At 54.4% G+C, this 141,211-nt stretch overlaps 1 protein-coding gene across 1 annotated transcript; it reads left to right on the top strand.

The window, feature by feature from the left end:
- Positions 1-38,131: 38,131 nt before the first annotated feature.
- On the top strand, positions 38,132-140,807 carry CABP7 (calcium binding protein 7). Its single transcript, XM_077835299.1, has 5 exons — positions 38,132-38,237; positions 127,059-127,202; positions 135,420-135,532; positions 137,724-137,877; positions 140,680-140,807. The coding sequence occupies exons 1-5, from the start codon at positions 38,132-38,134 to the stop codon at positions 140,805-140,807; spliced, it is 645 nt and encodes a 214-aa protein (XP_077691425.1).
- The last annotated feature ends 404 nt before the right edge of the window (positions 140,808-141,211 follow it).

The following is a 141,211-nucleotide window of genomic DNA, read 5'->3' as shown; positions in this document are numbered from 1 at the left end:
AAACAGGAATCACAGCCCAGGTTCTCATTTAGCTAGAAACACATTGTTTTGCAAATTAAATTTCCCTTGAATAACAATGGTTTATAGAGGACCCTGTCTGGTTAAAAATAATATATGTTTTAAAAGTCTGCACCTCTCTTGGTAATAACACCTTGGATTACTACAGCTGAAGGGATTTTAAGAAACTAATTCCCTTCTCATTATTTGTTTTCTTCTTTCTTTTCTTCTCTGTTTGAACAATGAAGATAGATTAAGCAGCTGATTCTAGTTAGTATTTAGATACCATAGTAATGTGGTTTTGTAAAAAAAATAAAGAGAAATATATAGAACAGTATGTATAACGATTAGATAAAATGGATAAGATAAGTGTGTTGCCAACTCTTGGAAGTCTCACTATATTTGGGGTTTTTCTTACCTCTTGGAGTTATGTGAGATTGAGAGTTTCAGGTTTGTTTTTTTTTAAAGTAAGTTTTCAGCCCTCATGGCTGTGGAGAAAATCTTGAAAACGTGTCCCAAGGGTATCCTAAAGCAGCAGCTTTCAACCTTTCCAGACCACTGTATCCCTTTCAGGAGTTTGATTTGTCTTGTGTACCCTAAGTTTCACCTCATTTAAAAACTACTTGCTTACAAAATCAGAAATAAAAAAATACAAAAAAGTACCACAGCACACTGTTACTGAAAAATTACTTACATTCTGTTTTTTACCATGTAAAAACAGAATCAATGGGAATATAAATATTGTACTTACATTTCACTATATTATATAGAGCAGTATTAAAAAGTCATTGTCTATATGAAATTTTAGTTTGTACTGACTTTGTTAGTGCTTTTTATGCAGCCTGTTGTAAAACTAGGCAAATATCTAGATGAGTTGACATACCCCCTGGAAGATCTCTGCATACCCCATGGGGTTAAGAACCCTGTCCTAAAGGTTCAAACACAAGAAGGCAAATAAAACAACCAAAAATATTTTAATCTTGTGATTTTTAAATCAATCAATCTCGGGATTTCGGGTGGCAGATTAATTATATTTGGATGTGTGGGATTGGCAGCAGATAGACTGACAGATAGATTTGAGTGGTCAAGTTCTTTGTGTCAACTTCACCCTCTATTTCTCCTGTGTTAACACAGTTTTAACATAAGAACAGCCAGACTGGGTCAGACCAAAGATCCATCTAGCCCAGTATCTTGTCTTCCAACAGTGGCCAATGCCAGGTGCCCCAGAGGGAATGAACAGAGCAGGGAATCATCAAGTGATCCATCCCCTGTCCCATTCCCAGCTTCTGGCAGAGGCTAGGGACACCATCCCTGCCCATCCTGGCTAATAGCCATTGATGGACCTATCGCCCATGGACTTATCTAGTTCTTTTTTGAACCCTTTTGGCTTGTTTTTGTTACCTCTGTTCCCCTAAAAAAACCAACCCAGGGTCACACTTGTATTAGTTTTATTACAATGCCGCTGTTAGGTCAGACAAAAAAGGGAAGGAGCTTATTTATACACCGCATTCATATTCACATTCATACCCCCATGTTCCCACACACTTACACAGGCGGAGAGTTACCGGAGACAGCATGGGAAGCCAAGAAGCCGAAGTGGTGGTAGATCTGGTGTGTCTGTCTGCGGTCACAGATCTGGGCTGGTGAGCAGGTCAAGGAGCAGCAGCAGCAGCTTGTGTGCGTGGCTGCTTCCTGTTATTTTGGAACTGGGTGCTCCTGTCATGTACACTGAGTTTTTCTTCTGTGTCCATCATGGAGAAGCATCCCCAGTCCCTGTTCCTTTCAGGCATGTTTTCTTTACACTACAGCACTCCATGATTGCCTTCCCAGGGCAGATTATATCAGACACATCTGGCTCTGGACTCTTTTCTCCTTGCAGTTACTCTCCGCCCAATCCCCCATACTCTCCCTCGTTCACACCCCCTTATCTTCCACACACACACTCCTTGTTCACACTCTCTCTGATTGCTTGATGGGATATTACAAAGCTTGGCAGTTCATACAAGTGGTAACTTGAATGGTTACAGAGCTTGCAAAGGTTACAAAACTTAAAAGGCTATGCTAACAGTAACTGAAGCATCCGATGAAGTGAGCTGTAGCTCACAAAAGCTTATGCTCAGATAAATTGGTTAGTCTCTAAGGTGCCACAAATACTTCTTTTCTTTTTGTGAAGTTACAAAGTCTGCAACAAGGTTGCAGAACTTAATGACACAAGTTACAGATCTTACAATTGCATTTGAGCGGGGGCTTTACTCAACAGGTTTATGTTTGTATTTTTTTTTCAAAAGCATTTCACAGAAATCTTCCTTTTAGTTTGAAGATTCATAATTTTAAAAAACAAACATCTGCAGGTTGGAGCCAACCTGGCCTGAGTTTTGGATTAAGGAGGAAAATATAGATCATAAAATTCAAATCACACACAAAAATACCAGCTCAAAATCCAAATTGCCACCAGGTTCTCCTCTATGAGAAGGAAGCCTTAGCCATATCCCTCCCAGGACACGGGGAGCACACATTAGAGCTGCCAGCCAGCCTAGAATTTCTGGAGTACTGGTCAACCACAGGATGATGATGAGCCACCAATGTGATGTGGCCGTGAAAAAAGCAAATGCGGTCTTGGGATGCATCAGGCGAGGTGTTTCCAGTAGAGATAAGGAGGTTTTAGTACCATTATACAAGGCACTGGTGAGACCTCCCCTGGAATACTGTGTGCAGTTCTGGTCTCCCATGTTTAAGAAGGATGAATTCAAACTGGAACAGGTACAGAGAAGGGCTACTAGGATGATCCGAGGAATGGAAAACTTGTCTTATGAAAGGAGACTCAGGGAGCTTGGCTTGTTTAGCCTAACCAAAAGAAGGCTGAGGGGAGATATGATTGCTCTCTATAAATATATCAGAGGGAGAAATACCAGAGAAGGAGAGGAATTTAAGCTCAGTACCAATGTGGACACAACAACAAATGGATATAAACTGGCCATCAGGAAGTTTAGACTTGAAATTAGACAAAGGTTTCTAACCATCAGAGGAGTGAAGTTCTGGAACAGCCTTCCAAGGGAAGCAGTGGGGGCAAAAGACCTATCTGACTTCAAGATTAAACTCGATAAATTTGTGGAGGAGATGGTATGATGGGATAACATGATTTTGGCAATTAATTGACCTTTAACTATTCATGTTAAATAGGCTCAATGGCCTGTGATGGGATGTTAGATGGGGTGGGATCTGAGTTACTACAGAGAATTCTTTCCTGGGTATCTGGCTGGTGAATCTTGCCCATATGCTCAGGGTTCAGCTGATCGCCATATTTGGGGTTGGGAAGGACTTTTCCTCCAGGACAGATTGGAAGAGGCCCTGGGGTTTTTTCGCCTTCCTCTGCAGTGTGGGGCATGGTTAACTTGCTGGAGGATTCTCTGCACCTTGAGTCTTTAAACCACGATTTGAGGACTTCAATAACTCAGACATAGGTGAGACGTTTATTGCAGGAGTGGGTGGGTGAGATTCTGTGGCCTGCACTGTGCAGGAGGTCATACTAGATGATCATAATGGTCCCTTCCGACCTTAATATCTATGAGTCTATGATCCTGATTTAACCTGGTTCTGATACTGGTTCTGGCACATTTACAAAACTCAAAATTATTTTGGAGATCAATGGGTTGGAATTTTCTTAGATTTACAGATTCCAAGGCCAGACGGGACCACTGTGATGATCTAATCTGAGCTCCTGCATCACACAGGCCAGAGACCTGCCCTGAAATCATTCCTGTTTGAACTTAAGCAGATCTGTTAGAAAAAGACATCCAGTTTTGATTTTTAAATGGACAGTGATGGAGAATCCCCCACAACTCATGGTAAATTGCTCTAATGGTGGCTTAACCTCACTTTGCCACATTTTCCCCTTATTTCCAGTCTGAATTTGTCTAGCTTCAACTTCCAGCCATTGGCCTGTGTTAGACCTTTGTCTGGGAGACTGAAAAGCCCAATATTAAATATTTGTTCCCCACGTAGGTACTTACAGATCGGGATCAAGTCACCCCTTTGCCTGCTCTGTGTTAAGCTAAATAGTTTGAGCTCCTGGAGCCTATCCCTATAAGGCAAGTTTTCTGAGCCTTTAATCATTCGCATGGTTCAGAACTGCTTAAGGGATTTGGGTGCCTGAATCCCACTGAATTCCAGTGGATTAGGCACCTCACTCCCTTAGGCACCTTTGCAAATCTCAGGCTTGGAGCATCACTATATTGTACCACACTGTCTGCAGCAGGATTCACCCCATGATCTGCATGGCAAATATAGCAGGATTTCCCCAGAGGAAGCCTGTTCCTTGCCTCACCTATGCTGGAAGCTTCCTAATCCTTGTATCAGGGAAGCCAGGTTGCCAGCTGCTAGATCTCCCCACTTAGGGGTCAAGAGCTGGCCCAATGCCTACTCTATGATAAGCCACCTGGCATGGGGTACATCTGACAGACTCACAGCAGTGCCTGTCTGACTGGCTCATGGCGAGGGAAAGGGATGATGTGGGGGGGGGAGGGGAGGAAGGTCTGATTCCTAACCAGAGCACTCACACAGCTCCAGCCACCTCCCTCTGGAGGACGCAGACCAGCTTGGGGCAGCCTTCTGTCTGGAACTCCTCAGCAATGTCCCTTGGCTGCTGACGACTGTCAGGCGCTGTCATGGCAAAGGGGATATCCCCATGCTGACACCCCTCGAGCAGAGCTAGAGCCTTCAGAATAGCAGAGGGAGAAAGGCCAGCCCAGAATGGCTCTGCTTTGGGGAGAGTTGCTCTGTTCATACTATTTGGTGGCCAACAAGGAGATTCTGCTCCCAGGAACAAGAGCTCCAGTGACTGAGAGCCCTGTACCGGCCATGGGGATCTGGCCATGAGATGTCCCAAGCCATCATGGTGACCATGTGCAGAGCTGCTGCACCAGCCAACTTAATATGTGGGGGGGTGGGGGGTGTTGTGAGGAAGTGAACTCTGTCCCCCCTGGGTAGGGCACAGGCATTATAGCCCCATGGTTATGTCTGCCTGACTACCCTTACCTTCAGGGCAGTAGTGCCTAATGGCCAAAGTCTATACAGCCACCCAAACTCGTGGGGCCAGGAGGCCAACATCACTATGTCTGCTCTCTCCCTCCGGGCAGAGTGGTCCAATGGCCAGAGTCAGTATGGCTGCCCTTCTCCACAAGGCTGTGCGGCCTACTTGCTGGAGTCAACAAAGCTGCCCTTCTCTACAGGGCTGTGTTGCCTAGTGGCCAGTCAGAGAAGTGGGCCACCACCTGGGGGGCGTGGCGGCTGGGCTGGGGGGACCTGGGCCCTCTCTATTGCACTGCATCCTAGCCCAGAGCCCTGGCAGTAGTGAGCGAGCTCCAGTCAGAGGGGCTGAAACACGCTGATGCCACCCTGCACAATGACTAGTCTCCCTGGGATTCTTCCTACCCTGTCTCTGATGCAGTGGTCCAGGCATCTCCAGGGACTCTGGGCTCCTCGGCGTGTGCAGCTCCCAGCAGCTACAATCTTACCTGGACATCCATGGCTGCTTGCACATCTGCCTGGGTCACAGCACCTCTGGCTTCCAGGTCAGGGGCTTCTGCAGCTCCCAGACTGGAGCCTGCCAGGTGCATCCTCCCTCCTCAGCAGTCCACCCAGACTGAGTCACTCCCTTTTATACCAGTGCTCCGGTTGGAGAGTGCCCAACCGAGGTGAGGGGGTGGGGCTTCCTCTCCACAGAGTGTGGGGTTAACCCCTTTTTGGCCAGTGGGGGACGAGTGCACCCCATCACAGGAGTTCAGAGGGGCAAGTGTATGCCTGTGCTGCTCTAGGGGCTCACCCCACTTACACCAGGCCTCAGTCTGGCCCAGAGGAGACAAAGTCCTAGCTTTGTCCTCATATTTCAGACCACAGGAGCAACCCAACGTGATCTGGAAATGAGTAAGTTTTAACCTCCTAGTTGCTAGGAGCCACTCATGCAGGCTGTTATGATTAAAAGAACTCAGGAATGAAGGGGCTAGCAAGGTAGGGTAGTGACTGTGCAAAGATAAAAGCCGCTGAAGGTGTGAGCTCAAAGAAATGCACATCCCCAGACATGGAAGGAGAAATCAGGAGAATCAGACCCAGGGACTCTTGTACTGAGGGAGGTCATGCCATCCAGAACATCAGACTCACCCCCAGATCTTTGCAGTGTCTAACAGGCTCTTAGGAGGACTGGGGCTAGAGAACTGGACTGGAAAAAAAGAGAAATTCTACTTCTGGCTCTGTCGCTGACCTGCTGTGTGACGCTGGGCAAGCCACAGCCCCACTCTGTGCCTCAGTTTCCCCAACTGTGACATGGAGGAAGTTCTTTTGTAAAGCTCTTTGAGAGCAGCATCTTCAAGTCCTGTGAAACAGAGGTCCCTGCTGCTCAGATCTGCTGAGCTGGAAGATAAAATACTCCACAATGACTCCTATTTAAAGTCTCCTACAAAGGATGACATCTTTAAGGGGGGGCCAATGCTAGGAGATGCTGAGTGACCCTCAACTTCAAAGGGAGTGGAGGAGGATTAGCACAGGTCGGAGGGGCTCAGCACCTGGCAGCACCCAGTTCACACTGCAGAGTCAACACTAGAGATGAGCTCAGGTCAGAGACCAGCTAATTCATGTTTGCAAGGCACTTTCCAGACAAGAAGCACTCACTTATTATTGTAAGGGCAGAACCTGAACACACCATCTCTTGGCCTGGCAGCTGGCATTCTCCTGACTGCACAGTGAGGAACAGGGGAGCAGGAGATTTAAGGGGAGACAAGGACCTTGGACTGAAGGCAGTGCAAGCTCTGGCTGGATGCATCTTCAGCTGGGGGTGTGGGCTGGGGCTGTGGGCTTCAGCTAGGGGTGGGTCCAAGGGGTTTGGAGTGTGGGAGGGGGCTCAGGGCTAGGAATAGGGGGTTGTGGTTGGGGGAGAGGTGCGGGCTCTGGGATGGAATTTGGATGTGGGAGGGGTTCTGACCTGGGGCAGCGGGTTCGGGGTGCGGGTGGGGGTTCTGACCTGGGGCAGGGGGTTTAGGGTGTGAGCTCTGGGAGGGAATTAGGGTGTGGGAGGGGTTCTGACACGGGGCAGGAGGTTTGGGGAGTTTGGGCTCTGGCTGGGTGGTACTTACCTTAGGCAACTCCTGGTTGGTGGCGCAGCGGGGCTAAAGCAGGCTCCCTGCCTGCCATGGCTCTACACGGCTCCCAGAAGCAGCCAACATGTCTGAGGATCTATAAATGGAGATTTCCTATGTCCTAATAAGGAGGAGAGGATGGAAAATGATAAAATACAGGGAGGATCTGATGAGAAACAGTGAAATGAAAAAAAGTCCCATTCAATTATGTCACGCAATAGGGACAGCCAAAAAATGACAAGTTTTTAAAATGTTTATATACCAGTGCTAGAAGTCTAAATAATAAGATGGGTGAACTAGAGTGCCTGGTATTAAATGAGGATATTGATATAACAGGCATCACAGAAACCTGGTGGAATGAGGATAATCAATGGGACACAAAAAGAAAAGGAGGACTTGTGGCACCTTAGAGACTAACCAATTTATTTGAGCATAAGCTTTCGTGAGCTACAGCTCACTTCATAGGATGCATAAAGTGGAAAATGCAGTGAGGATGTTTTATACACAGAGACCATGAAAAAATGGGTGTTTATCACTTCAGAAAGGTTTTCTCTCCCCCCACCCCACTCTCCTGCTGGTAATAGCTTATCTAAAGTGATCACTCTCCTTACAAGGTGTATGATAATCAAGGTGGGCCATTTTCAGCACAAATCCAGGGTTTAACAAGAACGTCTGAGGAATGGTGGTGGTGGTGGGGGGTGGGGTGGGTTAGGAAAAAACAAGGGGAAATAGGTTACCTTGCATAATGACTTAACCACTCCCAGTCTCTATTCAAGCCTAAGTTAATTGTATCCAATTTGCAAATGAATTCCAATTCAGCAGTCTCTCGCTGGAGTCTGGTTTTGAAGTTTTTCTTTTGTAATATCGCAACTTTCAGGTCTGTAATCGCGTGACCAGAGAGATTGAAGTGTTCTCAACTGGTCTATGAATGTTATAATTCTTGACATCTGAGTTGTGTCCATTTATTCTTTTACGTAGAGACTGTCCAGTTTCACCAATGTACATGGCAGGGGGCATAGTAATACCAAGGTACAAAATATACTGGAAGGACAGAACAGGTCATGCTGGTGGGGGAGTGGCACTATATGTGAAAGTATAGAATCAAATGAAGTAAAAATCTTAAACGAACCAAACTGTACCATTGAATCTCCACGGATAGTAATTCCATGCTTGAAAAATAAGAATAAAGCAGTAGGGCTATATTACTGACCACCTGACCAGGATGGTGATAGTGACTGTGAAATGCTCAGGGAGATTAGAGAGGCTATTAAAATAAAAAACTCAATACTAATAATGGGGGATTTCATCTATCCCCATATTGACTGGGTACATATCACCTCAGGAAGGGATGCTGAGATAAAGTTTCTTGACACCTTAAATGGCTGCTTCTTGGAGCAGCTAGTCCTGGAACCCACCAGAGGAGAGGCAATTCTTGATTTAGTCTTAAGTGGAGCACAGGATCAGGTCCAAGAGGTGAATATGGCTGGACCGCTTGGTAATAGCGACCATAATCTAATTAAATTTAACATCCCTGTGGCGGGGAAAACACCACAGTGACACAACACTGTAGCATTTAATTTCAGAAAGGGGAACTACCCAAAAATGAGGAGGTTAGTGAAACAGAAATTAAAAGGTAAAGTGCCAAAAGTGAAATCCCTGCAAGCTGAGTGGAAACTTTTTAAAGACACCATAATAGAAGCTCAACTTAAACGTATACCACAATTTAAAAAACATAGTAAGAAAACCAAAAAAGAGCCACAGTGATTAAACAACAAAGTAAAAGAAGCAATGAGAGGCAAAAAGGCATCCTAAAAAAAGGGGAAGTTAAATCCTAATGAGGAAAATAGAAAAGAGCATAAACTCTGGCAAATCAAGTGTAAAAGTATAATTTGAAAGACCAAAAAAGAATTTGAAGAACAGCTAGCCAAAGACTCCAAAAGTAATAGCAAATTTTTTAAAAAATACATCAGAAGCAGAAAGCCTGCTAAACAACCAGTGGGGCTACTGGACGATCGAGATGCTAAAGGAGCACTCAAAGACGATAAGGCCAGTGCGGAGAAACTAAATGAATTCTTCGCATTGGTCTTCACTGTTGAGGATGTGAGGGAGATTCCCACACCTGAACCATTCTTTCTGGGTGACAGATCTGAGGAACTGTCCCAAATTGAGGTGTCATTAGGGGAGGTTTTGGAACAAATTGATAAACTAAACAATAATAAGTCTCCAGGACCAGATGGTATCACCCAAGAGTTCTGAAGGAACTCAGATGTGAAATTGCAGAACCACTAAGTGCCATCTGTAACCTATCATTTAAATCAGCTTCTGTACCAATTGACTGGAGGATAGCTAATGGACACCAATTTTTAAAAGGGGCTCCAGAGGTGACCCTGGCAACTACAGGTCAGTAAGCCTCACTTCAGTACCGGGCAAATTGGTTGAAGCTATCGTAAAGAACAAAATTGTCAGACATGTAGATGGACATAATTTGTTCATAATTTACAATAACATGTTTTTTGTAAAGGGAAATCATGCCTCACCAATCTATTAGAATTCTTTGAGGGGGTCAACAAGCATGTGGACAAAGGAGATCCAGTGGATATAGTGTATTTAGATTTTCAGAAAGCCTTTGACAAGGTCCCTCACCAAAGGCTCTTAAGCAAAATAAGCAGTCATGGGACAAGAGGGAAGGTTCTCTCATGGATTGGTAACTGGTTAAAAGATAGGAAACAAAGGGTAGGAATAAATGGTCAGTTTTCAGAATGGAGAGAGGTAAATAGTGGTGTCCCACAGGGATCTGTTCTGGGCCCAGTCCTATTCAACATATTCATAAACAATCTGGAAAAAGGGGTAAATAGTGAGGTGGCAAAATTTGCAGATGATACGAAACTACTCAAGATAGTTAAGTCCCAGGCAGACTGCAAAGAGCTACAAAAGGATCTCACAAAACTGGGTGAATGGGCAACAAAATGGCAGATGAAATTTAATGTTGATAAATGCAAATTAATGCACATTGGAAAACACAGTCCTCACTATACATATAAAATGATGGTGTCTAAATTAGCTGTTACCACTCAAGAAAGAGATCTTGGAGTCATTGTGGATAGTTCTCTGAAATCATTCACTCAGTGTGCAGTGGCAGTCAAAAAAGCGAACAAAATGTTGGGAATCATCAAGAAAGGGATAGATAATAAGACAGAAAATATTATATTGCCCCTATATAAATCCATGGTACGGTCACACCTTGAATACTGTGTGCAGATGTGGTCTCCCCATCTCAAAAAAGATTTTTTGGAATTAGAAAAGGTTCAGAAAAGGGCAACAAAAATGATTAGTGGTATAGAACGGCTTCCATATGAGGAGAGATTAATAAGGCTTGGACTTTTCAGCTTGGAAAAGAGGCTCCTGAGCGGGGATATGATAGAGGTCTATAAAATCCTGAGTGGTATAGGGAAAGTAAACAAGGAAGTGTTATTTACTCCTTCTCATATACAAGAACAAGGGGCCACCAAATGAAATTAATAGGTAGGAGGTTTAAAACAAACACAAGAAAGTATTTTTTCACGCAACACACTGTCAACCTCTGAAACTCCTTGCCAGGGGATGTTGTGAAGGCCAAGACTATAACGGGGTTCAAAAGGGAGCTAGATAAATTCGTGGAGGATAGGTCCATCAAAGGCTATTAGCCAGGATGGGCAGGAATGGTGTCCCTAGCGTCTGTTTGCCAGAAGCTGGGATTGGGTGACAGGGCATGGATCACTTTATGATAACCTGTCTGTTCATCCCTTTTGGGGAACCTGCCATTGGCCACTGTCAGAGGACAGGATACTGGGCTTGAACCACCTTTGGTCTGACCCAGTATGGCTGTTCTTATGACCAATAGGTGGAGGTGCAGCCAGGTGCCTCTGAGGTGCTACCCCTGCAGCCAATGGGAGTTGCGGAGCCGGCACTCGGGGCAGGAGCAGCACGCGGCGCTTCCCTGGCCATCCCTGCACCTAGGGGCCGCAAAGACATGCCAGCCGCTTCTGGGAGCTGTGCAGACCCATGGCAGGCAGTGAGCCTGCCTTAGCCCCAGCCCCTGCTGCGCCGCCAACAGGACTTTTCATGGCCCAGTTAGTGGTGCTGACTGGAGCCGCCAGAGTCCCTTTTCGACCAGGCATTCCAGTTGAAAACCGGACCCCTGGCCACTCTATACAGCCCCCAGGTTTCCCTCAGGTCTCCTGTCCAAACTGTGACCAGGCCAACTGTGGTTCGTGCATAAAAGCTATTGAGGTTGCTTCCCAAGGCTGTAGGCCACAGACCACACACACATGCACAGCCACGTATAAGGCCCTCTTCTGACCCTGCTCCCCAGCTCCCGCTGCCCCAGAGCAGCCATGTCTGCTGCTCCTGCCAGTGACTTGCCACTGGGAGCTGGTAGTGAGCTTCCTGACAGCAGTGCCATGTCAGTGTCAGCTGGAGTTCTGTTGTTATGAGCTTCTTCACGGCTGTGCCGTGGGGTGCCCGGTACTGAGTCTCCAAAGGAGATAAGCAAATCAGTTAATACAAATTAAAAAGAGGGCCAAATCTCAAACAGAACCCAGCTGGTGTCATGGGTTCCAATCAGCTCTGCAAACACCTCACCTGACTAAGAGCTCAGGATGTCTTGCCCCACACCAGCCTCTCCATACAGCCCCAGAGATCTCCCTTCCCCTGGAGGTTTCAGCAGGTCTGGCAGCTCTTCTCTAGGTCCTGCTTGGGCTCTGGAGCCTCCCTAGGGTCAGTCCCGTCTGAGGCACCTCTGACCTGGGAAGGCCCACAGCTGCTGAGATCCTGCATGGATTCAGAGCGTCAGCTAAGGTAGTCAAGGGAGGGGGATAGGACAGACTTTAGATGAGGAGGCGGAGAGAGGAGAAGGCAAAGAGACGCATTGTGCAGGGATGAGGCCGAGCCTGGAGAAATGCGATGCTTACACTGGGGAGGGGGGGGACAGGAGGCCAGGGAACTGTAGGATGAGGAAGCCTGAATGGGATATGGGGAAAGGTGGAGAGGGAAAGAGAATCACTGACATCCCCTGGATCAGTATCACCATGTGTTCAAATCTGACAACTTCCCAGGTCTCTGGAGATTCCCCAAGCACAAGTCTCCAGCAACACAAGCTTCTACCCCGCAGTGCTCTGCCTATGTGGGGCCCAGAGCTCCCAGCAACAGGGGTGACACTGAGCCTCCAGCCACATGAGCTCCTACCCCACAGTGCACTGCCCATGCCAGCTGTAATAGCAACAGTAGGCGCTTCTTCACGGCAGTGCCCTGCCTTCAGCATGGCCGCCATCAGCAGGGCCAAGGGGTAGATGTTACGGGGGGAGCAGGAGTGAAAGTAACTTCAAGGACTTACCAGTATGCAGGGCTGGGGTCCTGAGCAGGGGGCGGGGCCTCGGCCTCAATGGGAAGGGGCGGGGCCTTTAAATCCCCAGGCCCTTTAAATGGCGATTTAAAAGGCCCAGGGCTCCGGCTGCAGTAGCGGCAGCCAGGATCCCCAGGCCCTTTAAATCACAGCCAGAGTCCCAGGACTCCTGGCTGCCGCCGCTACCCCAGGGCTCCAGAAGTGGGTTTCTGGCAGTGATTTAAAGAGTCCGGGGCTCTGGCTGCTACTCGGAGGACACTTAGGACAGAAGACTCCCATGCACCGCTACAGACTAGGGACCGAATGGCTAGGCAGCAGTTCTGCAGAAAAGGACCTAGGGGTGACAGTGGACGAGAAGCTGGATATGAGTCAACAGTGTGCCCTTGTTGCCAAGAAGGCCAATGGCATTTTGGGCTGTATAAGTCGGAGCCTTGCCAGCAGATCGAGCGATGTGATCGTTCCCCTCTATTTGGCATTGGAGAGGCCTCATCTGGAGTACTGTGTCCAGTTTTGGGCCCCACACTACAAGAAGGATGTGGAAAAATTGGAAAGCGTCCAGCAGAGGGCAACAAAAATGATTAGGGGACTGGAACACATGACTTATGAGGAGAGGCTGAGGGAACTGGGATTGTTTAGCCTGCAGAAGAGAAGAATGAGGGGGGATTTGATAGCTGCTTTCAACTACCTGAAAAGGGGGTTCCAAAGAGGATGGCTCTAGACTGTTCTCAGTGGTAGCAGATGACAGAACAAGGAGTAATGGTCTCAAGTTGCAGTGGGGGAGGTTTAGGTTGGATATTAGGAAAAACTTTTTCACGAGGAGGGTGGTGAAACACTGGAATGCGTTACCAAGGGCGGTGGTGGAATCTCCTTCCTTAGAGGTTTTTAAGGTCAGGCTTGACAGAGCCCTGGCTGGGATAATTTAGTTGAGGATTGGTCCTGCTTTGAGCAGGGGGTTGGACTAGATGACCTCCTGAGGTCCCTTCCAACCCTGATATTCTGTGATTAAGTAGGGGGGAACTGGGAGTGTTAGTACATCACCTATATTATTACTTAACTAGCATCGTAGAGACTTGGTTGGATAAATCTCATGACTGGAATATTGGCATAGAGGCTACAGTTTGTTCAGAGGACAGGCAGAGAAAAAAGGGGGAGGAGTTGCATTATACATGAAAAATGTAAACACTTCTTCTGAGGGCAAGAGACAAACCAGTTGAAAGTCTTTGGGTAAAGATAAAAAGGGCAAAAAATAGGGGTGACAGCACAGTAGAGGTCTACTCTAGACCACCAAATTAGCAAGAGGAGGTAGATGAAGTATTTCTAGATTAAATAACAGAAATATCCAAAAGACAAGATCTGGTAGAGATGTGGGACTTTAACTACTGTGGCAGAGCTCTGACCTTGTCCCCGAGGGTCCCGTGCTTCCAGGCGGTTTATTCTAGCTTCAGAGGCTCACTGCAATCTTCCACATAGCCCTTCTCTCTCTAGGGCCAGGGATACGGTCTACTGAGCCCTTTTCATCATAAGCCAGCAATGGAGGTGGGTGAGAGAATTCCCACAGTCTCTGCTGCTCCTACGGCCTCATGCCAAAACAGTTTAGCCTCCTGTCCTGACAGGGGCCTGTTTTCCCCTCCCAAGAGGTGTTTCTGTAGTGGTGGGTTGGGGGGAACCCCGGCCCGCCCTCTACTCTGGGTTCCGGCCCAGGGACCCTAATGGTAGCGGCTGTTGGCAGCCAACCTTTCACTGCCAGAGTTGCTATATTTCCCTGGGCCACTTCCCCACCGCTCTCCTGCTTCTCCCTTACCTTAGGGCTCCCTTACTAATGACTTGAGAGTGTCTTCATTAACCAGCCCTTCAGCCCACTTCCTCTCTGCCTGACTGGAGTGAACCCATTTATATTATCAGAGGGGCCTTAATTAGAATCAGGTGGTCACATTAGCTTAATGGCCTCACCTGACTCTTTGCAGGTTAATTGGAGTCAGGTGTTCTCATTAGCCTTGAGCAGCCCCTGCTCTGGTCAGTCAGGGAACAGAAAACTGGTGATCCAGTGGCCAGTAGCCCTGTCTTCGGCTCCTCTGCCGAACCCGACTGGCCTGGAGGAAGGAGGGATATGGCTGCTCCTGCTGAGCCTTGGGCCCTTACTTCTGCTGCCCCTACTCCAGCTGCTCCCCTGGCCAGGCCGGACGCCATCCACCCACCCACTCCCCTTCTCTGCTACCTGGTTGCTGGCTAGCTGCTGGACTCCCCCTCCCATCCACCCACCCTTGGGTGCTGCTGTTACTGCTCCAACTACAGCCCCTTGGGGGGGGGGGCTGCTGGCCTGCTCCCCAGAGGAGGGGAGTAAGGGACCCCCTACCCCAGCCGTTGCTGCTACCCCTGCTGTGGGCATCACCATCACCATCAACACCACCTGTGAGGGGTCCTCTCCGCCTGCCTGGCCACCGGGCTGCTGCCTGGAGCTGCTGCTGTTGCCTTTGCTGCTGCCCGAGAGCTGCCGGACCCCGAAGGGGGAGGGGACGAGGCCATCTGCTGCTGGGGGGACGCACGGGGACTCTGCAGACCACCGTGGAGGGGGCTTGAAAGCTGAGCGACTTTCGGACCGTGCTCTTGTGGTGGGGGTCCTGACTGTGTTCGTGGGGACACGGGGGTGTGGCGTGGAGCCTGCCCCCTAGTCCATCAGCGTGTCCCCTCCCCGAACCCCCACCACCACCGCTGCCCCCTCCGCCACCCCCAGTGGACACTCACCATCTGCCTCAAGCTCCTGCCTCTGGGACTCCGCTGCTCGCTTGGCCTGCCGCCCCCTTTCTCCACCTTTGGGGCCTGCAGCAGCAGCCAGCCCGCACTGACTCTTCTGCAAGCACCCGTGGGCGCACGTGCCCCCCGCCCCATCCTGGACTCACCCCCTTCAGCAACCCCCAGCTTTGTCCCTGGCTCCCTGCCCCATTTTGCCCCTTGCAGCCTTTTTGCCCTCCCCTTTACCCCAGCACTTCGCTGGCTTCAGTTTGTTTGCCTGCCCCACCCTTCTCCCTCTGCAGCCTTTGCTTGTTTGCCCCGCCCCTGCCTCTGAAGTCAGCCCCTAGGTTCCCTGTCCTGCCTCCAGCCTGGTTCTGCCCCCTCCCCACGTGATACCCCTGCCCTGATTGGCCCCTTATTCAGTGCGCCTCTGCCCCCTCCCATGCGCTTGTGCCCTTCCCCTGTTTGAGTTTGCCCCGATCTCACTGCACTCCCCGAATGTTGTTATGCCCCCCCCCCCCCCAGTGCAGCTAGAGGAGCCGGTTTCCTACCCTGAGTTGGTGACTGCCCCCCACAAGCCCTCAAAAGCCCCCCGTCCAGCCCATCCCCTTTGGCGCCCTCCTCCCCTGCCTGCAGCCTAGCGGGGAGGAGGGGTTGACCTGCCTCCCCTTTCCCCTCCTCTTTCCGGTGTCCGTCCTTCCCTCCCTCCCTCCCAGCTCATTATGGCGGGGGATACGACGGGGGGGGCCCCTCCAGCAGACCTAGATACCCCTCCCCCGCCTGCCCCTCCGTCACCCCCCCAAGCCTCGACCTCAGCCGCTGCTGCCAAACCACCTGTCACCGCCCCCGCCGGGGTGCCGGCACCGGGGTGACCTCCGTTGCTGCCACGTCCCCCCCCCCCCCCCAGATTCTGGGGGAGCCCCCCCAGCCGGCGGGAAGGGCCAGGGTAGGAAGAAGGGGAAGGGCTCTGCCAAAAAGTCCAGGCCCTCCATGGCAGGGACTGCCCTCACTGCCGCGGCCCCACCACCGGCCGCGGCCTCCCACCCCGCTGCTCCCTCCACCAGCTCTGCGGGTGTCCCTCCCCAGGCCCCCAGGGTGTACGCCCAGGTGGTGACAGCCCCCCCGCCTACCGTTACATCATCTTTCCCGCCTGCCGCCTCCGCTACCAGCTATAGCGGCCAGGGCCCCTTTCCCACCATGACCAGGAAGCACGGCATCCGTTGCCTCCTGGTGCCCACCTCGCCCCACGTGGAGACCTACGTGCGGGCGTTGGCGAGGGCGGTGGGGCCCTCGGCCATTGTGGCGGCCTCCAAAATGTACGGGAAGGTGGTCTTCTTCCTGGCATCGGAGGCCGCCGCCCAGGAGGCGGTGGAGAAGGGCCTGGCGGTGGGGGGCGTGTTCGTCCCCCTGGAGCCGCTGGACGACCTGGGCGTCCGCCTGGTCCTGACCTCTGTCCCTCCCTTCCTTCCCAATGCCGCCCTGTTACCTGCCCTCTCTACCCTGGGGAAGCCCATCTCTGTTTTGAGCCCTCTCTCCCTGGGCTGCAAGGACCCCGCCCTCCGTCACGTCCTCTCGTTCCGCCGGCAAGTGCAGCTGCAACTGCCGCTGGCGGCATGGGACGGAGAGGCGCTCGAGGGGTCCTATTTGATCCCCTACCAGGGGGCCCACTACCGGGTGTATTATTCCACGGGGGAGGCCTGGTGCTACCTCTGCCGGGCGATGGGGCACGTCCAGAGGGACTGCCCCTTGGCCCGGCAAGGAGAGGCATCCGGGACCCCAGAGCCCCGGCAGGACGCTGGCCCCGTCATCGCCGGCGCCCCTGGCTGCCCGGCACCCGAAGCCCCCCCTCCTCCCACTCAGTCCATCACTGCTCCCGCTCGGGCCCAAGGGGTGCTCCCCCTAGCACGCCCAGGTGAGCTGGAGAGCCCCACCTCTGCTGCCTGCAATTCGGCGGGGTCCCCAGAGGGGGATGCAGCAGGGATACCGCCAAGCGTGGGAGAGAGCCTGCCCCAGGGGGACTCTTCCTTCCCTTATTCCGTCCCACCGCTGCCTCCCACGGTCCCTGAGCCATCGATCTTGCCCCCTGACCCGACCCCTGTTAGCCAGCCCCCCGATGATGCCATGGAGGGCTGGGCCCTAGTCCAGGGGAAGCGGGGCAAACAGCAGGCTCGAGCTCCGCTCCTTTCCACCGATGCGGAAGCCCCCCGGAAGACCAGAAGGGGGGGCGCCGATACCGAGCCCTCTGCCTTGCCCGCGGACGCATACCATCCCCTGGTGCCGGCTGGGGAAAACGTGGCAGCACGGGAGGGCAGTACCGTCCCTCCTTTGGAGTCCCCTCCCTCCAAGGACCCCGATGTAGCCCCACCTGCCCTGTTACCATCCGGAACCCCTGTGAGCCCCGGGGCGAGTGTCGCTCCGGGCACTAGCGGGGAGACCTCCAGGGTGGTGGAAGGAGAGCTCCCCTCCATTTACGAGGAGATCGAGGCCCTGGGTCTGACTCCAGTTACCCAGGGGGAGGACGACCCTCTGCTAGCGGGCCTCGATCTAAGCAACCTCACCCCGGCCCCACCTGTCCCATGTCCCCTTCCCCTAACCGCTATCTTTGCTCCCGCTTCCGAGGGTTCCCAGGGCTCCTCCATCTGCCCGGCTGTGGATGGCACCCTCCTGTTAGCTGCCGAGCCCACCGAGGCGACCGCTGGTGCACTGCGGCTGGGACCCGAGCCCCAGGGGTTGCCCCTCGAGGGCGTGGGGCGACTGACCTCCTTCCCGGGCGGGGACCACAAGGGAGGCCAGAGCCCAGCATCATGGAGGGCCCCCTGCCCCACCCCCACCTCCCAGAGCCTGATCGAGAGGGGCCATTTTCCAACTGCTTGGCTCCTGGGGCCCAGGATCCTACCTTTGCCCCTCTCCCTGGCTCTGCACCCAACCCCTGCCTTGCCCTTACTCTGGATCCTGCCCTGCCCCTGATGTCAACCCCGCCCCTGTCCCCCCCACCTCCCATGCTATCATTGCCGCCCCGGGGCCGTCATCTCCTCGCTCCTAGAGGATAGGCCCCAGGGAGCGGCTTCTGTATTCCCCAGTCCTGACTCACTAGGGGCTGCTACCTTCCCTCCGCCGCCCCCAATTGAGCCAGGGTTTGAGGGGGGCTGCGTGGCGCCAGCCCATCGGGCGCCACGTCGGGGGTCTGCCCCTTGGCTGCCCGTTTCGGTGGGCCACGGGGCTGTGTCAGTAGTCCCTCCGGAGGACAGCCGGGGGCTAGTGGCCCCGGCCCCCCATACGCTGCGGGAGGAGCTGCGGGAGTTCCTTGAGGACATCCGGGGCTCCCGTAATAAGGTGCAGCTCGCCCTGCAGTGATGGGGGGGATTTCCATCTCATCCTCCGGGCCGCGAGGGCCCTTATGGGGGAGGGTAAAAGGACTGGGAAGCAGGCCGCCACGACTTACCAGCGGGTCCGCCTCTTCCGTGAGTCCCTAATTACCTATGGGGTAGGTCACGGATTGTTGCGCGGCCCGTTGGGAACCGCGAGCGTCCCTGCCGGCGAGGATCCCCCCCCAGCCCTCCTCATGGCACCTCTTACCATCATCATGTTAAACACCCAGGGCTGTAGGATGGATCTCCACAGGTGCCAGGTGCTCTCCTTCCTTCGGGAGGGAGGGTACTCTGTGATTTTCCTGCAGGAGACCTATACGGATCCGGCCGCCGAAGCTAGCTGGCAGCTGGAATGGGGGGACAGGGTCTACTTTAGCCATCTCACAGTTCGTACAGCTGGAGTGGTGACCCTGTTCTCCCCCACCTATGGCCCGAGGTGCTGGGGGTCGCCGAAGCTGTGCTGGGCCGCCTGCTGCACCTCCTGGTCCATTTGGAGGGGCTCGTGGTCAATCTTGTCAACGTCTATGCCCCAACATCGGGCCCGGAGCGGCTGCGTTTCTTTCAGCAGGCGTCTGCCTTCCTTGGCACTTTGGATCCTCACGAGTGCCTGGTCCTGGGCTGGGACTTTAATACGACCCTCGAGGAGCGGGACCGAGCAGTGCCTGGCCGCCGCGGACGTCCTCCGGGAGATAGTCGACCATCACTCCCTGGTGGACGTCTGGGGCGAGCACCACCCGGACGACGTCTCGACGTTCACTTTTGTCCGGGTGGAGGCCCGTCGGTCACGCTACTCCCGGTTGGACCGCATCTATTTATCATGTTTCCATCTTTCACAGGCCCACTGCTCCAGCATCCGGCCGGCCCCATTCTCCGATCATCACCTGGCCACCGTGACGGTCTCTCTCTGTGCAGAGAGGCCAGGGCCGGCCTATTGGCATTTTAATAACAGCTTATTGGAGGACGTGGGCTTCGTGGCGTCCTTCCGGGAGTTCTGGTTGGCCTGGCGAGGGCAGCGGTGCACCTTTCCCTCAGTGCGGCGGTGGTGGGACCTAGGGAAGGTGTGCGCCCGGCTCTTCTGCCGTGACTACACCCGGGGTGCCACCGACGGAGGGATGTGGAGATAGGGCAGTTGGAACGGGAGGTCTTAGAGCTGGAGAGGTGTCTGGCCGCCACCCCTGAGGATCCATCCCTCTGCGGAGTGTGCCGGGAGAAGCGGGAGGAGTTCCGGGCCCTCGAGGACCATCGGGCCCGGGGTGCTTTTGTTCGATCCTGCATCCACCTCCTTCGGGAGATGGATCGCGGCTCCCACTTCTTCTACGCCCTGGAGAAAAAGAGGGGGACCAAGAAGCATGTCACCTGCTTCCTCGCAGAGGATGGCACCCCCCTCACGGATCCGGGGGAGATGTGCGGGAGGGCCAGGGCCTTCTACGCAGGCCTTTTCTCCCTGGATCTGACCGATCCTAACGCTTGCAGAGTGCTCTGGGACGAACTCCCGACGGTCAGCGCGGGCGACCGAGACCGGCTAGAACTGCCTCTCACTCTGGCCGAGTTCTCGGAAGCCCTCCGCCGCATGCCCACCAATAAATCTCCGGGCATGGACAGGCTGACTGTGGAGTTCTACCACGTGTTCTGGGACGTCCTCGGCCCAGACCTAGTCACCGTCTGGGCCAAGTCTTTGCAGAGTGGGGTCCTCCCTCTTTCGTTCAGACGAGCCATGCTCACCTTATTGCCAAAGAAGGGGGACCTCCGCGATTTACGAAATTGGCATCCCGTCTCGCTCCTCAGCACAGACTACAAGGTCGTAGCGAAAGCCATCTCACTGCGGCTAGGGTCCGTGCTGGCGGATGTGATCCACCCAGACCAGACCTACACCGTCCCAGGCCGCACAATATTTGACAACCTATATCTGGTCCGGGACCTCTTGGAACTCGGGTGTAGGGACGGTCTGTCGTTCGCCCTCCTGTCCCTGGATCAGAAGAAGGCATTCGACAGGGTGGACCACGGGTATCTCCTGAGCACTCTGCGAGCGTTTGGCTTGGGACCCCAGTTTGTGGGTTTTCTCCAGGTGCTGTACGCCTCTGCAGAGTGTCTGGTCAGGCTCAACTGGACCCTGACCGAACCGGTCAGCTTCGGGTGAGGAGTACGGCAGGGGTGCCCCCTCTCGGGCCAGCTGTACGCTCTGGCGATCGAGGCCTTCCTCTGTCTCCTCCGCAGGAGGTTGACGGGGTTGGCACTACGGGAGCCGGAGCTGCGGCTGGTCCTGTTGGCATACGCCGACGATGTACTCCTCGTGGTCCAGGACCTGGGCGACTTGGCGCGGGTGGAGGCTTGCCAGGCTGTGTACTCGGCAGCCTCCTCCGCCCTGGTCAACTGGGTCAAAAGCTCTGGCTTGGTGGTAGGGGACCGGCGGCAGGCGAGCTCCCGCCCACCCGAGCTTCAGGCCATCCGGTGGAGCGCGGGTCCGCTGCTCTATCTCGGCCTTTACCTTTCTGCCACACATCCGTCTCCGCCGGAGAACTGGCACGGTTTAGAGGGCAGGGTGGTAGAGCGGCTCCAGAGATGGACAGGAATACTCCGGTGTCTGTCCTTTCGAGGGCGGGCACTGGTGCTCAATCAACTAGTCCTGTCTGTGCTCTGGTACCGGCTCAACACCCTGGTTCCAGCCCCGGATTTTCTGGACAACCTCCAGAAATTGATTCTGGAGTTCTTCTGGTCAGGACTGCCCTGGGTCTCTGCAGGGGTCCTCCATCTGCCCCAGAGGAGGGAGGGCAGGGCCTGAAGTGTGTCCGCACTCAGGTCCATGTCTTCCGCCTCCAGGCCCTGCAGAGGCTCCTTTATGGTGCAGGTAGTCCGGCGTGGAGCATATTGGCACACGCCTTCCTGCGCTGCCTCCGAGGGCTCCGATATGACTGGCAGCTCCTTTATCTCCATCCGAGGGGTCTTCCGCGAGACCTCTCCGGGCTGCCGGTCTTCTACCAGGACCTCCTCCGGACCTGGAAACTGTTCACAGCGACCAGGTCCGTGGCGGCCTCCGTGGGGGAAGATCTTCTCGCGGAGCCCCTGCTACACAACCCCCAGCTCCATGTGCAGGTGGCGGAGTCCCCCTCGGTGCGCCAGAGGTTGGTCCTGGCAGAAGTCACCAGAGCCGGAGACCTCCTGGACTATGACTGGGGAGACTGGCTGGATCCCCTGACGCTTGCTCAGAGCATGGGGCTCTCCAGACCTCGTACTGCCCTGCACGTACTTCAGGAGGTGAGGGCCGCTTTGCCGCCCGCTGCTCGGGTTTACCTCGACCGGGTCCTGCGAGAGGGTGCGCCCAGTCCACTCTCCACCCCAGACCCTCCGGACCTTTTCAGCGGGCCCCTGCCCTGTGGACCCGACCGACACCCCCGCCCCTTCACCGTGAGCCGGCTGCGCGAGCTGCAGCCGGTCCGGTTCCAGACCACACCAAAACAACAACTCTACACGCTCGTGCTCCACACCCTTCATGTCCTTACCCTCGCATCCCGCCCTGACACAAAGTGGCGGGACCTCCTGCCACCTCTAGAGGGTGTGGAGCCCCGGTGGGCCAGCCTCTATTCCACCTTAGTCCTGAGGCCCGCCGGGGATATCAGTTGGCGGCTCCTTCACGGGGACGTAAGCACAGGCATGTACTTGGCACGGTTCACCCCAATCCCGGACACCTGCCCGTTTTGCGGCGTGAGGGAAACCCTGGCGTACATCTACCTGGAGTGTGCCAGGTTGCAGCCCCTATTCTGGCTCCTCACCAATATTTTGTTAAGGTTTAGGTTGCACTTTTCTCCTCACCTCCTTCTCTACGCACTCCCTGTCCATGGCCCCACTAAGTCGCGGGACCTCCTGGTCAACCTCCTCCTGGCCCTGGCTAAAGTGGCCATCTGGAAAACCAGGGTGAGGAGGTTGGCCGATGGAGTCTCCTGTGACTGTGGGGCCTATTTCCGATCCTCTGTCCGTTCACGCCTCCGTGCAGAGTTCCTCTGGACGGCATCCACTGACTCCCTTGACGCCTTTGAGGAGCGGTGGGCGCTGTCCGGGGTTCTCTGCTCGGTGTCACCCTCCAGTTCCCTTCGTTTGACCCTTTGACCGCACTCCCGTCCCTGTTGTTCATTAGTTGTCCCCCGTAATTATTTGGTTTCCCAGGTCCTGTGGATCCCCCCCTTAGGCTGTGGGGGGATCCTTTAGCAGTGGGCGGGCTTTTCCTGCCCACTTCCTGGATCCCAATAAGGCTCCTCTGCTGTACCCAGCTGGCCTGGGTCTCGCACACTACCCAGGCTTCTGTTGGAAAAGAAATATGGCAAAACACAAAATTTCCATTAAGTTCTTGGAATGTATTCGGGACAGCTGTTTGTTTCCGAGAGTGGGGGCAGTGGCCTGGAGACAGCCATTTTAGACTTGATGATGACTAAGAAGGAGGAATTGGTTGTAAATCTGAAGGTTGAAGGCAATCTGAGTGAAAGTGATTGTGAAATGATCGATTTCATGGATCCTAAGGAAAAGAACAAGTGACAGCACCAGAATAAGGAGAATGGACTAGAAAAAAGCAGACTTTAACAGACTCAGGGAACTGGTAGGTTAGGTTTCATGGGAAGAAAATCTAAGGCATAATGGAGTTCATGAGAGCTGGCAGTTTCTCCAGGAGACAATATTAGGCCTTGTCTACACTGCAGAGTTTTGGCAGCAAAAGGCAGCTTTTGGCAGAAAAACAGTGGAGGTGTACATACTGCAATGCCACTTTTGGCGACAAAATAAAAATAATCTCAACAATAGACATAGGGCTTTTTGCGCAAAAGTTTTGTCAACAAAGTGCCAGTGTAGACCACGCTTGATTTTATCACTTTAATTGGCCTCCAGGAGTGTCCCACAATGCCCATCCTGACCACTCTGGTCAGCAGTTCCAACTCTGCTGCCTGGTAGCCAGGTAAACAACCATCCACCCCTTCCCCTTTAAAGGCCCAGGAATGTTTGAAATTCCACTTCCTGATTGCTCAGTGTGGAGAGCTCATATCATGTCTTCCCAGCTGACCATGGCAGCTCCACACAGCAAAGACTGTCCTGCTTGGCCCCAGCTGTGCTCCAGCCATAGGCATTTCGATACGTACGGGCAGATTTCATGCAGCTTGTGCAAAAAGGGCTATGAGTGGGACACGGTGCAGAGCAGAGCAAAGATCAAGGAGCTGAGGCAGAGAGCAAGGGAGGCAAACCATAGCTCTGGTTGTGACAGGTCTGGCTGTGCTGAAGACCTGCAAATTCTATAAGAAGTTGAATGTTATGCTCAGTGGCGACCCCCCCCTCCACTGCCAAGAGCCCTGTGGATACCTTGGTGAGGCTGGAGCTGGCAGAATGTGGACCTACCTCAGAAGACGAAGTGATTGACAAAGAGGTGGAGACAGACAATGATGTGGAGCCCACGGCAGAGTCACCCGGTGGAGCATCCAGTCAGGAGTTGTTCTCCATTCCAGAGGTCTCTAGCCAGTCTCATAAGCTGCACTCTGGTGAGCAAGAAGCAAGAGAGAAGACCCCTGGAAAGTAGTTTTGCTTTGTGAAGTGTAGAGGTGGGTTGAGGGCATAGAAATGTACAGGGCTGGCTGTGTTTCTGTGTGCTGGACATTCCCCTGTGCAGCTAAGCAGTGTGGTGGAACAGGGTGTTGATGCACACCAAGATTTCATGGGAATCCTCCACAGAGATCTCTAGGAAACTTTCCTGGAGATACTCGCCAATCCTCTGCCAAAGGTTCCTTGGCAGAGTGTGGTGTTTAGATGTTGCTTGTAATTATTAGAATTGGGAGCACTGGCTGTTGGGAGTCTGAAAGGACAGGAAACAGGAAGGAGGGGGGAGGAGTTGAGAGGCTGGGAGAAAGCTACAGAGGGTGCAGCAGCAGCTTGGTAAAGAGGTTTCCCCTTTGAAAATAAAGTCCTGTTGAAGCTCGTTAGTACCTTGCCTGGTTGATACAACATTTTGGCGACGAGGATGGATCTTCTGCCTCTGAACCCACCTGCATCCTTTCTGCAAAGCCCAGGTGAGCCTCCAATTGCTTTGACTACCTGGATCCATATGTTTGAGACTTATCTTCTTGCAATCAGTGCTACAGAGATTTCTGAAGTAAGAAAGCATGCTCTGCTAATCCACTGACTTGGAGCAGAAGGGCAGTGTACATTTTACACTTTTCCCCTTGCAGATGATAAATATGAGGCTGCACTCACTGCATTAAAGAATTTTTTGTGCCAAAAGTGAATTTAGTAGCTAATTGCTACAGATTTCACCAGCGTGAGCGGAAACAAGGGGAAACTACAATGCACTATATTCCTTCCCTGTGGAATCTGATTGTAGTTTGTGACTTTGGGAATATGGCAGATGATATGATTAGAGACCAGCTCATTGAGAAAACAACCATGCTTCATGTAAGAGAACATTTACTTCTAGAACCACAACTTACACTAGAAAAAGCAATAACCATTGCTACTCAGATTGAGTCAGCTACAGCTGAAGCCAAAATAATGAGCATGGATATAGGAGGCACAGTCCAGGCTGTGGCTCCTTTGCAGAAAAGTTCACTACCACTGCAGACACACAATTGCAAGAGGAAAACTAATGAAAAACCACTGAATCAGCAAATTCAAAATACAGTAAAAGCAAGTTTTTGTTTTGGATCCCCACAACACCTTGCAAGCTACACAGGATGTCCAGCAAATTAGCTCAGTGGAATCCTTGCAAAAAGATTGGACATTTTGCTAAAGTATGTCACAGTAGCCAGTTCAATCAACAGGTGCGTGCAGTTACAATACCAGATGTTACTGTGCTGAGCGTGGACAAAATCACGACGGCACATATTCCAGAACAGATAAAGTGCACTGGAAACGTTTCCGCCATACCCTCAGGCAAATCACACTCTATTCAGCTGAACACTAGCTCAGCAGTATCTATACTACCTGATTCCATCTCTCTGCATTACTTTAAAGATGTGCCTCTTACTGATCCCAAACTTCGCTTGGTGTGCTATTTGAAAAACCATATTCCAGTACATGGCTGCCTGCCAGTAATAGTTACTTTTGATGATTGCTGTGTAACTGCAGAGTTCTACATTGTCCACAAAGGCACTCCTATCCTTGGCAGAGATTTATTGGCTGCTTTAAATCTCAGGGTAGTTAATGGATGAACTGATCTTCCTCAGCAAAGCACTCTTGCGGTACACACACCAGTTTCAGCTGGGACCCAACACCAGGTTGTACAGAAACTCGGCTGTGCTTATGGGTTTCTGCATAAAGTTAAAATGCGGAATAATGTGATGCCTGTACGACAGAAGTTATGGCGCTTACCATTTTCAGTCAGGGAAGCTGTTTCAGAGGAACTTAGAAAACTTGTTCAAAAGGACATTATTGAAGAGGTTGACTCCTCGGAATGGGTTTCACCCATAGTAGTGACGCAGAAGAAGGGTGGAGGCATTCGCCTTTGTGTGGACTTAAGGGAGCCAAATAAAGCTATTGTGATTGACAGCCATCCTCTTCCTCACGCAGAAGAGGTATTTGCAGAACTCCATGGAGCAAAGATGCTTTCTACTCTTGATTTGCAGAGTGCCTACCACCAGGTTATGTTGCATGAAGATAGCAGAGACCTCACAGCATTTATTACACATGAGGGACTCTTTCGTTTTAAACGTGTTCCATATAGTCTTGCATCTGCCCCAAGTGCCTTTCAAAAAATGATGTCATTTCTTCTGAAGAATCAACATGGAGTTCAGTGCTAACTGGATGATAGTCTCGTGTTTGGAAATACTTCTGAGGAGCATGACAATAACCTGCAGTCTGTACTAAACTGCATCAACACAGCAGGCCTCCAGCTCAATAGGTCCAAATGCAAATTTTGGCAAACTGAACTCTCCTTTCTGGAGCACACAATTCCACAGGCTGGATTAAAACCTGATGCAGATCATATCCTGGCAATTTCAAATGCTCCTCCTCCAACAGATTTGCAAACCTTACATTTCTTCTTGGGTCTTACCTCCTGGTATGCAAAATTCATTCCCAATTATGCTTCTGTCATTGAACCATTATGGGAATTACTACGGAGAAGTTCAACCTTAGCGTGGATAACGGATGCACAAGCTAGTTTCGAAACGGTGAAAGACTTGATGGTACATAGTCCAGTACTTGCACTATTCATCCTACATTGCCCACAATTGTAACTACTGATGCTTCTGATTATGGCCTTGGGGCTGTTCTCACACAACTGCGAGAGGACAACACAGAGAGGACAGTTGCATTTGCTTCAAGGAGACTAAGTAATGCTGAGAGGAAATATTCTACAGTTGAAAAAGAAGCACTTGCTTGTGTCTGGGCTACTGAAAAATGGAGAACTTACCTGTGGAGCTGCACGTTCAAGTTGCGCACAGACCACAGCCCTTTGACGACGTTGCTCACCACGAAAGGACTGGGAAGAGCAGGAGATCGTATTGCTCGATAGTCTGCAAGACTACTCTCTTTCAATTATGAACTTGAATATAAGCCTGGAAACGAAAACGTGGTTGCTGATTGCCTTTCTCACCTGCCGTTCCCTTCACCAGGTGCTCCACCGGAGGATGAGGATGTCATGGTTGCGCTTATTACAAGCGCTCTCACTGCAGTTACAAGAGAACAATTTCAAGCTGCTTGTTCAGCGTGTCCAATTCAACAAAAACTACGGGAATTTCTGACAAAGAGATGGCCCAGTCCCCCTAAAAACCTTGACCCAGTTTTGCTGCCTTATTTTAGAGTTCCAGATGAACTTTCTTTGTTTGATGGCTGTGTGCTACGAGGTACACTGCGGCTCCTTGTGCCAGAAGAATTACAGTCAAAACTCATACACCTGGCACACGATGCTCATCAAGGAATTGTCTGAACCAAATGACGACTACGGGATCTGTATTGGTGGCCAGGGATGGACTCTCAAACTGAAGCACTCATAAAATCCTGTGTCACTTGCCAAATGCATGATAAGACAGCAGTGACATGTGCCCCTCCATTACAGCCTGTTCCTCTTCCTGAATCTGCATGGGGAAAAAGTGGCGACTGACATTGTAGGACCCTTTGATACTGCTCCAATTGATTGCCATTATGCCATCACTTTAATAGACTATTTCAGTAAATGGCCTGAGGTAGCGTTTAGCAAATCTCTTCTGCTACAGTAATTAAGTTCCTCTCTTCAGTTTTTAGCAGGAAAGGTAACCCCAGAGAACTGGTTTCAGATAATGGTAGTCAATTTACTTCCCTGGAGTTTGAAACTTTTCTAGCACAGAGGATCATTTTACACAGAAGGTCATCCCTATATTACCCTCAAGCCAATGGGGAAATCGAACAATTTAACAGAAGTTTGAAAGAGAGTTTGCAAATGGCTAAACTGAAAGGGCGATTGTGGATACCCTTCACTACTGATTTCTTGCAGGTATGCCGGGCTACACGACATGCCACAACGCAAAGATCACCTGCAGAGTTACTGCGTGGGAAACAGATGAATACTAAGCTGAACATTGCTGGATTGTTAAAGGCATGACCTGATGCCCCAAATGAGGATGATGTGAGAAAAACAGTTGAACAGAACCAAGAAAAGTCTCAGGCTTTCACAGACAAGCGGCAGGGTGCTAAGGAACCAAAGTTTGAGTGTGGTTCCTTCATTAGAATACAACAACCTGGAATTTTATGCAAAGGGGACCATAAATTCACAACTCCTCTTAAAATCGTTGAAAAGAAGGGACCTTACACCTATCGACTTTCTGATGGGCGGGTATGGAATGCTTCTTATCTTGCACCTGCCTATGCACCAAGAGGAGATTATACCAACACCCCGTCTGCATTGGATGACTTCACTGTAGTACCAACACAACAAGGCACTGCACTGAAACCTGGGCTTGAGAGACGGCCTGTCAGACCCAGACGACCACCTGTCTGGACTAGAGACTATGTTATGTAGTATCTACAGTGTTTTCAGTGTCATATTTCTGCCAGCAGTATTGTGTCTTGTTTCATATTTGTTCCTGTGGTTAGAACAATAATGTTTATTTTAATTAGGAGAGTTTCTTAAGAGAGGCGGGAATGTGGTGTTTAGATGTTGCTTATAATTATTGGAATTGGGAGCACTGGCTGTTGGGAGCCTGAAAGGACAGGAAACAGGAAGGAGAGGGGAGGAGTTGAGAGGCTGGGAGAAAGCTACAGAGGGTGCAGCAGCAGCTCGGTAAAGAGGTTTCCATTTTGAAAATAAAGTCCTGTTGAAGCTTGTTAGTACCTTGCCTGGTTGATACAACACAGAGCTGCTTTGTTCCTTCCCCCATTGAGGGACAGTTTCCCATGCCATTCTGCAATCACTTGCGCAAGGACCAAAGCAGCACACAGGTGAGCAGCATAGGGACAGGGTCAGAAGCTGAAAGCGTACAGTAAATGCACCCTTGCTTCCTTGCTTACTCTCAGGAGTAACCTAGCTACTACAATGACCCCTGCCTGTGGAAAAGGGTGGGAAATTTTAGAATATTGTCACTAGTCATTATGCATTATGACCCTTTCATATTGCTTTTCTCTCCATGTACAATGCCCCCCACCCCGGGGTAAACTCCCCATGCTTGGGGTGTTCACCGACATGTGTGCTAGTCAAGAGTCTGTGAGAACATGATTGGTATATTATTAGAAGTGTATTCTACTATACTGTTTCAATGCTGTGTGTGTATTTAACAATCATGCTTCTGTGTATTGCTCCTTGTGCTTCGGCAGATGGGGCCTTCAGAGGCATCCCTGACACACTGGTGGAGCACCTCTGCCAGATAAGGAAGCACCCAGGACAGAGCAAGGAGGACATGTTCCAAGAGCTGCTCCAGTACTCAGATGCAGAAAAGAGGGAACGCATGGAGTGGAGGGAAATCGAAAGGCAGGACAGAAAAGAAAATGAGGCCTTCATTAAGGATGCTACTGAGAGGATTATTAAAGTAATGGAGGAGCAAAATGAGATGCTGAAATCCCTCATAATGCTCCCAACTGAGCAGATGTGTGCCTGCCCTCCCCTTCAGCACATTCAGAACTCTTTCCCATGCCCTCCCAAAACTCCACTCGTGCATTCCTTTCCGCTTTTTGGGACTTCTCGCTTTCCCAGTCACTCCACGCCTGTGGACACCTTTTCAAATGATAGCTGGACTTATGCACAGCTCTGAAAGTCAGCCCTTCACTGACCTCCTTTTCCACCAAGCGTGTGTGTGTGTGTGTGTGTTTGTTTGTTTGTTTCCTACAAATTGTGATAACAGGTAGCAGCAAGACACACACAAGCAGTTTAATCATTTGCTTACTGGAATCCTTGGTACCTCCCCTGAAGCTCCCATTGGCTGGGAACAGGGAACCATTCATGGCCCTGCATGCAATTTCCCCACCCAGATGTGGCCCAACGTTTGCCCACCCCGATCTAGCGGCAGAAGGTGGCGAGCTGAACTGTGGGATAGCTACCTACACTGCTCTCGCTGTCAATGCTAGTGCCCCAAGCATGGGTGCCCTCTGCCGACAGAGGGAGCGTAATATGAACATGCAATATTGATTTTCTTGTAGCGCTTTTTGATCGTCAACAAAGCTTTTGCCAACAAAACTCTGTAGTGTAGACAAGGCCTTGACTGCACAACAGCAAACTATCTTGATGCAAAGGAAGAAAAAGGAAGGGGCAGGACGGTTTAAACTGTACCCTTCAGAAGAATAGTAAGAGACCAATATGGCTCCATCAGGAGCTCTTTAATGACCTGACAACCAAAAAGGAATCTACAAAAGTGGAAACGTGGATGAGTTGTGAAGAAGGAGTACAAAAGAATAGCACAAGCATGTAGGGACAAAATCAGACAGACTAAGGCACAAAATGTGTTACATCTAGCCAGGGACATAAAAGGCAATAATAGGTTCTTTAAATACATTAGGAGCAAGAGAAAGATGAAGGCAAGTGTAAATCTTCAGCTCTTCTAAGGAGAGCTAATAAATGATGACAAGAAGGCTGAGGTGTGTAATGCCTATTTTGCTTCAGTCTTCACTAAAAGGGTTAATGGTGACCAGATAATCAACACAAGTATTATTAATAACAAGGGGGAAGGAATGTAAGCCAAAATAGGGAAAGAACCAGTTAAAGAATCTTTAGATAAGATGTATTCAAGTCAGCAGGGCTTGATGAAATTCATTTATGGTACATAAGGAACTAACTGAAGCAATCTCAGAATTGTTAGCAAAAAATCTTTGAGAACTCCACAGGGACGGGAGAAAGGCTAATATAGCATCTATCTTTAAAAGAGGGCACAATGAGGACCTGGGAAATTATAGACCAGTCAGCCTGACTTTGATACCTGGAAAAATACTGGAACAGATTATGAAACAATCAATTTTAAGCACCTAGAGGATAAAAGGGTTATAAGGAATAGCCAGCATGGCTTTGTCAAGAACAATCATACCAAACCAACCTAATTCCCTTCTTTGACAGGGTTACTGGCCTGGTGGAAAGAGGGAAAGCAGTAGGCATGCTAGATCATGATTTTAGTAATGCTTCTGACACAGTCCCACATAACTTTCTCATAAGTAAAAGAGGGAAATTACTATAAGGAGAGTGCAAAACTGATTGAAAGATCTTAGAGTAGTTATCAATGGTTCACTGTCAAACTGGGGGCGGGTGTATCTAGTGGGGTCCCTCAGAGGTCAGTCCTGGGTCCGGTATGATTCAATATCTTCATTAATGACTTGGACAGTGGAGTGGAGAGGAAGCTTATAAAATCTGCAAATGACACCAAGATGGGAGAGGTTGCGAGCACTTTGGAGGACAGGGTTAGAATTCAAAACGGCCTTGACAAATTAGAGTATCGGTCTGAAATCAAAAAGAAAGACAAGTGCAAAGTGCTTCACTTAGGAAGGAAACATTAAATGCATAATTACAAAATGGGGAATAATTGGCTATGCAGTACTACTGCTGAGAAGGATCTGGGGGTTAGAGTGGATCACAAATTGATTGTGAGTCCCCAGTGTGATGCAGTTGTGAAAAAGGCTAATATAATTCTGGGCTGTATTAACAGGCGTGTCGGATGTAAGACATGGGAGGTAACTGTCCTGTTCTATTCGGCACTGGTGAGGCCTCAGCTGCAGTATTGTGTCCAATTCTGTAGTGCCACACTTAAGGAAAGATGTTGATAAATTGGAGAGAGTCCAGAAGAGAGCAACAGCAATGATAAACGGTTTAGAAAACTGCCCTATGAAAAAAGGTTTAAAAACTGAGGATGTTTATTCTTGAGAAAAGAAGACCAAAGGGGGACCTGATAGTCCTTAAAAATTAAAGGGGTTATTATAAAGAGGCCAGGCAGTGACCAATTGTTCTCCATGTCCACTGAAGGAAGGACAAGAAGTAATGGGCTTAATCTGCAGCAAGGAGATTTAGGTCTGATATTAGGAAAACCTCCATTAGAGTAGTTAAGTACAGGAGCAGGCTTCCAAGGGACGCTGTGGAATCCCCATCCCTGGAAGTTTTTAAGAACAAGCTAGACAAACCCCTGTCACGGCTGGTCTAGGTTTATTTGGTCCTGCCTCCCCTCAGTTGTCTGAAATAGATGACCTCTCAAGGTCCCTTCCAGCCCTACACATCTATGGTTTTATACTTCCACGAAGCAGTGTGCATCCACACCAAAGTGAGATGCCAGTGGCACGAGCTTCCTCACAGCAGTGTCCTGCCAAAACTCCCCCCACGTCTCCATAGCAGAGTATCTGATAGGTCGCCTCTCCTGTTAAGCAAGCAGTGCTGTGATTCATCAGTGACAAAGTGAGAAATAAGTTGCAAAATGTAATCAGTGCTTTGGAGGGAGAAAGGAATAATTGAAAAGCATTTCTGTGCTGGGATGGCTTTAATCAGTAGCTCCTTTTTGCTGCTGTGGGCTATTTTTCCGCTGAAGATTACTGATTTTTACACAGATGCAGATTGGATACGCAGGGCTCAGACGATGCACCCCAAACTCAGGGGGACGAGAGGAGGGAGAACCATCCTGCAAATGGATGTCTTTATTCTGGGGTCTTTTTGATATTCATAATGAAGGATTGGACAGAATTCTTCTCTCCCTTCCACCATGGCCAATAGCTCCAGCAAAAGCCAGAGAATGGCACTGGTGTCACTTCACAGTGAGAGCAGAACCAGGCCTCTTGTTAGCACCCAGCCCCATGCCCAGCACGGATTATCCTGAAGGCAATGCACCAGGCCTTCCTGGGTGCTAGTTACAGGGGTTTGGAGTGGACTTGGGATTTAGGATACAGCAGTTGAGGAATGACTTGGAGTAGTTAGCCTGGAAGGAGGAGTTAAGAACTAATCCTGCCAACTACTTAGCACCTTCAGTTCCCAGTGAAGTTAGCAGGAGATGAGGGTGCTCAGCTCCACACAGGGTCAGGCCTTTCCAAGGGACTTGACTAAATTATCCCAGACTAAGACCCTGACTAAGGGGTTGTCACTGAAGTCAATGGCAAAGCAGCCATTGAGTGCAGCTGGACTGGGCCAGGCTGTGTGAAGGGCACAGCTTAAACAGACCTCCCCTTTTCCTTTTGTGCCCTGTGCTGTGATACAAGATGGGGGGTGGGATCACTCAATGAAATCAAAGGGCAGGATACTTAAACCAATACAAAAAGATTCTCCTTCACATGGGGTGGAATCGACCTGCAGAACTCTCTGCTGCAGGAGGGCTAGATACCATGGCTGGATCTACAAAGGACTGAAAAATCCCACTGCCCCCCTGTCCAGCGAAGGGCCATTAAACCTCTTAACCAGAAATGCAATGGAAGCTTGTTTGTCCGAGATGGACCGTTGCCGGAACCAGGACAATGGACATAGCTGGGCTTATGGTCTTGCCTAGTAGGGCAGAAGGTGAGGTTAGCGGATGAGGTGGCTGGACGGTCTGATCCAGTACAGCTGGAGCTGGGATACCCTGTTGGATGGAGGAGTGGGCTGACCCAGCATGGAAGGAAGGCATATCACCACTGATCAGATCTATTTCAGCAGGGGGGGAGAGACCAGAAGGACCAAGCAGACCAGTGGCTTGATCTGGTGATGCAAATTCAGAGTACAAACCCTTCAGTCATAAACCACATATGCCTAGTGGTTGGAGCTGGAACCACATATGCTGGAGTGGTTGGAGTAAGGCCTCTTGGTCAGAGCCAGAGTCAGAAGCCAAGGACAGGGTTGGAATGAAGCTGGAGCAGGCTGAGTCTTGAGGAGTCTGTTGCCACCATCAGGCCGGAGTGAGCTCCAAACCCTGGAGTGACAGACTGAGTGGCTGGTCCACCTGTGAGGCTTATATACCTGGTGTGGGAATCGCACAACCAGTTCCTGGCTTGTGGATTGGCTGACGCCTAGCACTGGAGTCACTCATCACCTTACACCTTCTGTTGCAGAACTATGGATGAACCCAAACTGTCCTGCACTAGGGAGAGCTCCAGTAGGTGATGCTGCATGGGCCCTGCACCCGTCAGGTTGCCTGGGAGAGGAGCCAGGAGTGGTCTGTTTGCTGCATTGACCCCTACAGTCCCCATACATCAGGCTATGTTTTCACTCACTGCCTGCCGAAGCTGCACACTCTCATCAGTGACGGTGGGCGCAGGGTGGCTTGCTGGAAAACATTCCGCATTAAGAAGGCCTGGGAGGCTGCTGTTGATCATTCAATTCTACTGCCCAGAGCCCGAGAATGCATCCCGCTACCTGCTGCCAGGGGGTAAGGCCAATTCCCTTGGATGAGTTCTACCCCATTGGCAGTTTGATGTTTGATCCGCGGCCACCAGCAGTGGCTGGTGTTACCCATTGTGGCTGTCCTTGGCTCATTATAGTTACACTGTAACACGGCCCCTGGCCCCTAAAGCCATAGCAGCTGCTAGCAACAAAGGAGGAGCTTGTGGCTAAAGCTGAAATGTGGGAGTCAGGAGGCTTAGGCTCAACCCTGTGACCTTGGGCAAGCTGTGTCTGCTCCCTGTGCCTTGATTTCCTCTTACACACAGTGGGGGCACTGATACTGATCCAACCATGCAGGCAGGGAGGGGCCGTGTGAGGTTTGGGGAATGTTTGTAAAGTGCTTTGAGCACCTCAGCCAGAAAGTGGTTAGAAAAGGACAACAGGATCATGGTGAAAGCCGTGCCCATAAATACAGAGCGTAAGCCAACACATCCCCTGTGAGAAACCATTTAACAGCCAACGTGCCGGGGAAAGGTGGCCACCAGTTTAAATTCCTCTGCGGCTCTGCGCAAGCAGTGGCCATGAGCCAGGGATTGGTTAGGAGTGTGCCATGGCACTTCACAGGCAGATATGGGGTTGGAGTCTCCACCTGGAGAAGCCCACAATCTGAACAGGCCAAACTTGAATCCCAGCCCACACACATAGTGCCCCGCCCATGTGCTGCTCTTCTCACTGCTTGGATGAGATGGGAACACAGGTTCCATGACTTAGACTCACAGACTTTAAGGCCAGAAGGGCCATCATGACCATCTGGTCTGAGCTCCTGCACACTGCAGGCCACTGAACCCCACCCACCCACTCCTGTAACAGACCATAACCTTTGGCTGAGTTACTGAAGTCCTCAAATCCTGATTTAAAGACTCCATATTACAGAGAATCACTCCTTACTAGTTGAAACCTGCAAGTGACCCATGCCCCATGCTGCAGAGAAGGGACATTATTCAATCCCTGTTCTCTCTGTTGGGACAGCCCACAAGGGAAGGGGCCATTTGTGGTGGTAGCTATTACAATATGGACGCACCTGGGGCTGGACTGAGATCCAGCAAACTCGTTTCACACCACCACCCAGTTCCTATCAGGTGGTAACGATGTGCAGTTACTGTTTCAGTGCATCTCCTCTGCAACATCGCACCTGTCCTCTGCTCCCTACACCCGCTTCCCATTGAATATTGAACTGAGTTCAGGGTCTCAGTCCTGATCTTCAAGGTGCTCCATAGCCTGGGAACAGGGCACATAAAAGTCCTAAAGCTCCAAGATGGACTGTAGAATGAACTCCCCAGGAACTAAGAGCCACCCCAAACCTACCTCACCACCTTCCACTCCAAGGGCAGGACACGTTTCATTGACCATGTCGTCCTGCACATGCTTGTCCCCCGGTGGAAGGACAGATGTTACTCACGTAGCTTAACGCCGGACTGGGAGATGTTCTGATACTAGGGTGATGAGCGCAGCATAAGCTCCTGTTAGAACAGAACAGAACTGCGCAGGCTCTGTCTCCCATTGCCGGGCCCCTGGAGCCATCCAGTCCCTGGCAAGCCCATGAGACTGATCTGACTGAAATATCTTCATGCACATTCCACAATGCCCCATTTCTCACCACTTCCTCCAAAGCAGTTGGGACCTACCTATGTTCATAGAATCATAGAATATCAGAGTTGGAAGGGACCTCAGGAGGTCATCTAGTGCAACCCCCTGCTCAAAGCAGGACCAATCCCCAATTAAATCATCCCAGCTAGGGCCTTGTCAAGCCTAACCTTAAAAACTTCAAAGGAAGAAGATTCCACCACCTCCCTAGGTAACCCATTCCAATGCTTCACCACCCTCCTAGTGAAAAAGTTTTTCCTCATATCCAACCTAAACCTCCCCCACTGCAACTTGAGACCATTACTCCTCGTTCTGTCATCAGCTACCACTGAGAACAGTCTAGATCCATCCTCCTTGGAACCCCCTTTCAGGTAGTTGAAAGCAGCTATCAAATCCCCCCTCATTCTTCTCTTCTGCAGACTAAACAGAATCTTATCTGTTTAGTCTGCAGAAGAGAAGAATGAGGGGGGATCTGATAGCTGTTCCCTCAGTTCCCTCAGCCTCTCCCCATAAGTCATGTGTTCCAGTCCCCTAATCATTTTTGTTGCCCTCCGCTGGACTCGTTCCAATTTTTCCACATCCTTCTTGTAGTGTGGGGCCCAAAGCTGGACACAGTACTCCAGATGAGGCCTAACCAATGTCAAATGGAGGGGAACGATCACGTCCCTCGATCTGCTGTCAATGCCCCTACATATACAGCCCAAAATGCCATTGGCCTTCTTGGCAACAAGGGCACACTGTTGACTCAGATCCAGCTTCTCGTCCACTGTAACCCCCAGGTCCTTTTCTGCAGAACTGCTGCCGAGCCATTCGGTCCCTAGTCTGTTGGAGACAGGAGACTGGGCTAGATGGTCTGATCCCGTCTTAGGTTCTTAAACCTCCTCATTGTACAGCTTGTTCACATTCACAGTGCGATGGGGGTCCTAGCACCCATCTCCTACATACTTTACATGTGTGTGACCTAGTTGGCTGGTGAGAACCTGGGGGAAACATTGCCAGTAGGATGAGACTGAGATGGGCACTCGGCCCTGCTTGGCACAGGAGCACCTGCTGGAATGTATTGGCCTTCCCCATACATCCCTGCACAATGCACAGCGGGCCGCCCAGCTGGGCACTCCTGACCCACAGGCCTCTTCCACAAAGCTGGCAGGTGCTCTCCAGCAGTGCCCGGGGCAGAGTGCTGAGCCTCCTTTGCTGCCTCCCTGGCTCCCGGCAACTAATGGCAGGATCCAGGGGCCCTCTCACAGGCCATGCCGCCCTGCGGCACTGCACAAGAAACCCCCTTTCTGCTCCAGCTGCAGAGACGGGCAAAGGGATGAAGACAGAGGCAGGCAGCCTGGTTTCTGCCCCCGGACAAGGGGGCACCTAGGCCTTGTGGGAACTGCGCTGAGCACGGAGTCTAGGAAGCCAAGGCCAGGGAGCACTAGCCAGTGATGGGAGCAGGCTGGGGCAGCTCCTCTCCAGGGGTGGGGTCAGCCTGAGCCCGGTGTGAGAGAGGCCGATGTCCCTGGCCCTCCTCCCGCTCCCTGCAGGCGGTTTCAGTGCTTGGTTCCGCGGTGGCCGCTCAGATGTTCACTTGCCTGGCGGTGGGGGGAGCATGTGCCGCCGTGAGCCAGCCAGAGGCAGGCACCGCACAGAGCGGAGCGGGAGGTGGCCAGAGCTAGTCTGGTGCTGAACTCCGGCTGGGGAACTTAGCGCACGGGGGTGGGGGCAGCCCATGCTGCCCCCGCGGCACCTGGCCCGAAGCCATGCCAGGCCCCCAGAGGCCTCTGGGCAGTGGCTAGGTGGGGTCCCTGCTTCTGAGACTCCCCGGGTGAAACACTAGGGAGGATGCCCAGCCGTGCCCTGCCGCCTGCCTGAGCCGCGCGGAGCAGCCGAGGCCGGGGCTGCCGGGATGGGGAGCTGGGTTTGACTGGACCGAGCCGCCGGCGGGACCCTTTTGCCCCTGGGGTTTTGCTGGGGGACCCGAGACGTGCGTGTGGAGGGGCGCAGGGAGGCCAGCGAGGCTGTCACCTCCCCCGCCGCCAGCCCGAGCCGCCCGCCCGCCTGCCCCAGCCTGTGCCGGAGCGGCGCCGCTCTCGCTCCCCGGGGGCAGGAGGACTCGCGGGGCAGGGGGGAGCCCTCTCTCCGGCCCCGCGCTCCGGCCCCGCCAGGGCGCCTCGGATGAGAGCGGGGGCTCCAGCGGGGGCTCCGGGCCGCTCCCACCATGCCGTTCCACCCGGTGACCGCGGCGCTCATGTACCGGGGCATCTACACCGTCCCCAACATCCTGGAGCAGCACCCCGTCGAGATCCCCGAGGACGAGCTGGAGGGTGAGTGACCGCCGGGCGGCGGGGCTGCCTGGTAGGGGGGCTGCAGAGGGCTCGCGGGGGGGCTGCATCTCGGGGCTCCCTCCCTTTGCGGGGTCACTTCGCCCGGCAGCCCCTCGGGGGGGGGGGGGCACCTGTTTCCTGGGAGCGGGTCGCGGCCGGAGTTTGGCAGCGGTCAGTGGCGGGGGCAGGGACGTGCCCGCTGCGATCGCCAGAGCCAGCCCTGCGGAGCGCGGCCGGGGCTCCGGGGCATTGATGGCTACCGGGGGGCGGGATTCCACTCGGGGCCGGCGTGGATGGGCCGTGGGGCGAGCCAAGCGAGCTGCCCAGCGGGCGGGGGAGGGAGGGACGTGCCGGCGGCGGAGCAGGAGCTGGGGGGCGGGGGGGGGGGGGGCAGACAAGCGTGCCAAGAGCGCTGGAGAGCGGTGGGGAGCAGGGCAGGCTGGGGGGCGGGGGGAACAGCTCCGGTGCGGAGGAAAGGGGAGCAACGGGCGGGGGCCAAGCGCTAGAGCAGAGGGGACTTCCCAGCCCGGGTGGGGGGGACTTTCCTGTCAGGGCAGGGCCCTGCTTGGGGCCGGGGAATCACCCCCCGCCCCAGGGCTGCTCTGCGGCTCCGACTTGAACCTTCCCCAGCCGCCGTCCCTGTGCCGGTGCGGCAGCGGGATGAGCCGCGGCGGGCAGGGAAGCCCTGCAGCCCCGGGCGCCGGCAGCCAGCCACCGCCATTGGCATTCCGCTCGCGTCGGCCCCGGGCGATCCGTGCAGGGCTCACGCCTGCCAAGCAGGCCCGCCAGGCTCGCAGGCGCCGGGCAGCCGGACAGGGCGGGGTGCGGGGCCCGCGCCGTCAAGGCAGGGGCGCAAACCGGGAAGGGCGGGGAGCCGGGCCCTCGGTGCGGGGGTGCCGCATGCAACAAGCGATTGATCCGCGGCCACGAAGGCACCCTGACGGGCCCGGCCGAGCTTCGCCGTCCCAGCCTGGCGTGGGTCACCCTCACGGGGCCCGGCCGAGCCTCGCCGTCCCAGCCTGGCGTGGGTCACACTCACGGGGCCCGGCCGACTCTCGCCGTCCCAGCGTGGCGTGGGTCACACTCACAGGGCCCGGCTGACCCTTGCCGTCCCAGCCTGGCGTGGGTCACCCTCACGGGGCCCGGCCGAGCCTCGCCGTCCCAGCCTGGCGTGGGTCACACTCACGGGGCCCGGCCGACTCTCGCCGTCCCAGCGCGGCGTGGGTCACACTCACAGGGCCCGGCTGACCCTTGCCGTCCCAGCCTGGCGTGGGTCACACTCACGGGGCCCGGCCGAGCCTCGCCGTCCCAGCCTGGCGTGGGTCACACTCACGGGGCCCGGCCGAGCCTCGCCGTCCCAGCCTGGCGTGGGTCACACTCACGGGGCCCGGCCGACCCTCGCCGTCCCAGCCTGGCGTGGGTCACACTCACGGGGCCCGGCCGACCCTCGCCGTCCCAGCCTGGCGTGGGTCACACTCACGGGGCCCGGCCGACCCTCGCCGTCCCAGCCTGGCGTGGGTCACGCTCACGGGGCCCGGCCGACCCTAGCCATCCCAGTGCGGCGTGGGTCACCCTCACGGGGCCCGGCCGAGCCTCGCCGTCCCAGCCTGGCATGGGTCACACACACGGGGCCCGGCCAAGCCTCGCCGTCCCAGCCTGGCGTGGGTCACACTCACGGGGCCCGGCTGACCCTCGCCGTCCCAGCCTGGCGTGGGTCACGCTCACGGGGCCCAGCCGACCCTAGCCATCCCAGTGCGGCGTGGGTCACACTCACGGGGCCCGGCCGAGCCTCGCCGTCCCAGCCTGGCATGGGTCACACTCACGGGGCCCGGCTAACCCTCGCCGTCCCAGCCTGGCGTGGGTCACACTCACGGAGCCCGGCTGAGCCTCGCCGTCCCAGCCTGGCGTGGGTCACACTCACGGGGCCCGGCCGACCCTCGCCATCCCAGCGAGGTGTGGGTCACACTCACGGGGCCCGGCCGAGCCTTGAGGTCCCAGCGCGGCGTGGGTCACACTCACAGGGCCCGGCCGACCCTCGCCATCCCAGCCTGGCGTGGGTCACACTCACGGGGCCCGGCCGAGCCTTGAGGTCCCAGCGCGGCGTGGGTCACACTCACAGGGCCCGGCCGACCCTCGCCATCCCAGCGAGGCGTGGGTCACACTCACGGGGCCCGGCCGAGCCTCGCCATCCCAGCCTGGCGTGGGTCACACTCATGGGGCCCGGCCGACCCTCGCCGTCCCAGCCTGGCGTGGGTCACCCTCACGGGGCCCGGCCGAGCCTCGCCATCCCAGCGAGGCATGGGTCACACTCACGGGGCCCGGCCGACCCTCGCCATCCCAGCGGGGCGTGGGTCACACTCACGGGGCCCGGCTGACCCTCGCCATCCCAGCGAGGCGTGGGTCACCCTCACGGGGCCCGGCCGAGCCTCGCCATCCCAGCAAGGCATGGGTCACACTCACGGGGCCCGGCCGACCCTCGCCGTCCCAGCCTGGCGTGGGTCACCCTCACGGGACCCGGCCGAGCCTCGCCATCCCAGCGCGCCGTGGGTCACCCTCACGGGGCCCGGCCGAGCCTCGCCGTCCCAGCGGGGCGTGGGTCACACTCACGGGGCCCGGCCGACCCTTGAGGTCCCAGCCTGGCGTGGGTCACACTCACGGGGCCTGGCTGACCCTTGAGGCCCCAGCGCACCGTGGGTCACACTCATGGGGCCCGGCCGAGCCTCGCCATCCCAGCGCAGTGTGGGTCACACTCACGGGGCCCGGCTGTCCCTCGCCGTCCCAGCGCGGCATGGGTCACCCTCACGGGGCCCGGCTGGCCCTCGCCATCCCAGCGAGGCGTGGGTCACACTCACGGGGCCTGGCCGACCCTCGCCGTCCCAGTGAGGCGTGGGTCACACTCACAGGGCCCGGCCGAGCCTCGCCGTCCCAGCGTGCCGTGGGTCACACTCACGGGGCATTAGCCATTGTTGCAGGCCTAGCACAGCGTATCACAATCGCACAGCATGGGAGGTTGGCGCGGCCTTAGCACATTGTGTCACAATCTTATGACATGGGCGATCGTTACTTTTAAACAAAAGGGAACCCCACTGCGCCAGAAGCAACTTTCACTTTCCTATCCCCGCGAGCAGGGGGCTTGTTCCGTGGAGCAGGGCCACGACGGGGTCACGAGCAGTTAGGGCTTTTACATCCCCACGTATTTTGACCAGAATAAGACGTGAGTGGTGCTTGTGTTGCTTTTCTAGAACATCACAAGCCAGGGAGCTGCCTGTGTGTACCGTTGTGTCACACGAGCACACTAACCAGCTGTTGTGATGATCGCAAGCGGGGCGGCGGGGCTGTTCCTTCTCCGCCGTGTGGCGCAGCCAGCCCCGGGGGCCTCCTGGGGCAGGATACGATGTGAGCGGGTTTGCTTTTCTTTAACTGGTCACACTAGGCCGGGGCTGCGCGGCCTGGGCGCCTCTCGCGGTCCCCTCGCAATGCAGCGTGGCTGCCACTCCCGGTCGCAGCGGGTCGGGCTCTGAAGGGAACGACTCCTGCTGGCCTGTCCTGAGAACAGCCGAGTCGCAGGGGCCGCTTCCGTCGCTCTCCCCCGTTAACCCCAGCAGGGAATCTCTTCTTCCGCTTTCCAGAGCGGACACAGGAGGGAGCCAGCCGCGAGCCTAGGGGCCCCGTACAGCTTTCTCCCTCCTTCACCCCCACCGGCATCCCCTTCACCGCCTCTGCCAGGGGGTGGTCTGCAGGCAATCTGGCAGCAGGAGGCAAACCACCCTCCCCTCTGCCTCTCCTCCCTGCTGCTTGAACCCAGCCTGCCCAGAAAGGCCTGGCAGCCCGAGGTGCTTAGTCCCTGCTGTGCCCACACAGCTGGCATTGCAACGTCCCCTTGGGCTGTCCTCCGTGCAGTGAGTTGCGGGGAATCTCAGTCCGACGCCTGGTGAACAGGCGTGTCCCCAGCTCCTTGCAGCCAGACTGAGCAGAGAGGCCAAGGACCGACAGGATCACAGAGACTGAGGTGCCCGAGAAGTGGGCAGGGTAGGCTTGAGGCACAGGTGTGAGGCTGGGGGCAGAGAAGTTGGCCCTGCCATTGTCTCTGTCCTGTGGCTGGAGAGAGGCCCCCCACCCCAGCCCCAAAGCACCTCCCCGGCGCTAAATCCCAGGGCTGGTCCTTGACATAAGGCGTCTCGCCACTGCCTTCCCCAGAAGACCTGGTCTCAGGACAGATTTGGACGGGAAGCTTTCTGCGGCCCAGAGAGAGGAAGAGAGCAGGCAGAACGGACAGCCAGTGCTTTTCAAGTGCAGAAAAGACCTTTCAACACAAATCCGCTGCGCGAAACCCTTGGGCAGGTTTTGGTTTCATCCCCATGTGGAACGGGCACAAGTCTCGAAACCAGCAACGTTGGCACAGAACGGGATTGCCGTGCCCTGGCCAGGTCCGCAGGCTGCACGGAGGGTGGCCACACTGGCTGCCGAGTGACTGCCGCACCCCAGCTAGCTCCCTAAAAAGCAGCAGTTTAGCCAGCATGGCACAGGCCGCTGCCCCATACAATCCCGCCTGCGAGCCTAGGTACATATTTGGGCACCTCACCCATGCTGCCTCCTGAGCCACCATGGCTACCCTGCTCACTCGGGCAGGCCTGCCCGTGCCGGCCTGATTGCAGCATAGGCAGACCCGAAAGGAGAAAACATCGCAGCCGAGAGCAAGATTCCTCCGGGCTCTTTGATGTCACTCAGGAAGCAATGGGGCAGATGACACCAACGAAGCTCGCTCCCTGCTCTGTCCCTGCCAGGCTGCTGGCACGTTTGGCATAGGAGGATTCCTGAGCATCTGGATCACCATAGGCACACCAGGGCCTGGAGTGCCAGGAAATTCAAAGCCCCTCTCCCTTTTCCTCATGAATATGGTCCTCCCCTCCACCTTCTAAAGTCTCCCCCTGCTCTTTTGTGGATATGCTACAACTTGCCCATTCCCTCCCTGAATCATGGGTGTTGAGGAACATAGGAACTGCATGGCACAGATCATTGGACCCTCTAGAGCTGTGTCCCCTCTCTCGGCTGTACTGGACCAGACCCATGGTCCATGCAGTCCAACCAGCTGATGGCTCCGTCCCTTTGGTGTGAAGTCTCCAGGGTTGTTCGCTGCCCGACGCGAAGCCCCAGAGCCCATCTCGCTGGATGACGTGGGGCTGCCGTGCACTCTTCGCTGCGCTCCCGGCCGGCCCCACCTGCTGCACAGTGGTAGATGGGGAATGATGCTCGATTAGTTTGGGGCTCGTGATCTTTGCAGGAAGTCGGGGGCTTCCCTGGTTCTTGGGAGGCCTGGGTCTTTCGGTGTCACTTTAACCTGGTGATTCGGGTTTTGTAGAAACCGTGTTTCACTCTGAAGGGAGCCTGCGCTCTCGGGCAGAGGTAGCAGAGTCGAGATGGGTGGGCGCCCGGGTATGACAGCCGGGCTGCTGCTCCTGCACTCACACTGTCTGGTTCTTGCTTCCTGCTCACCCGCCTTTCTTTCTCCCCCTCCATCTCTGCCCTTTTCGTTCCCAGTCTCCCTCTTTAAAGGGAGCAGGAGCCCAACAACCCAGGAATACAACCCAGGAATACCCAAATGCCTCCCTGCTAGAAGCCTGCTGAAACCAGGGGGCTTCCCTGAGGAAGAGTTTGGTGCAGGGTCTCGGAATTAGACTGTGAGGAAGGATGATCCCATAGTTAAGGCTCCCGGCTGAGACTCAGGAGATGTGGAGTCAATTCTCATCTCTGCCACTGACTCCCTGTATGACCTTGGATAAGTCTCTTAGCCTCCTTGCCTCTTGCGATGCTCCCTGTCTCTTGTGTATTTAGACCAGGGGTGGCCAACCAGTGGCTCCCGAGCCACATGCGGCTCTTCAGAAGTTACTATGCGGCTCCTTGTCTAGGCACCTACTCCGGGGCTGGAGCTACAAGCGCCAGCTTTCCAGTGTGCCGGGGGGTGCTCACTGCTCAGCCCCTGGCTCTGCCACAGGCCCTGCCCCCACTCCACCCCTTCCTGCCCCCTCCCCTGAGCCTGCCAGGCCCTCGCTCCTCCCTGCCCCCTGATTCTCCTGCACACCACAAAACAGCTGATCGGGAGGTGCGGGGAGGGAGGGGCAGGTGCTGCATCCGGGCTGCCGGTGGGTGGGAGGCGCTGGGAGCGGGGTGGGTGAGCTCATGGGGGGCTGCTGACGTATTACTGGGGCTCTTTGGCAATGTACATTGGTCAATTCTGGCTCCTTCTCAGGCTCCGGTTGGCCACCCCGATTTGGACTGTAACTTCTCCAGGCCAAGGACTGGATCTAACTGCACAGTGCCCAGCACAATGGGGCCTGCATCATGGCTGATGTCTCTAGCTGCCACTGTAATACTGAGGAGTTAACCCAGCCCTACCCATCAGTATTCACAGTGTCTCTGCATAGATTAATGCCTAACCCTGGGGCCGTCTCCCACTCTGAGGCCGTCTCCCAACCCCAGGGAGTTCCCCAGGTCAGTCACACATACATTTCCTTTTCTCTGTCCCCAGGGAATGGGGTGGCCAGGTGCTCTCAGCCAGACGTGTCTCCGCCATTACTCATTATCGGGCCCACTGTCCTGTCTCCTCCTCCTCTCTGCCTTTCCTGCCTAACCAGCCTTGTCTCCTCAGACATATCCCCCTCACCCCGGCTCACCACTGTCCCAGACAGCTGACCATTTCCACTGCAGCATCTTCTCTGTTCATCCTTCTGGAGTGGAGGGGCCAGGCTGAACGTAGCAGCCAAGGTGAGGCTGAACCATTGCTTCAGAGCAGCTCCCTGCACCTCTCAGTATGCTCCTGCATGCAGTGGGCCCTTCCAGCCAGCCCCTCCCTCAGCCCCCTCCCAGGCCCCTGTTCTTCTTGGCCCCACACTCTGCTCCAAGCCCCCTCCTGTCTCACACCAGCTGCCCTGTCAAAGCCCTCCCATATGTAATAGAGCCTCACTCCCTGGTCCCACGCCCCCGCCCCTCATGCATGCAGTACACCCCCGGTCCCTGCCTTGACCCTCTCCCTTTGGGTATGAACTATGTCCCCCATTCCCTGCTCTGCCCCCTTTTCAGTACAGCCTCCCTTCCCCACCTCTGACACTCTGGAGCCCTGCGCTGGGCAGAAAGCTTTCAGACCAGCCCATCCAGGCAGCAGTGTGGCTGGTCAGATCCAAAATCACCTACCTCAGAGCCCTTCCTTTGCTGTCCCCTGATCTTTCTTTATGGCTGAATCCCATGACTACTCCATGCTGCCCTGCCTCACCCCCCCACGCGCTTTTACGGGTAAGCTTTCTGACTAGCCACCCAGGTACTCCTGATCCTTGTCATGAGGGTTGTGTGCTAAAGCCCCTGGTTGGTTTCCTCAAATGTAATCCATCATTTCCAAAGCCTGGTGGGATCATAAACCAAGCCTCCCCCGTGAGGGCAGTAAGTGTCGTTATCCCGGTGTTACAGATTGGGAAACTGAGGCACGGGATGTGAAGTGACTTGCCCAAGGTCACCTAGCAGGCCATTGACAGAACTAGGAATGGAACCCTGGTGTTTTGGGCAAATAGCTCCCCCTGTCCCCCAGCGCTCAGCCTACTAGATAGCGCTGCCCATCAGATCACCTTTCCCTCTTAAATCAGCAATGAAAGGAGCCACCACAGCCATCTCAAACCAGGGCACTGGTTAAATTCTTCCTCCTAATAGGGCCCCAGATCAGGGTATTTATCTTAGAAGAGATTGTAAAACTGAAATCATTTCCTTTAGACAGGAGAGGAATAAGAGGGGACCAGAGTCTATGTAATAGTGACTGGGCTAGAGAAGGGAGATTCAGCACTTCTGTTCTCTTTCCTAACACAAGAAAAAGGGGACAAACAATGAGATGTAGGGGGCACAAAACCAAGCAATTTTCACACAGTGCACAATCAGACTGTGGAACTCACTGCCACTGGAAGCTGCCACAAGAATTTATAGCACGAGTCAAAAAGGGATTAGGCATGTATATGGACATTGAAAATATGCAGTTATCCTAACTTTTAATAACAATTGTGGAAGAAAGATAAAACCTGGTGCTTCAGGGCTTAAGCTGGTCTGTCACTATTACAGACCAGGTCAAATCTAATATGGGGTCAGATTATCTCATACCTGCTACTACTGGGTTCTTACACCTTCTGCTGAAACGCATGGTACTGGCCACTGATGAGAGAAAACAGGACTCGGTAGACCTGCCTATGTTCCTAAGCGAACCAAATGCCAGGGTATTGGAAGGTGTAGGCGTTTATCAGACAACAGCTTGGTGGTGGCTGCTGGGGTGCCCTGAGCTGGAGGAGGGGGGAACATTGCCAATTCCCTGGTGTTCCTCTGCCACATAGGTGAGAGCATGTCCAGGCAATCTATCAATGTTTGGGTGGGATGCCCCTTTCTTTGGGGGTACTCAATCCTTAGCTCAGTGGTAGCAGGACATCCTAGAGCTCTGCTGGGATGGAAAGAGCCAGCACAGAAGACAATGGGCTGCTCAGGGCAGTGTTTTCATGGAATCAGGACATTCCATCCACTGAGGGGTCCCTTGGCACAACACATCAGCTCCTTAGAACCATGTTATGAAGGACAATGTTTGTGTTTAACCAGACTCACCCCATGGATCCTGAGTTAGCAGGGATTCCAAGGGTGGGAAAACTACAGCTCATGGGCCAGATCCAGCCTGCCAGCCATTTTAATCTGGCCCTTGAGCTCCCACTGGGGAGTGGGATCTGGGGCTGGCCCTGCTCCAGCGCACCAACCAGGAAGCGGGGTCAGGGGCCACTCCACACAGCTCCCAGAAGCAGCAGCATGGCCCCCCCTTCAGCTCCTACGCTTAGGGGCAGCCAGGGGCTTCTGCTCTGCATGCTGTCCCCAGCCCAAGTGCAGTCCCTGCAGCTCCTATTGGCCGGGAACCACAGCCAATGGGAGCTGCAGAGGCGGTGCCTGTGGACGGGCAGCATACAGAACTGCCAGGATGCACCTAGTGTAGAAGCCAGAGAAGGGACATGCTGCTGCTTCTGGGAGCCGCTTGAGGTAAGCGCTGCCCGGAGCCTGCACCCTGGAGCCACCCCCAAGCCCCAACCCTGATCCCTCTTCCTCCCTCTGAACCCCTCAATCCCAGCCCAGACCACCCTCCTGCACCCCAAACTCCTGATCCCCAGCCCCACCCCAGAGCCCACACCCCTGCACCCTCTTCTCCCCTGCACCCCAATCCGGAGCCCCCTCCCGCACGCTGAACTCCTCATTTCTGGCCCCACCCCAGTGCCCACAGCCCCAACCAGAGCCCTCACCCCCTCCCACACCCCAACCCCAGTTTTGGGAGCATTCATGGCCCGCCATAAGTTTCTACTCCCAGATGTGGTCCTTGGGCCAAAAAGTTTGCTCACCCCTGGATTAGACCCTCTCCCTGGCCAGGGAATCTTGTCCTGAGAGTTACAGGTCCAGATCCCAGCACAGGGCACTTTGACAATGACCCCAGGGAGGGGTCATCTGAGGAAACTGAATCTAGGACCTCTCCATCTCAAAGCATGAGCCTCGACTGCTAGATCTAAAGGAGCAGCCCCAGTGATTTGGCAGCAGCAGCCGACACCTAGAACACGATGTGTCCAGCCCCTAGCAGGGGAACACAGATCCGTACTGTGGTGATTTCCCTTTGCCAGATGTTTTCCAACCCTCCTGGAGGGTAACAGAGGAGAATTTCTGTTCTAGTCTGGTTCTTATACAGCCCTCATCACCATAGCACATGGGGAAGAAGCAGGTAATCCATGGACACGCCCGCCTGCCTGGTCTCGCTGTTTGACTTTGTGTTTTGTAGCAGCCATTTGTTGATATAAATACATCAGCAGGATCAATTCAATTAGGCCTCGGCTCCTTGGCATCCACAAACTGTTGCATATGGATGAGTTAGGAGCGGGCATGGAGGCAGAGGATCCAGGACACACAATACAAATCAGTGACAGGACGAATGGGACAGAGACGGTGCCTTCCCTTATGTCTAAGTGCCAGGCGCACCAGCAGCACAAAGGAAAGGATCATTCATTTTAATGAAGCTCAGATCATTAGCTGATTTCTGTAAGTACCTTGAAGATGCCAAGTGTAATTAATCCTCACAACCCCCAGGGAGGTGGGGGAAGTATTAGCACCATATTTCAGATGGGCGAAATTGAGGCACACAGGAGTCAAAGCCAACATTTCAAACCTAAAGTTAGGTCCCACTTCTGAAAGTTCGGGCTACATCTGTGGTTACTGGGAGCTTCTTAAAGCAAGGCTGTGGGACAGCAGAGAAAGGCACAGTCCTCGGGGTCTGCGCTGCAAGGACACCCACCCAGTGCTGACTGAGGTCTTGTTCACACACACAACTAGCCCTGGTTGCACTGAAATCAGTTTTAAAACCTATTTAGCTAAATTGGTGCCAACCCTGGCCTGGCCTCTGATCTCAGTTCAGACCTGGTTACGCTGGCTTAGCTCCTGCCCGCTCACCGCTGCCAGCTAAGCAGAAATAAACCCAGTTAAGTGCAATTTAAGAGTGTCCACACAGCGGCTTTGCACCAGGTTAGTTAAAGCCATGCAACTTTGTGTTTAGAGACCAGGCCGGAAAGCCCAAAGCCCCACCCCAGTATGCAAGAGGCTCAGTGTAAGAGTCTCTGGGCAGTTCCCAAATCCTGGTCAGGAGCTTGGAGGGGATGCCCTAGGGCCCTGCAGTTTGTATTGGCAGCCAAGCTTTGGGGTATGTATCCATATGGAATGGCTAAGCCCTCCGAGGCCTGCCTGCCTTTTTATACCATGACAACCACCCTGTCTTTGGCAAGACACCTTCACCCCACCTCCTGCACCCATCCTGCTCCTAAGTCTCTGCCTTTTGAGCACCTCCTCAGCAACATCCCACAGTGAAAGCCTGACCTCAGTGAAGCCAATGGGAGATTTACCATTGACGTCCATGGAGCCAGGATTTTGCCCCAGCAGGGACCACACCTTTTACACAGGGTGGATCTGTTCAGAGCAGGGTCTGATGAGCAGTAGCAGCCCCTGCAGCAAGAGGTGTGAGTGGAAGCAAACAGGAGCAAGGTGATGGCCAGACAGAAGGGCAGGCAGCTGTCTCCCACTTCCTGCTCATCCTGGATCCTGACACGAGCCCTGGGAAAACTTGGCCCCAATTTCACAGCTGTGTCCTGAATGCCACGTTCTAATCAATCCACGGTGCAGTGATGGAGAGCCATCCGAGAGCTGCTTAGCAGTGCCGGGGCAGTGAATGATGGGTTCGGCCCAGTTTCCAGCAGACAGGTATTCATGTCTCAGAAACCACCACCACCAGAACTAACTGGCAGTCTCAGCAGAGGGCTGGGTGGTAAATGGGTTATGGAGCCTGAATTCCCTCTGTCAACTACAAGCATGTCTACACAGGACACTCTAGGAAATTAATCTGAATTAACTAAAGGTGTGAATTTAAACAGCATTATTAGTTAGATCGCATTAAACCCCTGTGTGGACGCTCTTTCCAAATTAAGGTAACCTTAATTCGCTTTAAATTTAATTCACTTCCAATGTTAATTTGGATTAACTTTCCAGAGCATCTCACTTATAGAGAAGCCCTGAGAGGCGCCCCCTCCAGGGCAGAGCTGGGGAACCCTGCCCAGCTCTGAATCATTTCAGCAGCGAAGCAAACCAGGAGGGGAGCTTACTTGCTTTGGTGGATGTCATTGTAACGCGCAAGTGGAGAATAGGGGCCTTTGTTGCTCTCTGAGTGGCTGGGCCACATAGGTGGCTAACAAGGCTGATGCTGCAGCTGGCTAAAAGGGTTCTTGCTTTGGCTCACGTGGGACACTCAGCTTTTAGCACTGTGAGTCGAGGGTTCAGGGTTGCATCAGTGCGTGGAGCCAGAATGCAGCTGGGGAAGTGCGAGGGGCACAAAAGACAGGATCTGAAAGGCATGCAGGCCCAGAGCAGCGAGTGCACGCACAGGGGTAGCTGTGCAGGGGCACTTCCCCCAAGCTAGCCCAGCAGGAGGCACTGGACTGATGGGGGAGACCAGAGTGCGGGACTTTCAAGCACAGTCTGGAGGCCTGGTACGGCATCCAGGCAGATGGATTTTCAGACTAAAAGTTGATTTTATGGAGGAAAAAACCCACATGATATGTACCAGGTTTTACCAGGGGGCTTAACTGTAACTCTCCAGAGGCACCTGGGCCCTTAGAAAAGGAATCAACAGCTGTACCCAGAGCCAGTGGGGCCGGACTAACGCCCACTGGGTCTTCCCATCTCCCCAGGGAGGCTAGCCAAGCTCTCTTCAGATGGGAGGAGGCAAATGGGGGGCTCCCAGCTGGGGCACCTCTGCTTCTGCCTCTCCCAGTGACAGAACCCCAGTTGGGTATCTGCTGCTCCCATGTCAGTATGCCCTGCCTGGGGAGCGTGCTGAGGGCATAGAGGCAGGGAGGGGGGACACACACACACACACCCTTGCAGGGCAGCCAACTCAGCATCTTTCCTCTGCACTAACTGTGCCAACCTGGCCCTGAATCCTCCCTCCCCCACCCAGCTGGAAGATGCTTGGATCTGGGGATCTTGGTTTTAAAACGCACCACAAATGGCTTGAGTTGAACAAAGGACGTTTCCCTGAGTTCCAGTGCTGGGCTCTGCAGGAGCCCCAGGGAGAACAGAGGCCATTAAATGACAGCTAAGCAAACACATTCCAGCAAGGGCTGCTACAAGCCAGAGACGCTGAGCTTCTTAAAGCTAGAGACACAAGGGGGACCTGGGCATCCCATCTCCCAGCCCTGCCACTCACTTCAGTTCACACTCTCCTGGGAGGGGAATTTGCCCAGACACCCACAACAATCATTGTCTAGCTGGGCAGAGCGGTGAGAGCCCCGAGGGAGGGCACAGAGCCACCCACCATTCTCTCCCGCCCTTGCTGTGTATTGGCCCTGCCGACAGGCATCCTTCCAGCCCAGATACCAGCGGGGAGCCCAGCCCTGGGAATCGCGAAGGAGAGAGCGGGCGAAGGCAGTGTGGCTAGGGGCCAGTAGCCCCTGGGCTGTATTCACTCACTGGCATATGGCTAGCACCCACAGAGGCTAATGGGAGCTGCCGCCCCAGAGCGGGTCCTTCAGCCCCAAGCTGCACAGTTTGTGATTCATTATTAATAACTAGCATTTCAGTGGGGACACCATTAGACTCAGTGCTGCACCGGCCCCTTGGCAACTCACCATGTAGGGCCCTGATTCGGGTCCCCTTGCTCTCGCCATGGAGCCCCTCCCCCCATGAGGGGACCCACTGATCTCAAAGGGGGTGCTTAGGAAGTCAGGTGCCATCCAGCCCGAGGAAGGGTGAAAGCTGAGCCTAAGTAGATGGAGCCCAGACCAGAGGCGGAGAGCAAGAGGGTGGGGCTAGCGCTGGCTGCTGCTGACAGAGCTAGGTTGTGGCATGAGCCAGCGTGGGCTCCAGTCCTAATCCTCACCCTGCCATCAGGGCCCTGAGTTATCGGAGACCAGGCAGCTCTTTGAGCACCTTTAAAAACCCTGACCTTTGGAGCTCTGCAGTGCACAGCGCACTGACTGGATGAAGCCTTGGGAAAGCAGCCCTCTTTCATCCAATGTCCAAAACAACCCCTTGGTTTTGGGTGCTCAACTTGGGGCACCACCTGGTTTTTAGTCCCACCCCCCATGACTCCCATTGGCTCCCACTGTTATTTCCATTGCTCCCAGGAAAGATCTTGCTGCCAGTAGGGGGCCCCCTTTGCACACACTCCAGTAGCAGAACAACAAGTCTTTCTGCCTCAGTTTCCCCACAAAAGGAACCCTCTCTTATTGTCCATTCAAAGTCCCTTCTCTGTGCATAATCTGTTCAGGTACACCAGAGCCGTATTTCCACAAACCCTTGTAATGAAGCCATTCTTGATACACCCACCATAAACATACAAAGGTACAACTGCTTTTCCATTGTCTCTGCAGGGACACTACCTCCAGATCACCCTGAGAGCCAACAGCAGCACTGTGTTCCTCATTCCTTTCACCCCTAATGCAGTGCCCCCACTCTCCAGACCCCCCCATCTGAGAGCAACCAGTCTCCACAGCTCCAGGAGAGCTCCCCCGTGTCCCACTCCCCAGGCAGGGAGTCCTACCCCTGCTTACGGCATGTCCCTCCCAAGTCCACTATCTTGCATCTGAGCTCTGCTTCCCCTGACTGAGCTGGATCTGCCCCTTCTGCCACAGCCCCAGCCTGCTGCTGATCAGGGGCCCCAGCTTTGAGCAGTGCTCCCCAGCTGTTCCACCGCAGCTCAGATCTCCTGTAGTGCTCTCCTACTGCTTCCTACTCCTAGCACCTCTCAGACAGCGCTTATCTGCCCATCTCCTCCCTCTGTAGCCAAGCCCAGGTGTCCTCTTTTAAACCTGAGGGGTGTGGGGGGGTAGCTGACCAGTCACAGGTGCACTGGGCTCTTCCCTCTTAAAGGGCTAGTGACACTCCTGTCTCCAGCTTAGGAACTAAATGGGCTACTGGCCATCGTGACCATAGAGTCCCCATCTGGCTGTGTAGCTAAGGGCTGTAGATGCTGGCAGGCCCAGGCTGCTAAGGGGACTGGGACTGGGACTCAGAGTAACAGCCGTGTTAGTCTGTATTCGCAAAAAGAAAAGGAGTTCTTGTGGCACCTTAGAGACTAACCAATTTATTTGAGCATGAGGTTTCGTGAGCTACAGCTCACTTCATCAGATGCATACCGTGGCAGTTTCCACGGTATGCATCTGATGAAGTGAGCTGTAGCTCACGAAACCTCATGCTCAAATAAATTGGTTAGTCTCTAAGGTGCCACAAGGACTCCTTTTCTTTTTGGACTGGGACTGCGACTGCTAACACACCTGGGCTGGTGGTACCTAGATGCCAGTTGTGACAGAAGTGGAGCCGAGATGTAATAATCTGCAATCATTTTATGAACAGTGTGTGACCTGGCCAGCAAAGGGAAGCTATTTTATAGTGGGTTATAAGGCTTTCCGGTGTGAATCTGATCCACCTTATACCGGGACTGTGGGAAGAACAGATGGTCCTTGTGTTCCCTTCTAACCCTATGATTCTAACAACCAGGGAAGTAACTCAATGGCTTGCCAGCTAAGAACATTTAGTGCACATTAGGAAGACAATGGGGTCCAGCTACTAACTTCAAAGATCCTGTGTCTTGTCTCTAACACCTGGTTTTGCAGTCCCACCGGAACAAGGCTCATGAACTCCCATCATCCCAAATCTGCCTCCAGATCAGCCTCTGGTTCCAGCAGATCCACCATCCTTTGCCAAGTAACTTCCCCATCAGAAGCTGTGTGACTGACCAGCTGGTTGGACATCAGAACAGTCTGGGAACTCCCTGGAGGAGCAGGTCTCTTCCAGACAAACCAGCCAAAGGCTGCAGCCACCTTGCCAGAAAAAGGAAGAAAGATCAATCTCTCTCTCTCTTTCTTTAGGAAAAGCAAGCAAAGCAGTTGTAATACTAGAGCAGGAATTGGGCTGTAACAAACCTGCATCAAAAGGCACGCCAGTGCAGACTGACCTTTTATGCTCACATCCAAGTTACTCGCTTCATACACACGCACACCGGGGAAAGCACTTTTCAATTCCCAGCAGACCCGACGTGCTCTGCTCCACTTTCGAGAGGTAGGAGTTCAAGCATTGTGTATTCTTAATTCAATCACAGACAGTTACATTGTTTTTTAAGGTGTCTTGCATTAGTAAAGGTATTCTCACAGCACCAGATTTAAGAAGGGAAGTTCCTGGCTGAGCTGTACATCAAGGTAGAACTGAATTATAAGGCCATTCCTCCCCCACCTTACACGTTATCAGTCACAGACTTTGGTCATGTGCATTATGATACTGCTATTTGCCAACAGCAAACAGTGTCTAGCACCCCCCCAAGCCAGATGTTCATGAGCAAGACCTGGGCAGTTCAGCTATAAATCAAGTAAACTATTTCCCCATTTCTCTCCTTTCTTCTCTCCTTTACAGACAGCTAGCTGAGCCCGCAGGCCTCCTTAAATCTCAGGGGAATCTGACATTAGGCAGTAGCTTCCAAATCAATCTGAGAATGTTGCGTTGTCGCCCCACTGCAGGGGCACAGTTAGGGTTGTTGAGGTTATTTGAGTGTGATTGTGTTGTGTTATGGCAGAGCAACCTTAACTCTGAATTAGAGTTGCCAACTTTCCAATTTCAGAAAACTGGACACCCTTACCCTTTCTCCTCCCCTGTGACCCCACCCCGTGCTCCCTCCCCCAAGATCCCACCCTCCGCTTACGCCTCTTTGCCCCCCACACCCTGCGCCCAGCTCGGGGACCACCACACTCTCCCCATCCCACCAGTTATATGCAGGGGGGGAGGCTCTCTCCATAAGCCACTCACTCAAGTCACAAGAAGTCTGTGGAGAAGCTGGGAATAGAACCCAGGAGTCCTGGCTTCCAGCTCCTCCTGCCTCATTGTAACCACAAAACACCATTCTCCTCTCTAAGACAGGTGTCCTGACTCCCAGCTCCCCCACACCAGCTGCTCCAGGTCCCCCAACACCGAGGCAAGGGACGGTCCCAAACATGCCCAGGCATCCCCTGCCCATCTGGGTCCGTGGAACTGGGAGCAGGGAGCTGCTTGCTTCCATCTGGGGAACTTGCCCCATTGTTTGTAGCTGCCCCCCTGGCAGCCACAACCCACTCTCCCTGGCTGGCTCCAGAAAACATACACAGAATTATTGGTTCTGGGGTCTCCCCACTTCTCCCAAGGGGTTTAATGAGCCTCCTGTTTCCTCCGCACCCCAAGGTGAGGGGCTCTTGGGGCACCAGCTCCTGGGCTACCTCGCCTGCGGCTGGGGCAGGCTGACTGTAAAGGCCCCGAGCCTGCCAAGTTCTGCCGCCCGGAGTGAGCAGGCACCCAAGTTCCCAGGGTTTGGCGCTGGGGGATGGCCAGCCTCCTACCTGGTGGTGATCGCGTCGTGCATGGAGCCAGGATTGGCAGCCCAGCCCGGCCCAGCCCTTCAGGGGAAGTGGCCCTGCACAGCACGCCAAGCCCCGATCCCTCTGCAGCTTTCCAAACAGCCCCTCTCCCAACATCCGTGCCCCACAGGTAGTGGGCTGCCCCCTTCCTTCTTACAGCCTCGCTGGCATGCTCAGAGCTTGCCCTCTCCTTGTCCGCTCTGCTTGCAGCTCCAGTGCGAACGTGTGGTGTCCACCCTTCCCCAGGCCAGCCCCCTCCTCCGCCAGAGCCACCTCCCCAGACTGCGAGGGGCCCTGTAGCCACTGCTGAGGCTTTCCGCAAGCAGCTGAGCAGCTGCTGGTCTTCCTGCCCTCTTGGAGGGGAGGCTGATTGTGGTTACTCTGGTAACCGGACAATGCCAGGTCCCCTTTTCGACCGGACTTTCTGGTCAAAAACCGGACACCTGGCAATTCAGAGTCTGAATTTTAATGCTAATGCCCTTGAAAGGTGATATGCAGACAGCACTCTGCCATGTGCTTGCTTCTTGATGCCATCTGCGCACCTTGGAAGAGTAATGCTAGACTGCAGCCAGGGCCAGCTCTTCAGCATAGGCAATTCACAGACAAAGACAATCGTTGCACTGGAGGAGGGTACCAACACAATAAGGAAGGAAAGGGAATCTCTATTACCCACCCCTCCTGTCGCCCCTCCCCACATAGACTCTCCCATGTGGGTGGGGTGAGAGTGGGGCCAGCCTGCCCTGGGCACATGAGGGGGGATCATGTGGGGAAGAGCTGGGAGCTCAGGCTACCCTGGGCACAGGGTGGGGGGGGGACCATGTGGGGAGGAGCTGGGAGCTCAGGCTGTCGCTCGTCTCAGGTACAGTGACACAGCACCAAGCCGTTTGCTCTTAGCCCTGGTCTACCCGACGGGATTAGGTCCAATTTAGCCGCATGAAGTCGATTTTAAGATGACTGCGTCTACACAACCAACCCCCTTCCGTCGGCCTAAAGGGCTCCTAAAATCGACTTCAGTTCTCCCTGCTGAGAGGAGTAGGACTAAAATCAACCTCGCCGGGTTGAATTTGGGGTAGTGCGGACACAATTTGATGGCATTGGCCTCCGGGAGCTATCCCAGAGTGCTCCATTGTGACCGCTCTGGGCAGCTCTTTGAACTCTGATGCTCTAGCCAGGTACACAGGGAAAGCCCCAGGGAAAGTCTGAATTTCATTTCCTGTTGGTCAGTGTGGCAAGCTCAGCAGCACAGGGGACCCTGCAGTCCCCCCAGAATCGCAAACAAGCTCCAGCATGGAGCAAACGGGAGACACTGGATCTGATCCCTGTATGGGGAGAAGAATCTGTGCAGGCCGAACTCTGATCCAAAAGAAGAAATGCAAATATATGTATATATGCATGCCAAAATCGCACAGGGCATGGTGGACAGAGCTACAACAGGGACACACAACCGTGCCACCTGAAAATCAAGGAGCTCAGGCAAGCTTACCAAAAGACAAAGGAGGCAAACGGTCACTCCGGGTCAGAGCCCCATACATGCTGCTTCTATGATGAGCTGCATGGCATTCTAGGGGGGGACCCTACCACTACCCCACCCCTGTCCTTGGACACCTGCAAGGGGGGAGTCTCACACAACAGGGAGGAGGATTTTGTGGATGAGGAAGACGAGGAGGAGGAGGAGGAGAATGCGCAGCAGGCAAGCGGTGAATCCGTTCTCCCCGGCAGCCAGGACCTTTTCATCACTCTGGAGCCAATACCCTCCCAAGGCGGGATCCCCGATGCTGAAGCTGGAGAAGGCAGCTCTGGTGAGTGCACATTTGTCACTACAGTACAGCATTTAAAAGCAATAGTGTTTAATGTTTGATTTGCCCTGAAGAATTGGGATGCATTCGGGGCCAGTACAGCTACTGGAAAATTCTGTTAATGTGTCTGGGGATGGAGCGGGAATCCTTCAGGGACATCTCCATGAAGCTCTCCTGGAGGTACTCTGAAAGCCTTTGTAGAAGGTTTCTGGGGAGGGCTGCCTTATTTCGTCCTCCACGGTAGGGCACTTTACCATGCCAAGCCAGTAGCAAGTAGTCTGCAATCATTGCAGCACAAAGCATGGCAGCGAATGGTCCTGGGCTTTGGTCGCATTCAAGCAACATTCGGTCTTTATCTTTCTGTGTTAGCCTCAGGAGAGTGATGTCATTCATGGTCACCTGGTTGAAATAGGGGAATTTTTGTAAGGGAACAATAAAAGGACCCCATTCATGCTGGGTTGTTTGCGCTTGGCTAAAAGGGATCATCCCAGAGAATAGCCATGCGGTGGGGTGGAGGGAGGCGTGTGCTGCACATCCACCCGAAAACCGCAGCCCCTCCTTTTAAATGTGAAACCCAACCGGCATTGCTTGCTATTGGAAAGAATGGCACTGCAGTTTGAAACCATTCCCATGTGTTATGAAGGCGGAAAAAGACAACCCCACATACCAAAAGGCTTAGCATGGTTGCCTGGAAACTGAATTCTGTTGCCCAGCCGTGTGTGATGTGTCACCATACCGGCAGGTGCTCAATATAAAAGGCAAAATGTGACCTTGTACCTAAAGCACATGTGCTATCTGTTGTGAATTGGTTGATTCACTGTGAAAGAGTCTCCCTTTTTCTCAGAAATGTATCATCTTAATTTTAACTCTCCCTTTTTATCTACCCCCAGGTGCAAATGTTTCTATGCTCCCCCTATCATCTCCATCCCTGAGGTTATCACAGATTAGAAGGTGAAAAAACGCACTCACGATGACATGTTTTCCGAGCTCATGCAGTCCTCCCGCACTGATAGGGCACAGTTTAATGCATGGAGACATTCAGTGGCAGAGGCCAGGAAAGCATTCAGTGAGCATGAAGAGCAGAGGCAGGAGGCGATGCTGAGGCTAATGGAGGAGCAAATGGACATGATGAAGCATCTGTTGGAGCTGCAGGAAAGCCAACAAGAGCACAGACCCCCACTGCATCCATTGTATAACCGACTTCCCTCCTCCCCAAGTTCCACATCCTCCTCACCCAGAAGCCCAAGAACGCGGGGGCGGCAGGGAGAGGCTCCAGCCACCCAGCCACTCCACTCCAGCGCGCCTAACTGTGCTCTTCTAATCACCCTGGTGTCTGGATGCTCAAAATAGGCCTCCAGTTGATTTGTCTCAACCTCCCACCCCGCCATAAACATCTCCCCGTTACTCTCACAGATATTATGGAGCACACAGCAAGCAGCAATAACAATGAGAATGTTGGTTGTGCTGAGGTCTAACCTAGTCAGCAAAGAGCGCCAGTGAGCTTTTAAACATCCAAAGGCACATTCTACCACCATTCTGCACTTGCTCAGCCTATAGTTGAACTGCTCTTTAGTACTGTCCAGGCTGCCTATGTACGGCTTCATGAGCCATTGGAGCAAGGGGTAGGCTGGGTCACCAAGGATAACTATTGGCATTTCAACATCCCCAATGGTAATTTTCTGGTCTGGGAAGTAAGTCCCTTCTTGCAACTGCTCGAACAGCCCTGAATTCCTAAAGATGTGAGCATCATGCACCTTTCCCGGCCATCCCAACTTGATGTCAGTGAAACGTCCCTTGTGATCCACCAGTGCTTGCAGCACCATTGAGAAGTACCCCTTGTGGTTTATGTACTGGTTGGGAAGGTGGTCTGGTGCCAAGATAGGGATATGCTTTCCGTCTATCGCCCCACCACAGTTAGGGAACCCCACTGCAGCAAAGCTATCCACTATGACCTGCACATTTCCCAGAGTCACTACTCTTGATAGCAGAATGTCAGTGATAGCATTGGCAACTTGGATCACAGCAGCCCCCACAGTAGACTTGCCCACTCCAAATTGATTCCCGATTGACCAGTAGCAGTCAAGCGTTGCCAGCTTCCACAGGGTATCGCCACTCGCTTCTCAACTCTCAGGGCAGCTCTCATCTTGGTATTCCTGCGCTTCAGGGCAGGGGAAAGCAACTCACAAAGTTCAAGGAAAGTGGCCTTACGCATGAGAAAGTTTCACAGCCACTGTGAATCATCCCATACCTGCAACACTATGCGGTCCCACCAGTCTGTGCTGTTTGCGAGGCCCAAAATCAGTGTTCCACTGTATCAACCAGCCCCATTGCCGCCATGATGTCCCAATTGCCACAGCCCATGCTTTCAGGAACGTCTGTGTCCATGTCCTCATCACAATCATCCTTGTGCTGGTGTCTCTTAGCCCAGTTCTGCACATACTCCAGGATAATGTGCAAGGTATTTACAATGTTCACAACAGCAGCAGTGAGCTGAGCAGGCTCCATGCTTGCTGTGGTATGGCGTCTGCATGGGTAACCCAGGAAAAAAGGTGCGAAACAATTGTCTGACGTTGCTTTCACGGAGGGAGGGAGGAAGGGGCGATTGACGACATGTACCCAGAACCACCCACGACAATGTTTTTGCCCCATCAGGCATTGGGAGCTTAACCTAGAATTCCAATGGGCAGCAGAGACTGTGGGAACTGTGGGATAGCTACCCACAGTGCACTGCTCCGTAAGTCAATGCTAGCCACGGTATTGAGGACACACACCACTGACTTACTGCTCTTAGTGGGGACATACACAATTGACTGTATAAAATCGATTTCTAAAAATCGACTTCTATAAAATTGACCTAATTTCATAGTGTAGACATACCCTTAGGGAGGGCAGGCCAGATATTACAAGTACATTCTCCTAGTGGGGGGCAGGGAGCAAAGACAGATAAAGAAGGGATGGAGAAAGGAGATGGAAAGACAGAGGGGAATGGTGGGAGTGATAGGAAGAGAGGAGGGTGGAGGGGGGAATGGTGGGCTATAAAGTGGAGGGAGAAATGGAGGGACAGGAAAGGGGGAGCAGGGAAATGTGGAAATGAATGACAAGGGAATGGAGGGAAAGAGAAAGCAGGAGATGGAACATGGGAGACTTGGGCAAGGAGAGAGAGGAAGGAACGAGAGATGCAAACAGGAGAGAAATGGGGGAAATCAGTCTGATAAAGGATGAGTTGTGGTATAGAGATGACAGAGTCAGAGTGAATGGATGTAGATCGATTAAAAAGCAGGACTGTGTGTGGCAGACACACACCCCCGTGGGAGAGGGAGGGAGGGAGTGTAAAGGGAGCCCCCATCATGGGGCGTATTTGTACGTGCGTGAGATCCCTAGAGTAGCTAACTTTCTTCTTTCCAGCTCGGTGTTCCACCCTGCTTTGCCACAAGGCCCTGCCCCCATTCCACCCCTCCCCCAAGGCCCCACCCTTACTCTGCCCCCACTCCACCCCTCCCCTGAAGCCCCACCCCACCTCTTCCGGCCCTGCCCCTGCCCACGCTCCTCCCATCCACCACCAAGCTGATAATCAGCGGGGCTGGTGTGTGCTGAGCGCCCACTATTGTTTTCCATGCTCCAGCACCCACAGAGTAGGCACCTATGGGAGTGTGTCCCTGTGCATGTGATTGAAAGATCCCCGTCTATAAAACGTAAGGACCTGCTGTCACCCCATTCTCTCAGGCACTGTAACTCCACAGTGACGGGATCATCATGTTTTAAGCTTATCTGACATAAAAACAGTAAAGACCTTGCTGTCTGATGTCAACATGGAGATGTCTCTCTACTTGCCTTGCGTGCACGCAAAAGGCACATTTCTGTTCTTTATCTTGCTCGCATTATCGGCATGAGCAGCACGCCAGGCCCCGCTCTGCCCACCCCTCCAGCCAGCGCGTCGGGCCCCGCTCTGCCCACCCCTCCAGCCAGCGCGTCGGGCCCCGCTCTGCCCACCCCTCCAGCCAGCGCGTCGGGCCCCGCTCTGCCCACCCCTCCAGCCAGCGCGCCGGGCCCCGCTCTGCCCACCCCTCCAGCCAGCGCGCCGGGCCCCGCTCTGCCCACCCCTCCAGCCAGCGCGCCGGGCCCCGCTCTGCCCACCCCTCCAGCCAGCGCGCCGGGCCCCGCTCTGCCCACCCCTCCAGCCAGCGCGCCGGGCCCCGCTCTGCCCACCCCTCCAGCCAGCGCGCCGGGCCCCGCTCTGCCCACCCCTCCAGCCAGCGCGCCGGGCCCCGCTCTGCCCACCCCTCCAGGCAGCGCGCCGGGCCCCGCTCTTCCCATCCCTCCAGCCAGCGCGCCGGGCCCCGCTCTGTCCACCCCTCCAGGCAGCGCGCCGGGCCCCGCTCTACCCACCCCTCCAGCCAGCGCGCCGGGCCCCGCTCTGTCCACCCCTCCAGGCAGCGCGTCGGGCCCCGCTCTACCCACCCCTCCAGCCAGCGCGCCGGGCCCCGCTCTGTCCACCCCTCCAGGCAGCGCGCCGGGCCCCGCTCTTCCCATCCCTCCAGCCAGCGCGTCGGGCCCCGCTCTGCCCACCCCTCCAGGCAGCGTGCCGGGCCCCGCTCTGCCCACCCCTCCAGGCAGCGCGCCGGGCCCCGCTCTGCCCACCCCTCCAGCCAGCGCGCCGGGCCCCGCTCTGCCCACCCCTCCAGGCAGCGCGCCGGGCCCCCGCTCTTCCCATCCCTCCAGCCAGCGCGCCGGGCCCCGCTCTGCCCACCCCTCCAGCCAGCGCGCCGGGCCCCGCTCTGCCCACCCCTCCAGGCAGCGCGCCGGGCCCCGCTCTTCCCACCCCTCCAGCCAGCGCGCCGGGCCCCGCTCTTCCCATCCCTCCAGCCAGCGCGCCGGGCCCCGCTCTGTCCACCCCTCCAGGCAGCGCGTCGGGCCCCGCTCTACCCACCCCTCCAGCCAGCGCGCCGGGCCCCGCTCTGCCCACCCCTCCAGCCAGCGCGCCGGGCCCCGCTCTGCCCACCCCTCCAGCCAGCGCGCCGGGCCCCGCTCTTCCCACCCCTCCAGCCAGCGCGCCGGGCCCCGCTCTTCCCATCCCTCCAGCCAGCGCGCCGGGCCCCGCTCTGTCCACCCCTCCAGGCAGCGCGTCGCGCCCCGCTCTACCCACCCCTCCAGCCAGCGCGCCGGGCCCCGCTCTGCCCACCCCTCAAGGCAGCGCGCCGGGCCCCGCTCTGTCCACCCCTCCAGGCAGCGCGCCGGGCCCCGCTCTTCCCATCCCTCCAGCCAGCGCGTCGGGCCCCGCTCTGCCCACTCCTCCAGGCAGCGCGCCGGGCCCCGCTCTTCCCATCCCTCCAGCCAGCGCGCCGGGCCCCGCTCTGCCCACCCCTCCAGCCAGCGCGCCAGGCCCCGCTCTGTCCACCCCTCCAGGCAGCGCGTCGGGCCCCGCTCTGTCCACCCCTCCAGGCAGCGCGTCGGGCCCCCGCTCTGCCCACCCCTCCAGCCAGCGCGCCGGGCCCCGCTCTGCCCACCCCTCCAGGCAGCGCGTCGGGCCCCGCTCTGCCCACCCCTCCAGCCAGCGCGCCGGGCCCCGCTCTGCCCACCCCTCCAGGCAGCGCGCCGGGCCCCGCTCTGTCCACCCCTCCAGGCAGCGCGCCGGGCCCCGCTCTGCCCACCCCTCCAGCCAGCGCGCCGGGCCCCGCTCTGTCCACCCCTCCAGCCAGCGCGCCGGGCCCCGCTCTTCCCGCCCCTCCAGGCAGCATGCCGGGCCCCGCTCTGCCCGCCCCTCCAGGCAGCGCGTCGAGCCCCGCTCTGCCCACCCCTCCAGCCAGCGCGCCGGGCCCCGCTCTGTCCACCCCTCCAGGCAGCGCGTCGGGCCCCGCTCTGCCCACCCCTCCAGGCAGCGCGTCGGGCCCTGCTCTGCCCACCCCTCCAGCCAGCGCGCCGGGCTCCGCTCTGCCCACCCCTCCAGCCAGCGCACCGGACCCCGTGCTCCCCAACCCTCACCCGCAAGGCAGCATACTGAGCCTGGTATCTGGTATTTCAAGCTGGATTCTTCGGACATTGCAGATAGGGTTATCGCCTGGCTGCTTTTTGACTGGCCTAGCTAGTTTTTTTATGGATTTGTCAGTTGCCAGAAAAATAATTTCAGCTGAGTCTGCGGGGTTTTTTATATGGGGCTAAAGATTTGCATTGTTCTCCCAAATGCTCATGGTAAAAGTTTCTGTGTCCAGCTAAAGATGCTGCAGTGTTTCCACTTCTGCAGTTTAAGTGGTAACAGATCAACCCTGCTGAATATACAGCAGCTATCTGCAAGGGCAGGGCGCAGGTGTGTGAGAGAGGGGTTGAGTCACATGAGAGTGAGGAGCCGTGCGATGGTATCCGGCTGAGCTGTCTGTGTTCTCTCACTAGACCCTGTAAGTAGCAGTTGAAGGGGGGGTTTCGGAGTTGCCTTGTGGTTGGGGTTGCAGTGGGCTTGCCATGGCGGGAGATGGGTGCCGGGGCTTTTGCATTTCACAGGTGGTAACCCTAATTGCAGAGTGAGGGCTGATGTTACTGGACCTGATCCGCCTCCCGTTGAATTAATGGGACTTTTCCCATTAGCCTCGGCGGGATCAGGATTACACCCACAATGTTACCTAGGCCTGGTTCCTCCCATGGCCTGCATGGCCCTGCTGGGACTCTAGCCCACAGCTGGAGGCTGCACCATATTTCTCTGCATATTTCTCCCTCCTCCATTGTCCCATCCTCTCCCACTGAGACCATTTCTCTGCACTGTGTCTCCCTTTGGGGGTGGGATCCACCAAATCTTCCTGGTGTGGAAAACAAGCTGTGGCCTCCTTGTCTGTTGAATCCATAGTGGTCATTGGTGGTTGGCAATGGAGAAGAGTCCAATCAGAACCTTGAATCCAGGAACTCCCTTACCTTAGGGTGTAGAATCCAGATTCAAAAGCGGATCTGGATTCAAATTTTACAGCTCATGCCTCTCTCTGTAATTGGAGATACACCCCAAGGCACAGATACCCGCAAGCTGCTAGAGACAGATGGCTTCAAAATAACCATGCTTTGCCCTGAGAAGCTGCTTTTCATCTATAGAGCAGAACGCTCTCTGCAAAGGAGGGGCAGTAGCATTAGCTCCATTCTAGAGATGGAGAAACTGAGGTAAGGAGAAAACATGACTTGCCCGGGATCATGCCTTGAGTCAGCAGCAGAACTGGGAGTGGAACCCAGCTGTCCTGACTCCCAGGCCTTTGCTTTGTCCATTAGGACACAGCAGGACCCAATCTGCCCTACAAATCCGGATGTGGATCCAAACTTTGCCTCTCCAGCTCCATCTGTCTTCAAATGTGCACCCTCCTGGTGCCTTTACTTTAATAATAACGAGGAGTCCGGTGGCACCTTAAAGACTAACAGAGAAGGGGTGGGGTCTCAGAGGAGGGGCGGGGCAGAGGGTGGAGCAAGGGTGTTTGGTTTGGGGCGAGTAGAAAGCTGGCAACCCTATGCTGGGGTGTGAAGCTGTTTCCTACTGTTGTGGTTCCTGGGCTTATGATTGCTTCAGAAGAGAGACCTGATGGTGAGGAAGATCAGATCCAGGCGCTGGAGGCAGGGACCCTCCAGGGCAGAATGAGGACACTCCATGGCCAGCAGCCCAGGGAAAGTAGGGAGGGGAAGGTGTGAGTCATTGCTCAGGGTCCCCTCCTTATCTGGGCTGGTGTTTCTCAGCTCCCTCTCTGTCCTATCTCAGCTCCTCACATCTGTCCTAGTTCCAGCAAACACAAGCCTGAGCCCAGCCAGACTCCAGCCCAGGGATAAATGGGCACAGAAATCCTGCTCTCCTCCCAGACTCTGGGTGCACAGACACACCAGAGCAGACAGCTCAGAAACTGGGCATGCAGACACACTGGGCTTGGCCCCGCAGGCATTGGCAGGACTCCAAATGCCACATTGAGCAGCTGGCCCAGCTACCTAGGCCATGGGGTGCTGCTGAAAATCAGAGAGTAAAGAACACAAGACTGCTAACTATGTTTGTTTCCCCTTCACTATTTGTTTGGTTCATTTACTGAGATTAGACTTACCAGCTGGGACTTGCCAGAATCTCTCTCCTTCCCTTCCTTCTCTTCTCTAATCACCCAGCACCTTCCAGTTCTCCAAACCTATATAGAAATAACTGCCCAGGGCCTGAGCCCAACCCTGTATCTGAGGGAGGCCAGAGTTCCCACCTTCCCTCTGGGTGTCCTGCAGGTCTCCAAGCCTGCCCTTTGTCCCTGGGGTTCCTGGGACTCTGAGAAGAGGCAAAGGCTGCCCCCCTTTGCAAGCTGCCCCTGAGTTGCAGATCGCTGTCAGCAAGCTGGGGGTGATGGAGTGCTGGGAATCACCCACTGAGCCAGTGCTGTGGGCACTGTTTAACCAATTAGCCCACCCTCTGGGAGAGGGCCTAAAGAAGGAGAGGGGCTCCGGATGACCAGATCAGAGTGGGGCTGGGTACCTAACGAGCTAATGATCACATTTCAATGCCCAGCCCTGGGAGAAGGGGTAGTTCAGCGGAGGCTGTGTGAATAAAAACGGTGCAGGAGTCTGTAGAAGCACTGTGACTACACTCCAGGGGGTGTCTCTGGGCTCTGTGTGAGAGCGGAGAAGATGGGAGCAGAGGGTGGCTCCCCTGCTGGAAGGCTACAGCCATTGCTTTGCTCCGGAGCTGGTCCCAAAGTCATCACTGGTGGATCTGAGCTCATCCACTCAGGAGAGTGAAAGACATCACTGTCTGATGCTGTCTGATGGACACCAGTGGGAATTAACTCTCCACCATCACTGCAGGAAGCTAGTGGTCCCACACAGGAGATCTCACGCCCTCCAGGAACCCTCCATTCTCCCCACATGGCTGGAGGGGACAGGACTGTTCCCCAGGAGATGAGCCGGTCTCTGCTGCAGTCATTCCCTCCCCAGCAATGAGAGCAGCAGAGGAGAGAGGAAGGGGGTCTCTGCCACCCACCACTCTCAGAAGAGTTAGACACGGCGTGGATGGACAAGGGATATGGGGCTTCCCCTGTGACTGCTCAGCTCAGCAAGCACACGAAGACAGGCGCCAGGAGGAAAGACAGAGACTGGTTTTGACTGAACAAACATGACATCTGGAAGGCAGTGAGTGAGCAACTGATTTACCATGGGGATCTCCCAGAATAAATCACTTTGTGGGATTGAAATGCTTGCAGCAGGGCCTGGAGACTTTAAGGAAGGAAAGACCTTTTTTTGCAAAAGAAATTTCCATTAGGGGCCTTCGTTCTTTGGGTAAAATTCCCACGTACAAATGGGCTCTTCATTAAGGTGAAAACAAATGAGCCTGGGTTCTTGCAGACCATTGGTTCAGATGGGGCAACGTCATCCTCACCATGTTCCCATTACACCCCTGGCGCTTAGGGCGGTGACGAAGCTCCTCCACTCCTGTCTGTTTCTGGCGAGTCTTTCAATGGTTCCCCAGCTGTGCCCCAGGTTTTACAGCTCAGCTTCCACAGCTCTTTGCCGTGTTGTTTTCGGGCGGCCTCATTTTTGCTTGGCTTCAGGTGTCCATCTAATTGTTATTCTGATGGTAGGATCAGTTTCCATCCAAAGCACATGGCCGATCCATCTCCAGTGCCTCCTGGTCATGATGGCGCTCAGATCCTCTTGGCTGCACTGTGTGAATAGATCTTGGTTCAAGATTGTTCTGGGCCAAAAGAGCAGACAAGAGTGTGGCTTAAAGGGTTAACATGACTGTGACGATGTGAGGCAGCAGGGAGGGGGGAGCAAAGAGCAAATGGGTATTTTCAGCCTGTAATCTTTATTTTACAGGCCATGGTGGAAAATAACTAAGCTTGGAAGGATTATGTTTTTATTGGTAAATGTCGGTCAACATGGATTTCATCACACATGCACAAACTGACAAAAAATATTGTTACTGATAATAGGCAAAATGTACAGCTAGGCAAGGAGCGAAAAATGCTGTTTAAGAACTTCTTAGGGTTTGATGTAAGGCTATTTACTTTGTATCTATTGACATGTGATGTTGACAATTTGTGTTTCAATGGTTATAAAGCTTTCACTTTCTGAATCTCAACATCTATTGTCATAAAATAATTGTCTGACCTACCCCATTGTCGGATGTCCCCATGGTTTCCTACAACCGTGAAAATTCAAAGCAATAAAAATCGGGAGGGGGGGGCAATGCTTTAAAATAAGTATTGATATTATCTGTCAACATTATAAAAACCTCAAAAGTAAATTCTGCCACACTGAGAAATAGCAGCAAGAAGGAACAAAAGTGAAGACTCCTTGGCTGGTGTGTCAGATGCTGCATGGTCTCTGCCCCATAAAATGCCCTGATTGACAGTCTCCTCAGGACTTCAAAGGCATAGTATAGAGAAAATAAAGCTCTGACAGCTCCATAGCGACATACACCACAGGGTATGACAACATTCACCTTTGAAATGGGGCCTTGTCACATTCTAGAGCCAATCCCCTTCTGTCCTGCTCAGCAAATCCCTTAATAGTTTCATTCCCTCCCTTTTCCTCTTCCACGCAGCCCCCTCTATCTCTCCTACCATTCCCTCTCCTCTACCCTGACTCAGCCTGGGCTTCCCTTCCCCACCAAGTTGGCTGCCAAACTCTGTGGGAGGCGCCTGCCACACTGTAAAATCAACGCCTCCCCCTCCTGCCCTCCCCAGTGGTTTCTGGCTCTTGGTGTTTAATTTACACCCTGCCATTTGCAGCTGGTGAGGTCTGGACAGATGGGAACCTCAGAGTGAGCTAAATATCAGACAGGGACACCAGCTGCCTCCACACCACACAGCTGCACAGAAGGAGAGAGCAGGGAAAGTCGGGGAGCTGATACACTGAAAGCTACAAGCACAAGGCACATGCAACACATACAGAGTTTCAGAGGAGCAGCCGGGTTAGTCTGTATCCGCAAAAAGAAAAGGAGGACTTGTGGCACCTTAGAGACTAACCAATTTATTTGAGCATGAGCTTTCGTGAGCTACAGCTCACTTCATCAGATGCATTCTGAGCTATAGCTCACGAAGGCTTATGCTCAAATAAATTGGTTAGTCTCTAAGGTGCCACAAGTACTCCTTTTCTTTTTGTGGATATAGAGTGTTATTGACCAGAGATGAGCAAGCGTGTTCAGAGCAGGACTAACCAGGCTTTCGACAAGATTGTGTTCAGTAAACCCAGCCATGCCAGAACCCAGCTGATATTGATACAGACAGACAGACAGAGTTCAACGCATGGGGCAGCATAACAATACATACTCAAAGACACAGCACCATAGGCCCAGGGTGAGATTTTTTCAAAAGCACCAAAGTTAGAGCTAGTCCAAAAATCCCAATTATTTGTCAAGGGACATTTTTTAAAGATTGGGCTGGTTTCTGAATTCCCTGTGTAATTCTTTTCTTTATTCAATCAAAAACTGAGACGGAAAGGCAAATGACATTTTTTTCACTTTTCAAAAACTCTTTTTGCTTTTGGGTAAAAAACAAATGATCTGTTTCCTAAACCTCAGAGTCAAAAATGTTTACCAACAACCGAACCTTTTGCCAAAATCCAAAAAATGTTACAATAAACAATTCTGTTTCCAGCTTGTCACTGGGAAAATGGACAATTTCAGCCACCGTGAAATGTTCTGCAAAAATGTTCATTTTGGTTGAGAAACATTTTTTGTCAGACAATGTGTTCTGCTCCCAGATCTGCCACTTTGTAGCCCTGGACAAGTCACCCCCCCCCCAACCCCCATCTCCAAAACTGCAGTAATGCTACCTACAGTCTTGTTAAACACTGCGAGCTCTGTGGAAAAGAAGTGCTATCTATGTGCAAATATTCTCTAGATAGCTGAGTCTCTGTCTCTAATATACACACAGTTACACACCCCTATTATTATATGTAGCTTACATATAATAACACCTGCTTACATCATCGAGTGCTTTCATCTTGCAATTAATTTATTAATGACTTTATAGCAGGGTGAATTGGGAACCTCAGATCAAAGACCTGCTGCCTGTAAGCTCAGCGTATTATTTGCAATACAGTAGAGTATTCCAGTCAGAAACTGACAGGGAAAAACCCACTGGGACAGAAACATCAGCAGCAAACACTCGGGGGTGGAAGGAGGGGAGGACTGCACTCAGACATAAGCCTTACTGAGCTATGGGGCTGCATACATTCAAGTGTAAGCAGAGTCTGAATGAGCTCTCCCCTGACATCTAGTGATGAGCTGTGGAAGAGGGCTTCAGGAACTGATCTCGTTTGCATGGACACACCTACCCTGCCTAGGTGCTTAGCATGATGGGATTGCTTGCCCAAATGATCACTTCTGCCTGGTGCTGGATCCTCCCCCTCCACCACCATCTCCCTGTTATTGGGGCAGGAGTAATAAAGGATTGTTATCCTTGTTGTGTGTACTGTACTTGGTGTAGCCCAATGGAGGGACTCACCCTCAACTAAATGGCACTCACAAGGCAGGGGACAAGGGGTCCAAAGGCCAATGAATTAAGAAGGGGGTGGTGATAGATATTTGTAGCTGATGGTGTAGGTTTTGTGCAATTTTGGTGAGTACTCTCTGGGCCTTCTTTCTGCTGTGTACTAACAGAGCTAGTTAGTTATTTAAGATATTTAAGTATCAGAGGGGTAGTTGTGTTAGTCTGGATCTGTAAAAGTGGTAAAGAGTCCTGGGTACCTTATAGACTAACAGATGTATTGGAGCATAAGCTTTTTTGGGTGAATACCTGCTTTGTTAGATGCATGTCAGTTAATTTAGAGCTAACTTAATCTCAATTAGGAGTTGTGTTATATAGCTGAAATTGCTAATATTTAGGTATAAATGTCAGATTTGCTTTGACACAGTATCTCTGATGTAAGAGCCTGTGCCCTAGCAGTGAGGTTCCCCCGCTAACAGCTGTAATCACTGAGGGGACCTGTAGACATCCAAGTGGATCGGTAAGCAGGTTGCTAGACTGGCAAAGGAGGGTGGCTAGTGGGGAGGTGTAGTGATTAGGCAGCCAGCAAAGAGGAGTGGAGAGTGAGTGCCTGGGCAGTGGAGCGAGTAAAGTGCTGTCTTACCACCATCCCCCTCCATGCAGAGCAGAAGGTGAACTCTGCAGATACACCTCCGGACTCTGGGTCTGCACTGACCAAGGGCAACAACTGTAGAGAAGGGATGGGTACATTAAAGGGACTTTTGGTTGCTGGACTTAAGAACCTGACAGAAAAGGACACTGTCCAACTTATTTGAGGGTGGGTCTTTTGCTTATGGTTTATGCTTATGAACCCTGTTTGTGGTGGTTCCCCAAATTAATGCTAGGTTACTTCCCTCCTTTTATTAAAAGTTTCTTTTCTGCACTCAGACTCTGTGCTTGTGAGAGGGGAAGCATTGCCTCTCCAAGGCACTCAGGGGGTGCTATGTAATTGGCCCAGGTTACTGCGTGGGGGCTTGGGCTGGTTTTGTGTGGTATTGTTGAAGATATTTATTCTGGCCCTTGTTGCTGCCAATTCTAATGGGCAGAAGGATTATACAAGGATATAATCATAACAACAGCTGTGTGGCTTGGTTCAGTGGCTTTCACTGTCTGGACTTGGATATATAGGACCTGGCTGCTGGTAGCCCTGTATACATCTGTACATATGTCTGGAGACACACTTTACGGTCACCTTGGGCAGGTTTCCATTAATCCTGTCTGATCCTCATGGAAAGTTGCAGCACAAGCCATTTGGACTGAGCAGCCCTTCTTTTCCATTCGCACCTGCACCGGCCCATGGGCGGAGCCTGGCCCTTAGCGCTGGGGAGCATGCTGCCCTGGGCTTGCTCAGAGCATGGCAGTGTGCCTCGGTGCTGGGATTTGCACTCCTTTTCACTGCAGCAGCTTGTGCCTTTCTTTGCGTGAGTGCAGCGATGTTGGGGCCCCCGGGGTAGCAGGCTGGCCAGGAGGGGCCGGCATGAGAGACACGGGAAGCCCAGGACATATGTGAGCACAGAGACGTGCACACAGCTCCAGATTTATCAAGACCTTTCTCAGCCCTGTGGCACGGTGCACCAAAGATTTATCCGTCTCTCAGCTTTTATCGGGACCTTCCTGTTGATGTCTCCCCTTTCCAGTAGGCAGGGCATAAATCACACCCATACACACAATGCTTGGATTGGCCAATCCCAAGGAAACAGTTCTCCGTCCCGTCCCCCCACCCCCCTTCTTGGGACTTGTGTGTTGTACACAGTGTTGATTCCCATGCTTGCCTGCTTCGGAAGGCAAGGGGCTGCCACTGGGTGATCTCCTGGGAAGGGGAAAAGAGATTTGCCGAAGAGGAAAAGATTTTAAAGAGTGCTCTGTTCCTCGGGGGGATTGTTGCAGAATTGTGAGCTCCGATCCAGTAATGTTGCATCAAAAAGATGCTCCATACATCCATCCATTCCGGTTCTCATATGAAACCCACCAGTGTTCCCTCTAACTTTTTATGTGCACCAATATGGAGGTGATGTGGGGCTGAGGGGTTCGGACTGTGGGAGGGGGCTCAGTGCTGGGGCAGAGGGTTGGGTGCGGGGGGGTGAGGGCTTCAGCTGAGGGCTCTGGGGTGTGTCCGGGGATGAGGGGTTTGGGGTGCAGGCTGCCCCAGTGTTGCAGCTGGGAGAAAGGACTCTCCCCAGCCCTCTCTCGATGCAGCAGCTTGGGGCCAGGAGAGAGGTGCGTCTTCCCAGCTGTCGCAGCTCCGGCTGGGCTGGGCTGGGGGCTGGGGGAGGGGCTCCTCTCCCCATGGCCACGTAGCTTAGAGGGAACTTAGCCCACCACCACCACTGTAGGATCTGAGTGCCTCTCAGCCATTAACAAATAGACATAAACATTGACAGTCTCTCATCCATTCCTTCCCAGCCTCTAGGAAAAATGGCTTGATTGGCTTATAGGACTGTTTGCTTGTTGGGCATGCGTGAGTGTGTGACTGGGCATGCTGGTTGTTTATGTGGGGAATTCATGGTGGGCTAGCTCAGAAAAAATTAGCTCTGCAGTGAGTGGGGCGGCCCATGGTCTCTTTCTTGTGGCAGTGAGTTCCATAGCCTAAGCCCGGCTCCCATGAGAGTTCTGTCTCATGCATTCATGAACCTCCCCCTTCGGAGACGGTGTCAGGGACCCGAAGGCACATAGCTGTCGTGGGACATGGTGCTCGCGGAGGGAGAGGCGTCTCTCGGGCAGCTGGGCCTGTCCCATTGAGGGCTGAGACAGCAGGGTCCTGTGCTGGTCTCTGTTCAATGGGGTGCTGTGCTCAGGGCACAGGTGTGCTGTAAGCAGACAGGCTGCTGTGCATGGCACCAGCTGGCATATACCCAGGGTGTGCAGCTCCATCCTGGCAGCTGAGCTGCCCTAATGGAGCTGGGTGGTCCCGAATGTCCTCACCGTGGTCAGATGTGTCAGGACAGGGCACAATCGTCTGGCCGGGTACAGCCGGAGGGGGGCAGTTTGTGCTGCCCGGCCTATTTGGGCAGCCAGTATCCCCAAGGGGCAGGTGCCCTCGATCGAGGGGGAAGTTATGGAAGAGGAGAGAGCTTCATGGCACTTCCCTCTTCATAGCAGCATCACCTCTGCCTCACCTGGGTGCGGCATTCACCAGCTGCTCTTTGTCCAGGGGCTGGTCACATCTGCCAGAGTGGAGACATAGAGCTGTCTACAGCTGGCAGTGCAGCCCAGATGGCCTCACCAGCTCCCAGTGGCTTCCTGCAGATGCTGAAGAGTGTGGGGAGAGGATTGAGGCTCGGGAGAGGGCTCTGGAGGGGGAAGAACAGTTGCCCAGAGCAGCCCCCTGGGTTTGGTCAGAGGGGAAAGACCCGAGTCACTTCAGGGCTGGGAGTGTGCCATGGATGTTTCTGGAGAGCAAAAGAAAACCATAAGAAGGAACACATCAGACTAGACCAATGGGCCGTCAAGTCCCTGGGATCACAAACAAGTGTCAGAGGATCATGACACCCCCACCCATCCCATAATGCCAGTATTGTGATTAACCATTGGAATGACTTCCCAAGCTACGGATGTGGTGGATTCTCCATCACATGAAGTCTTTCTAACAGACACGCTGCAGCTGAGCCAGAAGTTATGGGCTTGATTCTAGAATCACTGGGTGAATTCTCTGGCCTGTGTTATGCAGAAGATAAGATGAGATGACGTGGCCTTAAAATATATGAATCTAAACTAGGATCCTGTGTCTGATAGCGGACAATACCAGATGCTTCAGAGAAAGCTGTAAATCCCCATAAATCATCTCAATGGGGAATAGTTACACCATGGGGAATTTCCTCCTGATTATGTCTGGTGCTGTGCCTATGCTGTGAGCACAAGGGTTAAGATCCCTTGTCTTTTCATCCTATCCAGTGTAAGTGAAGGTGCCATTCCCATTCACAGATGGGCCTAGTCCATTTTGTAATAACATACAAGTTATCTGCTGCCATAATACCCTCCATGGTGCGAGATTTGACTAACTCAATGTGCAGGGAGATATTCAATTTTTGGTTTGATTAGACACAATGGGCCAAACTCAGAGGTGAATCCAATCGACGCAGGAGTAATTGGGTGAAATTTAAAGCCCTGTGATATACAGGAGGTCAGATTAGATAATCTAAGGGTCTCTTCTGGCCTAGAACCCTGTGATTCCGGGAATGGATTATTATATGATAATGAACTGCAGCTGATCAAAATTTTTCATTCAGACATTTTGTTCTGACAAAGTGGTCTTTTCTTTCAGCAAAATGCTTCGAGAAAAAATTGTTTCTTTCAAAATGTTCAGGGGTTTTTTGTATGAAAAAAAAAAATACCAAAAATGTTGCAGGTTTTTAAAACTAAAAACCATTAAAAACTGACACATTTTCAGGTTTCTGCCTTCTGTCAGAAAACCTGAGAGAGAATTTCAGGGGGGAAAATGAAAGATGTTGCATTTCATTTGAAATGTTTTGCAGAAGATACTGCCCACTTGCCAACCAGCTCGGAATGGACTCTAAAACACCATCCTTTATATCTTCTCCCAGTCCCTTCAGTGTGTAACTTACACCAATTGAGACACCCCTCTGAATTTGGCTCATTGAACATTAAACACTCAAGTGCTGCTGTATCAAGGAACAGCAAAGACCAAGTGCTAATCCAACTGCTCAACCCGGGTAGGGGAAGTACAAATCCTTCATCCCTAGAGCCTTCTGTTTATATGCAGCGTGCGAATGATTCCCTGGCCCAGAGCTGTATCATACTTGAAACATGTTGTCTACTCCCTTTTTCCAGATCATTCACAAAGGTGTTAAAGAAGACCAGCCCCTGCACTGATCTCTGTCAATACCCCACCCACCCCTCTCCACAGCTCTAAACAATGCCATTTACTTTTTGCCTGCAGTCCTTCAGCCAAGTTTCTAACCAGTGTTCCCAGACAAGCCAAATGACCTTAATTTTATGGATAAGATTTCATGAGCCACTGTATAAAACACTTCACTAAAACCCTGCTGTATTATATGCACTGCATTCTTGTCATCAGCTAATTTTACAATTCTAGTTAAAAAAACAATCAAGCTTACATGGCGAGATTTGTTTCTTTATAACCCATGCAGCTTAATTGCTCATAGTTCTTCTTTACTCAGTCTTTGGTGATTTCTCTTTGTCTGCATATTTGCACCATTTATTTTACTTGTGATTGCAGTGAGACTGGCCATTGCAATCTAGTAATTGTCAGGATCATTCTTTGTTCACCAGAATGAAGACCAGTACCATGTTGGCTTTTCTCCGAACTTCTCATACTGGTCCAGTTTTCTAGGACTCTTCAAAGAATTAGTGTCAGTGATGGAGTAACTCTTTGAACTAATTCACTTAGCACTAGCAGCTGCCTATTATAAGGGGATGCTGAATTATGTATTCATGATGCCCTTCCATCCCTAGGTTTAGTCCTTCCAAGTCACGGTTGTGTGGCACACTGATGGTGGGAAAATTGCCCCATCATTGTCCAGACTGTATCATTCTGTGACTAAAGAGATTTCAGGTCTGTCAATCTGGTATCATTTGCCAGCTCTAAATTCACTTGAAAGAGGGAGAGCTAAAACACCTCGCATTACATGATTTCTAATTCATGTTCAATGTTCCTATTTATTTCAAATGGCCAATTTCTCACCTGATGTATCTGTTCTGTTCTTTTCCTTCCTTACATTTTTCTTCTCTCTATGAAAAGGCTACACAGTGAGAGAAATGAAATAGAGGAAGGCTGATCTGGGGCAAAGGAGCTGGCCTGGGGCTCTGGAAATCTGGGTTCCTTCCTGTCTGCCACAGACTGGAAGACCATGGGCAAGTCTCCACGGGCTTCATTTTCCACCTGTAAAATTGGGCTAATAGTTTCCTTCTCCTATGGTGTAGTCATGTCTCCGTGGGTTCTCAGGTGCTGTGCTGTGATCTAGCATTGGGAGGCAGTTGTGACTCGGTGTTTGGGGGTTCCCAGGTGCTGTGATATAGCAGCAGAATGGATTCGTGTCTGTGTGCGGAGGATTCCCTGGGGTCATGCTGTGATATGGCAGAGCAGATGCAATCATGTCTCCGTGCTGCAAGATCCTGGGTGCTGTGATATAGCAGAGGGAACGTAGTCATCGTTCAGTGCTGGAGGTTCTGGGGGGCCGTGCCGTGATATAGCAGAGGGGATGCAGGGTTGTCCAGTGCTGGGGTCCGGGGGGCCGTGCCGTGATACAGCAGAGGGGATGCAGGGTTGTCCAGTGCTGGGGGTCCCGGAGGGCCGTGCCGTGATATAGCAGAGGGGATGCAGGGTTGTCCAGTCCTGGGGTTCCGGGGGGCCGTGCCGTAATATAGCAGAGGGGATGCAGGGTTGTCTCAGTGCTGGGGGTTCCGGGGGGCCGTGCCGTGATATAGCAGAGGGGATGCAGGGTTCTCTCAGTGCTGGGGGTTCCGGGGGGCCGTGCCGTGATATAGCAGAGGGGATGCAGGGTTCTCTCAGTGCTGGGGGTCCCTGGGGGCCGTGCCGTGATATAGCAGAGGGGATGCAGGGTTGTCTCAGTGCTGGGGGTCCCGGGGGGCCGTGCCGTGATATAGCAGAGGGGATGCAGGGTTGTCTCAGTGCTGGGGGTCCCAGGGGGCCGTGCCGTGATATAGCAGAGGGGATGCAGGGTTGTCTCGGTGCTGGGGGTTTCGGGGGGCCGTGCCGTGATATAGCAGAGGGGATGCAGGGTTGTCCAGTGCTGGGGGTCCCGGGGGTCCGTGCCGTGATACAGCAGAGGGGATGCAGGGTTATCTCAGTGCTGGGGGTTCCGGGGGGCCGTGCCGTGATATAGCAGAGGGGATGCAGGGTTGTCTCAGTGCTGGGGGTTCCGGGGGGCCGTGCCGTGATATAGCAGAGGGGATGCAGGGTTCTCTCAGTGCTGGGGGTCCCTGGGGGCCGTGCCGTGATATAGCAGAGGGGATACAGGGTTGTCTCAGTGCTGGGGGTTCCGGGGGGCCGTGCCGTGATATAGCAGAGGGGATGCAGGGTTCTCTCAGTGCTGGGGGTCCCTGGGGGCCGTGCCGTGATATAGCAGAGGGGATGCAGGGTTCTCTCAGTGCTGGGGGTCCCAGGGGGCCGTGCCGTGATATAGCAGAGGGGATACAGGGTTGTCTCGGTGCTGGGGGTTTCGGGGGGCCGTGCCGTGATATAGCAGAGGGGATGCAGGGTTGTCTCAGTGCTGGGGGTTCCGGGGGGCCGTGCCGTGATATAGCAGAGGGGATGCAGGGTTCTCTCAGTGCTGGGGGTCCCTGGGGGCCGTGCCGTGATATAGCAGAGGGGATGCAGGGTTGTCTCAGTCCTGGGGGTTCCGGGGGGCCGTGCCGTGATATAGCAGAGGGGATGCAGGGTTGTCTCAGTGCTGGGGGTTCCTGGGGGCCGTGCCGTGATATAGCAGAGGGGATGCAGGGTTGTCTCAGTGCTGGGGGTCCCGGGGGGCCGTGCCGTGATATAGCAGGGGGGATGCAGGGTTGTCCAGTGCTGGGGTCCCGGGGGGCCGTGCCGTGATATAGCAGAGGGGATGCAGGGTTGTCTCAGTGCTGGGGTTCCTGGGGGCCGTGCCGTGATATAGCAGGGGGGATGCAGGGTTGTCTCGGTGTTGGGAGTCCCGGGGGGCCGTGCCGTGATATAGCAGAGGGGATGCAGGGTTGTCTCGGTGCTGGGGTTCCGGGGGGCCGTGCCGTGATATAGCAGAGGGGATGCAGGGTTGTCTCGGTGCTGGGGTTCCGGGGGGCCGTGCCGTGATATAGCAGAGGGGATGCAGGGTTGTCTCGGTGCTGGGGTTCCGGGGGGCCGTGCCGTGATATAGCAGAGGGGATGCAGGGTTGTCTCGGTGCTGGGGGTCCCGGGGGGCCGTGCCGTGATATAGCAGAGGGGATGCAGGGTTGTCTCGGTGCTGGGGGTCCCGGGGGGCCGTGCCGTGATATAGCAGAGGGGATGCAGGGTTGTCTCGGTGCTGGGGGTCCCGGGGGGCCGTGCCGTGATATAGCAGAGGGGATGCAGGGTTGTCTCAGTGCTGGGGGTCCCTGGGGGCCGTGCCGTGATATAGCAGAGGGGATGCAGGGTTGTCTCAGTGCTGGGGGTCCCAGGGGGCCGTGCCGTGATATAGCAGAGGGGATGCAGGGTTGTCTCGGTGCTGGGGGTTTCGGGGGGCCGTGCCGTGATATAGCAGAGGGGATGCAGGGTTGTCCAGTGCTGGGGGTCCCGGGGGTCCGTGCCGTGATACAGCAGAGGGGATGCAGGGTTATCTCAGTGCTGGGGGTTCCGGGGGGCCGTGCCGTGATATAGCAGAGGGGATGCAGGGTTGTCTCAGTGCTGGGGGTTCCGGGGGGCCGTGCCGTGATATAGCAGAGGGGATGCAGGGTTCTCTCAGTGCTGGGGGTCCCTGGGGGCCGTGCCGTGATATAGCAGAGGGGATACAGGGTTGTCTCAGTGCTGGGGGTTCCGGGGGGCCGTGCCGTGATATAGCAGAGGGGATGCAGGGTTCTCTCAGTGCTGGGGGTCCCTGGGGGCCGTGCCGTGATATAGCAGAGGGGATGCAGGGTTCTCTCAGTGCTGGGGGTCCCAGGGGGCCGTGCCGTGATATAGCAGAGGGGATACAGGGTTGTCTCGGTGCTGGGGGTTTCGGGGGGCCGTGCCGTGATATAGCAGAGGGGATGCAGGGTTGTCTCAGTGCTGGGGGTTCCGGGGGGCCGTGCCGTGATATAGCAGAGGGGATGCAGGGTTCTCTCAGTGCTGGGGGTCCCTGGGGGCCGTGCCGTGATATAGCAGAGGGGATGCAGGGTTGTCTCAGTCCTGGGGGTTCCGGGGGGCCGTGCCGTGATATAGCAGAGGGGATGCAGGGTTGTCTCAGTGCTGGGGGTTCCTGGGGGCCGTGCCGTGATATAGCAGAGGGGATGCAGGGTTGTCTCAGTGCTGGGGGTCCCGGGGGGCCGTGCCGTGATATAGCAGGGGGGATGCAGGGTTGTCCAGTGCTGGGGTCCCGGGGGGCCGTGCCGTGATATAGCAGAGGGGATGCAGGGTTGTCTCAGTGCTGGGGTTCCTGGGGGCCGTGCCGTGATATAGCAGGGGGGATGCAGGGTTGTCTCGGTGTTGGGAGTCCCGGGGGGCCGTGCCGTGATATAGCAGAGGGGATGCAGGGTTGTCTCGGTGCTGGGGTTCCGGGGGGCCGTGCCGTGATATAGCAGAGGGGATGCAGGGTTGTCTCGGTGCTGGGGGTCCCGGGGGGCCGTGCCGTGATATAGCAGAGGGGATGCAGGGTTGTCTCGGTGCTGGGGGTCCCGGGGGGCCGTGCCGTGATATAGCAGAGGGGATGCAGGGTTGTCTCGGTGCTGGGGGTCCCGGGGGGGCCGTGCCGTGATATAGCAGAGGGGATGCAGGGTTGTCTCGGTGCTGGGGGTCCCGGGGGGGCCGTGCCGTGATATAGCAGAGGGGATGCAGGGTTGTCTCGGTGCTGGGGTTCCGGGGGGCCGTGCCGTGATATAGCAGAGGGGATGCAGGGTTGTCTCGGTGCTGGGGGTCCCGGGGGGGCCGTGCCGTGATATAGCAGAGGGGATGCAGGGTTGTCCCGGTGCTGGGGGTCCCGGTGGGGCCGTGCTGTGGTATAGCAGAGGGGATGCAGGGTTGTCCCGGTGCTGGGGGTCCCGGTGGGGCCGTGCTGTGGTATAGCAGAGGGGATGCAGGGTTGTCCCGGTGCTGGGGGTCCCGGGGGGGCCGTGCTGTGGTATAGCAGAGGGGATGCAGGGTTGTCCCGGTGCTGGGGGTCCCGGGGGGGCCGTGCCGTGGTATAGCAGAGGGGATGCAGGGTTGTCTCGGTGCTGGGGGTCCCGGGGGGGCCGTGCCGTGGTATAGCAGAGGGGATGCAGGGTTGTCTCGGTGCTGGGGGTCCCGGGGGGCCGTGCCGTGATATAGCAGAGGGGATGCAGGGTTCTCTCGGTGCTGGGGGTCCCTGGGGGCCGTGCCGTGATATAGCAGAGGGGATGCAGGGTTGTCTCGGTGCTGGGGGTCCCGGGGGGGCCGTGCCGTGATATAGCAGAGGGGATGCAGGGTTGTCTCGGTGCTGGGGTTCCGGGGGGCCGTGCCGTGATATAGCAGAGGGGATGCAGGGTTGTCTCGGTGCTGGGGGTCCCGGGGGGGCCGTGCCGTGATATAGCAGAGGGGATGCAGGGTTGTCCCGGTGCTGGGGGTCCCGGGGGGGCCGTGCTGTGGTATAGCAGAGGGGATGCAGGGTTGTCCCGGTGCTGGGGGTCCCGGGGGGGCCGTGCTGTGGTATAGCAGAGGGGATGCAGGGTTGTCCCGGTGCTGGGGGTCCCGGGGGGGCCGTGCCGTGGTATAGCAGAGGGGATGCAGGGTTGTCTCGGTGCTGGGGGTCCCGGGGGGGCCGTGCCGTGGTATAGCAGAGGGGATGCAGGGTTGTCTCGGTGCTGGGGGTCCCGGGGGGCCGTGCCGTGGTATAGCAGAGGGGATGCAGGGTTGTCTCGGTGCTGGGGGTCCCGGGGGGCCGTGCCGTGATATAGCAGAGGGGATGCAGGGTTGTCTCGGTGCTGGGGGTCCCGGGGGGCCGTGCCGTGATATAGCAGAGGGGATGCAGGGTTGTCTCGGTGCTGGGGGTCCCGGGGGGTCGTGCCGTGATATAGCAGAGGGGATGCAGGGTTGTCTCGGTGCTGGGGGTCCCGGGGGGCCGTGCCGTGATATAGCAGAGGGGATGCAGGGTTCTCTCGGTGCTGGGGGTCCCGGGGGGCCGTGCCGTGATATAGCAGAGTGGGCACAGTCGTGTCTCAGTGTTAGGGGAGCCCAGATTCTCTGTTGTAATCCAGAGCTGAAGGAGTTAACACAAAGACCTTGCAGTGTAGGCTGGTTTCAGAAGCTCTTTGCCTGAGAACCTGGTACAATTCTTCTTATCGACATTTATAGTTATGGAACCAATAATGGAGGGGAATTATAGCTGCACGTGTGCACTGGCCGTGCCAGCATGTGCCCGGGGTTCTAAGCAGCCAGCAGAGAAGCTTCCCCAAAGGGAGATCCTCAGGATGAGGCTCCTGGTAGCCCTGGAGAGTCGCTGCCTCCTTCGACAAGGTCCCCTTCCTACAGGGGGTGTTTCACTATGGAGGGAGCCGGGCACGAGAGTGTGGAGAAGCAGGCAGTGGCCCTCGAGCTGTGGGCTGGTGCAGGGGCTGAGGCATGTGAAGAACCCACGTTCTGGATGCCAGTGCTGCCAGGTGAATGAGAGGCCAAGCGGGCCAGCCTCTGCTCAGCTCAATGTGAGGAGGAGGAGCTGGGGCTGGGCTGCAGGGTGGGGCAGGGAGAGGGGGCTTTGGGAAGGGGAGAGTGGGTGTGAAGAGAGGGGATGGAGGCAGGACCAGTAGGGATGGGGGGAAGGTGAGATAGGAGTGTGCAGATGACAGCAGGAGGTAACAAGGGCAGGGATCAGAGAAAGGGGAAAGTTAAGGAGAGTAGGGAGAGATGGAAAGGAAGGAAGATCCTGGGAGGGCTGGAGGCGTGAAGGGTGACATGGAGTGAGAGGCAGTGAAGGTAAGATCAGCACATTGGAGGGCTCAGGTGGGGGAGCCGCATACAGGAAGGGGGGGGTAGCAGCTGGGGGTCATGTGAAAACTAGCCCCTTGAGGACACACAAATCACCAGATCTTCTCAAGAACGCCCCCAGAATGGCAGGCGGCTGCAGCCCTGCCCAGTCTAGAGGAGTCAGTGTAGTCAGAACAGAATAGCCGTAATCGGACATACTGAGACGGGAAAGGGGTCGCATGTATCTGCAGTGATCAGCCCCTGTGGGATTGGCCTGGGTGCGGTGTCAGGGGGTTGGCTGGAGGGAGGCATGTAGGGAGCCAATGCAGCATGTGACCAGCCCTTTCATTGCTTACCCACACGCGCACAGAGCAGCTCGGCAGTCCCTGCTCTCTAGCAGATTCCCTGGCAATGGTTTGGGCAGGTCCCTGCTGTAGACAAGGAAGTGATGACGGTGATTAATTTGCAGAACGGTGATGCGAAGCAGAGACACAATTACAGGCGAATGCCCAGAGAGCGGCTGGCGCGATGGTGAGGCGGATAGTTAAGTAAAGACACAGATGCCTACAGACTTAATTGCCTGCATGGCAGCGGGGGGGGGGGGGGGTGTCATGCTCACCCTTCAGATTGGAGGAAGCTGGCATTTAGCTGCAGCAAGCTGCCACTGTGAACTCTTGTCTGCGACATTGCCTGTTGGAATGATGGGTCCTGCTGGACCTGGGTCTGTCCCAGGAGACAGGACAGCCTTGCTGCTGTCTTTAGCTATTGCTACACTACAGTTTAAGTCCATATAAATTATGTCGTTCAGGGGTGTGACTTAGCCACCCCCATGAGTGACATAACTTATGCCGGTGTGAACAGTGCTGTCAGCGGGAGAGCTTCTCCTGCCGCTCGCTGTGGATGGAGTCATTAAGCCAACGGGAGAGCTCTCTCCCCTCGGTTTAGAGCGGCTACACAGAGCGCTTCCAGCCGCATCAGGGCAACTGCACTCCTGTAAGCGCACTAGTGTAGCCGTGGCCTGAGGCCCTGCTCACAACACAGAATAGACCCTGTTACACAGCCCTGTCTAAAACCCGAGGACTAGGCATAAAAGTGCTGTGGTCCAGGGCTTGACCTCATGTCATGAGGACTCAGTTCAATTCCTAGGTCTGCCACTGCCTTAGGCCTGCTCCACACTTAAAAGTTAAGTCAAGATGGTTATGGTGCCCAGGGGTGTGAAGCACAATAGTTAAGCCAACCTAACCCCTAGTATAGATGTGGCTTGGTTGATGAAGTCTCTTGTTGACCCAGCTACCACTGCTTGGGAAGGTGCATTAACTACATTGATAGAAAAACCCCTTCCATCACTGCAGGAAGCATCTACACTACAGTGCTGCTGAGTGTAGACATGGCTGTACTGAGAGACCTTGGGCAAGTCACCTCCCCTCTGTGTCTGTTCCCCATCTGTAGAATGAGGATAATGCCCCTGATGTCGCTGTTTAAAAGAATTTTTTAATCTCTAGATTAGGGACCCAATCTAAAGCACAGTGCAGTTGTGGGGTCAGACCCAAGAAGCCCTCTGTACATTCTAAGTATTATGCAATCCAGTTCCCATCCCAGCCTTGGCTGGGATGATTTATTTGGTGTTGGTCCTGCTTTGAGCAGGGGGTTGGACTAGATGACCTCCTGAGGTCCCTTCCAACCCTGATCTTCTATGATTCTATGATAAACCCTGTTTTCACACACATCCCCTCTAAAATCAACAAATCGTAGAATATTCTCCCCAGACCCATGGGAGTTTTGACACGGTCCCCCTGTGATGTTCTGATAGGTAAGCTGGAGAAATGCAGGCTCAGCAGAGCTACCATTAAGTGGGTACATAACTGGTTAAACAATCCCAAACAGAGAGTAACTATTCATGGAATGATGTTGGATTGGACAGAGGTCACATATGGGGTTCCATAGGGATCTGTTCTGGGCCTGGTGTTTAACCTCTTCATTAATGCCATGGATGTAGGACTAGAGGGCAGACTGACCCAGTGTACAGATGACACACAGCTTTGGAGGATTGCCAGCGCTTTGGAGGATAGAGCTAAGATTCAGAGGGATCTTGACAAATTGGAGAACTGGGCTATACAACAAAGACAAATGTAAGGTGCTAAGTAGTATAAGGGCCCTACCATCAATCAAGCCCTAACCCCGTCCCCTTGAGTGGAAGTCCCACCCCCATCTGGGGTATTACTTCCAGGGTCAAGGCTGCCATGTGACCGGAAGCAAGGTATGTCATGTGACCCCTCTAAAAACTCCTCCCACTGCCCTCTACCAATCATGAGAGGTTTCGCCCCTGTAGGACTTCCCCTCAAGAGGAGATTTGACCAATCAGGGTGAGTTCTGGGGCGGGGTGTCCTCTCCAGAAGTGGGTCTTGTGACCCCTCTAATGACTCTGCCCCCAACCCTCTACCAATCAAGAGGGGTTTTGCCCCTGTAGGACCTCCCCAAGAGGAGATTTGACCAATCAGGATGAGTTCCAGGGTGGGGTGATCCGACCGGAAACGATTTGCGTGTGACCCCTCTAACGACTCCTCCCACCAACCTCTACCAATCAGGCCGCCCAGAGACCAGATTTGACCAAAATAGGGCACGTTCGGGGACGGGGTGAACTGCCCAGAAGAGGGGCATGTGACTCCTCTGCCAATCAGAGTGCAGCACCATCACCCCATAAGTCCCAGCGTCGGGCGGAAGAGGCTGTCTTTTACCAAGAGCAAGTGTTTTACAAATCGTGGAAACATGGACTCCTTCATCACCCCCGTGAGAACTTCGGACTTTGTTTTAGCCCCGAGGACCTTTGGACTTGTGTGGAGAAAGCGCTACATCAGCGAGAGTTCTGAGGAGGACCCTTTGGCCCAGCCATTGATGGACACACTGGAAACCGACCCCGAAACCCAGCTGCTTGTGAGGCACTGCGATGAGCGTGATGGCCTCTTGTTGTTCACCCCCCAAGAGGTGGAAGGTGATCATGGCTTGGGGGAGTTACGGGCAGACAAGGTGAATGAAAAAGACATGGCTCAGGTAAATGAATGTTTAAGAAGTGATGGTGGGGGTGTGTAATGAGGGTGGGGGGAGGGGGGGCTAGGAACCAGGGATTGTGTAAATCAAAAACCAAGCCGTGGGGTGCTTACGCTGTTTCTTTTTTTGAAAAAATCTCTCGACAGCTCGATGATGCCTTTCTGGAGGCCTTTGAGAATTTACATTTACTCCCACAGGGCTACCGATGTGTATCATGCATCCGCTGTTTTTGCTCATGTCTGAGACACAGATCTCAAGAGGAAAAGGACAAAATGGAAGAATGAACCAGCACAGACACCCTCATGTTAGGAGTCATGGCGTCCATTTTTACAGGCGGTTATAATAGGTTGTGTTAAATCAGGCGATTAATAAAACTTATTTAAATGTGTTCATATGAATGTTGTCCACCACCCACACTTGTGTTAGTAAAAGATGGTACCAGTAACAGTCATGTCTCCACAGGCGGCTCTGTTAAAGAAAATATATTACACCCCCGGGGAAGTTGGGAGTTTTGGTGGGGTGAACCCTCTTTTTCAAGTGGCCAAAAAGCATAGTAAAACTTTAAATAGAAGACAAGTAACAGCTTGGCTTTCAGACCAGGATGCTTATAATTACACAAACCAGCTCAAATATGTTTTAAAAGAAACAAGACCATTGTTTCAGATTGGATGCGCAATGGCAGGCAGATTTGGTGGATATGCACCGGTTCTCCAAACACAACAGCAATTTTAAGTACATCTTAACAGTGGTAGACATTCTATCCAAATATGCCTGGGCCTTAGACCTAAGGGACAAGACGAGCGGGGAGGTAACCAAGGCCTTTAAAGCTATTTTTAGCAAAGGGCACATGCCTCAAAAATTACAAACCGATGGGGGGAAAGAATTTTTAAACAAACCCTTAAGCAGATTGTTAAAGCAGCACGGTATTCACCATTTTGTTACTAATAAAGAAGTCAAAGCAGGGGTCATGGAGCGATTTAACAGAACTTTAAAAACTAGGATGTGGAGATATTTTACAGCCAATAACACCTTTCGCTATATCTGTTTGTTACCTGACTTTATAAAGAGTTACAACCAGAGCTTTCACAGAACTATACATATCAGACTCGCTGATGTTAACCCTTCAAATTCTCTGAAGGTATGGAAAATGGTTTATGGAGATGATTTTAAAATAAAACCGGTTGTTGCCCCTTTTAGAAAGGCGACCACGTGACACTATCTAAAACCAAAGGAGCTTTTGAAAAAGGTTATGAACAGACATTTACCGATGAGATATTCATAGTGGATGAAGCCTTAACCAGGGGTCAGAGACCTGTATACCGATTAAAAGACTATGAGGGTGAGACAGTTACTGGATCTTTTTACCCTGAAGAATTACAAAAAGTAAACCCCAAACGAGACAGGATTTACAGGATTGAAAAAGTTCTAGCGGAGAAAGGAAAAGGGAGAAAAAAGCAACTACTGGTGAAATGGTTGGGGTGGCCTGATAAGTTTAACAGCTGGGTGAAAGCTTCTCAACTCTGTGACATTTAGACGCAAACAAACAAAAGTTATTCCTCCCCGCAAAGACAGAGAAGATGAGCGATGGTGGGTTTTACATTACTTTGCCCAGCAACGCCAGCTCTGCAGTTTTTCCCCAAAACACCAGCTCAAACTATACAATATGGCTAATTAAGCCCTTGGATCTCCGGGGTGCCTGGGAGGTGGGGTTAGTGGAAATACAACACCCGCACAGCTGGAACACTATCAACGAAGACACACCTTTTGAAGTCACCTTTGGAGACATGGCGTGGAGTTTCATCCTACGACAAGGTTATTACGCGTCCATACCAGAATTACTGGATCATATGAACAGTATCATAGCTCGTCACCCTGGACCGCCTGAGATGGTCACGAACTACGACCCTGTGGGTAGAAAAATTAGACTTAAATCCGCTGCTTTTACTTATGTTTTCTACCAGCGGGGAGCTAGCTAACATTCTGGGCTTGGGCCCCAAACACAGCGTCCAAAAATTCCCTTTCTCGGCAGACATTACAGGGGTTTTTAATTCCTTGTATCTGTACACGGATATCATAGAACATCAGTTTGTGGGGGACTTTTCTGTTCCCCTGTTACATTGTGTCCCAGTCCAAGGAAGGAACAACGAGTTTGTCACCATCACCTACAATAAACCTCATTACGTCCCTATCAGTAAACACCACATCAACACCATTACCATTGAAATAAAGACAGATCAGAACAAAAGCATCTCATTTCGCTTTGGCAAGGTGATCATCAAGCTACACCTGCGCCCCCGGAGAGAGCGAGTTTTCTAAAAAAGCAAAACAGTATTATGGCGATCCTAAAAAGTTACGGCGACCCCAATGTCTACAGAAACTATTACAAAGCCCAGGTGGGATACGCCCTTCCCGGATATCATGGGGCCCCCGTGATGTATGGGGCAGGCGTGGGCGGAATATTCCGTAGCCTCTTTGGAAAAGCCATACCGCTTTTGAGGAGGGGGCTAGAGATTATTAAACCCCACGTAAAAACTGCCACTCAAAACATAGCTAAAGACGTGGTAGGTCATGTCTCCCGCACTGTTCTGGAGAAAGTGGGGAACACAGCTTCACAGGAGGGATCGGGGCTGATGTACATTAAAAGGAGGAAGAAAAGAAAGAGAAATGCGTCATACCCATGACGCGCAGGTCCGTCCCCCCCCCCTTTTAAAAGAAGGGCTTTGACCCGCAGGGTCGGCCATAAGCGAAAGTCCAAGAGGAAGCCTGGGCGAAAAAGGAAACACTCACCGGCTGATACGAGAGAGATATTTTAATCAACACGGCTTTCATTCACTGCGGGTCTGAAGAATGCACCAAATCCGAACTAGACTTGTTCCAAATAGCCCCTCCGCAGACCAGCATTGAGAAAAGCATCTACCTCGAGGTGCCACCTCTGTCGGCCGTTACGGAGTCTGCCCCCATTGACTTTTTTCTAGCAGGGAGTGGCGTAGATTATATGGATTTAAACAACACACTGCTGTACCTGTGTTGCAAGATTGTAAAAGGAGACGGAACTGAACTCGCCGCGGACGCCAAGGTGGGCCTGGTGAATTACCCAGTGGCCTCTATTTTTAGTCAGCTGGATGTCACGCTCGGAGACTGCCTTGTAAGCCAAAGCAACAACTGTTACCCTTACAGGGCCTGTATAGAATCGGTGCTCAATGACAGCAACGACACCCTCGCCACGCAATTTTCCGGTGGCCTCTTTTACAAAGACACTGCCGGACAACAGGAAGACACAGACTTGGATGGCGAGAATCTAGGGTTTGTGAGGCGTGCAAAGCTGACCGCTCAAAGCAGAACAGTAGAGCTTCTGGGTCATCTACACAGCGACCTGTTTTTTCAAGAAAAACTATTGTTGAATGGAGTGGATGTGAAAATTAAACTGATGCGCAGTAAAGATCCTTTCTGTTTAATGGGCAGCGGAACCAAAGGCTTTAAACTGCGCATTCTATCAGCATCCCTTTTTGTGAAGAAAGTACGGGTGGCCCCGAGCGTTCGACTGGGGCACGCCGAGGCCCTGCTTACCGCTAATGCCAAATACCCCATGGACCGTGTGGGAATGAAAGTGTTTAGCATCCCTGCGGGCAGCAGGGTCAGTAACCAGGAGAACCTGTTCTTGGGACAGTTACCCAAAATGCTTGTCCTGGGGTTCGCGGATAATGATGCCTTTAGCGGAAGTTACGCTAAAAATCCCTTTCATTTTAAGCATTACGATATTAATTTTGTGGCCTTGTATGTGGACAGTGAGCAGATACCGACCAAGCCTCTGCAACCAGACTTCGAGGCAGGACGCTGCGTGAAAGAATACATGAATCTGGTACAGACGGCTGGTAAACACAAGAAAGATCGTTCTCTGTTAATCGACCGTGAGGAGTTTGCACAGGGTTACGCCATGTTTGCCTTTGACCTGTCCCCCGACCAGGAATGCGCCGATCACTATTCCCTGATTAAAACCGGGAACCTGAGAGCAGAAATTTGTTTTGGGAAGGCTTTAACCATTACCGTCAATATGATCATGTATGGGGTTTTTGACTACGTCATAGAGATAAATCAGAGGAGAAATGTTCTGTTTGACTACATGTGAACATGGACACTGTGCAGCTCTCACGTGTCTTATCAACGGACCCTTACACAAAAAAGAATTTCTTAGACGTGTTTCCCTGCGATTGGCTCCCTGGCAGCAAGCTGTCTCAGAGACCACTAGGTTTGGTGGTCAACACGCATCCACAGAACCGACCGGGTGAACACTGGCTTGCCATGTATCTGGTGGAGCGTAACCTTGGAGAGTTTTTTTGACTCATACGGGCATCCCCCAAACAGTGTGTTCTTTCCTAAAAGCATTATGAAATTTTTAAACAAAAACGCCACAGACGTGTTTCACAACAGACAATTACAAGACCCCAGCTCCGTCGCCTGCGGCTATCACTGCGGCTATAACTGCGTGTTTTTCTTACACCATCGTAGCAAGGGTTTATCTTTTGACCGGATTTTAAAATTGTATTCTAATGACTTAGTGCAAAACAACCGGATGGTGATGAATTTTGTAAAAAATAAATTTAAATACTTGGCCATGCCTAGCCTTGCTCAAAGCATGTTTCAACAAGCCCAGACATGTGTATCTTGCAACGCTTTTCATAGTCATGTTACCCAATAAAGCACCCCGGTATGGGGTTTAAAGACAATCTATGTTTGTCATGTTTTTTTTTAAAAAATACAAAACACAATGACCCAATTCAGAAATGTTTTATTTAAAGCAAAACATTACCAGTTTAAAAAAAAATAGAACGTGAAAAAGATCACAAACTGAGCCATTCGGCTCTTTTAGCCAATTTTCATTTTTTAGATGGCAAAAAAGGGGTCACTGTTTCTTGGTCCACACCAGTGTCGGCAATCGAGGCCTTGAGGTGTTCCAAAAGATCTCTGTTGGTCGTGTTGCCCATAACGGAAGACAGTATGTTCAGTTCTGCCATGGCATTCATAAACACATCCCATCCTTTAGGTACATGTCTGCTAGGAACAGAGCGCGTCTGGGTAATGGCCCTGACTAAGTCGAGCATGTTAGAACCATTAACCACAGAGCCTTTGTACGCAAAAGACCCTTTATCCGTCCATGAAGAAATGTTTTTATCTTGGCCCAGCTTATTTAGAAATACTGATGCATTTTTCTTTTTTCAGCACACGCACTTGCTTCTGTGTTAAAGGTACGTTTCCTTTTAAGGTGTTGAGCGCTATTTCTGAGATGGCTGCTACTAGATTGTCAGAGGCCGAGCACAGTATAGCCCTCCTTTGCTGCGGGGACGATTTGCTAAGTAATTTTAAAAGGCCCAGGTTTCTTTTCACGCAGCTAGACATGTTTTCAGTCAGCAACCTCGGCTGTTAAAAAGGGGCCTGCCAATAATTCATCTCTTTTTATACCGGGCTGTTGTTCTTTTTAAAGTATAAACTGCCGGCCAGTCTGGAGGGAAAAGACCAGTTCTTAGCCTATAAGCTTCTGGGGTGGAAGCATTTAAATCTAGCACCAGGTAGCCATAAGGCATTTTGGTTGCATCCTCAAAAGCTTCAAGAAAGAACTGAGCTTTGCCGGGGTCCATTTGCCGAGCGAGTGTAGCAATTTGTAATCTGTCCCTGGGGTTTTTGAACAGAACCATGTACTTTGTGTTTAGGTTAATAGTGCGACTCTTTTTTCCCTGGCAAAATACGTTCTGAACTATATACATAATGCTCAGGTTCCTGTGATGCACGTACTTGGTAAAGGCTTTCTTGATTTCATCGCTTTCACAAGCGGAGTTCATCAGATCGTCTATGATAATCATGTTCACTTTATTGGTAGGAAACAAACGGTCATCGTCAAAAGCATCAGGCAGCCCCTCCACAAAATTGATAAAGGGGTATTTACAGAGCAGTTCTTTATACAGAGGTTGCCAACAACTGTAACACCACACAATATTCTCAGGCGTAACAGACAATGTTTGTTTGGCATTATCCAATACATTTTTTATAAAGTAACTTTTCCCGCAGTTACTAGGCCCCGCGAGAATTGCAGAAAAGGGGTGTTTCCACCTCGTATCCATTTTTCAAAAGCCGTAGGGCAGGGTTTTAAACCCTTCTCCTAGGACCCTCTTGTTGTAAACGACTTTCTGTGTTTTTTTTAAGGGTTTTTGTCTCTATTTGCCACTGATTTTTGTTTCTTACAATAGAGGGCTGCTGCACCTCTATCTTTTTTGAGGGGTTTTCTCGCAGACCCATGCAATAGTCCAGGACTAGATCTTTCAAACTGTCAAAGTTGATCTTTTCATAGTTTGCTACGTTCAGGGTAATACCTTTGACCTTCATACAGACCTCCTGACAGTTTATACCCATATGTTTTTGGGCCTGCCAACACAAACTCGGTGATGTGTTGATCTGGTGGGATCTCGCTCGTGAGGACCCCTAAATAATCCCCCAGAGGGGGATTCCAGGCCCCCTCCGTTTTCACAAATATCACCGAGTCAGTGTCGTGGTACAGGCACCGCTCTTGCAATCCGTCTAGGAGGTTGTATAGTTCTAAGCGGGCATAAGCGGTGGTGAAACAGGCTATGAAAACATTGGTATTGCCAGAGACAGAATAACGGTCTTTTGCGTGCTTCCAAGATACGCACGCTGTTTCATCGTCGATAAACTCACAGGATGAAACCTCGTAGCTGAGGGAAAATAGGTACTGAAAGAGTTCGTCAGGGTCTCTCACGATGCTGGTATTGGGTAGGTTGGTTTTTTGGCCGAATTTACCCCACAGAGAATTTAAAAACAGTTTGGCAATTTGGCGTTTAGCGGGGTTTAGCCTGATCTCGTGTCGGTGTAAAAGCACGCCTTCTTTCTGGTAGAAATCGTTAACATACTTATTTTGTTTGTCTTCGTCTGTGCACCAGCTGGGATACCCTGAAGCCTCTTGTTTCTGGCAGAGGTGTAATTTTATGTACTCTGAAAAGAGTTCATCAGATTTTTCATTAAAATGCCAGATTTCATAGATTTTAGCCACCGCGTACCCCTTCGCTATGGCCGCGTTCAATTCCACCGTGCACCAAGTCCCCAGGATGGCCCTCTCCTCATCAGCGTGGGTGCACGTCTCCTGCTGCTCGGTTTCCGTGCAGGTTCGGCATAGCGGGAACATAAGCTTGCCGCCCACTCTGACAGGTAACAATGGGAAAAAGAGGCCTCGTGGGGGCTACACTTTAACTTTTGCAATTCCAAAATAATTTGCAAGGGGTCCAAATTTGTCATAAACTATATCAGGGTGCCCAATAGGGTGGTCTTTGGTTTTGTTTACAAAAGGGTACAACCTGGTAAAATCATAATAGTGGATTTCTTCACCGGGCTTAGGTTTATAATATAGACGGATGGCGTTCGTCCTCCCCCTAAAAAGAGCATCCCTAGGCATGAGAGGCTGGGGTAACTGGGCTCGGTTTAAAAAGCTCGCAAGCTCCCTGTCTGTTTCTTTCATCACCACCCACTTGTGCTCCCAAAGAGTCCTCACTACAAAACCAAGCCGTTTTAGATAGTCGGTCTTGAGCTGCGTCTTGTAATAAAGAAATCCAAAAGTTGTACCCATCATAGGGTTTTGTGCTTTTTCACAATGACAGGCGCCACAGCCGTGAAAAAAACACCCATTAAACTCAAAGGCTGTGTGTACCCCGTCAATATTAACATAACAGTCTAAAAAGTAGGGGCCTACCTTTAGTTCCCCACCCTGTAAAGCGTGCCGTATTTGTATATTTTCTTTTTGAGAGATATACAACAGCCACTGGATAGATGCGGTCGAATATCTCTTTTTCTGTCTGTGATAGTTGTCTGGAGGGAGAAGAGCTACCGTGTTAGGCTCCAAAAACATAAACCTGTACATAGCCATGCAGATGGATGCCAGCGTTATGTACCGGAACGGATCTATACACAGTTTTATCTCGATGAATTTACCGGGTTCTCTTTGTACTAGATCGACCTTCTCCATCATATTCATAATTTCTTTTCTGTATAGGATACAAGCCTGTCTTAAAATTTTTACATCCTGCTGGCAGTAATACACAAGCTCTTTCTGCAGGTCAAAAGTCTCAGAGCTGTGGTCTTGATACCAGTCGAGAAACTCTGCTTTTTCCCTGGGCATCATGCTTTCTACACCATAGTGCTCCACACCGGGCATAGGCCCCACATAATTTTGATTTTCTAAAGTGTTAAAAAAATGTGGAAAATACCCTTTGCAACCTTCAAACCCCATCGCCTGTGGGAGCTTGCTAAGCTTCATGGGCAAGAAGTTTAAAGAGTCTATAAAACAAATGCCCAGGCCCTTAACTTCCACACACATTAATTTACTACCCTGAGCGATCAATTCTATGCACATCTTTTCCTTCAGTAACTGTCTAACGCAGAAATACGCATCATAACCTTTGGAATTGTGCGCTAGGAACGTGTAGTCCCGGAACTCTTTGCCAATAAATGTCTTAACAAACATAGAAAGACATTCGTCACCCTTAAATTCCCAGAATTTTTCCGGCTTTAGGGACATTGCAAAAATGTAATTGGGAGTGTGCAACCCAGTCTCCTGCATGCATTCAGAATCATAAAAAATATACTTTTCTGATGATTCGGGCTTTCTAAGGCTGCCCATAAAACAGAGGTGAATGTCTACATCTCCAACGATCAAACCCTGACACTGCTTACAGCGCCTCCCTTTACACCTGTGCCGCTTGTCCACGTACGCCTGACACTTATCGCACAAAGTTTTAGACAGGCATTCAACTTGGTTTTTTGACGCACAATTGACATGTCTGTCTAAACACTCTTTGGACCGACAATACAGTTTACAGCTAGGACACCTCCGCTGCACACCCACGTTGTCAGAGCACGTTGCGCTCAAGCAGAGACGGCAACGATACCTGCAAGAATGGTCGTGACTGTGCACCGTGTGGCAAAACTCACAGTAATTTTTTGCTCCGAACAACTTTTTCACATCCAGAACCCCATAGTAATGTTCATCGTGCAACAGGATGAATTAAGTCTTAGGGTACACGGGGCCCCCCCCGTTTTAAAAAATCCCTAGCCACCTTTCACCGCATACAGCACCACCTGTATGTTAACTCCTAAATGCTGTTCAAATTTCGCTACGTCACTGAGCAGAACCTTTCTTTGATCTGACCACCCCAGTTTCTCGTGCAACTTTCTCACCTCTGCTAACAATTCCGCATCCATAGATTTATGACCGGCCATGACGGCCAAGAGCCCACCCGCAAAACATAGATTGGTACCGGTGTAAGTCAGGTCTACTAAACATTGTCTCTTTTTATGAATAATCTGACTACTAAGGATAGAATTTAAAACTCTTCGAGCGCCCCCACCCCTATTTTTTTACAACTGTCACAACGAGGCGCAACGTACCATCGAGATGCAATTCTCTATTGCTCTGAAGCAGCTTTGAGGTCTGATTTAAGAAATCCTCAGCCGACAGCTCATCCCTAGTTCTTCTGACCGAAAACAAGTGGTTAGTTAAATGACGGCTCTCTAAACGTAACTGTACGTAATCATCAGGGCCTACCCTAACATTAACGTCATCAAGAATTAGCTGTATCCCTCTGTGTATGGCTTCAACAGCCTGTTGAGCTGAATTTATTTGCTCAAGATGGACAAAACGAAACTCCTCACAATACACCGACCCCCCAAATCTAGGTAATTCACGTTGCCAACTTCTTACTCTCTCCATATACACTTCTGCATTTTCAGGGTTACTTGGGGCTTCCTCTACGGAACCATCAATGGCATCTTCTACATCAGATACTAATTGAGAGTCAGACTCTGAGACGCCCCCGTGAGGGTCATTGGGAGTAGATGGGACCTCGTCTAGAGAGCCCTCTGGGGAATTTTCTAAACCAGAGTCTGATTTCACCTCCCCATTTTCAGACATGCCAGTTTGAGACCTCTGGTAAGGGGCACCTCTTTTTGTTTTTTTTCCCTCATTACCTCTTTAGCCCTTTTTAAAATTTTTACAGCGACCCTGGCCTGGAATTTTTTGGCAGCCATCTGTTTATCCCCCAAGCACCGTCCGCCCTTTTGTTTACACATGAGCTGATGTGCACCCTTGAGGGTACCCCTTTCCACACCTAGTAATGCCTGATCAGAGCCACCCTTTCCAGCCCCCCTTTCTTTTAGGCCCCCTGAGGATTCAGCGTCCATCAGTTTTTTGAACAAAGCGTCGTATTTTTTCCAAATCTTTTTAGGATGCCGTAGTTTTAGACCCCCCGAGGATACAGCGTCCATCAGTTTTCTGAATGAAGCATCAAACTCTTCCCAAATACTAGAATATGGGGGATCTGTGACAAGCTTATGCTTTTGGGAGAATGGCTTGTCAGTCCTTAGTTTTTTATTCACAACCCCTAGAGCGCGTGCTCCGGGTTTGTGAATGTGGGTGTTTCTGGGCACAGTCAGAGCCCCTGGAGTGCGTGCTCCGGGTGGTGAATGTGGGTGTTTCTGGGCACAGTCAGAGCCCCTAGAGCGCGTGCTCCGGGTTGTGAATGTGGGTGTTTCTGGGCACAGTCAGAGCCCCTAGAGCGCGTGCTCCGGGTTGTGAATGTGGGTGTTTCTGGGCACAGTCAGAGCCCCTGGAGCGCGTGCTCCGGGTTGTGAATGTGGGTATTTCTGGGCACAGTCAGAGCCCCTGGAGCGCGTGCTCCGGGTTGTGAATGTGGGTGTTTCTGGGCACAGTCAGAGCCCCTGGAGCGCGTGCTCCGGGTTTGTGAATGTGGGTGTTTCTGGGCACAGTCAGAGCCCCTAGAGCGCGTTCTCCGGGTTGTGAATGTGGGTGTTTCTGGGCACAGTCAGAGCCCCTAGAGCGCGTGCTCCGGGTTGTGAATGTGGGTGTTTCTGGGCACAGTCAGAGCCCCTAGAGCGCGTGCTCCGGGTTGTGAATGTGGGTGTTTCTGGGCACAGTCAGAGCCCCTGGAGCGCGTGCTCCGGGTTGTGAATGTGGGCGTTTCTGGGCACAGTCAGAGCCCCTGGAGCGCGTGCTCCGGGTCTGTGAATGTGGGTGTTTCTGGGCACAGTCAGAGCCCCTGGAGCGCGTGCTCCGGGTTGTGAATCTGTGTGTTTCTGGGCACAGTCAGAGCCCCTGGAGCGCGTGCTCCGGGTTGTGAATGTGGGTGTTTCTGGGCACATTCAGAGCCCCTGGAGCGCGTGCTCCGGGTTTGTGAATGTGGGTGTTTCTCGGCACAGGCAGAGCCCCTAGAGCGCGTGCTCCGGGTTGTGAATGTGGGTGTTTCTGGGCACAGTCAGAGCCCCTGGAGCGCGCGCTCCGGGTTGTGAATGTGGGTGTTTCTGGGCACAGTCAGAGCCCCTGGAGCGCGTGCTCCGGGTTTGTGAATGTGGGTGTTTCTGGGCACAGTCAGAGCCCCTAGAGCGCGTGCTCCGGGTTTGTGAATGTGGGTGTTTCTGGGCACAGTCAGAGCCCCTAGAGCGCGTGCTCCGGGTTGTGAATGTGGGTGTTTCTGGGCACAGTCAGAGCCCCTGGAGCGCGTGCTCCGGGTTTGTGAATGTGGGTGTTTCTGGGCACATTCAGAGCCCCTGGAGCGCGTGGTCCGGGTTGTGAATGTGGGTGTTTCTGGGCACAGTCAGAGCCCCTGGAGCGCGTGCTCTGGGTTGTGAATGTGGGTGTTTCTGGGCACAGTCAGAGCCCCTGGAGCGCGTGCTCCGGGTTGTGAATGTGGGTGTTTCTGGGCACAGTCAGAGCCCCTGGAGCGCGTGCTCCGGGTTGTGAATGTGGGTGTTTCTGGGCACAGTCAGAGCCCCTAGAGCGCGTGCTCCGGGTTGTGAATGTGGGTGTTTCTGGGCACAGTCAGAGCCCCTAGAGCGCGTGCTCCGGGTTGTGAATGTGGGTGTTTCTGGGCACAGTCAGAGCCCCTAGAGCGCGTGCTCCGGGTTTGTGAATGTGGGTGTTTCTGGGCACAGTCAGAGCCCCTAGAGCGCGTGCTCCGGGTTGTGAATGTGGGTGTTTCTGGGCACAGTCAGAGCCCCTAGAGCGCGTGCTCCGGGTTGTGAATGTGGGTGTTTCTGGGCACAGTCAGAGCCCATAGAGCGCGTGCTCCGGGTTGTGAATGTGGGTGTTTCTGGGCACAGTCAGAGCCCCTGGAGCGCATGCTCCGGGTTTGTGAATGTGGGTGTTTCTGGGCACAGTCAGAGCCCCTGGAGCGCGTGCTCCGGGTTGTGAATGTGGGTGTTTCTGGGCACAGTCAGAGCCCCTGGAGCGCGTGCTCCGGGTTTGTGAATGTGGGTGTTTCTGAGCACAGTCAGAGCCCCTAGAGAGCGTGCTCCGGGTTTGTGAATGTGGGTGTTTCTGGGCACAGTCAGAGCCCCTAGAGCGCGTGCTCCGGGTTTGTGAAATGGGTGTTTCTGGGCACAGTCAGAGCCCCTAGAGCGCGTGCTCCGGGTTTGTGAATGTGGGTGTTTCTGGGCACAGTCAGAGCCCCTAGAGCGCGTGCTCCGGGTTGTGAATGTGGGTGTTTCTGGGCACAGTCAGAGCCCCTGGAGCGCGTGCTCCGGGTTTGTGAATGTGGGTGTTTCTGGGCACATTCAGAGCCCCTGGAGCGCGTGGTCCGGGTTGTGAATGTGGGTGTTTCTGGGCACAGTCAGAGCCCCTGGAGCGCGTGCTCTGGGTTGTGAATGTGGGTGTTTCTGGGCACAGTCAGAGCCCCTGGAGCGCGTGCTCCGGGTTGTGAATGTGGGTGTTTCTGGGCACAGTCAGAGCCCCTGGAGCGCGTGCTCCGGGTTGTGAATGTGGGTGTTTCTGGGCACAGTCAGAGCCCCTAGAGCGCGTGCTCCGGGTTGTGAATGTGGGTGTTTCTGGGCACAGTCAGAGCCCCTAGAGCGCGTGCTCCGGGTTGTGAATGTGGGTGTTTCTGGGCACAGTCAGAGCCCCTAGAGCGCGTGCTCCGGGTTTGTGAATGTGGGTGTTTCTGGGCACAGTCAGAGCCCCTAGAGCGCGTGCTCCGGGTTGTGAATGTGGGTGTTTCTGGGCACAGTCAGAGCCCCTAGAGCGCGTGCTCCGGGTTGTGAATGTGGGTGTTTCTGGGCACAGTCAGAGCCCATAGAGCGCGTGCTCCGGGTTGTGAATGTGGGTGTTTCTGGGCACAGTCAGAGCCCCTGGAGCGCATGCTCCGGGTTTGTGAATGTGGGTGTTTCTGGGCACAGTCAGAGCCCCTGGAGCGCGTGCTCCGGGTTGTGAATGTGGGTGTTTCTGGGCACAGTCAGAGCCCCTGGAGCGCGTGCTCCGGGTTTGTGAATGTGGGTGTTTCTGAGCACAGTCAGAGCCCCTAGAGAGCGTGCTCCGGGTTTGTGAATGTGGGTGTTTCTGGGCACAGTCAGAGCCCCTAGAGCGCGTGCTCCGGGTTTGTGAAATGGGTGTTTCTGGGCACAGTCAGAGCCCCTAGAGCGCGTGCTCCGGGTTGTGAATGTGGGTGTTTCTGAGCACAGTCAGAGCCCCTGGAGCGCGTGCTCCGGGTTTGTGAATGTGGGTGTTTCTGGGCACAGTCAGAGCCCCTGGAGCGCGTGCTCCGGGTTGTGAATGTGGGTGTTTCTGGGCACAGTCAGAGCCCCTGGAGCGCGTGCTCCGGGTTTGTGAATGTGGGTGTTTCTGGGCACAGTCAGAGCCCCTAGAGCGCGTGCTCCGGGTTTGTGAATCTGTGTGTTTCTGGGCACAGTCAGAGCCCCTGGAGCGCGTGCTCCGGGTTTGTGAATGTGGGTGTTTCTGGGCACATTCAGAGCCCCTGGAGCGCGCGCTCCGGGTTGTGAATGTGGGTGTTTCTGGGCACAGTCAGAGCCCCTGGAGCGCGTGCTCCGGGTTGTGAATGTGGGTGTTTCTGGGCACAGTCAGAGCCCCTAGAGCGCGTGCTCCGGGTTTGTGAATGTGGGTGTTTCTGGGCACAGTCAGAGCCCCTGGAGCGCGTGCTCCGGGTTTGTGAATGTGGGTGTTTCTGGGCACAGTCAGAGCCCCTGGAGCGCGTGCTCCGGGTTGTGAATGTGGGTGTTTCTGGGCACAGTCAGAGCCCCTAGAGCGCGTGCTCCGGGTTGTGAATGTGGGTGTTTCTGGGCACATTCAGAGCCCCTGGAGCGCGTGCTCCGGGTTTGTGAATGTGGGCGTTTCTGGGCACAGTCAGAGCCCCTGGAGCGCGTGCTCCGGGTTTGTGAATGTGGGCGTTTCTGGGCACAGTCAGAGCCCCTGGAGCGCGTGCTCCGGGTTTGTGAATGTGGGTGTTTCTGGGCACATTCAGAGCCCCTGGAGCGCGTGCTCCGGGTTTGTGAATGTGGGTGTTTCTGGGCACAGTCAGAGCCCCTGGAGCGCGTGCTCCGGGTTGTGAATGTGGGTGTTTCTGGGCACATTCAGAGCCCCTGGAGCGCGTGGTCCGGGTTGTGAATGTGGGTGTTTCTGGGCACATTCAGAGCCCCTGGAGCGCGCGCTCCGGGTTGTGAATGTGGGTGTTTCTGGGCACAGTCAGAGCCCCTGGAGCGCGTGCTCCGGGTTGTGAATGTGGGTGTTTCTGGGCACAGTCAGAGCCCCTAGAGCGCGTGCTCCGGGTTTGTGAATGTGGGTGTTTCTGGGCACAGTCAGAGCCCCTGGAGCGCGTGCTCCGGGTTTGTGAATGTGGGTGTTTCTGGGCACAGTCAGAGCCCCTGGAGCGCGTGCTCCGGGTTGTGAATGTGGGTGTTTCTGGGCACAGGCAGAGCCCCTGGAGCGCGTGCTCCGGGTTTGTGAATGTGGGCGTTTCTGGGCACAGTCAGAGCCCCTGGAGCGCGTGCTCCGGGTTTGTGAATGTGGGCGTTTCTGGGCACAGTCAGAGCCCCTGGAGCGCGTGCTCCGGGTTTGTGAATGTGGGCGTTTCTGGGCACAGTCAGAGCCCCTGGAGCGCGTGCTCCGGGTTTGTGAATGTGGGTGTTTCTGGGCACAGTCAGAGCCCCTAGAGCGCGTGCTCCGGGTTTGTGAATGTGGGTGTTTCTGGGCACAGTCAGAGCCCCTGGAGCGCGTGCTCCGGGTTTGTGAATGTGGGTGTTTCTGGGCACAGTCAGAGCCCCTAGAGCGCGTGCTCCGGGTTTGTGAATGTGGGCGTTTCTGGGCACAGTCAGAGCCCCTGGAGCGCGTGCTCCGGGTTGTGAATGTGGGTGTTTCTGGGCACAGTCAGAGCCCCTGGAGCGCGTGCTCCGGGTTTGTGAATATGGGTGTTTCTGGGCACAGTCAGAGCCCCTGGAGCGCGTGCTCCGGGTTTGTGAATGTGGGTGTTTCTGGGCACAGTCAGAGCCCCTAGAGCGCGTGCTCCGGGTTTGTGAATGTGGGCGTTTCTGGGCACAGTCAGAGCCCCTGGAGCGCGTGCTCCGGGTTGTGAATGTGGGTGTTTCTGGGCACAGTCAGAGCCCCTGGAGCGCGTGCTCCGGGTGGTGAATGTGGGTGTTTCTGGGCACAGTCAGAGCCCCTAGAGCGCGTGCTCCGGGTTGTGAATGTGGGCGTTTCTGGGCACAGTCAGAGCCCCTGGAGCGCGTGCTCCGGGTTGTGAATGTGGGCGTTTCTGGGCACAGTCAGAGCCCCTAGAGCGCGTGCTCCGGGTTTGTGAATGTGGGCGTTTCTGGGCACAGTCAGAGCCCCTGGAGCGCGTGCTCCGGGTTGTGAATGTGGGTGTTTCTGGGCACAGTCAGAGCCCCTGGAGCGCGTGCTCCGGGTTTGTGAATGTGGGTGTTTCTGGGCACAGTCAGAGACCCTGGAGCGCGTGCTCCGGGTTGTGAATGTGGGTGTTTCTGGGCACAGTCAGAGCCCCTGGAGCGCGTGCTCCGGGTTGTGAATGTGGGTGTTTCTGGGCACAGTCAGAGCCCCTGGAGCGCGTGCTCCGGGTTTGTGAATGTGGGTGTTTCTGGGCACAGTCAGAGCCCCTGGAGCGCGTGCTCCGGGTTGTGAATGTGGGTGTTTCTGGGCACAGTCAGAGCCCCTAGAGCGCGTGCTCCGGGTTGTGAATGTGGGTGTTTCTGGGCACAGTCAGAGCCCCTGGAGCGCGTGCTCCGGGTTGTGAATGTGGGTGTTTCTGGGCACAGTCAGAGCCCCTAGAGCGCGTGCTCCGGGTTTGTGAATGTGGGCGTTTCTGGGCACAGTCAGAGCCCCTGGAGCGCGTGCTCCGGGTTGTGAATGTGGGTGTTTCTGGGCACAGTCAGAGCCCCTGGAGCGCGTGCTCCGGGTTGTGAATGTGGGTGTTTCTGGGCACAGTCAGAGCCCCTGGAGCGCGTGCTCCGGGTTGTGAATGTGGGTGTTTCTGGGCACAGTCAGAGCCCCTGGAGCGCGTGCTCCGGGTTTGTGAATGTGGGTGTTTCTGGGCACAGTCAGAGCCCCTGGAGCGCGTGCTCCGGGTTGTGAATGTGGGTGTTTCTGGGCACAGTCAGAGCCCCTGGAGCGCGTGCTCCGGGTTGTGAATGTGGGTGTTTCTGGGCACAGTCAGAGCCCCTGGAGCGCGTGCTCCGGGTTTGGGAATGTGGGCGTTTCTGGGCACAGTCAGAGCCCCTAGAGCGCGTGCTCCGGGTTTGTGAATGTGGGTGTTTCTGGGCACAGTCAGAGCCCCTGGAGCGCGTGCTCCGGGTTTGTGAATGTGGGTGTTTCTGGGCACAGTCAGAGCCCCTAGAGCGCGTGCTCCGGGTTTGTGAATGTGGGTGTTTCTGGGCACAGTCAGAGCCCCTAGAGCGCGTGCTCCGGGTTGTGAATGTGGGTGTTTCTGGGCACAGTCAGAGCCCCTAGAGCGCGTGCTCCGGGTTGTGAATGTGGGTGTTTCTGGGCACATTCAGAGCCCCTGGAGCGCGTGCTCCGGGTTGTGAATGTGGGTGTTTCTGGGCACATTCAGAGCCCCTAGAGCGCGTGCTCCGGGTTTGTGAATGTGGGTGTTTCTGGGCACAGTCAGAGCCCCTGGAGCGCGTGCTCCGGGTTGTGAATGTGGGTGTTTCTGGGCACAGTCAGAGCCCCTGGAGCGCGTGCTCCGGGTTGTGAATGTGGGTGTTTCTGGGCACAGTCAGAGCCCCTGGAGCGCGTGCTCCGGGTTGTGAATGTGGGTGTTTCTGGGCACAGTCAGAGCCCCTGGAGCGCGTGCTCCGGGTTTGGGAATGTGGGCGTTTCTGGGCACAGTCAGAGCCCCTAGAGCGCGTGCTCCGGGTTTGTGAATGTGGGTGTTTCTGGGCACAGTCAGAGCCCCTGGAGCGCGTGCTCCGGGTTTGTGAATGTGGGTGTTTCTGGGCACAGTCAGAGCCCCTAGAGCGCGTGCTCCGGGTTTGTGAATGTGGGTGTTTCTGGGCACAGTCAGAGCCCCTAGAGCGCGTGCTCCGGGTTGTGAATGTGGGTGTTTCTGGGCACAGTCAGAGCCCCTAGAGCGCGTGCTCCGGGTTGTGAATGTGGGTGTTTCTGGGCACATTCAGAGCCCCTGGAGCGCGTGCTCCGGGTTGTGAATGTGGGTGTTTCTGGGCACATTCAGAGCCCCTAGAGCGCGTGCTCCGGGTTTGTGAATGTGGGTGTTTCTGGGCACAGTCAGAGCCCCTGGAGCGCGTGCTCCGGGTTGTGAATGTGGGTGTTTCTGGGCACAGTCAGAGCCCCTGGAGCGCGTGCTCCGGGTTGTGAATGTGGGTGTTTCTGGGCACAGTCAGAGCCCCTGGAGCGCGTGCTCCGGGTTGTGAATGTGGGTGTTTCTGGGCACAGTCAGAGCCCCTGGAGCGCGTGCTCCGGGTTGTGAATGTGGGTGTTTCTGGGCACAGTCAGAGCCCCTGGAGCGCGTGCTCCGGGTTGTGAATGTGGGCGTTTCTGGGCACATTCAGAGCCCCTGGAGCGCGTGCTCCGGGTTTGTGAATGTGGGTGTTTCTGGGCACAGTCAGAGCCCCTAGAGCGCGTGCTCCGGGTTGTGAATGTGGGCGTTTCTGGGCACAGTCAGAGCCCCTGGAGCGCGCGCTCCGGGTTTGTGAATGTGGGTGTTTCTGGGCACAGTCAGAGCCCCTGGAGCGCGTGCTCCGGGTTTGTGAATGTGGGTGTTTCTGGGCACAGTCAGAGCCCCTGGAGCGCGTGCTCCGGGTTTGGGAATGTGGGTGTTTCTGGGCACAGTCAGAGCCCCTAGAGCGCGTGCTCCGGGTTGTGAATGTGGGTGTTTCTGGGCACATTCAGAGCCCCTGGAGCGCGTGCTCCGGGTTTGTGAATGTGGGCGTTTCTGAGCACAGTCAGAGCCCCTGGAGCGCGTGCTCCGGGTTTGTGAATGTGGGTGTTTCTGGGCACAGTCAGAGCCCCTGGAGCGCGTGCTCCGGGTTGTGAATGTGGGTGTTTCTGGGCACAGTCAGAGCCCCTAGAGCGCGTGCTCCGGGTTTGTGAATGTGGGTGTTTCTGGGCACAGTCAGAGCCCCTGGAGCGCGTGCTCCGGGTTTGTGAATGTGGGTGTTTCTGGGCACATTCAGAGCCCCTGGAGCGCGCGCTCCGGGTTGTGAATGTGGGTGTTTCTGGGCACAGTCAGAGCCCCTGGAGCGCGTGCTCCGGGTTGTGAATGTGGGTGTTTCTGGGCACAGTCAGAGCCCCTAGAGCGCGTGCTCCGGGTTTGTGAATGTGGGTGTTTCTGGGCACAGTCAGAGCCCCTGGAGCGCGTGCTCCGGGTTGTGAATGTGGGTGTTTCTGGGCACAGTCAGAGCCCCTAGAGCGCGTGCTCCGGGTTGTGAATGTGGGTGTTTCTGGGCACAGTCAGAGCCCCTAGAGCGCGTGCTCCGGGTTGTGAATGTGGGTGTTTCTGGGCACATTCAGAGCCCCTGGAGCGCGTGCTCCGGGTTTGTGAATGTGGGTGTTTCTGGGCACAGTCAGAGCCCCTGGAGCGCGTGCTCCGGGTTGTGAATGTGGGTGTTTCTGGGCACAGGCAGAGCCCCTGGAGCGCGTGCTCCGGGTTGTGAATGTGGGTGTTTCTGGGCACAGGCAGAGCCCCTGGAGCGCGTGCTCCGGGTTGTGAATGTGGGTGTTTCTGGGCACAGGCAGAGCCCCTGGAGCGCGTGCTCCGGGTTGTGAATGTGGGTGTTTCTGGGCACAGTCAGAGCCCCTGGAGCGCGTGCTCCGGGTTGTGAATGTGGGTGTTTCTGGGCACATTCAGAGCCCCTAGAGCGCGTGCTCCGGGTTGTGAATGTGGGTGTTTCTGGGCACAGTCAGAGCCCCTGGAGCGCGTGCTCCGGGTTGTGAATGTGGGTGTTTCTGGGAACAGTCAGAGCCCCTGGAGCGCGTGCTCCGGGTTTGTGAATGTGGGTGTTTCTGGGCACAGTCAGAGCCCCTAGAGCGCGTGCTCCGGGTTGTGAATGTGGGTGTTTCTGGGCACATTCAGAGCCCCTAGAGCGCGTGCTCCGGGTTGTGAATGTGGGTGTTTCTGGGCACAGTCAGAGCCCCTGGAGCGCGTGCTCCGGGTTGTGAATGTGGGTGTTTCTGGGAACAGTCAGAGCCCCTGGAGCGCGTGCTCCGGGTTTGTGAATGTGGGTGTTTCTGGGCACAGTCAGAGCCCCTAGAGCGCGTGCTCCGGGTTGTGAATGTGGGTGTTTCTGGGCACAGTCAGAGCCCCTAGAGCGCGTGCTCCGGGTTGTGAATGTGGGTGTTTCTGGGCACAGTCAGAGCCCCTAGAGCGCGTGCTCCGGGTTGTGAATGTGGGTGTTTCTGGGCACAGTCAGAGCCCCTAGAGCGCGTGCTCCGGGTTTGTGAATGTGGGTGTTTCTGGGCACAGTCAGAGCCCCTAGAGCGCGTGCTCCGGGTTTGTGAATCTGTGTGTTTCTGGGCACAGTCAGAGCCCCTGGAGCGCGTGCTCCGGGTTGTGAATGTGGGTGTTTCTGGGCACATTCAGAGCCCCTGGAGCGCGTGCTCCGGGTTGTGAATGTGGGCGTTTCTGGGCACAGTCAGAGCCCCTGGAGCGCGTGCTCCAGGTTGTGAATGTGGGCGTTTCTGGGCACAGTCAGAGCCCCTGGAGCGCGTGCTCCGGGTTGTGAATGTGGGTGTTTCTGGGCACAGTCAGAGCCCCTGGAGCGCGTGCTCCGGGTTGTGAATGTGGGCGTTTCTGGGCACAGTCAGAGCCCCTGGAGCGCGTGCTCCGGGTTTGTGAATGTGGGTGTTTCTGGGCACATTCAGAGCCCCTGGAGCGCGTGCTCCGGGTTTGTGAATATGGGTGTTTCTGGGCACAGTCAGAGCCCCTAGAGCGCGTGCTCCGGGTTGTGAATGTGGGTGTTTCTGGGCACAGTCAGAGCCCCTAGAGCGCGTGCTCCGGGTTGTGAATGTGGGTGTTTCTGGGCACAGTCAGAGCCCCTGGAGCGCGTGCTCCGGGTTTGTGAATGTGGGCGTTTCTGGGCACAGTCAGAGCCCCTGGAGCGCGTGCTCCGGGTTGTGAATGTGGGTGTTTCTCGGCACAGTCAGAGCCCCTAGAGCGCGTGCTCCGGGTTGTGAATGTGGGTGTTTCTGGGCACAGTCAGAGCCCCTGGAGCGCGTGCTCCGGGTTTGTGAATGTGGGTGTTTCTGGGCACAGTCAGAGCCCCTGGAGCGCGTGCTCCGGGTTTGTGAATGTGGGTGTTTCTGGGCACAGTCAGAGCCCCTGGAGCGCGTGCTCCGGGTTGTGAATGTGGGCGTTTCTGGGCACAGTCAGAGCCCCTAGAGCACCTGCTCCGGGTTGTGAATGTGGGTGTTTCTGGGCACATTCAGAGCCCCTGGAGCGCGTGCTCCGGGTTGTGAATGTGGGTGTTTCTGGGCACATTCAGAGCCCCTAGAGCGCGTGCTCCGGGTTTGTGAATGTGGGTGTTTCTGGGCACAGTCAGAGCCCCTGGAGCGCGTGCTCCGGGTTGTGAATGTGGGTGTTTCTGGGCACAGTCAGAGCCCCTGGAGCGCGTGCTCCAGGTTGTGAATGTGGGTGTTTCTGGGCACAGTCAGAGCCCCTGGAGCGCGTGCTCCGGGTTGTGAATGTGGGTGTTTCTGGGCACAGTCAGAGCCCCTGGAGCGCGTGCTCCGGGTTGTGAATGTGGGTGTTTCTGGGCACAGTCAGAGCCCCTGGAGCGCGTGCTCCGGGTTGTGAATGTGGGCGTTTCTGGGCACATTCAGAGCCCCTGGAGCGCGTGCTCCGGGTTTGTGAATGTGGGTGTTTCTGGGCACAGTCAGAGCCCCTAGAGCGCGTGCTCCGGGTTGTGAATGTGGGTGTTTCTGGGCACAGTCAGAGCCCCTGGAGCGCGTGCTCCGGGTTGTGAATGTGGGCGTTTCTGGGCACAGTCAGAGCCCCTGGAGCGCGCGCTCCGGGTTTGTGAATGTGGGTGTTTCTGGGCACAGTCAGAGCCCCTGGAGCGCGTGCTCCGGGTTTGTGAATGTGGGTGTTTCTGGGCACAGTCAGAGCCCCTGGAGCGCGTGCTCCTGGTTTGTGAATGTGGGTGTTTCTGGGCACAGTCAGAGCCCCTGGAGCGCGTGCTCCGGGTTGTGAATGTGGGTGTTTCTGGGCACAGTCAGAGCCCCTGGAGCGCGTACTCCGGGTTTGTGAATGTGGGTGTTTCTGGGCACAGTCAGAGCCCCTGGAGCGCGTGCTCCGGGTTGTGAATGTGGGTGTTTCTGGGCACAGTCAGAGCCCCTAGAGCGCGTGCTCCGGGTTTGGGAATGTGGGTGTTTCTGGGCACAGTCAGAGCCCCTAGAGCGCGTGCTCCGGGTTGTGAATGTGGGTGTTTCTGGGCACAGTCAGAGCCCATAGAGCGCGTGCTCCGGGTTGTGAATGTGGGTGTTTCTGGGCACAGTCAGAGCCCCTGGAGCGCGTGCTCCGGGTTTGTGAATGTGGGTGTTTCTGGGCACAGTCAGAGCCCCTAGAGCGCGTGCTCCGGGTTGTGAATGTGGGTGTTTCTGGGCACAGTCAGAGCCCCTGGAGCGCGTGCTCCGGGTTGTGAATGTGGGCGTTTCTGGGCACAGTCAGAGCCGCTGGAGCGCGTGCTCCGGGTTTGTGAATGTGGGCGTTTCTGGGCACAGTCAGAGCCCCTGGAGCGCGTGCTCCGGGTTTGTGAATGTGGGTGTTTCTGGGCACAGTCAGAGCCCCTGGAGCGCGTGCTCCGGGTTGTGAATGTGGGTGTTTCTGGGCACATTCAGAGCCCCTGGAGCGCGTGCTCCGGGTTTGTGAATGTGGGTGTTTCTGGGCACAGTCAGAGCCCCTGGAGCGCGTGCTCCGGGTTGTGAATGTGGGTGTTTCTGAGCACAGTCAGAGCCCCTGGAGCGCGTGCTCCGGGTTGTGAATGTGGGTGTTTCTCGGCACAGTCAGAGCCCCTAGAGCGCGTGCTCCGGGTGGTGAATGTGGGTGTTTCTGGGCACAGTCAGAGCCCCTGGAGCGCGTGCTCCGGGTTTGTGAATGTGGGTGTTTCTGGGCACAGTCAGAGCCCCTGGAGCGCGTGCTCCGGGTTGTGAATGTGGGTGTTTCTGGGCACATTCAGAGCCCCTAGAGCGCGTGCTCCGGGTTGTGAATGTGGGTGTTTCTGGGCACAGTCAGAGCCCCTAGAGCGCGTGCTCCGGGTGGTGAATGTGGGTGTTTCTGGCCACAGTCAGAGCCCCTGGAGCGCGTGCTCCGGGTTTGTGAATGTGGGTGTTTCTGGGCACAGTCAGAGCCCCTGGAGCGCGTGCTCCGGGTTTGTGAATGTGGGTGTTTCTGGGCACAGTCAGAGCCCCTAGAGCGCGTGCTCCGGGTTTGTGAATGTGGGTGTTTCTGGGCACAGTCAGAGCCCCTGGAGCGCGTGCTCCGGGTTTGTGAATGTGGGTGTTTCTGGGCACAGTCAGAGCCCCTAGAGCGCGTGCTCCGGGTGGTGGATGTGGGTGTTTCTGGGCACAGTCAGAGCCCCTGGAGCGCGTGCTCCGGGTTGTGAATGTGGGTGTTTCTGGGCACAGTCAGAGCCCCTGGAGCGCGTGCTCCGGGTTTGTGAATGTGGGTGTTTCTGGGCACAGTCAGAGCCCCTAGAGCGCGTGCTCCGGGTTGTGAATGTGGGTGTTTCTGGGCACAGTCAGAGCCCCTAGAGCGCGTGCTCCGGGTTGTGAATGTGGGTGTTTCTGGGCACAGTCAGAGCCCCTGGAGTGCGTGCTCCGGGTTTGTGAATGTGGGTGTTTCTGGGCACATTCAGAGCCCCTGGAGCGCGTGCTCCGGGTTTGTGAATGTGGGCGTTTCTGGGCACAGTCAGAGCCCCTGGAGCGCGTGCTCCGGGTTTGTGAATGTGGGTGTTTCTGGGCACAGTCAGAGCCCCTGGAGCGCGTGCTCCGGGTTGTGAATGTGGGCGTTTCTGGGCACAGTCAGAGCCCCTAGAGCGCGTGCTCCGGGTTTGTGAATGTGGGTGTTTCTGTGCACAGTCAGAGCCCCTGGAGCGCGTGCTCCGGGTGGTGAATGTGGGTGTTTCTGGGCACAGTCAGAGCCCCTAGAGCGCGTGCTCCGGGTGGTGAATGTGGGTGTTTCTGGGCACAGTCAGAGCCCCTGGAGCGCGTGCTCCGGGTTTGTGAATGTGGGTGTTTCTGGGCACAGTCAGAGCCCCTGGAGCGCGTGCTCCGGGTGGTGAATGTGGGTGTTTCTGGGCACAGTCAGAGCCCCTAGAGCGCGTGCTCCGGGTTGTGAATGTGGGTGTTTCTGGGCACAGTCAGAGCCCCTGGAGCGCGTGCTCCGGGTTTGTGAATGTGGGTGTTTCTGGGCACAGTCAGAGCCCCTAGAGCGCGTGCTCCGGGTTTGTGAATGTGGGTGTTTCTGGGCACATTCAGAGCCCCTGGAGCGCGTGCTCCGGGTTGTGAATGTGGGTGTTTCTGGGCACAGTCAGAGCCCCTAGAGCGCGTGCTCCGGGTTTGTGAATGTGGGTGTTTCTGGGCACAGTCAGAGCCCCTGGAGCGCGTGCTCCGGGTTTGTGAATGTGGGTGTTTCTGGGCACAGTCAGAGCCCCTGGAGCGCGTGCTCCGGGTTGTGAATGTGGGCGTTTCTGGGCACAGTCAGAGCCCCTGGAGCGCGTGCTCCAGGTTGTGAATGTGGGCGTTTCTGGGCACAGTCAGAGCCCCTGGAGCGCGTGCTCCGGGTTGTGAATGTGGGTGTTTCTGGGCACAGTCAGAGCCCCTGGAGCGCGTGCTCCGGGTTGTGAATGTGGGCGTTTCTGGGCACAGTCAGAGCCCCTGGAGCGCGTGCTCCGGGTTTGTGAATGTGGGTGTTTCTGGGCACATTCAGAGCCCCTGGAGCGCGTGCTCCGGGTTTGTGAATATGGGTGTTTCTGGGCACAGTCAGAGCCCCTAGAGCGCGTGCTCCGGGTTGTGAATGTGGGTGTTTCTGGGCACAGTCAGAGCCCCTAGAGCGCGTGCTCCGGGTTGTGAATGTGGGTGTTTCTGGGCACAGTCAGAGCCCCTGGAGCGCGTGCTCCGGGTTTGTGAATGTGGGCGTTTCTGGGCACAGTCAGAGCCCCTGGAGCGCGTGCTCCGGGTTGTGAATGTGGGTGTTTCTCGGCACAGTCAGAGCCCCTAGAGCGCGTGCTCCGGGTTGTGAATGTGGGTGTTTCTGGGCACAGTCAGAGCCCCTGGAGCGCGTGCTCCGGGTTTGTGAATGTGGGTGTTTCTGGGCACAGTCAGAGCCCCTGGAGCGCGTGCTCCGGGTTTGTGAATGTGGGTGTTTCTGGGCACAGTCAGAGCCCCTGGAGCGCGTGCTCCGGGTTGTGAATGTGGGCGTTTCTGGGCACAGTCAGAGCCCCTAGAGCACCTGCTCCGGGTTGTGAATGTGGGTGTTTCTGGGCACATTCAGAGCCCCTGGAGCGCGTGCTCCGGGTTGTGAATGTGGGTGTTTCTGGGCACATTCAGAGCCCCTAGAGCGCGTGCTCCGGGTTTGTGAATGTGGGTGTTTCTGGGCACAGTCAGAGCCCCTGGAGCGCGTGCTCCGGGTTGTGAATGTGGGTGTTTCTGGGCACAGTCAGAGCCCCTGGAGCGCGTGCTCCAGGTTGTGAATGTGGGTGTTTCTGGGCACAGTCAGAGCCCCTGGAGCGCGTGCTCCGGGTTGTGAATGTGGGTGTTTCTGGGCACAGTCAGAGCCCCTGGAGCGCGTGCTCCGGGTTGTGAATGTGGGTGTTTCTGGGCACAGTCAGAGCCCCTGGAGCGCGTGCTCCGGGTTGTGAATGTGGGCGTTTCTGGGCACATTCAGAGCCCCTGGAGCGCGTGCTCCGGGTTTGTGAATGTGGGTGTTTCTGGGCACAGTCAGAGCCCCTAGAGCGCGTGCTCCGGGTTGTGAATGTGGGTGTTTCTGGGCACAGTCAGAGCCCCTGGAGCGCGTGCTCCGGGTTGTGAATGTGGGCGTTTCTGGGCACAGTCAGAGCCCCTGGAGCGCGCGCTCCGGGTTTGTGAATGTGGGTGTTTCTGGGCACAGTCAGAGCCCCTGGAGCGCGTGCTCCGGGTTTGTGAATGTGGGTGTTTCTGGGCACAGTCAGAGCCCCTGGAGCGCGTGCTCCTGGTTTGTGAATGTGGGTGTTTCTGGGCACAGTCAGAGCCCCTGGAGCGCGTGCTCCGGGTTGTGAATGTGGGTGTTTCTGGGCACAGTCAGAGCCCCTGGAGCGCGTACTCCGGGTTTGTGAATGTGGGTGTTTCTGGGCACAGTCAGAGCCCCTGGAGCGCGTGCTCCGGGTTGTGAATGTGGGTGTTTCTGGGCACAGTCAGAGCCCCTAGAGCGCGTGCTCCGGGTTTGGGAATGTGGGTGTTTCTGGGCACAGTCAGAGCCCCTAGAGCGCGTGCTCCGGGTTGTGAATGTGGGTGTTTCTGGGCACAGTCAGAGCCCCTAGAGCGCGTGCTCCGGGTTGTGAATGTGGGTGTTTCTGGGCACAGTCAGAGCCCCTGGAGCGCGTGCTCCGGGTTGTGAATGTGGGCGTTTCTGGGCACAGTCAGAGCCGCTGGAGCGCGTGCTCCGGGTTTGTGAATGTGGGCGTTTCTGGGCACAGTCAGAGCCCCTGGAGCGCGTGCTCCGGGTTTGTGAATGTGGGTGTTTCTGGGCACAGTCAGAGCCCCTGGAGCGCGTGCTCCGGGTTGTGAATGTGGGCGTTTCTGGGCACAGTCAGAGCCCCTAGAGCGCGTGCTCCGGGTTTGTGAATGTGGGCGTTTCTGGGCACAGTCAGAGCCCCTGGAGCGCGCGCTCCGGGTTGTGAATGTGGGTGTTTCTGGGCACAGTCAGAGCCCCTAGAGCGCGTGCTCCGGGTTTGTGAATGTGGGCGTTTCTGAGCACAGTCAGAGCCCCTGGAGCGCGTGCTCCGGGTTTGTGAATGTGGGTGTTTCTGGGCACAGTCAGAGCCCCTAGAGCGCGTGCTCCGGGTTTGTGAATGTGGGTGTTTCTGGGCACAGTCAGAGCCCCTGGAGCGCGTGCTCCGGGTTTGTGAATGTGGGTGTTTCTGGGCACATTCAGAGCCCCTGGAGCGCGCGCTCCGGGTTGTGAATGTGGGTGTTTCTGGGCACAGTCAGAGCCCCTGGAGCGCGTGCTCCGGGTTGTGAATGTGGGTGTTTCTGGGCACAGTCAGAGCCCCTGGAGCGCGTGCTCCGGGTTGTGAATGTGGGTGTTTCTGGGCACAGTCAGAGCCCCTAGAGCGCGTGCTCCGGGTTTGTGAATGTGGGTGTTTCTGGGCACAGTCAGAGCCCCTGGAGCGCGTGCTCCGGGTTGTGAATGTGGGTGTTTCTGGGCACATTCAGAGCCCCTAGAGCGCGTGCTCCGGGTTGTGAATGTGGGTGTTTCTGGGCACAGTCAGAGCCCCTAGAGCGCGTGCTCCGGGTTGTGAATGTGGGTGTTTCTGGGCACATTCAGAGCCCCTGGAGCGCGTGCTCCGGGTTTGTGAATGTGGGTGTTTCTGGGCACAGTCAGAGCCCCTGGAGCGCGTGCTCCGGGTTGTGAATGTGGGTGTTTCTGGGCACAGGCAGAGCCCCTGGAGCGCGTGCTCCGGGTTGTGAATGTGGGTGTTTCTGGGCACAGTCAGAGCCCCTGGAGCGCGTGCTCCGGGTTGTGAATGTGGGTGTTTCTGGGCACAGTCAGAGCCCCTGGAGCGCGTGCTCCGGGTTGTGAATGTGGGTGTTTCTGGGCACAGGCAGAGCCCCTGGAGCGCGTGCTCCGGGTTGTGAATGTGGGTGTTTCTGGGCACAGGCAGAGCCCCTGGAGCGCGTGCTCCGGGTTGTGAATGTGGGTGTTTCTGGGCACAGTCAGAGCCCCTAGAGCGCGTGCTCCGGGTTGTGAATGTGGGTGTTTCTGGGCACAGTCAGAGCCCCTAGAGCACCTGCTCCGGGTTGTGAATGTGGGTGTTTCTGGGCACAGTCAGAGCCCCTAGAGCGCGTGCTCCGGGTTGTGAATGTGGATGTTTCTGGGCACAGTCAGAGCCCCTGGAGCGCGTGCTCCGGGTTGTGAATGTGGGTGTTTCTGGGCACAGTCAGAGCCCCTGGAGCGCGTGCTCCGGGTTGTGAATGTGGGTGTTTCTGGGCACAGTCAGAGCCCCTGGAGCGCGTGCTCCGGGTTGTGAATGTGGGTGTTTCTGGGCACAGTCAGAGCCCCTGGAGCGCGTGCTCCGGGTTGTGAATGTGGGTGATTCTGGGCACAGTCAGAGCCCCTAGAGCGCGTGCTCCGGGTTTGTGAATGTGGGTGTTTCTGGGCACATTCAGAGCCCCTGGAGCGCGTGCTCCGGGTTGTGAATGTGGGTGTTTCTGGGCACAGTCAGAGCCCCTAGAGCGCGTGCTCCGGGTTGTGAATGTGGGTGTTTCTGGGCACAGTCAGAGCCCCTGGAGCGCGTGCTCTGGGTTTGTGAATGTGGGTGTTTCTGGGCACAGTCAGAGCCCCTGGAGCGCGTGCTCCGGGTTTGTGAATGTGGGTGTTTCTGGGCACAGTCAGAGCCCCTGGAGCGCGTGCTCCGGGTTTGTGAATGTGGGTGTTTCTGGGCACAGTCAGAGCCCCTGGAGCGCGTGCTCCGGGTTTGTGAATGTGGGTGTTTCTGGGCACAGTCAGAGCCCCTAGAGCGCGTGCTCCGGGTTGTGAATGTGGGTGTTTCTGGGCACATTCAGAGCCCCTAGAGCGCGTGCTCCGGGTTGTGAATGTGGGTGTTTCTGGGCACAGTCAGAGCCCCTGGAGCGCGTGCTCCGGGTTGTGAATGTGGGTGTTTCTGGGCACATTCAGAGCCCCTAGAGCGCGTGCTCCGGGTTGTGAATGTGGGTGTTTCTGGGCACAGTCAGAGCCCCTAGAGCGCGTGCTCCGGGTGGTGAATGTGGGTGTTTCTGGCCACAGTCAGAGCCCCTGGAGCGCGTGCTCCGGGTTTGTGAATGTGGGTGTTTCTGGGCACAGTCAGAGCCCCTGGAGCGCGTGCTCCGGGTTTGTGAATGTGGGTGTTTCTGGGCACAGTCAGAGCCCCTAGAGCGCGTGCTCCGGGTTTGTGAATGTGGGTGTTTCTGGGCACAGTCAGAGCCCCTGGAGCGCGTGCTCCGGGTTTGTGAATGTGGGTGTTTCTGGGCACAGTCAGAGCCCCTAGAGCGCGTGCTCCGGGTGGTGGATGTGGGTGTTTCTGGGCACAGTCAGAGCCCCTGGAGCGCGTGCTCCGGGTTGTGAATGTGGGTGTTTCTGGGCACAGTCAGAGCCCCTGGAGCGCGTGCTCCGGGTTTGTGAATGTGGGTGTTTCTGGGCACAGTCAGAGCCCCTAGAGCGCGTGCTCCGGGTTGTGAATGTGGGTGTTTCTGGGCACAGTCAGAGCCCCTAGAGCGCGTGCTCCGGGTTGTGAATGTGGGTGTTTCTGGGCACAGTCAGAGCCCCTGGAGTGCGTGCTCCGGGTTTGTGAATGTGGGTGTTTCTGGGCACATTCAGAGCCCCTGGAGCGCGTGCTCCGGGTTTGTGAATGTGGGCGTTTCTGGGCACAGTCAGAGCCCCTGGAGCGCGTGCTCCGGGTTTGTGAATGTGGGTGTTTCTGGGCACAGTCAGAGCCCCTGGAGCGCGTGCTCCGGGTTGTGAATGTGGGCGTTTCTGGGCACAGTCAGAGCCCCTAGAGCGCGTGCTCCGGGTTTGTGAATGTGGGTGTTTCTGTGCACAGTCAGAGCCCCTGGAGCGCGTGCTCCGGGTGGTGAATGTGGGTGTTTCTGGGCACAGTCAGAGCCCCTAGAGCGCGTGCTCCGGGTGGTGAATGTGGGTGTTTCTGGGCACAGTCAGAGCCCCTGGAGCGCGTGCTCCGGGTTTGTGAATGTGGGTGTTTCTGGGCACAGTCAGAGCCCCTGGAGCGCGTGCTCCGGGTGGTGAATGTGGGTGTTTCTGGGCACAGTCAGAGCCCCTAGAGCGCGTGCTCCGGGTTGTGAATGTGGGTGTTTCTGGGCACAGTCAGAGCCCCTGGAGCGCGTGCTCCGGGTTTGTGAATGTGGGTGTTTCTGGGCACAGTCAGAGCCCCTAGAGCGCGTGCTCCGGGTTTGTGAATGTGGGTGTTTCTGGGCACATTCAGAGCCCCTGGAGCGCGTGCTCCGGGTTGTGAATGTGGGTGTTTCTGGGCACAGTCAGAGCCCCTAGAGCGCGTGCTCCGGGTTTGTGAATGTGGGTGTTTCTGGGCACAGTCAGAGCCCCTGGAGCGCGTGCTCCGGGTTTGTGAATGTGGGTGTTTCTGGGCACAGTCAGAGCCCCTGGAGCGCGTGCTCCGGGTTGTGAATGTGGGCGTTTCTGGGCACAGTCAGAGCCCCTGGAGCGCGTGCTCCAGGTTGTGAATGTGGGCGTTTCTGGGCACAGTCAGAGCCCCTGGAGCGCGTGCTCCGGGTTGTGAATGTGGGTGTTTCTGGGCACAGTCAGAGCCCCTGGAGCGCGTGCTCCGGGTTGTGAATGTGGGCGTTTCTGGGCACAGTCAGAGCCCCTGGAGCGCGTGCTCCGGGTTTGTGAATGTGGGTGTTTCTGGGCACATTCAGAGCCCCTGGAGCGCGTGCTCCGGGTTTGTGAATATGGGTGTTTCTGGGCACAGTCAGAGCCCCTAGAGCGCGTGCTCCGGGTTGTGAATGTGGGTGTTTCTGGGCACAGTCAGAGCCCCTAGAGCGCGTGCTCCGGGTTGTGAATGTGGGTGTTTCTGGGCACAGTCAGAGCCCCTGGAGCGCGTGCTCCGGGTTTGTGAATGTGGGCGTTTCTGGGCACAGTCAGAGCCCCTGGAGCGCGTGCTCCGGGTTGTGAATGTGGGTGTTTCTCGGCACAGTCAGAGCCCCTAGAGCGCGTGCTCCGGGTTGTGAATGTGGGTGTTTCTGGGCACAGTCAGAGCCCCTGGAGCGCGTGCTCCGGGTTTGTGAATGTGGGTGTTTCTGGGCACAGTCAGAGCCCCTGGAGCGCGTGCTCCGGGTTTGTGAATGTGGGTGTTTCTGGGCACAGTCAGAGCCCCTGGAGCGCGTGCTCCGGGTTGTGAATGTGGGCGTTTCTGGGCACAGTCAGAGCCCCTAGAGCACCTGCTCCGGGTTGTGAATGTGGGTGTTTCTGGGCACATTCAGAGCCCCTGGAGCGCGTGCTCCGGGTTGTGAATGTGGGTGTTTCTGGGCACATTCAGAGCCCCTAGAGCGCGTGCTCCGGGTTTGTGAATGTGGGTGTTTCTGGGCACAGTCAGAGCCCCTGGAGCGCGTGCTCCGGGTTGTGAATGTGGGTGTTTCTGGGCACAGTCAGAGCCCCTGGAGCGCGTGCTCCAGGTTGTGAATGTGGGTGTTTCTGGGCACAGTCAGAGCCCCTGGAGCGCGTGCTCCGGGTTGTGAATGTGGGTGTTTCTGGGCACAGTCAGAGCCCCTGGAGCGCGTGCTCCGGGTTGTGAATGTGGGTGTTTCTGGGCACAGTCAGAGCCCCTGGAGCGCGTGCTCCGGGTTGTGAATGTGGGCGTTTCTGGGCACATTCAGAGCCCCTGGAGCGCGTGCTCCGGGTTTGTGAATGTGGGTGTTTCTGGGCACAGTCAGAGCCCCTAGAGCGCGTGCTCCGGGTTGTGAATGTGGGTGTTTCTGGGCACAGTCAGAGCCCCTGGAGCGCGTGCTCCGGGTTGTGAATGTGGGCGTTTCTGGGCACAGTCAGAGCCCCTGGAGCGCGCGCTCCGGGTTTGTGAATGTGGGTGTTTCTGGGCACAGTCAGAGCCCCTGGAGCGCGTGCTCCGGGTTTGTGAATGTGGGTGTTTCTGGGCACAGTCAGAGCCCCTGGAGCGCGTGCTCCTGGTTTGTGAATGTGGGTGTTTCTGGGCACAGTCAGAGCCCCTGGAGCGCGTGCTCCGGGTTGTGAATGTGGGTGTTTCTGGGCACAGTCAGAGCCCCTGGAGCGCGTACTCCGGGTTTGTGAATGTGGGTGTTTCTGGGCACAGTCAGAGCCCCTGGAGCGCGTGCTCCGGGTTGTGAATGTGGGTGTTTCTGGGCACAGTCAGAGCCCCTAGAGCGCGTGCTCCGGGTTTGGGAATGTGGGTGTTTCTGGGCACAGTCAGAGCCCCTAGAGCGCGTGCTCCGGGTTGTGAATGTGGGTGTTTCTGGGCACAGTCAGAGCCCATAGAGCGCGTGCTCCGGGTTGTGAATGTGGGTGTTTCTGGGCACAGTCAGAGCCCCTGGAGCGCGTGCTCCGGGTTTGTGAATGTGGGTGTTTCTGGGCACAGTCAGAGCCCCTAGAGCGCGTGCTCCGGGTTGTGAATGTGGGTGTTTCTGGGCACAGTCAGAGCCCCTGGAGCGCGTGCTCCGGGTTGTGAATGTGGGCGTTTCTGGGCACAGTCAGAGCCGCTGGAGCGCGTGCTCCGGGTTTGTGAATGTGGGCGTTTCTGGGCACAGTCAGAGCCCCTGGAGCGCGTGCTCCGGGTTTGTGAATGTGGGTGTTTCTGGGCACAGTCAGAGCCCCTGGAGCGCGTGCTCCGGGTTGTGAATGTGGGCGTTTCTGGGCACAGTCAGAGCCCCTAGAGCGCGTGCTCCGGGTTTGTGAATGTGGGCGTTTCTGGGCACAGTCAGAGCCCCTGGAGCGCGCGCTCCGGGTTGTGAATGTGGGTGTTTCTGGGCACAGTCAGAGCCCCTAGAGCGCGTGCTCCGGGTTTGTGAATGTGGGCGTTTCTGAGCACAGTCAGAGCCCCTGGAGCGCGTGCTCCGGGTTTGTGAATGTGGGTGTTTCTGGGCACAGTCAGAGCCCCTAGAGCGCGTGCTCCGGGTTTGTGAATGTGGGTGTTTCTGGGCACAGTCAGAGCCCCTGGAGCGCGTGCTCCGGGTTTGTGAATGTGGGTGTTTCTGGGCACATTCAGAGCCCCTGGAGCGCGCGCTCCGGGTTGTGAATGTGGGTGTTTCTGGGCACAGTCAGAGCCCCTGGAGCGCGTGCTCCGGGTTGTGAATGTGGGTGTTTCTGGGCACAGTCAGAGCCCCTGGAGCGCGTGCTCCGGGTTGTGAATGTGGGTGTTTCTGGGCACAGTCAGAGCCCCTAGAGCGCGTGCTCCGGGTTTGTGAATGTGGGTGTTTCTGGGCACAGTCAGAGCCCCTGGAGCGCGTGCTCCGGGTTGTGAATGTGGGTGTTTCTGGGCACATTCAGAGCCCCTAGAGCGCGTGCTCCGGGTTGTGAATGTGGGTGTTTCTGGGCACAGTCAGAGCCCCTAGAGCGCGTGCTCCGGGTTGTGAATGTGGGTGTTTCTGGGCACATTCAGAGCCCCTGGAGCGCGTGCTCCGGGTTTGTGAATGTGGGTGTTTCTGGGCACAGTCAGAGCCCCTGGAGCGCGTGCTCCGGGTTGTGAATGTGGGTGTTTCTGGGCACAGGCAGAGCCCCTGGAGCGCGTGCTCCGGGTTGTGAATGTGGGTGTTTCTGGGCACAGTCAGAGCCCCTGGAGCGCGTGCTCCGGGTTGTGAATGTGGGTGTTTCTGGGCACAGTCAGAGCCCCTGGAGCGCGTGCTCCGGGTTGTGAATGTGGGTGTTTCTGGGCACAGGCAGAGCCCCTGGAGCGCGTGCTCCGGGTTGTGAATGTGGGTGTTTCTGGGCACAGGCAGAGCCCCTGGAGCGCGTGCTCCGGGTTGTGAATGTGGGTGTTTCTGGGCACAGTCAGAGCCCCTAGAGCGCGTGCTCCGGGTTGTGAATGTGGGTGTTTCTGGGCACAGTCAGAGCCCCTAGAGCACCTGCTCCGGGTTGTGAATGTGGGTGTTTCTGGGCACAGTCAGAGCCCCTAGAGCGCGTGCTCCGGGTTGTGAATGTGGATGTTTCTGGGCACAGTCAGAGCCCCTGGAGCGCGTGCTCCGGGTTGTGAATGTGGGTGTTTCTGGGCACAGTCAGAGCCCCTGGAGCGCGTGCTCCGGGTTGTGAATGTGGGTGTTTCTGGGCACAGTCAGAGCCCCTGGAGCGCGTGCTCCGGGTTGTGAATGTGGGTGTTTCTGGGCACAGTCAGAGCCCCTGGAGCGCGTGCTCCGGGTTGTGAATGTGGGTGATTCTGGGCACAGTCAGAGCCCCTAGAGCGCGTGCTCCGGGTTTGTGAATGTGGGTGTTTCTGGGCACATTCAGAGCCCCTGGAGCGCGTGCTCCGGGTTGTGAATGTGGGTGTTTCTGGGCACAGTCAGAGCCCCTAGAGCGCGTGCTCCGGGTTGTGAATGTGGGTGTTTCTGGGCACAGTCAGAGCCCCTGGAGCGCGTGCTCTGGGTTTGTGAATGTGGGTGTTTCTGGGCACAGTCAGAGCCCCTGGAGCGCGTGCTCCGGGTTTGTGAATGTGGGTGTTTCTGGGCACAGTCAGAGCCCCTGGAGCGCGTGCTCCGGGTTTGTGAATGTGGGTGTTTCTGGGCACAGTCAGAGCCCCTGGAGCGCGTGCTCCGGGTTTGTGAATGTGGGTGTTTCTGGGCACAGTCAGAGCCCCTAGAGCGCGTGCTCCGGGTTGTGAATGTGGGTGTTTCTGGGCACATTCAGAGCCCCTAGAGCGCGTGCTCCGGGTTGTGAATGTGGGTGTTTCTGGGCACAGTCAGAGCCCCTGGAGCGCGTGCTCCGGGTTGTGAATGTGGGTGTTTCTGGGCACATTCAGAGCCCCTAGAGCGCGTGCTCCGGGTTGTGAATGTGGGTGTTTCTGGGCACAGTCAGAGCCCCTAGAGCGCGTGCTCCGGGTGGTGAATGTGGGTGTTTCTGGCCACAGTCAGAGCCCCTGGAGCGCGTGCTCCGGGTTTGTGAATGTGGGTGTTTCTGGGCACAGTCAGAGCCCCTGGAGCGCGTGCTCCGGGTTTGTGAATGTGGGTGTTTCTGGGCACAGTCAGAGCCCCTAGAGCGCGTGCTCCGGGTTTGTGAATGTGGGTGTTTCTGGGCACAGTCAGAGCCCCTGGAGCGCGTGCTCCGGGTTTGTGAATGTGGGTGTTTCTGGGCACAGTCAGAGCCCCTAGAGCGCGTGCTCCGGGTGGTGGATGTGGGTGTTTCTGGGCACAGTCAGAGCCCCTGGAGCGCGTGCTCCGGGTTGTGAATGTGGGTGTTTCTGGGCACAGTCAGAGCCCCTGGAGCGCGTGCTCCGGGTTTGTGAATGTGGGTGTTTCTGGGCACAGTCAGAGCCCCTAGAGCGCGTGCTCCGGGTTGTGAATGTGGGTGTTTCTGGGCACAGTCAGAGCCCCTAGAGCGCGTGCTCCGGGTTGTGAATGTGGGTGTTTCTGGGCACAGTCAGAGCCCCTGGAGTGCGTGCTCCGGGTTTGTGAATGTGGGTGTTTCTGGGCACATTCAGAGCCCCTGGAGCGCGTGCTCCGGGTTTGTGAATGTGGGCGTTTCTGGGCACAGTCAGAGCCCCTGGAGCGCGTGCTCCGGGTTTGTGAATGTGGGTGTTTCTGGGCACAGTCAGAGCCCCTGGAGCGCGTGCTCCGGGTTGTGAATGTGGGCGTTTCTGGGCACAGTCAGAGCCCCTAGAGCGCGTGCTCCGGGTTTGTGAATGTGGGTGTTTCTGTGCACAGTCAGAGCCCCTGGAGCGCGTGCTCCGGGTGGTGAATGTGGGTGTTTCTGGGCACAGTCAGAGCCCCTAGAGCGCGTGCTCCGGGTGGTGAATGTGGGTGTTTCTGGGCACAGTCAGAGCCCCTGGAGCGCGTGCTCCGGGTTTGTGAATGTGGGTGTTTCTGGGCACAGTCAGAGCCCCTGGAGCGCGTGCTCCGGGTGGTGAATGTGGGTGTTTCTGGGCACAGTCAGAGCCCCTAGAGCGCGTGCTCCGGGTTGTGAATGTGGGTGTTTCTGGGCACAGTCAGAGCCCCTGGAGCGCGTGCTCCGGGTTTGTGAATGTGGGTGTTTCTGGGCACAGTCAGAGCCCCTAGAGCGCGTGCTCCGGGTTGTGAATGTGGGTGTTTCTGGGCACAGTCAGAGCCCCTGGAGCGCGTGCTCCGGGTTGTGAATGTGGGTGTTTCTGGGCACAGTCAGAGCCCCTGGAGCGCGTGCTCCGGGTTTGTGAATGTGGGTGTTTCTGGGCACAGTCAGAGCCCCTGGAGCGCGTGCTCCGGGTTTGTGAATGTGGGTGTTTCTGGGCACAGTCAGAGCCCCTAGAGCGCGTGCTCCGGGTTGTGAATGTGGGTGTTTCTGGGCACAGTCAGAGCCCCTGGAGCGCGTGCTCCGGGTTGTGAATGTGGGCGTTTCTGGGCACAGTCAGAGCCCCTAGAGCACCTGCTCCGGGTTGTGAATGTGGGTGTTTCTGGGCACAGTCAGAGCCCCTGGAGCGCGTGCTCCGGGTTGTGAATGTGGGTGTTTCTGGGCACAGTCAGAGCCCCTGGAGCGCGTGCTCCGGGTTGTGAATGTGGGTGTTTCTGGGCACAGTCAGAGCCCCTAGAGCACCTGCTCCGGGTTGTGAATGTGGGTGTTTCTGGGCACAGTCAGAGCCCCTGGAGCGCGTGCTCCGGGTTTGTGAATGTGGGTGTTTCTGGGCACAGTCAGAGCCCCTGGAGCGCGTGCTCCGGGTTGTGAATGTGGGTGTTTCTGGGCACAGTCAGAGCCCCTGGAGCGCGTGCTCCGGGTTGTGAACGTGGGCGTTTTCGCTCACGGTTTTCTCAGGGCTTGGCGTGGCGGTGGCCGCTGAGGAACTGGAGTTGTGTTTGCATGGATGTTTTTTACCAGAGTGTTTTGTTTTGTCCTTGGGTTTGACGTAAATGAGGTTTGGACTGGGCTGATGCTTCATCTGCACTCTTGGGCTGTTTTGCGTTGTTAAAGGTCTCAAAGCAGATTCCTGGTTCTTTGGTGGTTCTCGGGGAGGGGTCCTTGTAGCTCCCACTACAGCCTTGTCAGAAGGGCTGCATATGCCTGATTGGGGCAGGGGGGAAAAAAAAAGCATTTTACAAAAATGTAACTTTGCCAGCTTTCTCACCCACACCTATGTATGTACTTAAAATACAAAACCTCATAAATTAACCAGACTAATAAGCAAAATATATTTACCCGGCTTCATCCATCCATCTGTCACTGATACTTGTGAATTTTTCTTTTCAGTTGTCTCTTTCCTTTTTCTTTTGAGCATTTTTACCCGCTCATGTTTTGGCCGTGCTGTAAAGCAAACAACATTCTAATAAAATACATGAAACTGTCTAGTAAACTTTAAAATAAAATAAAAATTATCCATAAGGATGTTTTTTCTATTTAAAAAAGTCATAGCTTTAAAACAAAATAATCCATTTCAGGCTGTACAACAAACACAGGTTTTGAGTTTATTTCTACCTCTTTGAAAACAACCCCCACAAATATTTTTTTAAAAAAATTCATCTCATTTTGCAAAGTAAAAACCCTGTTAATTGGAAACACACCATCACCTTCAGTTTGTACACATATACTTTCTAAAAACCACCTATGTTTTACACACACACACACGCACACACAGAGTTTAAAACACTGTTTGCAACAAAATACTTTTCAATAAACCCACATGCTTTTAAAAAGACCCCTGGTTGTTCTGTCCCCCGCCCCACCCCAGCCATGTGTGCTTGGGGTCTTTGGGGTAAAAAAACAAGCCAAAACGTTAGTTAGTATTAGCTCCCAAATCACTATTCAACCTATGTAATACCTGAAGTTATTAAGCATAACTACAGTTAAAAATGGTTTTTACCTTGGCCTGGTGATGAACTGCACCTTAAAGTTACTGGCTCCATGCTAAACAGATCACACTGCAATAAAGATATGCACCATTATTTACTAAGACAGCATGGCCAAAGAATGGCATTATATATATATATATATATATATATATATATATATATTTTTCAGAGTTTAAAAAAAACAGGGAACATACCTTCACTTGCAGTCCAGCAGCAATTCAAGAGAGTTTCTGTTGAAAGAGACAGTCTCCAAGCTACCTGAGGTTTTTTTTTCTTTTACACCATCCTAACTCTTTTGTTTCAAAATAGTTAGCAGGTTGATTGGATCACCCCTCCCTGACATTCCCTTTTGTGATTGGGGGTGGGGAATAAGTTTTCTGCACAATTGGGCTGCTTTTCTTTTTTTTCTTTTTTAAGTTCAAATACTTTTTGGATTTCCCCCCTGTAAGGCCTTGTTACAGTAACCATTTCAAGTGAGGGGCCCTTTGCAGATATCAATGAATGTCTTGGAGCTTGTTTTTGTTTTTAAAAACATGTTTCTTTCAGGCTTAAAGTTTGGTGGGGCGGGGGTGCTTTCTAGAAAAAGTGCCCCGTGGCCTTCAACCAACTCCTGGGCCATATTTAAACTGGCCTATAGTGTTCCACCAACTCCAGCGGTTATATTTAAACTGTCCAATAGCATGTGCGAACTCCTTTCATTTCATATTAATCAGAACTCACCATCCTCACCCACCCACCTCCCTTACTATGGGTGCAACCCCATCAAAATTAACCCTATGGCAACAAGGGTGAGTAATCACAGTCACCCTGGCTATTCAGTGTGTGGGGGGGGGGGAGGGGTTAAACCCATTCAGTTCAACAGAATAAGTCAGCTCTATTGTACTCAACCACATGTCTGAACCATCCCTGTTTGTTTTATTGTAAACACATTTTTAGGATATTTTTCCCCCTCCCACAACATACATTTCAGCTTTTTTTTTGCTGTAAATGGGTCTCTCTTACACAAAAGACACAAGTTCTCACAAACAATTTTTTTTTTATTTAAAAGACATACAGCTCCTTGAAAACAAAACAAGATGCTCCATTAAAAAAAGAAAGAAAGAAAAAAAACTTTAAGCTCCCTTAAGGGCCAGAGACCTTTTAACAAAAATACAGATAGTCACAAAGCCCTTTTCAATAGATTTTTTTTTTAAATTTACAGCTACCCAGTTTTATATCGCATGTTTGGCCCCTCACCATTTTCTAACTTAATCCTTTTAGATTTCTTACAAATAGGCTTTTTCTTAAGCAGGGTTCTGTAACTTTTTGTGCGGACGGTCAATATAACGCTCTAAGCAGGCATCTTCCGGTTTGGTCATTTTCTTTAAAACATGGTCAGGGTCTCCACTGAATTGCACAGCATTTATCAAGGTCACCCCTTGTGCTAAATGTTCTTGGGTTAGGCACAGACATTGCATAGCATAACCTATGGCAATAACAGTGTTTAATAAGCTTTCCAAGCACAGCTCAACACACAGGCCCCGGAGCTTGCAGTTTATATCCACTGAAGTCCAAGTCACACAGTCATGGTGCCGCTGGCCTGGTGCATCTATGACACAGCACTCACAATCTTCAAAAAGCTTTTCCCTAAGACAGTGATTAAGAACAGAATAAACAGCAACGCGTACAATAGTCCGCATGACTTTTTTACGCTCACAATGTGGCACTGGCTCAGTCAGTTCCATGCCACGCCTCCTCCTAAACTCCTCATAGCCGTCATCCTCGGAGTCCTCTTCAACATTTTGTATCGGCGTTGAGCAAAAACAAGGTGGGCCCGGTTCATCTTCGCTGCTTGGTGCAACGCTGTCCAGGGTCTCCGGGTCCTCTAGAAAGGCATTGTAGAACTGTCGAGAGATTTTTTTTTTTTTTTTTTTTTTTTTTGAAAAGAAACAGCGTAAGCACCCTGCCGCTTGGTTTTTGATTTACACAATCCCTGGTTCCTAGCCCCGTTACACCCCCAACCTCGACCATCACCTCTTAAGCATTCATTTACCTGAGTGTTGTCTCTTCCGTTCATCTTGTCCACTAGTGACTTCCCCGAGCTGCGATCACCTTCCTCCTCCAGGGGGGTGGACAACAAGAGGCCATCACGCTCATCGCGGGGCCCCACAAGCAGCTGTGTTTCAGGGTCCAGGGTATCCATCAATGGCTGGGCCAAAGGGCTCCCCTCAATCCCCCCCTCCTCCTCGGAACTGTCGCTGATGTAGCACTTTCTCCGCGGTTTGTCGAAGGTCCTCGGGGCTAAAACAAAGTCCGAAGTTCTCACGGGGGTGGTGAAGGAGTCCATGTTTCCACGATTTGTAAAACACGTGCTCTTGGTAAAAGACAGCCTCTTCCGCCCGACGCTGGGACTTATGGGGTGATGGTGCTGCACTCTGATTGGCAGAGGGGTCACATGCCCCTCTTTTGGGCAGTTCACCCCGTCCCCGAACATGCCCTATTTTGGTCAAATCTGGTCTCTGGGTGGCCTGATTGGTAGAGGTTGGTGGGAGGAGTCGTTAGAGGGGTCACATGCGAATCGTTTCCAGTCGGGTCACCCCACCCCGGAACTCATCCTGATTGGTCAAATCTCCTCTTGGGGAGGTCCTACAGGGGTGAAACCCCTCTTGATTGGTAGAGGGTTGGGAGCGGAGTCATTAGAGGGGTCACAAGTCCCACTTCCGGACGGGTCATCCCTGCCCCGGAACTCGCCCTGATTGGTCAAAGCTCCTCTTGGGGGAAGTCCTACAAGGGAAAAACCCCTCCTGATTGGTAGAGGGTGGGGGGAGGAGTTGTTAGAGGGGTCACAAGACCCACTTCAGAGAGGACACCCCACCCCGGAACTCACCCTGATTGGTCAAATTTCCTCTTGAGGGGAAGTCCTACAGGGGTGAAACATCTCCTGATTGGTAGAGGGCAGTGGGAGGAGTTGTTAGAGGGGTCACATGACATACCTTGCTTCCGGTCACGTGGCAGCCTTGACCCTGGAAGTAATACCCCATGTGGGGGGCGGGACTTCCGGTCAAGGGGCGGGGTCAAGGGGTGGGGTTAGGGTTTGATTGCTTCCGGCCATATGGCGGCCTTGACCCCGGAAGTAATACCCCAGATGGGGGTGGGACTTCCGATCAAGGGGGCGGGTCAAGGGGCAGGATCAAGGGGCGGGGTTAGGGTTTGATTGATAGTAGGGCCCCCTTGAGCTGGGGTCGGGGCTAAGGGTTCAAGGGGCGTGGTCAAGGGGTCAAGGGGTGGGGTTATGGTTTGATTGACAGTAGGGCCCTTATACTACTGTGCTACACTTAGGAAGAAAAACTGGCTTGGCAGCAGCTCTACTGAGAAGTATCTGGGAGCTCTGGTGGATCAAGTCCTCAACGTGAGTCAAGACTGCGAAGCTGTTGCCAAAAAAAGCAAATGCAGTGTCAGCCTGCATTAGCAGAGGCGCAGCATGCAAGTCACAGGCAGGGATAGCGCCGCTCTACTCGGCACTGGGTAGGCCTCCGCTGGAGGCCTGTGTCGATTTTGGTCACTAGTGTATGGAAAGGCTGTCGAAAAACTGGAAAGGAACCAGAGGTGAACAACAAAGATGATCAAAGGGATGGAATGCAGGCTATACGAGCTAAGGCTGAAGGAACGGAATATGTTTATGTAACCCTTCTGCCAGGTGGAGTCAGCAGCAACCAGGGCCAGGTTCGATATCTAGGGGTTCCTTTCCCAGTAACCTGGGAAAATTACACACCACCCCTGGGTGCCTCTGAGAGGCAATACTTCCCCTCTCACAAGCATAGAGTCTGAGTGTAGAAAAGAAACTTTTAATGAAAGGAGGGAAGTCACCCAACATTAGTTAGGGAAAATGCCACAAGCAGGATTTATAATCATAAAGCTGTGAGCAGGATGCCCATCCCAGAGTGCATGGGGCAGAGCCTTCCGCCTGATCTTGAGTCCAACAACCGAAAGTTCCTTTTCTGTGCCCCTCTCTGCTCCCTCACCACACCCCACTCACAGGGGTTGCCCTTGGTCAGAGAGGACCCCCAGGGTTCAGAGGTGCATCTGTGTGAGTTCACCTCCCACCCAGGGAAGAAGGCACCTGGCTTGCTTCAGCAGCTGAGCACTTGCTTTGGCTGGCTGCCCTGCCAGCTGCAGTTCCTCTCCCCTGGCTGTCCTGCCAGCCCCGGCTCCTCACTGCCTCACCAGCTGACTGTGAGTCCCCTTCTGCTGCTACTTGCCTTTCTGCTGCGACCTCTGCACATCAGTCTCTTCATAATTTTGAGCTCTTTGCAGACTGGGAAGAAACTGCCTCACCTCAAGTGATTTTGTTCTGATTGAATATTTAAAACAATAAAGAGGTTTCTAATGAAGCCTATATAGCTCTTTATTTGAACAGTGGGGAGGAACAGACTAAACCAGTCTGGAAAGGACCACACACCTCCTGGCTAGAACACCTGTCTCCCACCCCTCTTACTTCCACAGGCCTCTGGCATTCAAGCCCCTGGCTTAACAAGGTCCTTTCAGCTGAGGATGACCCCCTCATTTGGGACAGGTTAAGCACAGTTCTGCTCCCCTATATTCACAATAACACCAAAATTGGTAACAGCATTTCACTACCCCTGCATTCAGTACTAAGGTGATTTGTAACCCAGCACCAGCCAAAGTTGATCACTTTGAGCAACACACCACTCTATCTGCTGGATAACTAAGCAGAGTAGGTATGTTCATGTAAATACAGTTTGCTCTTGAAGTCTCTCCCTCTCCCAGCTAGTTGTCAGGGAAGAATTCAGCAGACCCTGCTTACATTTAGTTTGGAAAAGAGAAGATTAAGGGAGGACATTATAGCAGTCCTCAAATACTTGAAAGGCTGCCATAAAAAAGATGGAGAAAAGTTGTCCTCTCTTGCCACAGAGGGCAGGACAAGAGGCAATGGATTCAAACTACAGCAGAGCAGATTTAGAAGAAATCTCAGGAAAAACTCTGTACCTGTAAGAACAGCAGGACAATGGAACAGACTGCCTAGGAAGGTTGTGGAAGCTCCTTCCCTGAAGGTTTTCAAGAGGAGGCTGGAGCCATCTGTCTTGGGTGGTTTAGATACAACTCTTGCATCTTGGCAGGGGATTAGACTAGATGACCCTTGTGGACCCTCCTAACCCTATGATTCTAAATTGGTAGAATTTTTCTACCTTGTTCCCTGCAACTCAAGCAGGTGGGTCTGGAGTGAGAGGTTCCTCCCAAACCTAGGGGGTGTGTGATGCTCACAGTTGGAACATTCACATAACCCTTTTTTAGACATGCACTCACTCAGAACTCAGTAAATACCCAGGGTGCAAACACAACAGGGATGACTCCGCTCCATGGTTATTGGAAATGAAGCCACTGAACAGCAACAAGATGCTTTCAAAGGGCTGCAGCCAGTGGGCTGAAGCTGGCGGTTGACATGGTGTAGTGAACACACTGAAACACCAGGGAATGAGCCACTCTCCAGACATCACTGTAACAACGTCATTAGGCCAGAGCCAGTGAGATTGTGCCTGAAAAAGCTATTTTTAAGATTGGTTATTTTTCAACAAATAGGTGTTTAGGCACCTAACTTCTATTAATCACCATGAAAATTAGGCATCTAAATACCTTAGAGGCTCTGGGCTTTGGTCTCTCTGCCCCAGTTTCTCATCTGTGCTCTGGGGATAATAGCTCTGCTCTGCCTCCTGGGAACATGTGAGGACAAACCTGTTAGAGATCGTGAGGTGCTCAGGGACTGGTGCCGGAAAAGGACTCTCGACAGATAATGCTGTGAGTTTAAGCAGCACATTTCCAGCTGAAGATCCCACCCCTACAAGACAACAGACATTCCCAGTGAGAGTCACTGCCATGCCGAGGGGGTGGGGTGAATAGGACCCCTGTCTGTACCACCTCCTGGGAGTCAAATCCCCAGGGCTCAGGTGGGTGAAGGGGCAACCTGGCTGCCAGGCTCACTCACTCCCCTCCCTCTCCACAGAGATCCGGGAAGCCTTCAAAGTGTTTGACCGGGATGGGAATGGCTTCATCTCTAAGCAGGAGCTGGGCACAGCCATGCGCTCTCTGGGCTACATGCCCAATGAGGTGGAGCTGGAGGTCATCATCCAGCGGCTGGACATGGATGGTAAGTCTCACCTCTCCTGTCTCTTCTGCCCCTGGGTGTGGCACTGACCCTCAGACCCTAGGACCTTCCTGGGACCCACCCCTGTGACAGGCCTGCCCCTCATTCCCTTGAGACTTCTCCCACATTCCTTCCTACTCCATCCTCTCTCCCTCTTTCAGCCCCATCCCCTGTTCTCTTTGGAGGGCAATGTCTCTGGTCCCCAGCACCCCTGCTCTTAGTACATGGGGCTAGGCATGGACCTGGTGTGCAAAGCAGAAAGCCCAGCAGGGGAGGCAGCAAACCAGGCCTGTCACAAGAGGCCAGCACTTCCCCAGGAGTGAGCATGGCTGGACTGGGAGAGGGTGTGGCCAGGGAGGCTAGGGGACGCCCTCCCAGGGACAGGGATGGCAGAAACACTGCCTGCCTCCTGGGGGTGACTCCCCCCTTCCTGGATGCTATCTTCCTGTGTCCGTGGGGTGACTCCAGCCCAGAGGAGCAGAGATGGCAGGGCCAGGAAAGCCCTCCTGGGTAGCCCATTCTGACTCCCTATCCAGGCAGGACATCTCACTGCCTCGCTGGGGTCTGGGTACCTGCAGCATCTCAGCCAGCAGGGAGAGTCACAGACCACAGAAATGGAGTCACAGGTGCTGGAACTAGGGATTCTGGGGAGGCTGCTGCACCTCCTGGCTTGCAGTGGTTTCCATTATATCCAGGGTTTACAGTTTGGTTCCAGGGCTCTCAGCCCCCCTCTATACAAATTGTTCCAGCCCCCCTGTGTGGGATCGCAATCTACCCAGCTCAGCCTGCTCCCCATGACCCCATACTGTCACAATCCCATTACCCCAAGCAAACCCCACTCTGCCAGAGTGTCCCTTTGCTCTCTCCACTGAATTCCTCACTCCCTCTCCTACCATTGCTGTCGTCTCTCTCCGGTTAGCTTTCTTTCACATTGTCTTTCTCATTTTGGGTTTCTCTCCAGCTCCCTCTCCCACCACCTCTTCATCTTTCACTTTATCTCAGCCCCAACCCCTCCCCCCCCCCATTCACTGGCTCCATCTCTCATGGCTCCCTGGCCACCTCTCAGGGTCCCTCATTACCCCCCCCCCCCCGCCAAGTAACTCTCATTGACACATACCCTGCAGCGGGTAATTGTACCCCTTATCATTCTCCTCCTCCTTTATCTCTCTCCCTCTCTCCTGTGCTGCTCCATTCTGTCTTCCTGCACTCCGCTGTCTCGCTGGTGTGACTCTGATGCAAGCCACATTGCCAAAGCGATCACAGATTTGATGTTGCCAGCTATCAAGAATATTTTCTTTGGGAATGGATCTAATCTCTCTGCTGTAAAAGGCAACAGCTCAATGAAATATGCTCAGGTGTGTGAGTGTGACTGCAACTGTCCGAGTATGGGATGGATATGCTGCCAGAGCTACCTTCCTCCGTAGCCCCTCACGCTGCCTCTGCCCTCTGCCGCAGCAGAGATGGAGCTATGCTGTCAGCTCGCCAGCTCCTGTCTTGGAGGACCTGGGCCAGTGGGAAAGGAAATGCAGCTGATCCACATTCCAGGGGCTGCTCCTTTTCTCTAGTTAGTTTCCATTTTTGCTGCCATCTCCTCATTGCAAGCACCTGATCCTTCTTGCCCTGTTACATTTTAAACATTTGTTAAAAAGGTGGACGGCAGCTGGTTATAGGCCCAGTATTTAGATTTGTGTGAGACGTGGAAATGTGTGTACCGCAGTGCCTTCCGGGACGTGCCCATCACAGGAAAAGCAGCCTACTACTGCTACCAGGTGACGATATCGCTCCTTTAGTTCAAGCGACGGAGCGCTAATCTGAAGGCTTAGGGTTCAAACCCCCTGCTGAGCCCTGTACAGGGCTCTTCCATCCATAGGAATTTTTTTTACTGAAAGCAGTTTTAAATGACACCTTCCCCTGCAGCATGGGGAACAAAAACATCACAGTGCTATGGTCAGCCCCAGAAGTGAAATTGACCAGCCGACAGTCATTTCGCTGTCAAAGCTGAGTGCAGTGAAAAAATAAGCAACATGAACAGTGAACAATAAATTAGATTTCAATAAACCCTTTCAGATTTAATCATCTAAAGTGCTCTTGGTAACAAGGATATGAGGAAAACGCAAATATCTGTGTGCGTGCACGTGGACGGTGCCCATTTAGGGAGTCAGCCAGCGTAACATTGGAACCAGAGTGCATTTTGATCTCGGTTTCCTGTGACACCATCTCTCCCTCCCACACCTCTCAAACTGGACCCGGAGTGGAGTCAGCAGTCCCTCCTGTGACAGGAGAGTCCAGGCCAGGACATCGGGAGACCCTGTGTGGCGACCCTGGGCAGTGTGGGCTGGGAGGTGCAGAACCAGAGAGAACTCCAGTGGGTGTCTGTGCCCAGCAGCCTTGTAAAAGAATTCCCTTGAACTCATTACAGTTAAGTCCTGTCTCTTCTGCCATGAAGGATCCATTACTTTCCCTTATCTAACTGGTTGTTATCAGAACCCCTGGCACCAGACAGCACTGTGTCATGAGTCTGGGCTTGCTTTATGGATGAGCCTTTGCCCTCCCTCCCAGTCTCACTGTGACCTCCTCCCCTCCAGACTATTCACCATGCTGCCTCTCAGGCCACCTTCATCCTTCCCAGAAACCCTCATCAGCTCCCTTTAGTGCAACAGACTCAGCGTCTCCCAAGCCCTGTGGCACCTCCTACATCTCTGACCTTGTCTTCTGCTTTCCAAGCCACTCCCAGGTCTCCTCCCAATCCCCTCACCTTCCTGCCCACCTTCTACCCTGCTGCCCTGTAACCTTGGCAGGGCCTCTCACCATGAACCTCTCACCTACTTCAAGTCTCCCCCTAAAACCCACCTCTTCCAAAAATACTTCCCCCTCCCTCTCCTCCTGGGCCATTGCTTCTCTCATCTGTGTTAGGAGGGGTAGAGAATATCTCTGCCTTTGTAAGGAGCTGGGTACCTCTACAATGCACTATAAATACTTAGTATAAATATTCATCATCATCATCATCATCATGTCGGCTGTGATGATATGTGAGCTTTGTTTAGTGGAATTTAACATTCTGGTGTGACTACTAATTTGCAGCCTGTTTCTCAAAGGCTGGGAAGAGCTAGGTGTCAAGGCCCCAGCTCAGCTCTGCTGCACTGGCTTTGATCGGCTCTGCTTCTGTCAGTGCAGCCTCGTGGGCAGCGGTATGATCGCAGATGGTATCATGTAGCCCAGTGAGAGCTGGAGGGGATCAGAGAGCCTTAGGCCTGAGATCCAGAACTGCTGGATTTGTTTCCTTGCAATAGATGATAATGTTACCAAGACCAACAGCAACATAAAGACTGCTAGCGAGATGTATGCCTATTGCATATATACCACACCCTGGCAAGTAAATAAAGGAGGGACTTGGGGTGAGAGTCTGTGCTGGGCCTTCAGAAGGGGCATCCAAGATGGCTTTGAGGTTCTGGGCTGCTCCAGGGGCTCTGTGGCCCCCACCAGAAATTAGAGCAGCCCAAGGGGTGCTCTAATTTATGGAACCCTCCCAAGTGCTGCCTATGCAGTGCCTGCAGCAGAGCAGAATCCTTATGGAGGGGTGAGCTATGGAGATGCTCCCTCCATGCCAGGGCTTGCAATGGGCACTGTATAAGGCTGGGTATGGCAACTCTGCACCATCCCTGCATTGCAGGCCTCCTCCCCCAGCCCCTTGCTGCACAGTTTCATCCCCTATGCATCAGCACAGCAGCATTTAGACACTGGGGCAAGAGACCGAATCAGTCCCTTTGTTTTTCCACAAAATGGGCTGGACTTTGGACTCGCTGACATGGGTATTATCTGGAGCAGCTCCACAGAGTGATGGAGATCAGAGATGGGTCTACAGTCATTTGATCACTTTAAAATCTGCACCTGTCGCTCTTTTACTGATCTCGGACCTTAAACAGCATGTTAATTTATTGGACGGTGGGGGGTTCCTAACTTTAAAAAGCCCTTCAGGCAAAACTGCCAGGTCACCATCTCCCTCCATCATTAATTTTTAGTGCCAGCACTGGAGACCAAAGTTCTCTTTATTCACAGGACAGGTACAGAACAGACAAATGCAGGGCAAGCACCCCTCTGCCCTACCCCACCAATGTGGGTCAGCCCTGCCCTGTAGGGGTCCAGTCCTGGGAGAGAGGGAAGTTCAGTCTCCAAACATCATTCTCTCCCTGCTCAGAATGCCATCAACAAGGCCAATTAAGCCAGTTGTGGAGGTGGTTTTGTGAGATCCCAACTCATTTCACATAGGCCCCCTCCAAAGCCCCCCCCCCAAGCCAGCCACCCTGCCCCCTATCCGCAAGGTCTTTGTCCAGTGGGACAGACTTGTCACAAAGCTTTGTTTGTGGTGATGCATGGCCCCTTGAGCACTGGAGAGCTAGGCCTGCTGGTATAGAACAGACACCTGATTCCAGAGAGGGCAGCTGCTCCATTTCCAACACCCACCAGCCTCTTTAAAGGCTTCCCGACCATGTGGAAGAGGACCATGCTCAGGAAGCGTGGCACTGGTCTGCCATGCCTGATTCCCGCCCCCCCACACACACACACAACCTGGGAATGTTCCTGGCCCCCTGAGATAGGTTCGGAAATTGAACTCCCTGCATTTGCGGTGTTCTGTTTCCTGCCTCATCGGGCTTGTACAGGGATTGAGAGGTTCCCTTCACACTGGCTCTTTACTAAGAGGATGATTTAGAAAGATCATTTCAGCCATGTGCACACAGACTGACTTTGTGGGGTATCCACACTCTTCCCTCCTGCACCCTGTGCTCCTCCCTCCAAGTTCCATGCAGGTTGCTACAATCGGGAGGGGATAGTTTTAAACACTGCTCTGTTCCTAGAAGACTCGGCCTCATTAGCTAACATCTTTCCTTTCTGGCCTGGTTAAACATACAGGTGTTCCAGCTTCCCATCCCCTTCTAGTAGCACTCCTCCCGCAGCATCCCTAGAGCTCGGCTGTCCCACCTTCCCTGGTAACCCCTCCCCAGGTTCTGATCCCCAGCTCACCACCGGCAATGTCACAGGAGCGCGCCATCTGCTCCAGGCTCTGCTCTCCAGCTCAGCCCTTTCCTTGTGTCTCAGAACCTCAGCAAGGAGGTGGGATCAGAGTTTCTTGTTGACCTTTGCTGGCAACGGTTCAGGGAGCCCTTCAATCTTTGGGTTTTTGTCTGAGTGTCCTCTTAGGGTCTGACCCTGCTGGCGGGCTGCAGTTCTGGGGAGGGCCCTGCTCTCAGTGACAGCTGAAGGAAGCTATCCGTATAAAGGAGAGAATTAATGCTGGCATCCCCTAATAATTTCCCAGAGGCTGCCAGCTCTGCTGGCACAGGCCCCAGATCTCTGGGATGGATATTAACGAGTCCCGGAAGGAGGCTGTAGCCCTGTCTTGCTGCCTACAAGTCTCCAGGATATTGGCCTTCCTGCTGCATGAGCCCACAAGCACATTCCCCTAATAGGACCTCCATACCTGCTTGCTCTGTGGCAGCGGGGGGAGAGCCAATCAGAGGCTTTTGCACAGTTACTGTGACTCTGAGACTCTAAGGCCAGAAGGAACCATCATGATCACCTAAATCTGACCTCCTGCATATCACAGGCCACAGAGCCCCACCCTCCCACTGCTGTAACAGACCCCTAACCTCTGGCTGAGTTACCGAAGTCCTCAAATCATGATTTAAAGACTTCACATTACAGAGAGTTCACCATTTACACTGGTTTTAAACCTGCAAGTGACCCATGCCCCAGAGGAAGGCAAAAAAACATCAGGGTCTCTGCCAGTCTGATCCAGTGCCTGTGTCCTGGGGACATGTCTAAAGTACAGGCAGGTAGGAGAGCTACAGAAATGATCAAAGGTTTAGCAAACCTGACATGTGAGCGAAGGTTTAAAAATGGGCTGTGTTTAGTCTGGAGAAAAGAGGACTGAGGAGGGACCTGATAACATTCTTCAAATAAGTTAAGGGCTGTTAAAAAGAGGATAAGCTATTACCAGCAGGAGAGTGGGGTGGGGGGAGGTATTTTTTCATGCTTTGTGTGTATAAAAAGATCTTCTACACTTTCCACAATATGCATTCGATGAAGTGAGCTGTAGCTCACGAAAGCTTATGCTCAAATAAATTGGTTAGTCTCTAAGGTGCCACAAGTACTCCTTTCCTTTTTGCGAATACAGACTAACACGGCTGTTACTCTAAAAAGAGGATGGCGATCAAGTGTTCTCACAAGATGAGCAGAGGGTCATCTCCAGCTGAGATCATTCCCTATCTCCTCTGCTCATGTCTCTCTCACTTGGGTTGTTCTCTCTTCCTTTTTCTCTGTCCTCTTTATCTCTCTCTCTCTCTCCTTCACCCCATTCTGTTTCCCTCCCATCTTTCTGCCTGTCATCTCTTAACATCTCCTCTGCATCACGCTCTCTCCTTCTCGCTTACCCTTCGAGCCACATGATAGGCAAGAGCTCATGCTCACACGAACTCACCAGGTGCTGAGGGTTTAATCCATAGTGCCTGTGTGGCTCACACTATCCCTGCCTCTGTCCCCCAGGCCACCTGCCCCTCCCAGCTGCCACAGATCTTGCTATGCAATGGCATGGATGCTCTGTGCTGTGCTGATCAGTGGGGGACTCCCTAGCACCAACCCAGAGACTGTATCTGGCCCGTTAACAGGGCTGCATTTGGAAATCAGTGTTTGGCCCAAGCAGCCCACCCTCCTGGGTGAACTGTGCAAGAGAGCATTCCCACGCACCGCGTCCTCTGAGCCGGGCGACAGGGGGCACAAAAGCCACTGGGCAGAGTTCCGGCTCGTCAGAACTTCAGAGCTGTTTGAAGGGTTCAAAACTGACCCATTTTTCATCTATGCAAAATGTTGTATTTATTTTAAATTGAATATTGAAAACACCACAGACATGGTTATCAAAAAATTAATCTTTGGTAAAACATTTCGACCCAAAATATCGGGGAGGAGGGACGGGCAGGAGCTTTTTTGAAAACAAACCCCAGAAGATTTACTTCCGATTGTAAGCGCTTGGGGCAGGGACTGCCCTTTGCTCTGGGTCTGACCAACGCTTCGCACATCGGGGGCCAGGCCAGGGCCGGGGCTCTGAGATGCTACCTCAACACAAATAATAGTTTGACAGTGTCAATAATTTTTCTTGAAAAAACGACTCAATCCGGGAAAAGTGCCAGTTTTTCATTGAAAATTAACCTTTCTGTTCAAACCGTGCCAACCTCTCGCCCGCCCAAATCTCACTGCCCGTCTCCGGCTGGGCTCCTGCCTCGCAGCCCCCGGGCTGCCCCCACAGAGTGCTTGTTGGCTGTTGAGCCCTGAGCTCCTCGCTCTTTCATCCAAGTTCAGCATATTTTCTTTAGGACACACGATCTGCTGCCTTTCTGCAAGTCCCTGTCTCCACTGCTCCCAGCCCTGGGCCTGATTCTCACCAACACCAGCACCGAGTGGGTGGGAAAAGCTACTCAGTCTGACCGGGAGCATTTCATGCCCCTTTGCACAGGTCTAGGTGTTGGGCAATGCAAATCAGGCCCTCGTTTCCACGTACCCCAGCATCTCTCTCTGCTCAGGACCAGTCTCCCCTGCCCCCACACCTGATTCTCTTGCAATTTCCTTTTATCCCATTCTCCCTTTACCACCCTCTGTCTCTCTCCTCTTCAGTCCCTCATCCATAGCTATTGGGTCCCATAGGACTTGTGGTGGGGGAGGGGCTGGGGAGGGATTTGGCCTGTTCCCATTTTCCCACAGGCCTCTAGTGCTGGTGCCCCCTGCTGGTGGTTCATGGGAAGAGACAGCACTGAGGGGGCAGGGGTGGATCTCTCCATCGAGGCCTGGGGAACGGGCAGGATGCCCCCCAGCGAATCACACTGGCCATGTCCCCATGCCAGAGATGGAGCCCCTGGATCAGCAGCCCCAGGAGGTCTCTGATTGCCACCCCCCAGAGCAAACCATTAGCATGGGTCAGAAAACAGGGGACCCCTCCCCCTCTCCCTCTCCCCTACCCCCCGACAGTTTGACAACATGGGAAAATCGTTTTGTCGATGTTCTCAGCAGGAAATTCAACTTTTAATTGAAAACAATGTTCCAGTTTGGGCTGAAATCAGTTTGGGTTTGGCTGGAAAACGTATACACACGGCACCAAAGGGGGAGAGAAGATAGAGTTCCAATGAGTGTCCCACCTGCACCAGGGGAGGTAACTTGTGCCTCTTTCTTTCCCAGGGGACGGGCAGGTGGATTTTGAGGAGTTTGTGACGTTACTGGGGCCCAAGCTCTCCACCTCGGGGATCCCTGAGAAGTTCCATGGCACAGACTTCGACACCGTCTTCTGGAAGGTAGCTGGTGCCCCATCCATGGTCCTCTCCACACCCTGCCTTCGCCCTGACGCCTCCACTTAGATCCCCAAACCTGGGGTGGGAGAATCATGGACACAGAGGGAGAGCAGATCCCAAAGTTACTCCAGGCCTAGAAGTACAGACTGCTCCCTGTTCTCCCCCCAGGTCCCTGGGGATCTGCCATGGAAGGAGCAGCCAGTGCTGGGGGCGGGGCAGATGCACCATACAGAGGAGAGAACCTGGTAGGACAGCACCCATGGAAGTTCCTCATTTACGGGGGCCCCAGCAAACAGCCACTGCCTGTACCAACCACAGCAGGCTCCGATGTGGACCCTCTCTATTCCAAAGAGCACCGAGGGGCAGCTGAGGGGGTCCATGCGATCAGGGAGGCCGACAGCCCGAGGGGGCGAGGAGGGATAAAGGGAACGCGGCCGGAGGCAGGACGTGCCCAAGGAATGCTCATGTGCCTCCCTGGGGAGCCGACGCTGACCCCGCTGCTCCCACCCTGCCCGTGGTGCCGGCAGCATGGACACGCCGCAGCCTTGTGCCCCACAAGGTGTGTGACCGCCCTGGCCCCTCAGCTCCACGCACCTGGACCCTCAACAGCCAGCTCCCCCCTGCATACACCAGCCGCTGGCGGCCAGCGTCAGCGCATCGTCCACACCCCGGATGCGCCCTGTTACGGCAGCGCGCTCCGCAGACTCTGCCGTGACTGCCCCGTCCACGCCTGGTCATAGGGAGCCCCTAGTGGTGACACGGGGCGGCACGGGTTGTGTTTCACAGACGCTGCACTGACAACTGCCATAAGCCCAGCCAGAGAGCCCCCACAAAGAGCACTGACCCCCCACCCCACGCCCCCCACCAACGAGCCCACCCCCACCCACCCCAGCACCTGCGTCTGCTACAAACCCCACTTGCTGTTCTTGGAAGGGATCCTGGGAGTGGGAGGGAGTTGGCCTTGACCCCGCCTCCTTTCTGGAAAGCCACACCTCCATTCTGTAACCAGAGAAGTGAAGGAGCAAGCCCTGGGACCGCCTCACGCCCACACCTCCCTTGCTCAGGAGAGAAGCATCTTAGGGGCAGGGCCGGCTCCAGGCACCGGGGTTCCAAGCGGGTGCATGGGGCGGCAGTCAGGAAGGGGCGGCAGAGTTTCCGCGGCCGAGGCAATTCGGATGCAGCTTCTCTCTCTCCTGCCGGCCGTGGCGGCAACAGGCTTTTTCACTGCTTGGGGCGGCAAAAACGGTAGAGCCGGCCCTGCTTAGGGGAGCCTCTTCTTTAATGTGGCTTAGCTTTGTTTTGACATGAGCAGCTGTCACTTGCTGCCTCTGGATCAACCCCACCTTTGGCCCAGCCCCGTTGGTCTCAGGGGGGTTATGGAAGGGTACATCCTGGCCTCTTTCTGATTTGCACTGTTCCCCAGGAGCCCAATTTGCCCATCTTTAGCATCTCCAGGAGCCTCTCCTCGGGGTGGCTCATCAGCTCTCCTTGGACACATCACGCCTGGTGCACGCTCACACTGCAGAACCCAGGGCAAGGGTTAGTTTGCATTTTCCTGGTTGCGGGGTTTCCTCTTTGTGCTGCTTTAACTCCTAAAAAGGGGAGAGTCAGGGCCCAGATGGGAAAACTGGACTCAGGGCCCCTGACTCCAGCCCTATAGGAGCAAAGAGCTCCTAGTGTCAGTGTGACTAGGGGCAGGTGGGATGCGTTCTACCGCACAACAGTCCAGTGTTTGCTCCATCCTCCACTCTGGCAGCTGCCTATTTGTGACATTGCCATCATGCTTGTCAACCACCCTGTGGGCCTCCCCTGGCTCCCCTTCCGCCCCACTGCCCGCATGGGACTCAATGTGTCCCTGCCCTCAATGGTGAGGTCACATGACAGCCATGACACCACACATGCTGCATGGCGGCCAGGTTTTGGGGACCACGGCGCCAGGCCTGTGCTCTCTGGGTGCGACTGGCAACATGCCAGTCCCGTGCCCCGTGTGAGATCAGCGGCTGCTGCGCTGAGGCCATGCTCCCTGCATGACCAGAGGCCTGTGATGGTGACTGAGCAGTGACAGCCATGCCATGCGCTGCTCCCCATGGCACACAGCTGGAAATCACATGATGCCCAGGGGAGATCACGGGACATGGCGCGGTTCCTGCAATCCCCCCCTGAGGGGTCCGTGTGCTGTTTCCCCTCGCCACAGTGCGACATGCAGAAGCTGACCGTGGATGAGCTGAAGCGGTTGCTCTATGACACCTTCTGCGAACACCTGTCCATGAGGGACATTGAGAACATCATCATGACAGAGGAGGAAAGCCACATGGGCAATGCAGAGGAGTGCGCTGTCGACGTGGAGCGTAAGTGACTCTCCCCCAGCCCTGGCAGCTCCAGGCTGCCGCTCACTATTGGTCCCATAGTGCCTAGGAGCATGGCCCAAGCCCCATGGTGCTAGACTCCAAACAGACACGGAACTCGACATGCCCCAAGGAGCTTACAATCAGCATCCAGGAGCTTGCTGTCCATCTCTGGTGCTGCCTGGAGCAGCCAGACCATGGTAAGGAGCGAACCATACTTCAGTCCCTGATCCCCTGTCATCTGCCCTCATCAGCCACCTTGCCCCTACAGAGTTGTCTGAGGAAGCGGGGAGCAGGCGGGTGGGCTTGTTGTGATGCATCACGTGCGAATACAGGACACTGGGCTGTTCCTCTCCCCGCTGCCTGGCTCTGCCCCTCAGGTCAGGGGGCGACCCAGGAGCATGAGACGGTCAGGCCCTGCTTGGGTGAGGCTCCTTGGAGACCTTGGTTTTGCCCAGCGTTCTGAGCTACAGGCAGGTTTTGTGCAGTCTGAGTTGAATGGCCTTTTCACATCCGCCCTCAGGACCAGAACCAGCACCACCAGGGCAGAGGGGATGTTTACCTCCCCAAACACTCTTCAAGGGACCCCAAATTGTTGCTAGGAAGGCAGAGATAGATCCTAGGTTAACCCATACTAAGCAGAGCAAAGCAGCATCCTTTATAGAAATCACAGCAAAATACTGACAGAACCCAAATTTTACTTCTTTAAAACTCTTAAAATCCAAGATTTTCCAGGGGCCTGTCTAGCCCCCAATTCCTGCAAGTCTGTTTGGCTTTTAAATAGCACCATCAAGGGGCCCCACAATACCCCCTTCAAACACCTTCCACTGCCTCCCTGGTCTCCTTGCTGCCATAACCCTCTCCCCCAACACCTCTCTGGGATCTTTGTAATACTGAGCACCACCCAGTGCTTCTTCCCAGAGGTCCAGTGCCTGCCTTTGGGTCAGGGCTGGCCACAAGGGCTTGCTCCAGACCTATGTCTTCCAGGTTCCCCTCCCCAGGCTTCCCCATCAGCCTGCAGGAGCTATCCTATTCCCCACAGGTCTTACCACTCTCTGGTCCCAGACTGCTGAGCTCCTTTCCCTCTTTCCCTACAGCCCTTCCCCATGGCTGCAGGCTTCCTGTCTTTATAATCATCACCCAGTTCCTTCCCCAGCTGGGTTTCACCCTTAATAAGGCCTGGCCCACCCTCCAGGTGTAGCCAGGTTAATTACTTGGTCTCCTAGGCCCACATTCCCCCTTTTAGAACCAGGACGAGGTATACAACCTATCAGCCCAGGGAATAACAAAAATGATTGCAGCCCTGGAGAAAATCCCATACAAGGAGCGATTGAAAGGATCTTGGGCTGTTTAGTTTAGAGAGGAGACAAATAAGAGGGACCATGGCAGAAGCTAATGTCTAGAAGGACAGCTGACCTGTTCCACCCCAGAGATGGCTGCATTTTGATAATGGTAGGGTAAGGTCTTATCATGCAGCAATGTAATTGCCTAAGGGAATTAAAGTGCACTTACTGATTTCTAACTGTACACTCCTCTCTCATTAGGGGATTCCCTGCACTCTGACTGGCTGAGGAGTTCTGAGTTGTATGAGTGTAGAGTTATTTATCAGTCACAGTACAGTATGCAAATCCCAGTGTTCTGATTGCCTAACAATGCCGTGACTGTCAGCCAATAACCGCATAGGGCTTTGTACTATCGTGAGTACATATATTACAATTATGCAAATATATCTGCTCTGATTGGCTGCAGTAAATCCCTCTGCATTGCCTGGCTACTGCTCTCAATGTGAGGCCCTCAGATATGGCTGATTAATATGTGGCTCACCCCTCCGCACCCTATTCACCAGCACACCCAAGAGAATGTCAAGTCCTCACATTCTGGACATGTACACATGGAAGCTTCTGAGCTCCCCGTATTCGAAACACATCTCATGGAGGTCACCACCTTCTGCCCATATATACTTCATGTTACAGACATGTCACCCTGGCTAGTCACATGTACACCACCGAGGTCACAATTCCATACAGAATCCACACACGGTGGACATCGCTGCATTCTATGCACATGTGGCTGGTAGAGATCATTGTGTTCTGTGCACACGTGGCTGGTGGAGATCACCATGTTCCATGTCACTGTGTTTCACACCCACATGAACTGTGAACGTTGCTGCCCCACTAAGGCTGATTTAGTGAAAGCAGCACAGTCTCTAGGTCATCCACTGCAGAGACCATTGGGATCTTTTGCATCTAGAACATGGTGACTTTTTCAAGTACCCAACATCACAGGCCTTCTGGGTGAGGAAAGGCGCCTACATGCTGCCCGATGCCTCTCCCTGAGGAGCCAGCGACTGCACCAGCCAGAGAGACTGAGCCCTATTACTCCCTTTTTTAAAAATGTTAATTAAGAAAGTGACTGTTCTACTCTGCCTCTGGGCTGCTCAGAATGTTAATGCAGCAGGAGGCCACTTGGGTGCTTCGCAGGCCAGCTGCCGCTCTGCATGCCAAGTGGCAGAGCACCATGCCAGGGCTTCGCAGCAAAGCCACCTGGCATCAAGGAGGGAACCTTCACTGGGACTCCCGCACCTGCAGCATCCCAGGTAGGGGATGCCAGGGACTTCCTAGAAGGCAGGACTGCAAGCAGGGAGAGCAAATGGAAGGAAGCAGAAGGCTGCCTGAAGTCAGTGTGTGTGAAGGATGCGGATGAATCTTTGAGATGAACCTGGGACTGGGGGGTGACAGAAGACACCAAACTAACCTGCATCTCCCCTTCCTCCCTCTCCCTCTCTCCTCTCCTTTCCACCTGTAGCCTGCTCAAACCAGCAAATCCGACAGACGTGCGTCCGGAAGAGCCTCATCTGCGCCTTCGCCATCGCTTTCATCATCAGCGTCATGCTGATCGCCGCCAATCAGGTGCTGAGGAGCGGGATGAAGTAGCCCAGACAGACAGACAGACTGCTTAGCAGAAGAACAAAGACAGACAGACATATATAAATAAATATGTATATATATATATATATTATAGAATATATACACAAAGGGGGGAGGAAAAAACCAAACTATTCCTCCATGGAACGTGTCCTGTGCACACCCACCAACTCCTCACCCACATCCGCCCTTCCCCGAAATGGGGCCATCGTGTCTGCTGAGCACATGGGTTCCCCTGGGGCGGCTCCCACTCGCCTCGGGGCAAGAGAGGTCGCTCGGGCGCGCATGGCTGTTTGCGGAACGTTTAGGCTAAAACAAGTGCATGTACCGTGCATGGAGCCCCCCATCTGAGTGATGCAATAGCGTGTGCTTTCATAACCGGAGATTAGAGTCCTATCCGATATATAATATAT

The sequence above is a fragment of the Eretmochelys imbricata genome, chromosome 15 (assembly GCF_965152235.1).
Source record: "Eretmochelys imbricata isolate rEreImb1 chromosome 15, rEreImb1.hap1, whole genome shotgun sequence".
Taxonomy (NCBI): domain Eukaryota; kingdom Metazoa; phylum Chordata; order Testudines; family Cheloniidae; genus Eretmochelys; species Eretmochelys imbricata.
The sequence above is the reverse complement of the archived record's forward strand: the minus strand, read 5'-3'. Positions and strand labels throughout refer to the sequence as shown.

Excerpts from the sequence above, each read along its gene's own strand:
- CABP7 (XM_077835299.1), top strand. The coding sequence starts at position 38,132 with ATGCCGTTCCACCCGGTGACCGCGGCGCTCATGTACCGGGGCATCTAC. Across the intron at positions 38,238-127,058 it reads CCCCGAGGACGAGCTGGAGG|AGATCCGGGAAGCCTTCAAA; the intron begins GTGAGTGACCGC and ends CCCTCTCCACAG. Across the intron at positions 135,533-137,723 it reads TCGACACCGTCTTCTGGAAG|TGCGACATGCAGAAGCTGAC; the intron begins GTAGCTGGTGCC and ends CCCTCGCCACAG.